Source organism: Sus scrofa, chromosome 7 (assembly GCF_000003025.6).
Source record: "Sus scrofa isolate TJ Tabasco breed Duroc chromosome 7, Sscrofa11.1, whole genome shotgun sequence".
In the NCBI taxonomy this organism is placed as follows: domain Eukaryota; kingdom Metazoa; phylum Chordata; class Mammalia; order Artiodactyla; family Suidae; genus Sus; species Sus scrofa.
This window is the reverse complement of record NC_010449.5, coordinates 101,009,993-101,129,816: the sequence shown is the minus strand read 5'-3', so window position 1 is coordinate 101,129,816 and position 119,824 is coordinate 101,009,993. Positions and strand designations below refer to the sequence as shown.

At 43.1% G+C, this 119,824-nt stretch overlaps 1 pseudogene; it reads left to right on the top strand.

The window, feature by feature from the left end:
* LOC100628164 lies at window positions 15,887-119,554 on the top strand (annotated as a pseudogene).

Below are 119,824 nucleotides of genomic sequence, written 5' to 3'. Positions count from 1 at the left end.
TTTTTTTTTGTCTTTTTGCTATTTCTTTGGGCCGCTTCTGTGGCATATGGAGGTTCCTAGGCTAGGGGTCGAATCGGAGCTGTAGCCGCCAGCCTATGCCAGAGCCACAGCAATGCAGGATCCGAGCCGCGTCTGAAACCTACATCACAGCTCACGGCAACGACGGATCATTAACCCACTGAGCAAGGGCAGGGACCAAACCCGCAACCTCATGGTTCCTAGTCGGATTCGTTAACCACTGCGCCACGATGGGAACTCCTAAATATGCTTATTATTATCACTTCATTCCATTTAGTAGTTTCTTGGGCTTCTCAAGTCTTACTTACCTTTCAATTACTCCAGTGTATCCTTTTAGTCTGCCTTTTAGTCCAAAATCTCTGGGGCTCATTTTATCCCATGGCTCCACAGCATTTTAGCTAACTACCACTCTGCTCATTCCCAGTGATCCAGGATCCTCAAATAATTTCAGATTTATGAGGATGGGTACATACAAAAGAGCAGAGAAAGACAACAATAAAGAGCATAAGACACGTAATGCAACCATAAGGATAAAGCAGTATCAGGTGGTCACCTAAACGATGCTGCCATGTCAGCAATGGTATTGATTGTTTTCAAGGGAGGCTCAGTGGAGGTAACTGAAGTCTTCAGAGCCCCTGGCCTTTCACTGCTCTCACCTCTGTTCTGAGCTGGGAGGGTCACGATAAGAGGCCACTAGGTTAGAAGGTCCCCTTATGGACCTATCATCCTTCACCTGGCTGTGTGACTGCTGCTTTCACTCAGTTCAGGAGGGGAACAATATGGGACAGGGACTCTTTCTGTTCTTCTCAAATGTGCCAGACTGATGCTTTCAGGATGTAACAAGGAATAATTATATCACAAATCAAAAGAATAAGTTGGCCATGACATTCCAGGGGAAAAAGTCAAGTTTATATAATGATGATAATGACAACAAAAATAATAATAATAATAATAACAACAACCATCTAAGTCTGGCCCTCCACTTGGTAGCATCACAGTTGAGATCCAAAGGCTCTACAAAGAGGGCACCTAGGTTCAAATCCCAGCTCCACAATTTGCTGGCTATGAGACCTTGGCCAAGTTACTAACATTTCAAGCCTCAGCCTTCTCACCTGCGAAATGGGAATAATAATGATACTATCCTCAAACACATCCTGTGACGATTACATCAAAAGCACCTGTACTAGTAAATGCCACATAGAAGGTCCACAACAGAGTATCAGTTATCATTATCAGAGCTGGACTGAAAATATTTAATATCTGAAGTGGCAAGGGCAGGGGCCAATCAGACTGGAGCCGGGCCATAAGCAACTGGTTTGATCCTAACAGGACAAAATAGCTCTCAGCCCTGATCAGCATTACTTCCACCTGCCAGGTACAAAGGTAAGCACTTGGGATGCATTATTTCATTTAATCTTCACAGCAAGTTGGCTTTATTATGTTATTTATTGAAATGCAATAGCACACTTATAAATAAGACTGTGCTGGAGTTCCTGTTGTGGCTCAGTGATTAACGAATCCGACTAGGAACCATGAGGTTGTGGGTTCGATCCCTGGCCTTGCTCAGTGGGTTAAGGATCCGGCGTTGCTGTGAGCTGTGGTGGAAGTCGCAGATGCGGCTTGGATCCCACGTTGCTGTGGCTGTGGAGTAGGCCGGAGGCTATAGCTCTGATTAGACCCCTAGCCTGGGAACCTGCATAGATTTCTGGTGCGGCCCTAGAAAAGACAACCAATCAATCAATCAATCAATCATTAAGACTGTGCTTATACAATCAAGGTTGTAGGTAAACAGACTTAACATATACCTTCCTGTTGCCCTAATGACTCTTGGTGTGTACATTTCAGATTGCTTTGGCTGGGAGTTCTTTATCTTCATTATATAGGTTCTTTCTTTTACTTATTGATTCTCTCAATAATCTTTAGAAAACAATGATAATGGTCAATGGCCTCTATTTCTTCATCCATTTAATAGGTATACATACCTCACCTCCCCTCTTACTGAGTTCCCACAGCTCTACCCTATCAACCATGGGAATACCAAAGGCTTCTCAAGCCAAGACCAACTCCCAGAAATTGACAGTATTCCTAATCCCCAGGAAGACCTTCAGATGAATCAAGGTCTCAGGTTCCCATTTGCCTTGATCTTGAGCAGACTTTAAATTCAGCCTCAAATGCTATCAGCTGAAAGCAGTTTGTCCAACACCCCTTGCAAATTTCCCTTGCACTCTTTCCTCCCCTAAGAGCTGAGCTGCATTGCCGCCTGCTAGAGTTTGATTTTCTGTCACCAACTTGATGATGTTTCCAGTGTTATTATAAATGACTGCTTATTAATTAGTATTATTAGATATGCACTGTGCAGTGCAGACAGCACCACAGAGGGACATGGCATCTCCAAGGAGAGACCCTCAGACAGAGAGAGTTGAACCTGCAGTCCAGCAAGAGGACACAGAGCCAGCAGTGAGTCAGGAAGAGCCAACAGCAACACTCCCCAAATTCTAAAAGCCAAGCACCTAACCCAGAGACCTGTTTGGCACAGGATGGAAGGAGAACACGTGAATGTGAGATTTACAGGCTCATGAGGGCATCAGCCCAAAGAGAAGCTGCGCATTCAGGCCTTGAGCGGGCTAGTTCCCGTGGAATGTTTATAACTCTAGGCGTCCCTTCCACCCCCAAGAGGCGGCAGGAAAGGCTAGCTCCCGGGAAGGCCAAAAGCCTTTAACTTCCAACTCCAGTGGTGAACTCTCTTTTTCCTGCTTATTCTACGGAAATAAAGATTCTCAGGGGGCTTGCACAGTAGAGGCCTCTCAGCCAACTCCTTGAATTCAGCGTCCACTGCCAGCTGAGAGGAGCCAGCCCTCAGGACAAGGCCGCCAACTCCAGCCTCAGGGAGATCCTGGCTCGGATGTGGCATGGCCTCCCCACGGCTGTATCCTTCTTCCCCTGGGCACCCAGGAGCAAGCAACTTGGCTAGACTGATGATGATAGAATATCTCACGAAAAAACTTTACAAAAATAAAAAAAAACTAGAAGGGAACTATTTCCTCTCACTCTGATAATTTTCAGAGCAATTCTAAAATTTCCTGCTTGGGAAGCAAATTTTTAACATGGTCCAGGTATATATGGAGCATTTAATGGGTTTGAATGTTTGAGTGGCAGGGAGTTACCTATTAATACTTGATGGCTGCTTTCAAAAAAAATTATCATTTGCTCCATTTATGATGGAAGTTCTTGTCTGTTTTAAACTTCATTCCTCCCACTAGAGAGGTAAGAGCAGACGGCTGGCACAGCCACTTTTAGATCAAGTGCTGAGAAGGGCAGGACCTACATCTCTGCCTAGAGTAATGGCAAACGGCGTGAACTCCAACTCCACACTGCACAGGCTGGAATCCAGCTCGACTGCCTACAGCTGCAGGACCTTGGGCAACTGGCTTGACCATTCTGCACCTCAGTTTCCCCTTCTACATGATGGGGATCATGATAGGACCCACTTCAGAGACTTGTTAGGATGATTAAATTGCTTAATATTTTTTAAGTGCTCAAACAGTGATGGTCACGGTGTAGTGACTAAATGTGTTAATCACATAAAAATAAAACAACTTCCCATGGGCACTACTCCCAGAAAACCTTTAATAAAAACTTCATAACAATGCCAGTGATGATATACTGGCTCTGGAATATCTCAGAATTATCGGCAGGAAAGATATTAATTGTGCTAACATTCTTGGTGACCTTGATTGTGCAGGTTCAATCAATTAGGCCCAGTTCTGGGGGCTGTTTCCCTGTGTCCCTCTCCAGACCCTCCATTCCGTGGTCTCTCCCTCTCCCTCTGCTGGACAGCTCTCATGCCATCCCTACGCCTTCACACTGGGAAGCCAGCGCAGCCTGGGTACAGGCACGAAGGGCAGCACCAGCAGCGCGATGATTTTCTGGAGTCCAGAGCGCGGCCCAGCTCTAACCCTGTCCCCAGCAATCATTCTCTCTGACCCACGCACTAGAACTATTTTTAAATGATATACTTTTGCCCAGTTGTGGAGGGAAAAAAAAGAAAGAAACACCCTCCCCAGGATTCAAGCTGAAGATGGAATGATTGCCAAGTGCTAACAGCTTTTTGAACAGGACGCAGTTAAAAATATGTCTGAAATGGTTTTAACTCAAACTCAAAAAATAGCTTAACTGACTGGGGAGCTGACAGTAGGCAATGGGGGGTGGGGAAGCAGAAGAGGAAGAGGGATTCCCTTTGGAGGGGCCCAAGGCTGGCCTTGCCACAGGGACATACTAGAGTGGCCTGGTTAATTTTCCCATATGAATAATACCTTTCCAAAACACAGACCAGATCTCCAGGGAAAGCAGTGACACCAGAAAGCTTGTTGCTGCTTCCTATGCGGAGATGTTCCTGGGTCAGACTGTGTGGCTTCTTGGACCCACACTACTCTAAATGTGACCACAGCTCTGCCAGCGTGGCCTCTGAGGGTGCGAGCAATGCAGAATCTCCCAGCAGACCTGCTGAATCAGAATCCGCACTTCAACAAGATGCCCAGGTGATTCAAACTCAAATTCAAATGTCATGGGTGCTACTTCGAACTCTTTCATGGGACCTCAACCCTAAAAAGGACTGGATTCAAAATATTTCTTCCCCATTTGTCATATGAGGAAACTGAGACACCAGGAGGGACTCATCTAAGGTCACCAGTTGAGTCAGTCTAACAGTACCATCTAGGGTCCCAGCACTTTCCCTAGGGCTTTAAGTTCCAAATTAGGCTTCACCATCAAACCCAGCCAAGGACAGCAGAGAATTTCCAATGCTTTCTTTCCAGTGGCAACACAGGACCTGGACATAGGACATAGGACAATCACCTCAAGCAACATTTCTCCAAGCAGGTTCAGTATGTCACAATACTTATCAGATACTCTGTGGAAAAACTCTGCTGTCAAATATGCTAAGCAAATTCATAATACACATTAATATATTTAAGTCCACAAAAGAAACTTGCTTAACATTGTTCAATATAGTGCTTTCCAAAGTTATTTTATTGCAAAACTTTTTTCCATACAAGTGACTTCTTACTATTAATAACATCATGTTCTGAGAAATATGTATTGGGATTTACCACCTTTTATCATTTAATCACATGCTCAACCAGTCTGCAGAAAAGCATAACGTTTTATGATGTTTCTTACAGGCAAGTGGAGGGGGAGGAATTCCCTTTAAAATATGCCCCCAACCTGTGATTGATCACTTCTTGCAGCAGGGAGCTCACTACCATACAAAGCAACTCAATTCAGCATTGGATGACTCCAATATTTAGAAACATTACTACATTACGTCAAAATCCTCCTTCTTGTAACATCTTGAGCAACAACTGCTTAAAATTTATCTTCAGCACCAGTGTGCATAGGGAATTGATCATAGGCAATTGATCTAACAGTTACCCTTCACACACAACTCTAGCAGCGATAAACCCATAAGTCTGCTGTGTCCTCTACAGAGCAGACCTTCAAATATTTCTCAGAATCATAGAATTTAAAGCTTTAAAGTATCTTAAGTATCACCTACCTCAATCTTTTTAAGAACACCGTGTCCAAAAGCAAATCAAATTACTTGCCCAAAGTCAAATAGGCAGCAAGGACTTAACCTGGGAGACTGGATTTGAATATAACAGTGTGATTATGTTCTTTTCTTGGTAGGAGAGCTTTCTTTCCTCATCAGTAGCTCCTTGGGTGCTTGAGGTTCATTTCTAACCTCCAAGGCTCATCCACATGGCCCCCTACATCCTTCCTCCTGGTACCCTTGTCATATGCCACATTGGGGGCCAGATGAGTCACAGAGCTCACCCAGCGTGGGGAGTTGTGTTCCAGCCTCTCCCCTCCTGGAGTGGCCGAGCTGGGACTGTTCTTCGCCCTACACTGCCTCCTCACCACCACTGCCATCTGCACCCTCCTTCTCAAGGATAACCATCTGCTTTCCTGATACCACTCAGCCGCCCCCAATGCTTTGCTCGGTTTCCTAACCCACTACTTGGGCCACTCTCCTAGCAACTTGTTATTTCCCTTTTTCCTCCCTTCCCATGGTCTTCATCCACTTGTTCTTCACCTCACCAGCCCACAATTTCTAGGGCTTGCATGCTTGCAATCTCCACTTTCTCTCATGCCAAGCCCATACTAACCTAGAAACTCTACTAGTGCCCATTTCTTGGGCTAAGATTTTACTGCTAGGCTATATATGTCTGCTGAATAAATAAGCGAGGTTCTTTCTCTCTGCCCTTTTTCTATGCCAACCTGGCCTTCCATATTCTTGAATACCATTGCATAAGCCCACCTGCCCCTCTTCTGCAAGTATACTCCCTTCCCACAAAGCAGTTAAGGACTAGGTATACACTAAGTGTTAGATAAATGCGGAGTGATAGAACGAGGTCACTAAGAAATATTCCTAAATGTGACTGTTGCTCCTTTACTCCTAGAAGGGGGGGTACGATCACATCTATGTAACCATACGTAGTACATACAAGTTCTCAATGATACATGAGAAATGATTGTTTTAATTGGGACACTTAGGAAGCCCATAATGATTTCCACTTGTTTAGTACCTCTTCTAGGCCAGACATTACACATATATTATCTCATTTAATACTTGGAAGAATTCTTTACGGCTGGGAAAAGAGGTTCGGGGAAGTCATTCAGATCTAGGCTAGGGCATCCTAACTTCCACACCTGTGTACTTCCCTCTTCCTCTCTGTACCCCCACAAAGTTATCCACCCAACAGGTCCAACCCCTGGTCCTTCATTTTAATAGAGATTAATTTCAGTTTCCTACTTTCTTTCTCCCCTTTCTAGTGAGCAGTTCTTCTCTTCTCTGCTTCTCCCTTTCCCTGCCTAAAACTCCTTGGGAGCCTTTCCCACCCCTCCCTTTCTTCACTCCCCAGCGGAAGTGTGCCAAATACAGGCATCAGCAAACAAAATTTTGTACCAAAGGTCACTATGAAAGCTAACCAAAGCCCTGTATGAAGGGTAACTGTGAGAAATAGATTTCAGTGATTAATGCCCCATACACATGGGAGGTTAAAATAGATTTTTGGTGATTTTTGACTATGAAAATCTCAAAATATGAAAATCTGGCATGTAACTCTGGGGACCAGGGAATCAACCTCTTCCCCCACCATATACTCTGATGCATCTTCTGCTAAACTCTGAATTTATTGGTTCAAGTCTACTCTCTACTTTGCAACCTTGGGTCATAAGCTGCCACTACCAGTGTCAAATGCTGGAAAGAAAATTAAAAGTCTAAAAAAATCAACCAAATATGTATAAATCTCCTGTGAAATATCCAAATATATCGATAGGTTTTGAATATTAACTCTCTATTTTGCTCTTCCATGTCCCATCACCTTTTCTCCAGTTTATCTTCTAACTCATGTAACAAGTATGGGTCACTTCGAAAACTGATAATCCCCATCCCCTCTTACTATTGCTACTCAGGCCTGAAGCACCTGAAGATCATGTTGCTGGGGACAGGCAAGTTCTCTACGATAGACATCTGGGAGGAAAAAGACAAGATGCAGGGTTCCCGCTGTGGCTCAGTGAGTTAGGAACCCAACATAGTGTCCATGAGGATGCAGGTTTGATCCCTGGCCTCACTCCATGGGTTAAGGATTAGGTGCTGTCGCAAGCTGTGGTGTAGGTCGAACTTCCACACGCTGCAGGTGCAGCCTTTAAAAGAGAAGAAGAAAAAAAAAAAAAACACAACACAACAAAACAAAACAAAAAAAAAAACCAAGACACTCCTTTTACCTCCTGGAACAGTCATGGAAAAATGATGGCATGCTCATGAATAAAGCTAACTTCCTTAGTCTCTTAAATCACAGTCCATCTCCCTGCATGTCAATCTCTAGTGTGAATTAACATGCAGAAAATCTCTGCTGGAAAGTGAGACATACTAGGTTTACACATACCGCTACCAAGACCTATTTGCTTTGGCTTCCAAGAGCTGACGATTCTTGCTACCTGGAAGTGGTCCCCCATCCAGGTCTCTTTTTTAAGTTATGTGCTGACTTTTTCATGTGTTGACTTTTTCCCTTTGTAAACTTGCTCTTACAAGGCCCTCCTGATCCAGATGACTTTATTAACACTCTCCCTCTCCCTCAGGAATTTTGTCCGAGAGTCTACCAAATTATTCTTGGGCATCATTTACTGATCATATCACATTCCAAGTAGAGAGAATAGAGTATTAAGCAAGACAAACAAAACTCCCATTCTCCTGTATCTTATAGTCTAGTGGGGATGAGGGACAGAAAACAATAGAGCACATAAACACATGAGATACTTTCAAAGAGTGATATCTACAATAAAGAAAACAAAATCATAGAGTTTTATAAAAGTGGCTAGAGGAAAGAAGAGTCTTTGTAGACTGGATGGTCAGGGAAGGCGTTTCTGAAAAAAAATTTTTACCTAAGCCTTGACTGATAAGAAATATTCCACCATGAACAAATATTTTTTTCAAGATGATGAGACAAATATTATTTGATAAAATTCCACCTAAAAGGTGAGTAAAAATTCAGAAATGGCGTTAAGGTGTGTCATTCTTAGAAGTCCGTCTGTAAAATGAGGTGGGAAGCATTTGCTGTAGGAAGAATATGAGAGCAAGGGAGAACTGAAACATCCAAATACTTTTCTCATCTCAGGGAACATGTAACCATTTCCCAGGAAGTTGTAATCTTCAGGTTTTTACAGCATAGTGATTAAGATAATGGACCCTGGAAATAGACTACCTGATATCAAATCTTGGCTCTGCTATTTATCAGCTGTGTGACTTTTTAGCAAATTACACAACCTCTCTGTGCTTCATTTTTCTAATTTAAAAAACAGCTATAATAATGGTACCATTAATTTATGTGAAATACTCAAAAGAAATCACAGAATATGCTGGGTTAGTATTAGCATCATGTTGCCAGGTGCATCCTTTTATGAACACTCCTGCACACACCAGCATCAGGCATTCTCTCAGAACACTCCTCAGGGCAATCAGTCCAGAGATCCCTATGCAAATTAAGAGATCCACATCCCAGTAGGAAGCTGATTCAAGCCTAAAGAGATTTTTTTTTTACAAAGTCAAAGATGGAGATTTGATTCATATAGACGTGTAGAGGCCTCTGATTCCTCTGGAATCCACTCAAGCCACACAATCCTCCTCTACTTTAACACTCACATTTGTCTTAGAGAAGTCACAAAGAGAGCCCCGGGATTCCCAGGACTTTTTCCTAGGTCTCTCCTTGGCCACCACCACTAACTGAAGTCCAGAATTATCAGTCACCAAATATCTGTACTTATGAGGGAAAGGCAGCCTTTCTGGAGTCATAGCTCATCTAATCCTCATGTGAGCTGTAAGTTTGCTGAAGGTGCACCCAGCACATTGAGCGGCATATTAAAGATGCCCCCCCCAAAAAAAACCTGTGGAACAAATGAGTTGTTGATCTTAATGTTTGTGTTTCATGTGGACAATAATATACACCCTATAATTAATATAAATATCTGCTTTTTCCCCCTCACCACTAGGAAGAAAACTAAATAAAGCATTCCAAAATAATCAGTTGGCATCATAGAGTAAGAGCAAATGTAAAAGTGGTCGATAGTTTTCAGAGTAGATATTCATTCAGCAAGCCCTCAATAGCTTGCTACTCTGGTTTTATTTCAACCCTCCTGTGGACTAATCACTATCAGAGCTGTTTGTGGACAATTTCCCCTCAAATTCCCTACAGAAGTGTATTGCTTCCAGCACCAAGGAGAGCTCCCCACAGCAGCCCTCTCAGTGGCGCAGCCTCAGTTTTCTCAGCACCACGGAGAGCTCCCCTGCTGTTGAGCAGGTGTGCGGACCTGCCATCTTTCAGAATCACTGATAACTCTATCAGGAAATGCAGACCGACGTTTCCTAGGGAAACCACCTCCACTGATACTCAAATACTGGAATAGAGCAAAAGGTGATTGAGGTAAAAAGCGCCCCAAAGTCCAAGAAATAGCCAAAGAATCTGCTATCCTGTGATATGGCTCAGAGACGGCCTGAAGACAGCTGACTAATGAGTGCAGCTACTTTGTGCCAGATCGGCATTTTTACTTCTCTTCCCCCACCCCAAAGTTAAGTGCCCAAGGTGAATTCAAAACCAGCAGTGCAAACTGTGATCAGATCAACGTGGCTGCACCATACAAAACTGATCTTATCTGAATGGTGACTTTATCCACTTTGGAGAGCAGAACTCATTACAATAATAAGGAGCGACAGAAATGGGAGGAAGAGCAATCACAGCAGAGCCAGGAAAGAATTCACTTTACTGTCATTTTGGAGGATTAATTCTAAGCTTCCCTCCTATAAACGTCATTTTTCACTTCAGCAGGAGGTCCGGGGTCTGAAATCATTCTAGCTGACTTGCAAAGTGCATCACTTTGCACCTGATTTGCAATCCATTTCTGCTTCCTCCTACCAGATACAATGATGTTTGTTTAATAGTTACCTGACCCCCTGCATGCCCCAGTGCCTCTGGTATGGGGAGGTCACACACTGGAGGCCAGATGGGAGAATACAGGTGTTCAAGAAGGTCTGAGAGTATATAGGTAAGAAAACAGGGTGTGAGCTTATTTGCACAGAAAAGTATACACACTCTCACAAAGAATAGGGCTGTATGGATGCAAAGGGAAGAGGGAAAGGAAAATGTGTTGAGGCAACTGTGTGTTTTAAATAATGTATTGCTTCTAGATCTGGTCTCCCTCTAGGTCCCTTACCCACTAGCCAGTTTAAGTGAGAGAATTATATAATTACCTGGATTATCCTAATTGGAGATACTAAGAATTTCCAGTCTCATCTCAGCAGCCCCCTAAAGGCTAGCCACACTAGATTAATTGCCTTTCCTCAGACTTGTGACATACTTTTATAATTCCATGATTTTACTCATGCTGTTCCATCCTCCTAAAAATTCCCCCTTGATTACTTTCTCCTCCATATCCCTACCCAATTAAAATCATATTCAATTTCAAGGCCCAGTCCAAAGGCCACCTCTTCCAAGACACTAACCACAACTCTACCCAATAATAATTATTCACTTCCCCTTTGTCCTCACAATGAGCTATGTTTAACTCACACTAGGGCTATTTGTTTGCATATTTCTCTTCCTGTCTAGAATGTAAACTTGAAAGCAGGAATCTTTTTAATCTTTGTATTCATGGGAGCACACTGAATTTTTTTCCTTCTCATAGATACATCATAATATGTTTTTGAGTAAATGAGTAATTAAACAAAATTTAACAATATAAAGCACAAACCAGAATATTTTCCTCAGTCACCTTTTGCCAGACATTTGCACTATAAGTAACTTGAAACTGGCCCAGTCTTTCCAGGTGCTGATTTTCTCCCACCGGCTTAGCAATTGGGGGATGGAGGAGGAAGAACTGACCTGAAGACTCTAGTGTGCCTGGCTAGAGCTGCATTTATAGTCCCCAACAATAAACAGGACAGAACCTTTGCCTTAATGTCAGAGCACACCTCAGTGACTCTTACTTGTGCCACTGGTGACATTTCTCCAACTGATGGTCAGATTCTAGACACTACTTTTGGCCCCAAGGTGCTTACTTACTATTTCCCACCCTAGCAGACCTATCTGAACTTAACTTCTAGACTTTCACGAGTTATAGTCTCTGTGATTTTACAGGTCCTAGGTTTGTCCCCCAAATCCATACTCTTTCCTAGCAGCTCTCTACTACCTCACTGAATCCCAGGTCCTGGATCCTTCAAAGTACCTCTGTGCCAAGTGTCAATGCATCAGCCCAAAGTAACTGCTTATGTGAGTGTGGATGTAAACATGACTAGACACAAGAGCACGTGTGTATAGTTGTTTGCCCTCAGCATCACTCTGTATGCCATTATACAACAGTAGGTTCATACTCTCGTTAGGAATGAGGCACACCTAAACTCCCCATGGGAAAAATGTTGATAAATTTAATGCCAGAGAAATGCTTCCACTGCCTCTCTCAGAAACTTTCTACCTAGGACTGGCTGTCAGTACCCCGGAACTTCATCTTTGACATTCAGCACTCTTAGGATTGAGTCTGGCCCATGAGGAGAGGGAGTAAAGGCTGCTAAGTCTCAGATATAGCCTACCTCATCATTGGCATCCTCTGGGAGAGGCTGGTCTGGGCTTTGTCTTCCAACTTTCCAGTTTTCCCACTCAATGTGTATCTCATCGCTGGCTTTCAAGCACCATCCCCACACCTTGATCAGTTCCTTTCAGATTTCTTGGCTAAATCTTAATGAATGGATTTTTTTTTTTTTTTGCTTTTTTTTAGGGCTGCACCTGCAGCATATGGAAGTTCCCAGGCTAGGGGTCAAACTGCCAGCCACAGCAACACTGCCAGCCACAGCAACACTGGATCCAAGGTGCGTCTGCAACCTACACCACAGCTCATGGTAATGCCAGATCCTTAACCCAGTGAGCAAGGCCAGGGATTGAACCCACATCCTCATGGATCCTAGTCGGGTTCGTTAACCACTGAGCCACAAAGGGAACTCCTTGATGGATGGATTATGACCTTCCCATCTTGCTCAGCCCACTGAAATTGTGTCCTTTGATTTTCATGTATCTGCTTCCTGAGTTTTGAGCTGTATGTGGGCTCAATCTTCTGGGTTAGTCCAAGAATATTACTTTTCCTGCACTGACAAGATGAACAATATGCAGGGCACTTGAGATGAGAAGCAAGAGGAGGGAAAAGTAACACCATGCTCTAATAGACACAACAGTCCTGCATCCTGAATGATCATTTTGTCTCACTGTAACCAATTTCTAAAAACTTAGTTGTTAATTTCAACTGCTCCCCAAGAGCTGCTATTTCTGCCAAAATCTAAGACATTAAAGAAGCAGCCAACATGTAGTGGAAGAAACATTACACTGACTTTGAACTTATCTCTACTTCTTCAAGTTCTTGAGCCTCAGTTTCCACATCTGCAACACACTTAACCCAGGACCCTGATGACTAAACCAGGGCAACATAAGTGACAGTACCTAGGACAATGCCAGTCACATGAGAGAAATAGTTTGTTCCTGAGCCCTGTAGGGCAGGCCTGGAGGATTTTATGCTTAGTGTGGACTTGTGGCAGGTGGGGGCAGCAGAGGGCTACTAGGGGAGTAGTTTAAGAAAGGGTAGGAGGCTCAGGTCTGCAGAATCCTTGGTTCTGGGAGACAAGTCCCAAGAGCAGGCATCTCAACAAGCCCTCTAACAAGGTCCACCATCAAGAAATACAGAGAGAGCAGGTAGGTACAGAGGCCCACCTGAGATAAGTGGGCTGTGAAGGTCATGAGGTCAAGATGCCAGCTGGGGAGCCTGAGGGTGCCAGACAGAGGCCAACAACATGAAGGTACAGAGATTTCCCTCCTTTAATGGTTTCCCAGAGCTACCACACCACTGAAAACAGGTTTTCCGTGACCTCGACAAAGGTAGCCCACATCAGCAAAACTACTGTATTGCAGGAAGTTTTTTTGCTTTTTTGGTTTTTACAATCTATTTTTTTAATTTTTATTTATTTAATTTCAAGCTTTATTGAAGTACAGTTGATTTATAAGGTTGTGATAATTTCTGCTGTACAACAAAGTGATTAGATTATACATATACGCACACTGGGGGAAGTTTTATGTATCTATGTAATAACTCATATCCCTAGCCAAACTATAAAGTTTTGAGTTCCTTCTGGCCTGGCAATGCCCCTGTCTTGAGGCACTTGAAGATGAAAAGCACAATCCTGAAGCTTCTCTCTCATTCTCAAGCTGCAGAAATAATTCTCAGACTATTGACAGGGGCAGGTGTCAAATGTCTACCCTCAGAAATCAAAAAGGCACCTGAAATTAACAGGACTTTCTTTGTAAGTCAAAAACTTTATACTCCAATAAAAAATTTTAAAATAAAATAAATAAATAAATAAAATAAAATAAAATAAATAATTTTAAAAAGTCATAAAGGCACCTGAAACTGTTTCATCATATGTAAAAAGAGGGGACAGGATAGGGCCTTTTTCTTCTTCTACAGTCTCTCAGAGTCAAAGCTGAAAGCCTTTCCTTCATTCATCGTGTGCTAAGTGGCAACTCCTTTTGTGTGACCCCTTTTGGCAATGATATCACTTTACAGCCAGGGAACTCAGGGTGGGCATCGGAGCGGAAGTTCAACTGTCTTCAACATTGGCTCCTGGGGTTTTGATGACATTCAGGCCCTACAGGTGTATACACTACACATGGGTCTTGTCCCACCAGATGACCCCTTGTTGCACATTAATATCACCTGAGAAGCTTTTAAAAGACCTATCTATGACTAAGTTTCCATCACTAGAAATGCTTACCAGTCTGGGGTAGGGTAGGAATAATAATCAAAATATCTAGAGGCCAGTAAGGCATGAGCCCAGCCAGTCAGATGGATGCTGGCAGGATACCATATCTCCACGTACACACTGAGTGTTAACCCTAGCCCCAGGCCTGGTCATCAGTGTTTAAAAGCATCCTAGTTGATTTAACATGCAGCCAGATGGGAGAACCATTGGGCTAGACTTTGCCTCTGAGTAAATGTCCAGTGACAAACGACTCCTCCATGAATGAGAACAGTTCACAGGCAAATTGACCCAAGACACTCTGCACTGGAAGAACAAGCAAGGAGATGAGGTTGTGATCACAGAACACACACAGAGGACCATGTGGTCTTTGCGGGCAGGGACAATGTCACCATTGTCTTTCACCCTCCGGTACCTCTCACAGTACCTAGCACGCAGCAGCAGGGTCAGTAACGTCTGACGATGAATGAATAGCACTGACCCTCCCCAGGCTTCGGTCATGAGGCTAAATGACGTACTCAACCCTGTGGAGAATGCATGACCAGACTGCCAACACTGCTCATGCACTCTGTAAAGCAGGCTTTACTTTTATTGGCTGAAGAGAAGGGGATGATGTTACTCATTTTCATGTCAAATATTTGCAGGACAACCACTCAGTAGTTTGGAAGGAAGTGGGGATTACTTGCCTTCATGCAACCACCCCACCCTGATCCCTCTCCTGGGACAAGGGAACCTCACTGCGTGGTGAGTTTGGCTGTGTCAGTCAACCCTGTGTTCCCATCTCCAGAAAGTCTTGGATGATTCAGCTAAGTTCCCTGGTCTGTCCCTGGGCCTGCTGTCCCAGCCTGAACCATACTAGCCCCTCATCCAGGCTCCTCCTGCCAAAACTCCCTCACCCCCTTTAGCTCTGACCCACTTCTGCCGACTGCACCATGATGTGAGTCTCTGGCTGAATTGGGAAAAAAAAAAAAAAAAAAAAAAAAAGACGGCCATTTGGAATCTTAATGAGACCAAGTTTATTTCATTATGTTGTCATTTCATATTTCACTGCTTTGATGGTGAAGGCACAGGAGACCCGAGAGGGCCTTTCTGCCTTTTGCACAAGAGGACATGGCTGACAGACAGGAGGAGACCACACCCCCTCCATTACCCTCTCTGCCCACACCAAGAACAAAGGCGGGGAGGACTGGTCCTTTCCTTTGAGGCCAACGACGACGAGAGTCAGAGGCAGGAGGCTGAAGGAGCACCTTTCCTTACTGAGGGGCCCTGATCAAACCGGGGCAGCAAGGGAGGAGCCTTCCTCAGTGCTGAGCTCTCCTGCACGTTCTCAAATACAAACAGAGCTGGCCTCAGGGCATCGTAGAAATTGCCATTATAAATTCAGATGGTGCACCAGGGGGTGCCTCATTTTCTATTATTGTGGTTGGTCTCGTGAGCCACTCCAGCAATAGGATCTCAAAAGTGCAAGTGCTACCCCCGGGGGCACCGTTAGAAACACATTATTTTAAAGCACTGCAATAAAGCATGAACTCAAACAACTTCATTGAAATAAAGATTAATATGGGACATGTGTTCCTCAGCCTCCTCCCACCCACATACCACACAACCCAGGCCTTTTCCCCACACAAACACCTGGTGGTCCACTCCCTGGACCACCTGCCCTGCCTGCAGTGCAGTGCAGTGCTCGATAAGGTAGCGGACCCTGAACCTGGGTGAGCTCAGAAGACAGAAACAAGGATGTAGGAAGACCAGGCAGTGCCAAACACAATGGGAAAGAGCAGAGAGACCACACTTGAGGTTCCAGGGATGCAGTGAAGGCCTGGATTGGAGCTTGAAGTCCTGGGTCTCACCCAGGTCCCGCCACTAACCAGAGGCCTTAGCCTGAGCACATCCTTTAACCTCTCAAAACCTCAATTATGTTTTCTATAACAGAAAACTGTATGTTCTTCCTTATTATTCCTGTTTCAGGGCTACAGTGGGGATGAAACAGGGTAAGGCATGTTGTATGAAATGTCATTAAAACTAGAACATACCATTCCAATGTAAGAGACATACTTCACTTATTGTGCTTGACAGATATTTCACTTTTTTTACAAATTAAAATTTTGACAACCCTGTGTCAAGCAAGTCATTGGCATCATTTTTCCAATAGCATTTGCTCTCTTTTCTGTCTCGTTTTGTGTCACATTTTGGTAATTCTCACACAGTTTCTCATTATTATTATATTTGTTATGATGATCTATGATCAGTGATCTTTGATGACACTATTGCGAAAAAAATTACAACTCGCGGAAGGCCCAGGTGATGGTTAGCATTTTTGCAATAAAGTATTTTTAATTAAGGTATGTACATTGTTTTTTTAGACATAATGCTATTTCACACTTCATAGACTACAGTACAGTGTTAAACATAGCTTTTTATATGCACGGCAAAACCGAAAAATTTGCGTAACTTGCTTTATTGTGATATTTGCTTTATTGCAGTGGTCTGGAACCTAATCCACAATAACTCCGAGATACGCCCATATGCCCCTCTGCAGGGCGTGGTCTGGGCAAAATAGCCTCAGTGCTCATTAGCCACTGAGCCGTAGGAAAGCAAGCAAGGCCCACCATCAGCAAATGTAATACCTTCTACTCAACTCAGCAGAGCTGGGGACTAGGGGGCAACCAGGGTTTGCACAGGAGCTGACCAAGGGGGACACAAGAGGCTTTTTTTCTTTTTTTTTTTTTTTTTTTTTTTTTTTTGCACAAGCTCAGGAGGAAAAAAGCAGTGCAGTAGAAGCAGACCAGTGAAAAAGAAGATAACCTTCTACTAAAAAAGTACTAAGAGAAAGAAGAGATGTGCTCTGGGAGAGAAATAGCAATCAAAATAGTCTTGTTGGCGTTCCCATTGTGGTTTAGCAGAAACAAATTTGACTAGTATCCATGAAGACACAGGTTTGATCCCTGGCCTTGTTCAGTGGGTTAAGGGTCCAGCATTGCTGTGAGCTGTGGTGGATGAGACTGCAGATGAGGCTCAGATCTGGTATTGCTGTGGCTGTGGTGTAGGCCAGTGGCTACAGCCCCAATTCACAGCCCCACTTCGACCCCTAGCCTGGGAACTTCCAGAGGTCATGTGTGTGTGGCCCTAAAGAGACGGAAAAAAACAAAAAAAAAACAACCATCTTGGTGAAAGTCATCACCTTCCCTTCCACCAGAGAGCTCTTTCCTTAGGGTCTCTAACCTCCATGGGTGGGCGGGGGGGCACAGAGACAGCCTTCCCTCTGTATACTAGATGGGGCATAGAGAGCTCATTGAATCAAGAGGGGAAAACAGGGACAGAACACCTGGCCTCTAAGCCGGCCTCCCTCCCTAAGAACCTAGGTCTTGAAGAGGAGTATTTAGAGGTAGTTCTCTTTTAAGAGAAACTATATAATCAGATGGGATTGCCTATAGTGAATTAATGGGCAGAAAATAAAATTCAAGCTGCAGGACCAGCCTTTCATCCCTCTGGATCCAAAGACCTCAGAATCCTCCCTGAAAACTTGTCCCCAGTTGTAGCTCAGCAGAACCACACAGGGATGGGTGGGAGCACCAGACAGCCCCCGGGGTAGGGGAGGAAATAACAGCGAGGGACCGGCATGGGGGTTAGGACTGAACACCCTGCACTTACTACTGCTAGTGTCATGCAAGAGGAGAAGGGACTAATTAAAAGTGGGAGACAGATGCCCCAGTGGGTTTTGCATCCCTTTCACTTTCTGTTTCTGGAAGGGAAAGAGGATTGTCATAAAAATAACTGAACTGACATCAAATATTTAAATTTCAGAAATGGAGGAAAAAAGAAAAAAAGTGAAAATGAGATTAAAATATGCTGTAAACAAGGCACAAAGCTGATCTGTGACAGGAGGGCTCCTTCCTCTCCAGCTTAGCGGGTGACACTGCCGTACCACACCAATATGCCGCACGCCAGATGTTTCCAGAAAAGACCGTGGGGTAAGAGGATATGCTTTACCTCATCTCTGAGGGCTGGTTAGCCAAGGCAGCAGGCCCAGGTCACAGAGCCTGTTTTGTGTACCAGACTGTACTTGTCACCCTAGCCCACTTCCTCTGAAATGCACATCACTTGCCATTAAGGGGACAAGACAGAAAGGGAGAGGAAGCAATGAAACTAGAGAACCAGAGTGTAGGCCAGCCACCATATATCTCTGCTCCATGGTGGCTCAGCACAAAATCGTCAGCGAGCTTGAGAAGGGGGAAGGCAAGAAATGCAATTCAGGACCATGGTTGACTAAGGAGTAACAGAGTGAGATGCACCATCCTCCCCCATTAAATAGAGGGTATTACTACCATATTACCCAGCAATCCCACTCTTGGGCATATACCTGGACAAACTTTCCTTGAAAAAGACATATGCACCCGTACGTTCATTGCAGCACTATTCACAATATCCAAGACATGGAAACAAGGTAAATGTCCATCAACAGATGAATGTATTAAAAAAGATGTGGTATATATACACAATGGAATACTACTCAGCCATAAAAAAAACAAAATAAAGTCATCTGCAGCAACATGGATAGAACTAGAGACTCTCATACTAAGTTAAGTGAGTTAGAAAGGGAAAGACAAATGCTATATGATATGACTGATATCTGGAATCTAATACACAGCACAAATGAACCTTTCCACAGAAAAGACACGCATGGACTTAGAGAAGAGATTTATGGTTGCCAAGGAGGAGGGAGTGGGATGGACTGGGAATCTGGGGTTAATAGATGCAAACTATTGAAATTGGAATGGATGAGCAATGAGATCCTGTTGTATAGCACTGGGAACTGTATCTAGTCACTTGTGATGGAGCATGATAATGTGAGAAAAAAGAATATATATATATATATATATATATATATATATAGGTGTGACTGGGTCACTTTGCTGTACAGTAGAAAACTGACAGAACACTGTAAACTGACTATAATGGAAAATATAATTTTTTTAAAAATAAAAATAGGAGTTCTCATTGTGGCACAGCAGAAATGAATCTGACTAGTAACCATGAGGTTGCAGGTTCAATTCCTGGCCAAGTGCAGTGGATAAAGGATCCAGTGTTGCCATGAACTGCAGTGTAGGACACAAATGCAGCTCAGATCCAGCATTGCTATGGCTGTGGTGTAGGCTGAGAGCTGTAGCTCCAATTAGACCCCTAGCCTGGGAACCTCCATATGCCTTGAGTGTGGCCCTAAAAAGCAAAAAAAAAAAAAAAATTTAATAAAAATAAATTTTTAAAATTTTAAAAAAGAGGGGATTGAATGAGAATTGGGGGGCACACAAATTCCTCTGGCCTGAGAGTAGGGAGATAGTAGAACAGAGTGGAGAACCTTAGAGTCATAGTGGCCTGGACAAAACAAGTTGAGGCTCAGGAATGCAGATTTGAAGAGGCATATGGGCCTCAGAGCCTGAAACCAGAGAAGATCTAGAGTTCAGGCAGATGGACCACGTTAAGATAAAATAAGCAGATGATAAGGCTGTAGAAGGCTAAGCCCAGATTTTAACACAGGTGGTCTCCCTCCACTAACAATACAAAATCATTGTTGAACACCTACTATATGCAAGGCATGGTTCTAGGTGCTGGAACTACAGTGCAACCAAGACCAAGTTCCCACCTTTTCAGGGCTTACATTTTAATGGGAGGAGACGGATAAGTAACAAATGCATATGGCTGTAAAATCCCAAGATTTAGATTTAAATCTCACCTCTCCATTGATCAATGGTATGACTTAGGGCCAATTACTAACCCTCTCTGGCCCTCAATTCATGATTATATGCAGAAATGGATTGATGTAGATATAAAATAAGAACACTTGTAAAAAGGTTTTTTATGCTATCTGCCACATAAAATGTTAGTTGAATCTGGATTCCCACCAACTATGAGCTCCATTAAGAGAAACCAAAAGAGTCTGAGAACTGGAGAACTGGTTGGAAGAGTCTACAGAATATCTGATTGCTCAGTTAGGAAAGGGCAATTTATCCTCTTGGTCTAGAAGGAGTCCAGAGTCAAGCCAGCTCCTGACTCCCATTTCCCCCAAGTTATTATCTACATCTGTTGGACACAGAATGGGGATTGGCAAGGTTTGGAACCAAGATACTAACTTCTGGTGTTAAATCACCATTCCTGGTACATGAGAGGCTGCCACTGTGTTTGCATTAATAAGCCCTATCTGGCCTGCTAGGATCTCAATAACTGTCCAGCAGGCCAGCAAGAACATCATCATCAGGAGAATAGGTCCTGGTGGTAGATGGCGATGAAAATGGTGAACTCCAAGGTCCTAATTATTGATGGATTCTGCCTTCTTTTATAATTGCCTTGAATTATTAATGCATATTTATTAACCTATTAGAAACTATTCATTATTTCCGAACAGATAAATGCTAATGTATTTAACTGCTGCTATTTTGAAAACTGTCATCTCTCTCAGCCCGTCTTTTTGATGGCCCCAAGGCAAGAGGAAACCAGACATTTACATAAAGTAGAGGAGAGGTGACCCTAGTTAACATCCATGAAGTAAAAAGCATCTTAACTCTCAGACTAACATTGAGGACCCTATAAAAGAAGACTTTCCGAAAAATGAGGATGCTATCTGGCCACCATAAGCACCAAGATTATAGGAGAAAATTCCCTGCCTTGCTTGGTTTGGAGTGGTTAGGTTTCCATAAATATAGAACCAGAAGTCTGGTGGCTAAAAGAGTGCCCCTCTCCTTCCAATCATTCCCCTTTGAAATCCATACCCTTCGCCCAATGATGCGCCTTGGCTTGACACATTTTCAGAACTCTGCTTTTGCATATAACATTAAGTCAGATTGATCCACCCAAGAAAACCAAATTTATTATTTCATAGTCACATGAGTTTGTTGGTTTTCCCAAAACATACTAGCCAGTTTGATAATGGAGATACCTGGGCTTGACTCTAAACAACATCTGGCTGTTTCCAAGAATAAAATCCATCCTCCTAAGAAAAATATTTGGACCACTGAGAATGTTCAAAGCAATGTGCCAAAGCATATTTTTAAGCAGCCTAAATGACAGTCTAAAGATTACTGCCTCAATTCCGTGAATAAACATACATATGTCAGTGTGTGTGTTTACATCCACGCGTGAAGATGCATAAACAATTACCAGGAAGATATACATTAGGTTTGACAGGGGTCTTCTCAGGGTGCTAAGATTATGGATGATTATTTTTTGTGTTTTCCTGTACTTTACAAACAATCCTTTTATTTTTGCCATGCCTGCAGCATGTGGAAGTCTGCACATGTCATCCAGAATGACAACACTGGATCCTTAACTCACTGAGCCATCAGGGAACTCCTTTTCCAAACTTTCCACATCCATCTTGTACAACTTTTGTAATCAGGGGGGAAAGGAGCAATAAATATTTCATAAATATATTTGCAATGTGCCACAGACCCTGAAGGCAACTTCAAATCAGAAGTTACAACAATGCTTGGCTCAGGAAAGCATCCATGACTTAAATGCATTGCCTTCCACGCTACAATTTTTGAAGGGCATAACCCTCATTTAGATGTACAACTTCTATTATGTCTGTTTTTTTTTAAATCACTCTCCATTAACTTAGGTCCACACTGTATAATGTCATTCCATCCGTGCCAGTGGAAACTAAGCATTAATGTAGCCCCTGCAGTACGTGCAGTCAACTAAGCCCCATGGACAGAGCCCATGACAGGCCTGCATTGTGCCAAATGTCGTTCTGCTACATAGGGTCATGGTGCAGAGCGAGGCCCCAGTGAATTTCCTTTGAAAACCCATGTACCACATTCAAGAAACCTTTCTAAAGGAGAAGAAGAAAAGGCATGACCCCATCTGAAATGTAATTTCTTGTGTTCTGTAGCACAAGATATCCAAAGGTATTGGCAAGAAGCAACAACAGTCAGAGTGGTTGTATTGACAGGGGGCTCCCAGGTGTTTCAGGTACTGTAAGCAAATGGGAAATTCTGTACTTTTTTAGGTACCAATTGGTTCCAGGTCCAAATTGCTTTATGATGTTATCGATGATTGCTGACCAACACCAAATGGGAAGGCAGAGGAAATGCACTGAGGTAGGTCCTGATTTGACTACACTGGCAAGAGAGAGGTAAACTTCTTGCAATAAAGAAATTGGAGCACTTGGCTTCCTGTGATGAGTTCTTAGAGTGTCCAGAAAATCGCACTTTCTTACAGGAACCAATATTTCCCTCTCTTGGTGCCTCACATTTACCCAATTCATTGCATCATCTCCTCCAATCTCTCTGATGTGGAATCACCAAGAATACTCAACAACAAAAACAAGTTGTAAACACTCCTGTGGAAAAAGGGAATGGAAGAAAGAAAAAGACAGTTACCTAGAGTTGCAGAATCAGGGGTATCTCTCTCCCATCTGATGTGGCCTAAAAACAGCTCAGCTGAGCTATGGAGTCAGGGGGAGTCTAGAGAAGGCAGAACAGGAATGATTGACATATCTGTCAACTTAATTATTTTTCATCTATTAAAAACTTCACAAAAGCCTGAGATTCCACAGAAAACTCTCTGGATAGAGAGGACTGACTAGGAAGAAGGGATGTGAGAACTACCTGGCCTCACCATGTCTCTTACACTTCAGCTGATAAGGTGCGTCCTCAAAGGGGATATGCAGTGTGGCCATAGGTAAACTACACCTCAGTATCTTGACTTTTTTTTTTTTTTTTTTTTTGCTTTTTAGGCCCTCACCCATGGCCTATAGAAATTCCCAGGCTAGGGGTGGAATCATAGCTACAGCTGCCAACCTATGCCACAGCCACAGCAACACCAGATCCAGGCCACATCTGTGACCTACACCACAGCTCATGGCAAACACTGGATCCTTAACCTGTTGAGTGAGGCCAGGGATCAGTCTGCATCCTCATAGATACTAATCAGGTTCATTACTGCTGAGCCATAACAGAAACTCCCAAACTGACTTAAAAAGAAAAGAAAATGAGTCACAAAGGCAGAGAGTTTAGAAATTCTCCTACAGCATTCCCCTCTCTCCCCAGGTAACTACTTCCTGGTAATGAAGAGGAAGGTACCCATTCTGGGATGCTTGGGCTTTGCATAGGTGATGTGTGTCATAGAGTAAGCTATGAGTGCTCCCTTTCCAGCTGGCCTGGGTATCAAGAAAATCTGATGGAGCCTTGAAGCCACTAAATGTCTTCTCTGGTAATAAAAGCCTTCCTACTGTGAAACAACTTTAAACTGTTCTATACCTCTCAAAAACAGACTTCTGAAAGGCACACCCGTGCATCTATAATGATGTGAGAGAGAAATACTCTCCTTGCCAAGGAGCTAATCAGTCAATCAACATCTAACCTTTTAGAAAGAATTCATCCACACTTCACTGGGTTCCCTGTCTGTCTAAAGACCAGGAAAGCATCCTGGGATATGCCTGGTAATAGTTCAGCAGATGGCAGAACTTTAAATATGGAAAACAATCAACCAACCAACCAACCAACAATTTCTGAGCATATGTTCTTCTGAGACACAGTACTAGACCCTGGAGGGGATCAAGTATAGAAGAGAATTTCTGCCTTTGGTAACTTCTGACCATAGCTGGGGAGATGACCTACTCATTAAAAACTGAATACTTCAAAAAATTTTAAGGGTTTAACAGTTTACAATCATCGCTTTGACTTAATTAATTCAACCCTTCCTATATACCTAAGGAGTTTGTGTTCATCACCCTGTATTATAATCAGGCAACATAAAACAACAGCACAAGTGTCATGACATGGAATAGGATGACTGACAAATGTGTAGTATGGGTGATACTGTATCTGGGCCTGGCATCACGGAGAAAATGAAACGTGAGACTAAAGCTTTATGAATGTAAAAGTAGAAGAAGAGAGAAATAAGAGAGTTTAGGACAAGAATTGTGGGATGAGCAAAGGTGTGACTGCATAAAGACTATCAGAGAGTCAGTGACTAAGTTCCAGGAGACCTTGCCCTGGACAGATGCAAGGTCTATGGCCATTTTAACCACATGCAATGACCCAGAGCAAATACCTGGCCAACATGGGTGGAAGAAGGACTCTAGATATGCATCCCTTGACAAAAAAATTGTCCAAACTTATCTAGAAATATGTAACAGGCCCACACAAGACAACATAGAAAAAGGATGATCAAAAAGAGCTGCAAAGGAACTATTGCATTTGGATCGGATAAGCAATGAGATCATGCTATATAGCACAGGGAACTATAGAACTATATCTAGTCACTTGTGATGGAACGTGATGGAGGATAATGTGATAAAAACTATATATAGTGACTGGGTCACTTTGCTGTATAGCAGAAAATGCAAAAAAAAAAAAAAAGAGTTGCAAAGGGATACGTGGTGTCTTAGTCAATTTGGACTGCTATAACAGAATACCACAGCCTGGGTGGCTTATACGACAAACATTCATTTCTCACAGTTCTGGAGGCTGGGAAGTCCCAGATGAAGGTGCCACCTGATTCAAGGTCCAGTGAGAGTCCCCTTCCTGGTTTGCGGATGGCTGTCTTCTCATTGTGTCCCCACATGGTTGAGAGAGAAAGCTCTAATGTCTTTTCATAAGGGCACTAATCCCATTCTCATTCCTAAGGACTCAATCCTCATGACCTAATCACCTCCCAAAGACCCCAGCTTCTATCACTATCACTCTAGGGGGTCAGGACTTCAGTGTATGAATTTGGGTGGGGGACACACACATTTAGTCCATGGAAAGTAGATATCAAGAGTGGTTGTGCCATGAGTTTTAAGAGTTGTCATGGTCCTAAGTCATCTCTACCCATCCAGAACCACTGACTAGTCTAATCATTCTTAACTATTCCTTTCTTCTTCCATCTACTTAAAAAAAAGAAATTCTAAGCTCACATGGATATTGTGTGGTTGAATTGTAATTCAGATAGTCCTCCAAAACCTCTCATGCAAAACACTGCAGTGTGAAATGATGTCATTACCAAAATCTAGAATATTCATGGGTTCCTACAATAAAGAATATATAGCCTCTTCTCTGACTCTTTTCAAACAGGTGAGTAAACCCAATTGCAGGCAAAAAAAAAGGCTTAAAATAAATTGTAATATTTGACTTTAATATATCATTTACTGAATTCAAGCTTTGTCCAAACCACATTAATGAGAATGTAAGAGCATGTCCCTGTCTGATGCTAAATTCTAAACCAGTTGCTTCAGAGCTGTGTGCTGTTTCCTTCTCCATGGTCTGACCTTAATGGCCAGACATTTATCAGTGTTCTTTCTGTAACCAAACAGCACTTACTCCATATTACATGCTGCTTCGGCTGCACCAGAGGCAGCCTGAAAATGCCTTAGCAGCAGGGCTTTTTGCATTTTCCTGGAGAAGTTAAGCCTGAAGCAGTCATCTTATCTGGATGTAACTTCCCCTCCAGATTGGGTCTTATCACCAGCTCAGTCACCCTCTTAACCTACTCCGGAGAAATGAATATTGGGGGCCAGAAAGAATGATTGAGTAGCACCTTCTAAGACTCATGCACCAGCACATCTTTATTCTGCAGTTAGATTTTCTGAGAGGTTCCAAACTGAGAGATCTCATTATGGAAACTTCAAAGAAATGAAATGAACATCATGATTCCTTAAGTAGGACAATATTCCAAAGTTCAAAGTGTTATTCCATCTGGAAGACTAGATAGGGCGTGTGTGTGTGTGTTAATAGTCTTAAAGGATTGGTCACATCGTGAAGGAGGGCCTCTACCTCTATGGTCTGTCCACAATAACATAAGCTTCTTCCTTCCAGGTGAGATGCCACTCAATGACAGGTGATGCATGCCATGTAACTCCAAGTAACTCAATTGCTCAGCCTTCTTTTCAGAAATAACTAGTGAGAATGCAGAGAGCAAAACAAACCCCACCTCCTTACGAACCAGGTGACCACCAGGTATGTTTTACATCATCTATGTGAGAATCCTATTTAGGAAAGTTTGAGATTTGCAGAAAGCAACATTGGTCTACAAGTGAAGATTGTCATCCCTAAGAAAATGGGTTCTAATGACCTATTTGGGTGGGAGGAACAGTGAGGATTAAATGCTTAATATTTATTGAGCACCTGCAATGATCTATGTCCTTTTCAGAACATAGCAGAGGAGGCATAACTTCTCTTTCAATCAGGTTAATGAGGGATTGATTTTTGAAGCTTTTTAAAAACACAAAGTATGATACCAGTGCTAAACACCAATCATATTGGGAGTGGTGCTCACCTAGTTGACTACCTAACATGGAAAAGAAAATGTAGGCAATCAATAGCAGATCTATAACTCTTTCTCAGGGTGGTATTAGAGTGCTTTCTCCCTTAGCAGTGTGTGCAAAGACTCACAGTCTCTTTGCTCAAAAGTGTTGGCAATCAGTAGAGGACCCAGTTCTTCCTGTAAGTTAATGGGTGTCCTTTACGATAAGGAGATGGGGCACGAACAAAATCTAGAAGCGATACAGAAGGCAAAAACAAGCAAAAGGCTGTCTCGGGCTTTTGCAAAATGTATGTCATGGTTTCTCAAGACAACTGAGCCACCTGGTGTTAGAAAGTTAACGCTAAATCTCCTTCCTCTCTGTGTTCTATAGAGGGCAAATAACACTTTCCCCAAATAACCTTAGGACAGTGTCAGACAACATCCTCTACAGTGAAGAGGGATTCAGCATTAAGCTTCTTTTTTTTTTTTTTTCTTTTTTCTTTTTATGGTTGCACCTGCAGCATACGGAAGTTCCTGGGGCTAGGAGTTGAATGGAGCTGCAGCTGCTGACCTATGCAACAGCCACAGCAACACGGATCTGAGCCACATCTGCTATCTACACTGCAGCTTGCAGCAATGCTGGATCCTTATCCCACTGAGCAAGGCCAAGGATCAAATCCACATCCTAATGGATACTATGTCAGGTTCTTAACCCATGGAATCACAACAGGAACTCCAGCATTAAGTTTCTTGACTCCAAATATTCCCAAGTCTGGTCTGGGAGTATTCGGAAGCATATACTGTGTTGGTCAGATTTGGACTGTGCAGACAAATTAGAATGTATTGAGCTCTGGGAGTTCCCTCCATGGCACAGCGGAAATGAATCTGACTAAGAACCATGAGGTTGTGGGTTTGATCCCTGGCCTTGCTTAGTGGGTTAAGGATCCAGCATTGCTGTGAGCTGTGGTGTAGGTTCCAGACACGGCTCGGATCTGGCATTGCTGTGGCTATGGCATAGGCCAGCAGCAGTAGCTCCGATTAGACCCCTAGCCTGGGAACCTCCAAATGCTGCAGGTATGGCCCTAAAAAGACAAAAAAAAAAAAAAAAGAATCTATTGAGCTCTGGATGGGACACACACGTCCACACTGGCAACAAAAACTAAAATATTAATAATGATCATTTATTGAGGATTCGGTATGTGCAGAGAGAGTCAGTCAGACACCTTACTTATAACATCTCATTTAATCCTCACAGCATCCCCATGGAGTAGGTATTGTTATTGCCATCATACAGATAAGAAATTGAGAGAAGTGAGTTGCCTGGCTCGTGTTAGCACTGGAATTCCAATCTCAGAGTGTCAGACTCCAAGTTCTGTACCCTTAATCATCCTACTGACTGCCTTCTAACAGTGACCATCTGCTAATACTTCAATACATGCCATGCTTAAAGATGGGCTGCTGAACTGCCTATGCCATCTCATAACATAAGCAGTTAAGGTAAGTCATTCAGCAACTCTTTAGTCTACGGAGGACTAATCCCATATACCACACCAAGAGGTTTCCTAAGTGGGAAGGAAATAAAGATCACTGCCCTCAAGGTCATCATTCTTCCAGTTGACTCAGCAGTGGATCCTGAGATAGCATTAGAATAGGTTTTCCCTGTTGGAGTGGATGGGCAAAGAAGGAAATATATCATCTAATCACTTGTGATGGAATATGGTGGAGGATAACGTGAGAAAAAGTATGTATATATATATATATAAATAACTGGGTCACTTTGCTGTGTAGCAGAAATCAACAAAAACACTGTAAATCAATCATTATAAAAATTTTTTTAAAAGAATAGGTTTTCCTATTGGAACAGTAATGCAGCAGGAGTTCAATGAAATATATAAATAAAGAGGTCCATCAGAATTCATCTAAAAGTCTGAACTATAAAATATTTTTCTAGAAATACAATCTTTTTGATTTTTAAGGAAAAAAAATGTAATTAAACCTAAGGTAACAATGTATTGCCAAATAAAAATCCTCAATAGTCAAGAAAATTTTACTCATCATTGCTTTTACTTTTTGCAAGTTAGAGCTACTACTATGCTGGGAAATAGTTTATTCTTTTAAGAAGATGTAAGAGTCTCACTGAAATCCAGCTTCTGCCTGAGTTATGAAAAATTACAAATTAATGGTCCCCCAGTAGAGTCTGTATTAATGAATATATATTTTATATTCTATCAACTCTTTTAAATAGCTCTTTTCCAAGGAATGCAAATGGTCTTAGTCCATCATTCCAGTTACTTTTATATAACAAAGTAGGCTATCCTGTGACCCATAGGTGAAGCTGCATCTCCCAAATCACACACTGAACTGAAAAATAGAATCCAAACCCTGCTCCACCCACCAAAACTTCTGGTCCAGCCATGTCTGCTCTCCACATTCTCCCTCCCACTGGGGTAAATCATGCCCTCCCTCATCCTTGACAAGCAAAGTTAAGAACTCCTCAGCCTATTGCTCATATCTTTGTGAACACATCAGTAGTTAATAATGTTATTAATAATTACACATTATAATAATGATGTCGGTATTTTTAACAATAATAAAGGTCAATCAAGGAGGAACTCTAATACCCAGAAAGGAAGAAAGCAGGGAATGAAAGAAAGATTTGTTTGTTTATTCATCTGTTTTTCGGTTTAGAAGAAACGAAGAATTAGACCATGACATGTGCCAGAACTGCAAGTTGGTCCCTCATTCTACTAATTGCTCCTTTACAAAAACCTCAATTTTATTCAGAGCTACAATAGGCTCAGCTGAAGATGTTAACCTTCCCAGATTTCTTCATAGCTAGTAGTCATGTAACCCAGTTCTGGCCAAGGAGGCATATGCAGAAGTCCATGAGGATTCTAGGGAGTTTCTCTTCTTGATAAGAGCACTTCCTCCTCTTCTTTCATCCTCCTTCTTCCTCTCTATCAGGAGCACGCTTATAATTCCTAGAGAGACAGCTACTGTCTTTCAACATGAGGATGAAAGTCACATACTACGAAAGATAAAGCAAGAAAATAGCAGGAGCTATGGTGTTCAGTGACACCCGTGACCATTTATGCTGGTTATGAACACCCTATCCCACCTGTGAACTGCTCTTGTGTCAAAAAATTCTTTTATTTAATCCAGTCTAATCCGGATTTCCATTACCCTCCATCGAAAAGATTTTTAAAGAGATGGTGCATTTTTGGGATACCCTAACAAAATGTATTTAGGGTATTTAGAGTTGAACGAACCTATAGAGATTGTCTAACTGAAACATTTTAAGCAAATGAGGAAACCAAAGAGAAGACAAGAGATGAAGTGTGCCTCAGGTCACAAGCTAGTGCTTCAGTTCTCAGTCCAGTGCTCTTTCTGTGATTCCATCTGGCCTTCTCTGAAGAGTACAAGATCAGAATGAACTAGGGAGAGAAACAGTTCTCAGATCAAAGCAATTCTGTGACAGAATAAGCTGGTCTCAGTATTTGGACAGAGATGTATTCAAAAAGCCCATTAAAATAGTTTTTGTAAAAGAAATAAGCACTTAAGAAAACAAACAAGAAAAAAGAAAGGCTCATGGGCTTCCATAATACCCAGAAGTTGGAAACAACTGTTTGTTAAATTCTTTCAGGAATCTCCCCAGAGTAAGCTAGAAATAGCAGTGCTGGTTTTTATTCTTCTTTAAAAGAAAGTGGGAAATTGCCCTCTTATTTTTGAGAAAGATGATTCAAAATGCAGTTCATTGAACAGTCTATGTAGTCTCTGGAGACAGCCTTCACTACCTCTGGACATTTACAGCATGGACTCTAGAGCCAGACTCTCCCACCTACCAGATGTACGACCTTGGGTAAGTGATATAACCTTTCTGAACTTCCATTTTCCCACCTGTAAGATGTGTATAATAATAATACTTACTAGGAAGGTTGAAATAACATTTATTGAGCTATTCCATGTAAAGTGCTTAGAAGTGTGTGTGCACATGTACACATACACACACATATATACATACATACACATGCATATAAACATATGCATGTTTTCATTACTGTCATAGCCATGATCACATGAAATAGAAGACTGGAGGGTCAAAGTAAAAAGAAACCCCAAGTGCCCAGGGATTTTTTGGCAAACTTATAACAAAAGCACCCATATGAATGACTTCCTAGTTTAAAGAACCCAATCAAATATTTGTTGAATGACTGTCATCAGTTGAAAAAAGTCCCAAAGTTTTAAAGTCCCAAATAATCTTATAAATCTCAGGAAGGATATCTAAGGGTAATGCAGAAACCAAAAATTTTAGTCAAAATTTGGAAATATGGATAGAATTCATTAAGCCATGATCTATAATTAATGAATAGCAAGAAAGTGTACTTCTAGCATATACTCCTTTCATGCCAGAAAAATATGGTGTTTAATTTCATCAATTTCAATAAAATTACATATCTTCTTTTTTACAGATGGCCAACAAGCACAAGAAAAAATGTTCAACATCACTGACTATTAGAGAAATTCAAATCAAAACTACTATGAGGTACCACCTCATACCTGTCAGAATGGCCATCACTAACAAGTCAACAAATAACAAATGCTGGAGAGGGTGTGGAGAAAAGGGAATGTTGGTGGGAATGTAAATTGGTACAACCACTACGGAAAACAATACGGAGGTACCTCAGAAAACTAAATAGAGTGGGCATATATCCAGACAAAACTTTTCTTGACAAAGACACATGCATCCATATGTTCCTTGCAGCACTATTCACAATAGCCACAACATGGAAACAACCTAAATGTTCATCGACAGACGAATGGATTAAAAAGATGTGATATATGTACACAATGGAATACTACTCAGCCATAAAAGAACAAAATAACGCCATTTGCAACAACATGGATGGAACTAGAGAATCTCATACTGAGTGAAGTAAGTCAGAAAGAGAAAGACAAATACCATATGATATCACTTATATCTGGAATCTGATATATGGCACAAATGAACCTTTCCACAGAAAAGAAACTCATGGACTTGGAGAAAAGACTCATGGTTGTCAAGGGGGAAGGGGAGGGAGTGGGATGGGCTGGGAATTTGGGGTTAATAGATGCAAACTATTGCATTTGGAGTGGATATAATGAAATCCTGCTGTATAGCACAGGGAACTGCATCCAGTCACTTGCAATGGAACATGATGGAGGATAATGCAAGAAAAAAAAAGTATATATGTGGCTGGGCCACCTTGCTGTAGAAATTGACAGAGCACTGTAAATCAACTATAATGGAAAAAACAAAAATCATAAGATTATAAAATAAAATAAAATTATACATCTTCTTTTAAAAGAGACAGAATGACTCTAAATCTGTAACAACAACCTTAGCAACCCCAGTGAGAATGCCAGGGCAAACACAGCACCTGGAGCTCAGAATACATAGTGATGGCATCTACTGATATTCTGTGGACACTTTCTACCGGCTCTGTTTACAAGGGTAATGAGAGAAGCAAACTAAGAACGAGGATCCCAAGCTCTAGATATTGCTATTGTTATGTGACCCTGGGAAGGTCACACAACATATCTGAGTTTGTTTTCTTACAAGAAAAATGAGATCTTGGATTAGACCATTACCATTTACCATTCTTTAAGTTCAACAACTCTACGAAATATTCTATAGGGACAAAACAAAAAGTTAAGGGAAATAAATTGTGACAAATGTCACAGATATCAAGTCAAGGAAAATCAATAAGAATACCTCCAAGGCTTGAAAAACTTGAATTTTCTGGCCTACTTTCAATGTACCCCATCACTATTAACCTGTCTAGTTTCTACCATGATTATCAACTTACTGTTGCAGAAGGAGTATTTTTTGCATTTAAATTATCTAAGCTATTGTAACGACCTGCTATGGGGTCAGATGGCACGACATCTACTCGCAAGAAGAGAAAAAAAGGAGTGGAGGAGTGATGATTAGAAGGACTTCCGAATGGGCAATAAAAACGTGTACAAAATTTCTATCAGAGAAATCATATTGAATGTCATATTCATTCTGGAGGCAAGGGTAGAATTTTGAGGTGAAAGTTAAGTTGCTTGCCGTAGGGGACACCTGCTGCTGTCCCAACCTTTGTTCCCATTTTGCCTTTCCTAACATCACCCTGAATGTTCCAGCCAATCAATGTGGCTGAATCTGACCCCATTCCCAGAAAGAGGAGTTGAGACAGGAATGGCCCAAGCCCCTCTGTCCTGGCCACAGTGAGGAAAACACACATGTTACAGAATGAATGTGTCCCCCCACATTCACATGTTAAAATGTAATCCCAATGTGATGGTATTTGGAGGTAGGGCCTTCGGGAGTTAATTGGCTCATGAGAATGGGGTCCTTCTTTACAGGAAGAGGCCAGAGAGCTAGCTAGCTCTTTCCACCATGTGAAGGCACAAGCTAGTAGAAAGCCCTGACCAAAACTTGATCATGCGGGTACCGGATCTCAGACCTCCAGCCCCCAGAATTCTGATAAATAAATTTCTGTGGCTTCTAAAATATCCAGTCTATGCACTTTGTATAACAACCCCAGCCGACCAAAATAGCACAGGATCAAAATCAGGCCAACCAAGGGCCAACAAGACTCAACGTTCAGTTGAAACTACCAAAGAAGCAAAGTTTCTTGTTCTCATGGATATGAATGAAGACACTGCCAGGGAGGGGTTCACAATCATCTTCAGACACAAGAGGAGAGCCTACTTGATAATCAGACCAATGTCCAGGAGTAAGAGCCAAGAAATGGGGAGAGAAGACACATTCTGGTCACTTCGCTTGAGTCCTAGTTCAACCTCTACCCAAACCATTTAGTTATAAAGTAAATAGATGTCCCCTTTCTGTTTTAGCCAATGTAGGTTGAGTTTTCCATTCTTTGCAACCAAAAGATTTCTAATTGAAGTACTTTGCTGACTGTTAGGATAGGGATATTAAGAGCCAAGTGAGGGTACATACCAGAACCAGTCGTGATACAGAAGACAAAAGTAACCAAAGCAAGTAAGTTAGGAGACAAGAACTAGCAGAGCAGCCCTCATGGAAGGGTATCTGACATCATTCCACTAGTAGTAGCTGTCTCCCATCTACATTTAAAAGATCAGGCAGACAGTACCCTACTGGTGTTATAGGAAGTCTTATGTGGGAGAAGGAAAGGCAGGAGGCTTCTGGGACTCTACATCTGACAAAACATGCAGCAACTCCACAGATAGTCACTTTGAAACTTAGTGTTGTGCTGAGAGAAAATGAAAGAAGATAAAAAGGAAGACAGGGCTTAGGAGGCAAAAATCATAAACCACTGTCCAAAAGGCCCAGAAGAGCACAGTATGACTTAAAGCAGCATTCATATCCATAGTGTCCAGCAGAATGGGGAAATGCCTCTAGGGAGCAGCAGTGCATGCAGTCAGACAAATGATTTCATGTGGATCCAAGTAACCAATTCACCTGGGGGCAGGACCCAGGCAAGGTGAGAGAAAGAGGGGAAAAGATCCCCCCTACTGGGCAGAAGTTGAGACTGGCGAGAGCTAAGCAGGAGACCCTCCTCCTTCATCTCAAGTGTGATCATGGGCTCAATTGTGTTCCCCCAAATTCATATGTTGAAGCCCTAACCCTCAATGTGACTGCATTTGGAGACAGGACTTTTAAGAAGGTCAGGTTAAATGAGGTTCTAAGGGTGGTGCCCTAATTCAATAAAACTAGCGTCCTTATGAGAAGAAGGAGAGAGAACGAGGGATGCCCACACACAAAGGAAAGACCATGAGAGGACACAGTGAGAGGGCAGTCATCTGAAAGCCAAGGAGAAACCAACCTGTTGACACCTTGATCTTGGGACTTTCAGCCTCTAGAACAGAGAGAAATAATTTCTGTTTTTAAAGCCAACCAGTCAGAGGAATTTTATTATTGCAGCATGAGTAGACTAATACAAAAGCACTAGCATAAAGTAATGTGGTCTCAGAGCTATGCTTCCTGGGTTCAAATCCTGGCTTCATACATTAATTTACCTGTTTCCATGGCTTCTTAACTATGATGCTCTACTGCCCAACAGAGAAACAGCAGTGTCTCCAATGAATGTAAATTTAGATCAAAATGACATAAACCCTATATATCACCAATGGAAAATGAAGGTGAAGAATCCTCAGCCTAAAAAGAAGGCAATCTGTCAGCGAGTTGTTCTGTTTAAAAGACAGGTAACGAGGTGGGTAGGAAGGAAACCTTGTTTAATACTGGAGAACAGTGGGTAAAAAGGTGATGTGCCCTCCAAAATCCTGGGTCACAGAATCACAGGTTATCCCACAAAGAAACAGTAGAGTTTCTATCTCTTCCAGACACTTATGCTTACAAGTAAGGAGATTGAGGCCCATAATGGCCAAGTGACTTGGAAGTTCACAGATTTAGTGGGGACCCTCGTGTAGAACTGGCCAACTGTAGCTTTAATGGATCCATTTTATTAAGTTCTCTGAAAGTCTGTATATTTTAGCAGGATAGCATGTCCCACCTCAGACATGGCTGAAGTTCAGGTTGACCAAAAGATCTCAAAGGAAGTCCCCTGGGGCTGCTTTGTGCCATTATTTTACTTCTCTTTTCAAGGACACACAGTCAAAACCACAGCCAGGTGAGGAGGAACAAATTCCTCCATAGAAATTCAGCCACTGGAAGGGATGGAGCACTGTATTCCCAGCAGTTTTTTTTTTTTTTTTCAAATAAATACTCATTTCCTTCCATATTTTGCAACAGGACCACTTAGTGACACAAATTTTTTCCCATTCCCATTCAGCTGTTTGTACTTCATTACTTTCTACAGATGCTTCCAGACTCAGATCATGCTGGCTCTTTGTCACTGATACACTCCTGCTATTGAGCCAAAGTCAGCAGGAGAAGGGGGGTGGCATTTTCCCTTGAATGGCTGAGAAACTCCCTCACCCCAACATCCAATCAGCCACCAAAGTCTGTCATTTCTTCCTTCCCAATGTCTCTCACATCTGTTTTTCCCTCTCTCCTCCCACTGTCAATACTCTGGTTCATGACTTGATTGCCACATGCCCCCCTTCTTCTTTTCTTACCTCTGGCTTCTTCCTGTTCACAGGAAGTACCACCATTGCAACAGTCTTCCTGCTGTTTTAAGCACTTCCCTGCTCAAAAATCTCTAGGGGCTCCCCAATGCCTAAGGAATAAAGTTCAACCTAAACTCATAATTAAGCCCTGTGTGCTGGTCCTAGTCGACCTTTTTAGCTAGGTCTCTCACTCTGCCCCTAAACAAGCCCTGTGCTCTAACCAACAGATTCACCTATAGTACCCCCAAAGAGAACACTGTAAATTAACTATAATGAACAAAAAAATTTTAAAGAAAGAAACTAGCCTTTCTAAATTGACATGTTAAATACTTCCTTTCATTGACAATACTAAGTGTTGGCAAGGATGTGGAGTAACTGGACTGCTCATGTGTTGCTAGTGTGAGTAAACCACTTTGGAAAACAAAACAAACAAACAAAAAAACAACAAAGAACCCCAAAGATATCATGCATCATTTCCCTCCTATTGTTGCCCTTGTAGTTCATGATTTCCTGACCGCCTTCCATCAGCCCCTATTGATTCTCTAAAAACCAACCAGCTCTCCATTCCTCCATCCTTTCCTCATTCAACAAGGAGTTACTGCGAAGCACAATGCTTCTTTCAATGCATTGGAGAAGCAACGGGTGAACAAAGTAGACACAATCATTCCTTTATGGTATTCACAGGCTAGTGAGGGAGAGAAATAAATATATAAATAATATAACTGAAGTAATAGCCACAAATATGATAAGTACCAGGAGGGGTCTTCAAAATAAAGGGAGGATAAGGCTGCCCCCTGTAGAGTAGGAGGTCAGAGAAGCCATCTCTGGAGTAGTGAAGTCAGAGCTGAGAGCTAAAGAATGAGCTGGCTTGTACCAGTTGAGTTGAGGAGTCAGGAAGGCTCCAAGGATATAAAAGGAATGGTGAAGAAAGCAAAGGTAGGTCTACTCACCTGAGAAACTAGAGTACAGAAAGACAGAGCAGCAGCCATTCTCCAAAACGAAGATGCCACACACTTGGAGTCCTCATTTACCTGTCCCTTCTGTCAGGGTAAGACTGATCCTTGTGAAAAAATGGACTGCCCGTCCATCGCAGATATGGCTGAGTCAATGGATGATACAGCCACTGAATAAAGATCTAGAGCTAATTAGCAGTGAACATGAGGACATGCCCCCTTGGCAGCCCTGCCTATTAATTCTCCCAGACCTGCTGGGAACCCAACCTGGGACATCCCCAAAGCTCTTGAGCATGTTTCCTGTGCTGTTCCAACTCTTTGTCTGTTATATATGCTTACATGTACACACACACAACTACATATACATAAAACACTCATGCACAAATGGGCATTTGTATGAGTGTAGATATAAGAAGGTAGAGGCGTGTGCGCCAGTGGGCACTATGGAATACAAGGACGCTCAAATTAGCCTCTGTTAACCACCAACCATTCTTCATTCTCTGCCTCTTAACCACAAATAATTCCTGGACTTATGGCCATCATGTCAAGTGGGACCAAATGTCATCTGAATCTGATCAACTTCTGAGACATCTCTGATTCCATGAGGAGAGCTCAGTTGGCGTGTACTTCCCCAACCTTCCCAAGATTGTGCCAGTTTTATCAGGACTCAATGCCCTCCTTCTCTATCACCACCCCAAATTCTATGCCCAGGGTCAGAAATGAAAGTTACAGGAGTCCCTTTGGATAGGTTCTTATAAGGGCTGGAGGACCCATGTCATTGTGCCTTTTGGATCCTTCTGAAGGGCTGGGAATGACAAGAGGTAGATGATGCTCAGAGTCATCAACTCTTTCATAAAACATATCTGATGGGAAGGGGTGGGAAGAGGTCTTCACCCAAAGGAATAGATTTGGGAAGCCTCTAGGCTGGGAAAGACATTGGCATCTCAAAAAGCCATGTTCTTCAAAAGCTGGCTGGACCATGAGTGAAGCTCAATGGAGATTAGGGAGGCTGGCAGGAATTAGGTAACTCAGGACAGTATTCTAAGTGTGATGGAAAGCCACTGATGGGTTTTACATCACACATGGTATCCTCTTCCACACCACTTATCCCAAACTCTGTTCTTTCCATGAGCTATATGGTGACTGCTTCTCCATTAGTGGCACTCATCTCATACTTGGTGTTCAGCATGCCAAAGTTGAATTTCCACCCCATGAACTGTGGATGGAAACCTCTTAATCTAACTCTACCATGTGATCAACTTGCCTGGCTATCTGCCATGGCTCTTCCTTTCTATCACAGTTCACCCACTGAGACTGAAGCCCAGTCTCAAAGTCTAGTGACATCTGACCACCCTTCTGTCCTATGACCATTAGTGCTAGCTATTCCCAACATCAAGAATTATCCTTGCCAGGATATTCCTGTCCCACCTCAGAAGTTCAGCCCCCTACTGTCTTGATGCTGGCCATCATCAGACATTAAGCCACATGTTCTCAAATTGATCCGTGAAAACTACGAACCATCCACATCGGAATCACCAGGCATGCATATTATATGCAGATCCCCAAGCTGGCCCCACCCTAGAACTTTTCAAGGTGGAGTCTAGACATCTGCACTTCCGACAAACATCCAAGATAATGTTTTCCAACATCAAAGTTTGAAAGCCAACCTTCTAAACCTTAGAAGCTTGTCAGTTTAAATACTGTTTGCTCCCCTCTCCCAAGCCAATCTTGGCTCACACTCTTCTTCCTGTCCAAAACTCCCAGGATACTAAGGAATCCAGACAGTATGACTCCACAATACAGCCCCAAAAAGAGTGACTTGAACATGGTTGATGCCTTATTGATATATTCCAACTCACTGTAAACAACCTCAATCTAGGCTTGTAGCCTTCCAGGGCCACTCTAAGCATGCTCGCTTCTGTGTACCATTCTATGTGGGTGAGGACCACCATTCCAGGAAGGATAGGACATAAAATCAGGCAGAAGCCTAGATTTTCATGTTAGCTACCCATCTTTTCTGCCAACACAAGCATCTCCCTGAAACTTAGCTGGTCCCTCGGTCATTAGGTCCCGCAAGCCACATCTGCCATGATCATCCATGGAACATTATGGAGAGTAGGATGCTGCTATCCTCTTCACCTAAAGCACAGTATAATTTAGAGTCATCAACACTGCTTTTATTAGGGTAAAATTAGCTTGATTTTGTCCAAATATGTTTTCATTTGGACCAGTTAAGAACAACAAGATTAGTTGCTTAATTGACTGCTATGATGAAGAGTTACCTGTAACAACATGAGAGCTGGGGGCATCTCAGTGCAGGAAAGCAGAAGGGGACATGGTGGAAGGGGTATGGATTTGGCATCAAACAAACCCAAGTTTAATGCCAACTCCCACATTTGAGTGACACTGAATAGGATTTCTGGATCTCAGCTACTTAACACCCCAGAGGCTCAGTTTCCTCATCTGTGAAGTGGAAATACAGTTCCTAGTTGGCATCATGGACCCTCCCTTCCTGATGATTCATTCAAGGCTGGGGAGAGGGAGCCAGGCCGTCTCACAGTGCTGCCTCTTCTTGCACTCGACACTTAGGAAATCAGCATCTGTTGTGGGCCCCTCCATGGTCCCTAGGTCTCCTCATCCTCAGACAGATCTGGCACGAATAATTAAACATACACCACCATGGCTAAGCACGTGATAATAAACCAGATATTCCACAGCTCAGATCTTCTGCCTGGGTCAGGACACTCATTAGCATTCAGTCATTCAAAAGTCAGAGTAACTTTATACTTTGTGCAAGAATAACTTGAAAAAAATGTTTTAACTGTGTATGGTGACAGATGTTAACCAGAATGATTGAGGTGATCATTTTGAAACAAACATTGAATCATTACATTGTACACTTGAAACTATAATGTAAATGTATAACTATATAATGTCATGTCAGTGATGCTTCAGTTTTAAAAAAATAACTTGAAACAAGAGTGACTCTGCATTTCACATAAATTCTGAGAGCAGGAAGCACCTCTGCTACATTAGTAGATGTAGGTAGAGCCTTGGCCAGAGGCATCATATCTCCATACAGCAGAAAAACACCCCTATCTCACCCTCTCTGCCCCCACCTTCCTGCTTCTCTCTTCAAAAGAAGAGACTTATCAGGCCACTGAGTATGGGAGAAGGAACTGAATATTCTTCATTCTACTCCTCCCTCCCTCACCTGCAGGGAGCCCTGACCTCTAGATAGTTTCTTCTCTACTTGTCCATGCAATAAGTTTACCAGGTTTAGCCCCAGTAACAAAAACAACAACAACAACAACAACAACAACCACAACCAATGCCTACTGAGTGCTTACCATATTCCAGGCAACAATTCAGTATTTTATAGACATTAAGCCATTTAATCCTCAAAACAATACTCTATGAGGCATTCTATTATTATTATCTCCATTTTACAGTTTGAAAAAAAAAACAACATTCAGAGAAATTAATTAACTTGTCTAAGGTCATGCAGCTACCAAATGGCAGAGTTGAGATTCAAACCCAGGCAGTCTGGTTCCAGTATCCTTGCTGGGTCCACTGTGTTATACTGCCTCTGGTTATACAGCAAGGGGGAGGTGTCAATCTGAGGGGTAACTTCAATTCTTGGGGCATGTTTTAGAGAGCCATGTTATGGCTATATGCTAAGTATGTTCTTGTATTCAACTATGACCTCCTAGAGGTTAGGTAATCCTTCTCAATAGCCCTCTGAAGCCAAGAGAGACAAAAGATGCCAGAATGTGTACCCAAAACTACCTGGAGGGAGAGCCCAGGTGCTTGCTAGATATACTCACCATCATCCCAAACCATCCATTCAACATCAGAGCCAGCAGGTATGGGAAGAATATCATGGGCAGCTATGAAAGCACATGTGGTAGTTTCCACTGTGGCTCAGTGGATTAAGAACCTGACTAGTGTCCATAAGGATGGAGGTTAGATCCCTGGCCTCACTCAGTGGGTTAAGGATCCAGCATTGCTGCAAGCTGTGTTATAGGTCACAGATGTGGCTCAGATCTGGTATTGTCATGGCTGTGTCATAGGCCTGCAGCTGTAGCTCTGATTCCACCCCTAGCCCAGAAATTTCCATGCCACCTGTGCCACCCTAAGAGAAAAAAAAAAAGCACACGTGGTATGACTTGGGAAGGAAGGAAGGAAAATTATAACAATAATAGCAAGTATTTACATACTGCCAGACATTTTCTAAGGTCTTTGTGTATTATCTCATTTAATTCATTCCACAATCCCAGAGGGAAGTGCTATTATTCAGCTTTATAAATGGGAAACTGAGAAGCTAAGTAACATGTCCAAAGTCATCCCGCTAATAATGAAGAGGCCAAGATTTGAAGTCAACCAGTCTGGCCCAAGAGCAAGCTCTTGGCTATTACACTCCACTGGAAAGGAAAAAACAAACAAACAAAAACAAATACAAAAACAAAGCAAAACAGAGAACGCGAGCAAGTGAGCTCAGGCTTTGGAGACCTGAGTTCAAATCCTGGCTCTACCACTTATCAGTAAACTAGCAGATTGTGCATAATCTCTGAGCTTCAGTTTGCTCTTGTATAGAAGAGACTGTCCCCCAGCAGGACTGTGATGAGGATGAAGTAACATACCAAGTGCCAAGCATCCAAGAACCTGGGAGGAAGTCAGCTACCCAGTTTCATCTCCCACCATCACAGTGTCCAAACTTGCGTTGGCCCTGGAGATGCAAAGCTACCTAGACAGTGTCCCCACCTTCAAGAACCTCCCTGCCTTGCAGAGTTGGGTGGAGACACAAAAACAGGATTATAACGTGAGGTGACACAGGCAGTGAGAGAGGCATGACCCTGGTGCTTTGGAGGACAGAGGCTAGAGTGATTTCTTCTGCCAGGGATGGTCTGGCCATTGGATCTGGATCTTCCTGGGTAAAATGGGAGTTTGTCAGGTAAGAAGAAAGTATGAATATTTCCATCTAACTTGAAAGCCTTTAACTTCCACCATCATCAAGGTCAGCCCCAGCATTTAGATTCTGTCTTCTCTTCTCTGTGACACTATGAGGAGGTTAAGAATATCTGTTTCACTAACTTTTCTTTGAAGGACATCACAGGCCAATAGCAAGAGAGCTGGCCCCATCCAGAGGGCTGCCTGTGGGTTGCATTTTAAATTGTTATTGTTTTCTCATAACACAACAGGGAATCCAGGGGGCTCTTTTATATTCCAAATGCCTCAAGATTATAATCCATTATAGGGGTGTACTTGTTGCTGGAACTGAGATAATGCTGGGCAAAGCTGCAGAATTAATAGCCTTGTAGCTATAAATCTATCTATTTCTTGATGAGTTTACAATGACACCTTGTAAATCCCCCCACATCTATTCATCTATACGCACACACACACACACACACACACACACACACACACACACACACACGCTGCCTAGTAGGGAAGGTAAGCCAATGAGCTGATTTTATCTGTGACAACAACATAATAATGGCAATAATGACAGAACAATTCAGTGAGTGCTTCCCGTATATGAGGCTCTGTACTAAGTGCCAAACCTGCTGATCTCACTGAGTCCTCACAGCAACCCCATGAGGCAGGTTCTATTGCCTTCATTTTCAATAAGGAGGCAGACTGAGACTTAGAGCAGCTCAAAGAAGTAAGGTTACTTGCTCAAGACACAGAGCTGGTAGCAAAGTCAGGACTCAAACCCAAAGCCATGGATAGCAAGTCCCTGCCCATACCAATAAACTGTCAAGAGGCCCATGAGACAAGACATGGGGTCCCTGCTGAGTGCTCATATCAGTCAAGAGCTGTTCTTTGCTTGGACCACAAGAACCAACGCGATCCCAAGCAAGGACTTCCAGGGAATCAGCATATGGATGCTCCAGACTTAGGGTGGTGCTCATCATGCACACTGCTGCTGGGGCTGGAAGAGCAGAAACTAGGAATTTGTAGGGTCAGTACTTCGAAAACCAAGTACCTGTTTCAGTCCCTGGTCCAGGGGTTGGGTAGCAGGTGGGACGGAGGAACAGCGTGGAGATGCTCAGCAAATGATGAATGAAGTTGCACACGAAGAAAAGAGGGAGGGAGGGTGAAAGGAGGAGACTGTCATAATTGTGAGTAGGAGGGGAAAAGGCAAATTAGAAAGTTTTCAGAAAATAGAAACTCAGGAAGCAGTTGCTAGAGCAATGCATTAAATTCTGCCCAATGGCATATTCCTCACCCAGGGGCCCTTGAGACAACCAAGCAAACACAGTACTGATTCCTACTTTATGACATCCTAAAGGAGCTAATTTAGGATACAGTCTATAGTGTCACCAAAATAAGCCTGAGCCCTTTGCACTCCAAACCTCTGACCCAAGCTTTATAACAAGATTATATGAAATTCATTCATTCACAAATATTTACACCATAGTGCCAGGCACCATGCTGGGAGCTGATGATCTAGCAATGAACAAAACAGTCCTGGGGCTTAACTCCTAGAGCAGGAGATAGACAAATAGGTAAAATATAAAATATGCTGTGTGGCCATAAGCACTATGGAAAGAAGTAAAGTACGAAAGGGGGCTTATAGGGAGTACCAGGTGGGAGATGGGAGGAGTGGGTGACTTTCAATAGAAAGTCAGAGAAGGCATCACATAAAGGTGACAATGAGACACAGAGAAGGTAAGGGAGCAATGGAGGAAGGGGTTTTCAAGCAGCAAGAACAGCAAGTGCAAAGGCCCTGAAGCATAACTTTCCTGGCATAGTGAAAGACCACGAAGGCCAGCATGTCTGGCTCCAAGTAAGCAAGGAGAAAACAGATAAGGTCAGAAAGGTCAAGGGGTGCAGAGGTCTGAGTCTTTGGAGGAAACTTTGGCTTTTATATGAGTGATATGGGGAACCACTGAAGGCTTCTGGGCAGAGGACTGCATATCTGAGTTTCTCCTGACTACAGATCTCACGAGCTTTCTATACCTTGACGGTTTTGATTTTGTCAAAGTTCATTCATCAAATATTTCTTGAGCATCTCTGGTAAATACCAGGTACTGTGTTTATCTCTGGAATGCAGCAGGACAGTCATGATGCTGGCACTGAAAGAACTCTCGGTTCTGGCTCAGGAGGACAGACTCAGCCCCCCTCCTCTATCCACGCTGGGAAGGGAACTCCTCTGTGCTTGGGGGGAGGGCAACATGTCCTCTAATCTCCCCCCTTCTCCCTCCTACCTTCCTCTCATTCACAAGCAGGCATGCCCTTCTCCCTAGAAAACTGCTAGAATTCAGCCCTAAATGCACTGGCTTGGAACTGGCATGCTGACCCAGTGCAAATGAAGTCACTGTCGCCCAGACCCCCACTGGGTGTGGCCAAATTGGCCACAAGCAAAGAAACAATAAAGAAATCTCTAACATGTGCCAAGGGAGGGATTATCATATGGGCCCTTGCCTTTTATGAAATAGGAAAAGTGGATTTTTCTAGTTGACTGCATTTGATCGTTTTTCCTCCATTTGTTTTAAAGTTGAACATCTGATCTGGCAGGGACTTCTCACATTCAGCTGAAAAAAAGATGTCTTTTGAGCTCCTCTCCCAGCCTCCCATCACGAAGCATTATTCCGCCACCACCTCTATCACATCACAGCCCTCAGCATAAATCTGTCTAGAATTCCTTCTAATTTTGTCCATGCTTATCCACCCTGGGACCTTTTCCTTCCAGGTTTCATAAAAATCTCTTTATACTCTCACCATGGTCTCACGGTATTTTCCCTCTGTTACCTCTGAATCCTTTCTAGAGCTGGCCTCTCTGCCTGCTTAGGTGACTACTGCCACTCAGAAGCCAAAAACAAGACATCCCAACAGGACCAGGAGGCGCAGAAATCTATCAAAATTCAAACCTAGCACAATTGTTGCTACTGCCTAGGAAGACTTGAAGCACAGAGGGAGTAGCGTGGAGCAGGGTGGGGTATCTCAGTTCCCAGTGTGCACAACAGTCACCTGGGATCTTGTGAACATGCAGATTCTGATTTGATAGGTCTAAGATGGGCCCAGCATTCTGCATCTCTAAGGAGCTCCCAGGTAATGCCCATGCTGCTGGGCCATGGACCACACTTTGAGTAGCAAGGACAAAGTAGAAAACCCATGGGTTAGGAAACCACGGCTCTACTACGAATTCACACATCTTGCAAGCGGGCAAGATTCATGTTTCTGGAATGTGACTTGTAGAATATAAACCCCTTATGAGGCTCCTTAGGGAAAAAAAAAATGTGGTCAAGGTCAAGGAGATTTGGGAAATTCTACATACTTTATGTGTACATACACGCCTGCTAGCAAAGGCTCTTCAAAGTCCTATTTCAAAATCATTCAATATTGTTTAACTCTGCTTTCCCCAGTGGGATATACCCTCGAGGTCAGGAGACAGTAAACCCCGGGCTGCACATATCCCGAGACACAGATCCGTCTAAGGGACAGCTTCGAGGTTTTTGAGGGTACCTATTGATAGGAGTCAGAGAATCTGTAAACTTCTAAACACTCAGCTTAAAGGTCCTCAGCACACAGAGCCTTGGATAATTTCGCCGCTTGTCTTCCAAGGGAAAAACACCCAATACCTCAGCCCTCGCACAGCTTCTACTCCTTTGCTCCCAGAATACCTCCAGAAGCACCCCAACAATTCATAGGCTGACAGCCCCACCAATACCAGCCTTCACAAAATATCTGAAGAGAATCCAGGGAGCAGTTACAAACCCAGCAACAGGAAACACTGTCTGCCTGGCATATCTATGTGCATGTGTCACAGAGACTAGACACTAGGCTGTTGGGAGTTAATCCTCTCCCTTATTTCCAACATTACTTGTAAGTTTTCAGCCGCTAAAACGCTAGCCATAGGCTGTCCTTGTGGCAATAATTCTGTTTCTCTCCAGGAAGGGACCTATTCCTTGGAACCTGCCATCACACGTAAATCTGCCTTCCTAGGTGCCTTTCCTCCTCTCATTCTTCCAAGAAAACAAAGGAGGGGCCACCAGGGTATTCTCTCCTCAGGTCCAAGATCGGAAGGCAGACCCAGCAACAGAGTCTGGTTCTAGAGTGGGACCCCATGGAGGCATATTTCCAGGAAAATTTCGGCTCCATAGAAACTTGAAAAGGTCTATTTCCCAGGAGACCTGATCCTTGCTTTGCACATAGAAGGAAATCAATAAGGTTGGCTGATAGGATTGAGGCAGCAAAACCAGAAACTCTGATGGGTCAATTTGGGGAAATCCTTTCTTTTTCAAACATCACTTCCTAATCCTAACCTTGGACGCTTCCTACACCAGCAAGGCTCAGAACAGGAACAATCTAAGTTTAGTTCTCTATTTCTCCCATACAAGTCATACTGCCCAAGGGCTTGCAGCTAGTACCGAGAACTGGCCCTCAGAGCCTCAAACGGTAAACTCTGCAGTCGCAGAGAATGGCAGAAACTCTTTGTCCCTCGTGATAAAGCAGAAACTCAAAGCAAATGTACCAGTAAAATAGACAGACTTATAACGTGCTTTATTTATACAGCCCTCTGTTCTGAAAAACACCTTGCAACTTGAAGCTATAGCATTAGCAGCCCTGAATCTCTGGGACACAAGGTGGGGATAGAGGAGAGAGAGAGAGAGAGAGAACAGTGGCCAAGACAAAATAAAATCTTTTCTTTTTTTTTCATAACTTTTTTAATGTTCAAGCACAAAATACACTAATGGAATTGATTGTCCTAGTAAAACATTCAGTCACTACCTGTAGCTCAGTGAAATTAGAAATTAATAAACGCAAGGAACTGCATAAACTATTCATTTAGTAAATGACTATCTGGCTCCACTGGGACTGGGCAGAACTAGGACAGCAGGGGGGCAGGAGGACAGGGAGTGGGAACAGATGCTGAGGCTGATGAAGCTCTCTGGGGTCATCGTCAAGGGGGAAAGTTTAGGGAACAAAAGCATGAGGCAACTTGGAGAGCTTTCAACTCCTTTCTCAACCAAGAGAATCCAAATACCTGAACCGCCTGATATGGAAGCCTGAACATGTTAGGGTATTTAACAGTGAGTTCCCTCTCATTTAATTGAGGAAACTGAGGGCAAGGAGAGCAAGGAACTTACATACAGTCACACAGACAATTAGTGACAGACTTTAGGCCCAAAAGACTATAGGATTCCCTTCTCTAGTGGAACTCTACAAAATAGTCTTATGGTCCAGCCCCTTCTTATCCAGTAACCTCCACTGGGCCCTAGGTCTAGGGGACAGGATTAGGATGGAGGGAAGGATGAAGGAGACAGGCAGGTAGCAATAAGTATAAATGATAAATTCAGTTTAATCAGCATTTTGCCCAGTGCTGCCCAGTCTTCCCATGTTCCAATTAGTTACCGGCTCACATAAACATCACAGCTACTACCAGAAGAAATGGATCCCAAGATGGAAGAGTTATTTCCCCTCAAGGCTGAGTTCTTCTTGCAGTTGTACACTGGTGAAATGAGAGAACGGAAGCCATCATTCCTGCTTATTGCAGCATCCTTGACCTCTTCTCATTTCGCCCAGCTTTCTAAAATTCAAAAGTCATTTTAATTGATTCAATCCTTACTTACATAGAATTATCTTTGGGGGAGTTCCCGTTGTGGCTCAGCAGGTTAAGAACTCAACATGGTGTCCATGAAGATGCAGGTATGATCCCTGGACTCGCTCAGTGAGTTAAGATCCGGCGCTGCCACAAACTTCAGCATAGGTCACAGATGAGACTCGAATCCAGTGTTGCTGTGGCCATGGTGTAGGCCTCAGCCGAAGCTCTGATTCAACCCCTACCCTGGAAACTTCCATATGCCACGGGTGCAGCCTTAAAAAAAAAAAAGGAATTATCTTTGGGAAGGTCAAGTCTACCAACTAGAACAAAGGCACTTGGAGGAGGGACTTGGTGACCTATTAATTATAGAATTCTCTTAGATAGCATAGTGCCAGGAGCAGTTTAGCTAAGTATACCAAGTAGAGTGGAAGGTGTCTTTTTAAACTATGCTTGAAAAACAAAGACGGCATTTTTTAAATTAATAAGTATGAATAAATTTTCAATAAAAATAACTTCATTATGGCAAAAAAACCATCATAAGTCAAAAGAGAAATAAACAGCAAATATATAAATATGTATATATTTTTACTCCTAGCATAAAGAACTTATCTTCCCAATAAAGAACTGTCACAATCTATAAGAAAAAGAGTGGGTAAGAATAAAGTCCACTGAAAAATGGAAAAGGATTATGTTTATGACTCTTAAACATATGAAAAGATGCAAAGATGGTCAATCTCCATTGTAGTAAGAGAAGTGCAAATTAAAATAGGCTATGATACCCATCAGATTGGCAAAACTCCGGCAGCTTCATTATATACGTTGTTGAGGAAGCCACAAAGAAACAGCTACTCTCTTCCTGGTAGTAGCATGAACTCATGCAACCCCAGTGGAGGACAACTGAGTAAAAATCTATCAAAATTATAAATGAATGAACCACATGGTCCTGCAATACCATTTCTGGGAACTTACTCTATAAATAGGCTGACATATGTGCAAAATGACACACGTACAAGGTGATTCACTGACACAATTCTGAGGTAATAGCAAAGATCAGAAACAATCCAAATCACCACTGGTAAAGATTGGTTAAATGAATTATGGTACCCATACCATGGAATTCTGTGAAGCCATCAAAAGAATAATGATGCTTTCTATTCACAGATATGAAAGTATCTAAGATATATCATGAGAAGAAATAAGCAGAAAATCAGTTGCTAGAGAGTAACTAATTATGAAGCAGGGTAGGGAGGTAGAGCATACAAGCTTCATTCACACTTGTTTGCCAGAGAATCTCTGGAGGTTATCTAGAAAACTAATGACAGAGGTGCCTGGAATGGGGCTGGAGTTGAAACTAGGTGGGTGCCACAATAAAAGGCAGAAGCAAGATTTTGAATCACGTGAATATATTACCTATTTTAAAATTTTTAACTCACAAAGGGTACTAAAAATATAAGATACAGATCTCACCTCAAAGAACTCGTAGGGTACCAATCAGTATTCATACATATCCACACACAACAGGATTTACTGTAGCTCTACTTAATGATGCCCTAGAAATAAGACACATTTTACTTTTTCAATTGAAGTATAGTTGATTTACAGTGTTGTGTTAATTTCTGCCATACAGCAAGAGTATTCAGTTTATACATACAAATAAATTCTTTTTTAATATTATTTTCCTTTATGGTTTACCATAGGACATTGACTATAGTTCTCTGTGCTTTAGAGTAGGATTTTGTTGATTATCCCCTTCACATATAATATCTTACATCTCCTAACCCCAACCTCTCACTCTATCCCTCCCCCAACACCCTCCTCCTTGGCAACCACAGGTGTTTTATCTACGTCTGTGGGTCTTTTTCTATTTCATAAATAGGTTCCTTTGTGTCACTTCTTAGAGTCCACATATAAGTGATATCATATGGTATTTGCCTTTTCTCCTTCTGACTTCCTTCACTCGGTATGATAATCTCTAGTTCTATCCATGTTGCTGCAAATGGCATTATTTCATTCTTTCTATGGATGAATAGTATTCCATGGTATATATGCACCACATCTTTATTCATTCATCTGTAATGAACATTTAGGTTGTTTCCATGTCTTGGCTATTGTGAATAGTGCTGCTGTGAACATAGGGGTACATATATCTTTTTGAATTATAGTTTTATCTGGATATATGACCAAGAGTAGGGTTGCTGGATCATACTGTAATCCTACTTTTAGTTTTCTGAGGAAGCTCCATACTCTTTTCCATAGTGGCTGTACTTATTTACATTCCCACCAACAGTGTAGGAGGGAAGAACCCTTGTTTTAAGCAGAAAATGAAATCGTCAGACCCAGTCGCAGGCCTCAGTGCTGCTCTATCTCCCTTTGCCTGCAGCCTCCAATGTCAGCACCTATGTATCTAATCATAGCAAGGCTACTCAGGAGCACAGGCCCAGCCCAGGCCTCCTCCAAGCTGCACTGATCTGTCCATCTTTAGAATCACAGCAAGAATGTCAACAGCCCACTGTCAACCAAGAGCCCCTACCAGCAAAGCCCCTTCTCCTGCCACCTCCCCTGCCATACATGGGTGTTTGTATCAGAGGAGAAAGGCGGGAACAGCATAGAGGGTACTGTGAGTTCCAAGAGGTTTCCTTGCCAAAACCCCTGCAAAAACAACTTGGAGACAGAATCCAGGTAAAGGGAGACAATTCTAGGAAGCACAGTAAGGGCACGGAGAGGTAAAACAGGGAAGGGAAGGATGCCAACTAAAGTTATGTCAACAAACAGGTCACCACTGTGGGGACATCTAGAGCTCAGTCCCACCCAGGGACCCTCTGAGAAACTATGTAGAATATATAGCAGGATTAATCCCCCAACAGGGGAGGAAGCTGGGATACTGATCCACCAGCTAACATTCTCATTGGTTAAAGGACACTGTAGGTATTTTGCCAGCATTTCCATCTGGCACAAGGGCCGTGTGTTTCTGAGGCCTGAGAATGCCTGTAGGCAGAGAGACACAAGAAACCAGCATGTCCAGGAACTGCATTAACGTGACTTCAGGGTGAGCCTAGGGGATTTGGCAGCAAAGCTTCAGCATCTGCTACACCACCCTATGCAAGTTCAACAGGTTTAATTTAAAGGAGAAAAGATTCAGGAAGAGAGCCAACAATATTTTCAAGTACATAACAGTCTCAGGGTTGGTGAGAGTATAAATTACTATGAATCTTTTGGAGGGTCATTTAGAAATATCTGCTTAAGTGAAAAGTCCAAAAATCCATTTGCCCACTCAAACAAAAAATTCAATCTTTCCTGATCCTTCCTTTCCTCCTTCGATAAAAATGTATGTGTACCAGGCACAAGGGGGTACAAATATTAAAATATCATGTTGTTATCCCCACTCAAGAAACCTACTGTCCACCTTCTACCACACCCAACCTCACCAAAGTTATCTATTCTATGTCCCATGTCCTTCAAGCATTGCAATTTAAAATGGCTTGGGGACCAGAAAGTAACATAAACCAAAGTCATAAAATTGAAAATGGCAGGGTCTGTGGCAACTTGAAAACACAGGCCCCTCTAAAGATCTTCAAATGTGGTTTTTAAAAATTATTTTTTAAAAAACAGTATTCATATATAAGTGGATTTCAAGACACTGGACAGCATACAACAGAAGCCGATGACATAGGCAACAAATGAGGTGAGCTCTAAGATTGCCCCAGCATATTGCCTTGAGAGAGTTTCCAAGCCATGACACAAGTGGAACCAAAAGACTCCCTGAGTTGAGGAAACAGCTGAGAGCCCTAAAGCAGCTACCATTTGAAAGTCAGATTACCACAAAGGAGAGAACCTCAGAGAGAGAGAACTCCAAAGGGTCCTGCTCAAGTATTTATGGAAGTCAGGAAACTAAGAGAGGCTGAGGAAAGAACCACCCTCTAAAAGATTACAGGAAACAGCACCCAACATCTATTCAGGGGTGGGAATAGTGCCTGTTCCCACCAGCCAGACTGGAGAAGCACTAAATTCATCCAGCATTGAAGAGAAGACACAAAAGGATCTTGCCTCAGTAACGGGAATAATTTGCTCAAGACTAATCACTGTGTAACGGATCAACTATTTTCAAATAAGTTAGCTGCATCCCAAAACAATAATCACATTAAGTATAAATGGTCTAAACATCATTTATGAAAAAATTCAGAGATTTTCAGATTGGATAAAAAAGCAAGACACAACTGTACCCTGCTATAAGAAATTCATGTTAGGGAGTTCCCTTCATAGCACAGGGGAAATGAATCCAACAAGTATCCATAAGGATGTGGGTTTGATCCCTGGCCTCACTCGGTGGGTAAGGATCCAGCCTTGCCGTGAGTTGTGGTATAGGTCACAGATATGGCTCAGATCCCGCGTTGCTATGGCTGTAGCATAGGACGGCAGCTGTACCTCTAATTCAACCCCTAGCCTGGGAACTTCCATATGCCACAGGTGTGGCTGTAAAAAGCAACAATGACAAAAAAAAAAAAAGAAAGAAAAAGAAATTCATGTTAAATATAGACACAAATAAGTTAAACATAAACAAATGGAAAATGATACACTATGTTAACACTAATAAAAAGAAAGTTTGAGGAGTTCCTGTTGTGGCACAGTGAAAATGAATCTGACTAGGATCCATGAGGATACGTGTTTAATCCCTTGCCTCACTCAATGGGTTAAGGATCTGGCGATGCCATGAGCTGTGGTGTAGGTCGTGGACATGGCTCAGATCTGGTACTGCTGTAGCTGTGATGTAGGCCAGCAGCTACAGCTCCAATTCAGCCCTTTGCCTGGGAACCTCCATATGCTGAGAGCTCGGCCCAGAAAAAAAAAAAAAAAAAAAAAGAAAAAGAAAAAAAAGTTTGAGTGGTTATAATACTACCAGACAAGGTATATTTTGGAGTAAACAATATTACCAGGAATAAAAACCATCATTTCATAATGTTAAGGAGTTACTTTTTCTTTTCTCTTTTTTTTTTTTTTTTTTTTTTTTTGTCTTTTTGCCTTTTCTAGGGCCGCTCCCACGGCACATGGAGGTTCCCAGGCTAGGGGTCAAATCGGAGCTGTAGCCAACCGCCTACGCCAGAGCCACAGCAACACGGGATCTGAGCTGTGTCTGCAATCTACACCACAGCACAGGGCAATGCAACGCCAGATCGTTAACCCACTGAGCAGGCCAGGGATCGAAACCTGCAACCTCGTGGTTCCTAGCCGGATTCGTTAACCACTGCGCCATGACAGGAACTCCAAGGAGTTAACTTTTCAAGAGTATATAGTCCTAAACATTTACACACTTAACTAAAGAGCTTTAAAATACATGAAGCAAAAACTGATAGAAAATAGACAAAAACATTTATAGTCAGAGATTTCAATAACCCCCTCTCAATAACTGATAGAATAAGTAGAGAATCAGTTGGAATATGGAATACTTGAACAATAATATCAACCAACTTACCCTAATTAACATTTTGAGAACACTCTAACCAATAGAACACTTACCAAGATAAACTGTTTTCTGTGCTATCCCTCAAAAGCAGCTCCTCAATAAATTTAAAAGGATTCAAGTCATATAAAGTATGTTTCTGTCCATATGGAATTAAATTAGACATCAGTATTAGAAAGATCTTTGGAAAATACTCAAATATTTAGAAAATAAATAATATAGGTAGCCCATGGGCAACAAAGAACTCAAAAGGCAGATTAGAAAGTATTTGGAACTGAATAAAATGTTAATATAACTTACCAAAATATGTGGAATGGCACATGGAGATTAGAAATCAATGATGTAGAAAAATTTAAAGAAACTCACAGCTGGTTCTTTGAAAAAAACATAAATTTTTATGGATAAAGTATTTCACTGACAAAATTCGTAAGTCTTAGCTAGATTGATCAGGAAAAAAAGGAAAAAGATACAAACTACCAGTATCAGGAATGAGAGACATGGTATCACTATAGATTCTACAGATTATATATTAAAATAAGTAATATTACAAATAACTTTATGCTAACAAATTCTACATCTTAGATAAAGTGGCACATTCTTTCAAGATACAAACTACTGAAACTTGCTCAAGAAGAAATAGGTGGTCTGAATAGCCCTATACGTTAAAAAAATTGAATTTGTAGTGAAAATCTTCCCACAAAGAAAACTTCAGGCCCAGATGATTTCACTGGTGAACTGGACCAAATATTTAGAAAAGAAATGTTACAATTCTATAAAAACTCTTCCAGAAAAATGAAGAGGAAGAAATATTTTCTACCCATCCCTCTTTTTTTAATAAGCCAACAATACCCAGATATGAAAATCATTATAAGAAAACTACAAACTGGCCCAGCATATGCCTCATGGCCACCACCCACGTCCATCCTCCTCAGCCCTGGTGGAATCATGCCCACAGGCTGCCCAAGCTCACAGGGATGGCAAACGGAGCAGACGATGCCTAACCTGGCCTAGAGGGCCTGAAGCCTGTGGCAGGCGAGGTGTCCCTGCTCCCCAGCTCTAGGCACACATCTGCAGATGCAGGTAAGGGACGGGAGCTTAAAAAAATAAAGAAAGAAAAGAAAACTACAAACTGATATTTTCCCATGAATCTAAGTGGGAAAATTCTAAACAAAATTTTAATAAATTGAGTCCAACAATATAATAAAAACTAATGTATCATAACCAAGTAAGATTTATCCCAGGAATGCAGGGCTGGTTTAATATTTCCCAAAAAAATCAATGAAATCATCTGGGCCTGAGTTTTCTTTATGGGAAAATTTTCACTACAAATTCAATTTTTTTTAACATATAGGGCTACTCAGATTACCTATTTCTTCTTGAGCAAGTTTTGGTAGTTTGTATCTTGAAAGAATGTTATATTAACAAACTAAAAGAAAAACTATCTGATCATCTATCATCTCAATAGACACAGAAACATTCGGTAACATCCAACATCTATTCCATTTTTTTTCATTTTTTAAAGTTTTATTGATTTAGGTTGATTTAGAAGGTTGTGATAATTTCTGCTGTATAACAAGGTGAGTCAGTTATACCTATACTGGGATGTGTATCCCTTCGCTTCCATATTCTTCTCCCACAGAGATTATCACAGAATATTGGGTGGAATTCTCTGTGCTACACAGCAAGCCCCCATTGGCCAATCATTCCATATACATCAGTATGTATATGCCAATTCTAAGCCCCAGTCCATCCCTCCTTCGTCAAAGCTTGTGAGTATTTCTATTCTGCAAATAAGTTCATTTGTATTCTCTTTTTTTTTTCATTTTTTTATTACTCAAATGAATTTATCACATCTGTAGTTGTATAATGATCATAACTATCTGATTTCACAGGATTTCCATCCCACAGACCAAGCAGATCCCCTACCCCCCAAACTGTCTCCTCCGGAGACCATAAGTTTTTCAATGTCTGTGAGTCAGCATCTGTTCTGCAAAGAAGTACCGTCTGTCCTATTTTCAGATTCCACATGTCAGTGAAAGCATTTGATGTTGGTGTCTCATTGTATGGCTGATTTCACTTAGCATGATAGTTTCTAGGCCATCCATGTTGCTAAAAATGCTGGTATTTCATTCTTTTTGATGGATGAGTAATATTCCATTGTGTACCATATCTTCTGGATCCACTCCTGTTGATGGACATTTAGGTTGTTTCCACGTCTTGGCTATTGTAAATAGTGCTGCAATGAACATTGGAGTACGTGTGTCTTTGCGAGTCGTGGTTTTCTCTGGGTAGATGGCCAGGAGTGGGATTGCTGGATCAAATGGTAGTTCTATGTAGTTTTCTGAGGAATCTCCATACTGCTTTCCACAGTGGTTGCACCAATTTACAATCCCACCAACAGTGTACTAGGGTTCCTTTTTCTCCACACCCTCTCCAGCACTTATTGTTTGTAGACTTTTGGATGATGGCCATTCTGGCTGGTGTAAGGTGGTTCTTCATCGTGGTTTTGATTTGCATTTCTCTAATAATGAGTGATGCTGAACATCTTTTCATGTGTTTCTCGGCCATCTGTATGTCTTCTTTGGAGAACTGTCTGTTTAGATCTTCTGCCCATTTTTGGATGGGGTTGTTTGTTTTTTGGTATGCAGCTCCAGAAGGTGTTTATAAATTTTGGAGATTAATCCCTTGTCAGTCGATTCACTTGCAAAGATTTTCTCCCATTCTGTGGGTTGTCTTTTTGTGTTGTTTAGGGTTTCCTTTGCTGTGCAGAAACTTTGAAGTTTGAGCAGGTCCCATTTGTTTATTTTTCTTTTTATTGTCAATACTCTGAGAGGTGGATCTGAGATGTTGCTGTCGTTTATGTTGAGAGTGTTTGGCCTATGTTCTCCTCTAGGAGTTTTATAGTGTCTAGTCTTATAGCTAGGTCTTTAATCCATTTGGAGTTTATTTTGGTGTATGGTGTTAGGGAGTGTTCTAATTTCATTCTTTTCCATGTGGCTGTCCAGTTTTCCCAGCACCACTTATTGAACAAGCTGTCTTTCTCCATTGTATAGTCTTGCTTCCTTTGTCATAGATTAGTTGGCTGTAGTGCATGGGTTTAATTCTGGGCTTTCTATCCTGTTCCACTGATCTACATGTCTGTCTTTGTGCCTGTACCATGCAGTTTTGATGACTGTAGCTTTGTAGTATAGTCTGAAGTCCAGGAGCCTGATTCCTCCAGCTCCATTTTTCTTTTTCAGGATGTCTTTGGCTATTCTGGGTCTTTTGTACTTCCAAACAAACTTTAAAATATTTTGTTCAAGTTCTGTGAAAAATGTCCTTGGTAATTTGATAGGGATTGCATTGAATCTGTAGATTGCCTTGGGTAGTATGGTCATTTTGATAATATTAACTCTTCAATCCACGAGCATGGTATATCTTTCCATCTATTTGTGTCATCTTTGATTTCTTTCATTAGTGGCTTGTAGTTTTCAGTGTACAGGTCTTTTGTTTCTTTAGGTAGGTTTACTCCTAGGTATTTTATTCTTTTGGATGCGATGGTAAATGGGATTGCTTCCCTAATTTCCTTTTCTGCTTTTTCATTGTTAGTATATAGAAACACTATCGATTTCTGTGTATTGATTTTGTATCCTGCAACTTTGCCAAATTTGTGGATGAGCTCTAACAGTTTTCTGGTAGAGTCTTTAGGATTCTCTAGGTATAGTATCACGTCATCTGCAAACAGCAATCGTTTTACTTCTTCCTTTCCAATTTGGATTCCTTTTATTTCTTTTACTTCTCTGATTGCTGTGGCTAGGACTTCCAGAACTATGTTGAAGAGTAGTGGCGAGAGCGGACATCCTTGTTTTGTTCCTGATCTCAGCAGGAATTCTTTCAGCTTTTCACCATTGAGAATGATGCTTGCTGTGTGTTTGTCGTATATGGCCTTTATCGTGTTGAGGTAGGTTCCCGTTATGCCCACTTTCTGAAGGGTTTTTATCAGAAATGGGTGTTGGATTTTGTCAAAGGCTTTTACCGCATCTATTGAGAGGATCATATGGTTTTGATTCTTCAGTTTGTTAATGTGGTGTATCACACCGATGGATTTGCGGATATTGAAGAACTCTTGCATCTCTGGGATAAATCCCACTTGATCATGATGTACAATCCTTTTAATGTAATGTTGGATGCAGTTTGCTAGTATTTTGTTGAGGATTTTTGCATCAATGTTCATCAGTTATATTGGCCTGTAGTTTTTTTTGTGGAGTCTTTGTCTGGTTTTGGTACCAGGGTGATGGTGGCCTCATAGAATGAGTTTGGGAGTATTCCTCCCTCTGCAATTTTTTGAAATAGTTTCACAAGGAGAGGTGTTAGCTCTTCTCTAAATGTTTGATAAAATTCGCCTGTGAAGCCATCTGGTCCTGGACTTTTGTTTGTTGCAAGTTTTTTAATCACAGTTTCAGTTTCAGTTCTTGTGATGGGTCCATTCATCTTTTCTATTTCATCTTGGTTTAGTCTTGGAAGATTGTACTTTTCTAAGAATTTGTCCATTTCTTCTAGGTTTTCCATTTTATTGGCATATAGTTGCATATAGTAGTCTCTTATGATCCTTTCTATTTCTTTGATGTGCATTCTTACTTCTCCTTTTTCATTTCTAATTTTATTGATTTAAGTCCTCTCTCTTTTTTGCTTGATAAATCTGGCTAGGGGTTTATCAATTTTGTTGATCTTTTCAAAGAACCAGCTTTTCATTTCATTGATCTTTTCTATGGTTTTCTTTGTTTCTATATCATTGATTTCTGCTCTGATCTTTATGATTTCTTTCCTTCTACTAACTTTAGGTCTTGTCTGTTCTTCTCTCTCAAGCTGTTTTAGATGTAACGTTAGCTTGTTTATTTGGGCTTTTTCTTGTTTCCTGAGGTGGGCTTGTATTGCTATAAACTTTCCTCTTAGAACGGCTTTTGCTGCATCCCATAGGTTTTGGAGTGTCGTATCTTCGTTGTCATTTGCTGCTAGGTATTTTTTAATTTCCTCTTTGATTTCTTCAGTGATCCATTGGTTGTTTAGTAGCATGTTGTTGAGTCTCCACGTGTTTGTGTTTTTTGCAGTTTTTTTCTTATTGTTGATTTCCAGTCGTCTAGCATTGTGGTCGAAAAGATGCTTCATATGATTTCAGTTTTCTTAAAGTTACTGAGGTTGGATTTGTAGCCCAGGATATGGTCAATCTTAGAGAATGTTCCATGTGTACTTGAGAAGAAGTGTATTCTGTTGCTTTTGGATGAAATGTCCTATAAATATCTATTAAGTCCATCTGATTTAATGCTTCATTCAGGGCCTGTGTTTCCTTATTCTGTCTGGTTGATCTGTCCATTGCTGTAAGTGGGGTGTTAAAGTCCCCCACTATGATTGTGTTATTGTCGATTTCTCCTTTTAAGGTTATTAGCAGTTGCCTTACATACTGTGGTGAACCTGTGTTGGGTGTGTACATATTTTAAATTGTTATAACATCTTCTTGAATTGATCCTTTGATCATTATGTAATGTCCTTCTTTGTCCCTGAAAATATTCTTCATTTTAAAGTCTATTTTGTCTGATATGAGTATTGCTAATGCAGCTTTCTTTTGGTCCCCGTTTGCATGAAATATTTTCTTCCATCCTCTCACTTTCAATTTGTATGTGTCCCTAGAAGTGAAGTGGGTCTCTTGAAGACAGCACATATATGGGTCTTGTTTTTGTATCCATTCAGCCAGTCTATGTCTTTCAGCCATTCACATTTAAGGTAATTATTGATATGTATGTTCTTATTGCCATTTTATTAATTACTTTGGATTGTTTTTGCTGCTCTTTTTCCTTTCCTTCTTCTCTTGTTCTTTTCTGCCTATAGAAGTTCCTTTAGTATTTGTTGTAAGGCTGGTTTAGTGTTGCTGAATTCTCTCAGCTTTTGCTTATCTGAGAAGGTTTTGATTTCTCCTTCAAATCTGAACGAGAGCTTTGCTGGGTAGAGTAATCTTGGTTGGAGGTCTTTCCCTTTCATTACGTTGAGTATATCATGCCACTCCCTTCTGGCCTGCAGAGTTTCTGTTGAAAAATCTGCAGAATAGCCTTATCGGGATTCCCTTGTATGTTATTTGTTTCTTTTCTCTAGCTGCTTTCAAGATTTTCTCTTTGTCTTTAATTTTGGTCAGTTTGATTAGTATGTGTCTCGGGGTGTTCCTCCTTGGGTTTATTTTGTATGGTACTCGTTGTGCTTCCTGGATTTGCGTGAGTGATTCCTTCCCCATGTCAGGGAAGTTTTCGGCTATTATCTCTTGGAATATTTTTTCTGTCTCCTTCTCTCTCTCTTCTCCTTCTGGTACCCCTATAATACGGATGTTGGTGCGTTTCACATTGTCCCAGAGTTCTCTGAGACTCTCTTCATTTGTTTTCAATCTTTTTTCTCTTTTCTGTTCTGCATCCGTAATTTCCACTAATCTGTCCTCCACCTCGCTTATTCGTTCTTCTGCCTCCTGTATTCTGCTGTTAGCTGCTTCTAATGAGTTTTTTGTTATTGTATTTTGCATCTCTTCTTGTTTAAGTTTTATATCTTATATCTCTTTGGTCAGTGTTTCCTGTAAGTTATCCATCTTTTCCTTCAGTTTATCTCCAATGTCTTGCATCTTCTTCAGCATCAACAGTCTAAAGTCTTTTTCCTGGAGGCTGAGAATCTCCTCATGGCTTAACTGTTTTTCTGGGGTTATTTCTTTCTCCCTCATCTGAGTTATAGTTCTCTGTCTTTTCATTTTTATAGGTTTTTGGTGTGTTGACCTTCTTACAGGTAATAGAGTTGTAGCCTCTCTTACTTCTGATGTCTGCCCCTCTGTGGCTGAAGTCAGTATGAGGGCTTGGTGTAGGCTTCCTGATGGGAGGGGCTGATGCCTGCCTCCTGGTAGAAGGAGCCGATTCTAATCCCTCTGGTGGGTGGGGCTTAGTCTCTGGGTGGGATTAGAGGCAGCTGTGTGCCTGAGGGGTCTTTAGGTAGCCTGTTTACTGAGGGGTGGGGCTGTGATTCCACCTGGGTTGCTGTTTGCCCTGGGGTGTCATAGCGGCTGGCTGACAGGTGGGGCCAGATTTTCCCAAAATGGCCACTTCCAGAGAAAGGCACTACTGCTGAATATTCCCGAGAGCTTTGCTTTCAATGTCCTTCTCTCACAACAAGCCACATTCACCCCTGTTTTCCCAGGATGTCCTCCAAGAACTGTGGTCAGGTTTGACCCAGATTCCCTTGGAGACTTTGCTTTGCCCTGAGACTCAGTGCACGTGAAAGTGTGTGTGCCTTTTAAGAATGGGGTCTCCATTTCCCCCAGTCCCATGGAGGTCCTGTGCACAAGCCCCACTGGCCTTCAATGCCAGATGCTCCAGGGCTCTTTCTCCCCGTGCCAGATCCCCACACGTGAGGGTTTGATGTGGGGCTCAGAACTCTCATCCTGTAGGTGAGTCTCTGTGAACCAGTTAGTTTTCAGTCTGTGGAGCTTCCCACCCAGGAGGTATGGGGTTGTTTATATCGCAAAATCGCCCCTACTACCTCTTGATGTGGCCTCCTCTTTTTCTTCTGGAGTAGGGTATCTTTTTTAAGGTTTCCGGTCCATTTTGGTGAAGTGTGGTCAGTCTTTAGTTGTGAATTTTGTTGTTTTTAGGAGAGAAGTTGAGCTCCAGTCCTTCTATTCCGCCATCTTAATCCCGTCACCCCTCATTTGTATTCTTTTTTAAGATTCCACATATAAGTGATATCATATGATGTTTGTCTTCCACTGTTTAACTAGTTTTGCTTAATTTCTAGGTCTATCTAAGTTGCTACAAATGGCATTATTTCATTCTTTTTATGGCTTAGTAATATTCAATTGTATATACCAACATACAATTGAAAAAGATAAAGCCCTCAGCAAATTAGGAATAGAGAGGACTCTCCTCAACCTCATAAAGGGCATCTTTTTAAAAATCCCACAAGCTTATATCACTTACTAGTAAAAGACCAAAAGCTTTCCTACAGAGATCAGGAATAAGAAAAAAATGTCCACTTTTGGTACTCTTTTCAACATTTTTTTGGAGGTCCTAGCCAGTGCAATCAGGAAAGAAAAAAAGGGGAAGGGGGTTTCTAAATTAGTAAAGAAGTAAAACAGTCTTTACACACAGACAGTGTAGTTGATGATATAGGAAATTCAATGAAACCTACAAGAACTAATAACCACAGTTACGCAATACATACATGTAAAACATACACAATAAACATACAAAAATCAATTTCATTTCTACACACTAGCAATGAACAATCCAATGTTGACTTTTAGGGGGGAAAAAAAAAAACTGTGGCCCTCCCAGATAATTTTATAAGACTTTCAAAATCCTTTAACCAGAAGAACTAAATAAACATGGAATTTCAGACCGGCCTCACAAAGGAAATGCTCTGGGGCACTTTTCCCAGCACCTTCAAATCAGATGTGCCTGGCTGGACACTGCCCGAGATGCAAGTTCTGACGCCAGCATAATCTTCCCAGATCACCAAGCTGAGTCAAGGAGCCCAGATTCCAGTCTCAGTGAAGTTCCTGGCTCACGGATAAGCGAAGTTCCTTCTTGATTCTATCTACCAAAATGATGTGACTCTGCCCTTTCTCTTCGAGTTGCACTGAAATGACCATTCAGCAGAGAGGATGCGACCCTATCACCTCCCAGAAGTCCCCCATGTTAGTCTGCCATAACAAAGTACCACAGACTGGCGGCTTAAACAACTATTTTCTCGCAGTTCTGGAAGCTAGGCAACCAAGATCAAGGTGTTAGGAGGGTTGGTTTCTTCTAGTCATTCTCCTTGAAGTGCAGGTGGCCATCTTCTCCCAGTGTCTTCTTCCAGTCTTCCCTCAGAATATGTCTGTATCCTAATAAGGACACCAGTCATGTTGGGTGGGGAGCCATCCCTATGACCTAATTGTAACTAAGTTCCCTCTCAAACAATCCTAACTTCAAAGACAGTCACGTTCTGAGGTTAAAACTTCTCATGAATTTAGGGGGGACATAGTTAAGCCCAGGATAATGCCTCCTCCTGTTTCTACCCTCTCCCATAAATGTCCAGCTGCGGAAAGATCCAGAATCCCTGCCAGTTCTTATCACCCTCACAGATCTGGTCAGAGGGAAGTAGAGTTGCTCTCACACATAATACCTTCCACTCTGTCCAAAGCCTAAAAAGCCATTTCCTCTCTCAATTCACATAGGGATTCCTAGCCCCTATTCTCAGAGGTTTCTATAAACATGGCCCCCTTGAGCGGGTTCCTGAGCCCCAAGCTGACCTTCCCTCTCCCTTTACATACCAGTTAAGCACTCCTCCCTCCCTCTCCCCTCCCCTGTTCATTTCAGGATTACCACATTCAGAGAGTCAACATGACCTATTTAGGCTCTGACCCACTTAACAAGAGAAACACCAATCACAAACATCATCCAGAAAGAAGAAAAAAAATAGATGACCACAAGTTTAACTGATTGTAAATTAAAGGCAATGATGGAGAAGCAGCCTTCACTGATTTACTTATTGCCGATGCTACTGCAAATGTCCGGAAGGTGAGCTATTAAGGAAATTTGAGCAATACCCAAGTGGCCCCCTTTGGCATCAAAGCACTCTGTCAGGTTTCCAGCCTTGTAAGCGGCTTGGAAATCAATGAAATAGGTCTGTTTAGCTTGTTTTGATTAAAGATGGGGTGAGCATCTCCAAGGGTCTGGAGGAAATTACTTCCTGCCAAGGGATGGGACAACTCATTACACAAGTGTGAAAATTAGGGAATCAGGATGGATACTGGATTGGCCTTTCCTATCTACCCCAAATGAAGAATGAGTAGGATCAGTCTAGTGGCCTTGGAAATAGGGGCTTTTGTAGTAGACATTCTAGGATAGCTGTCTGACTCACAACAGTAGTTTATTTCCGTTTCTCTGGACCATGTCCCAAGGGTAGCTGTGTCTTTGCTATGTGACTCTGAACCTCCTGTCACAGCTTATCAGTTCCAAGAAAGACACTTGATCCAAGCCTGAGTCAATCAGATTCTGCAATGCAGAAATTTGAGACTTAAGGAGCTGTGAGGCTAGAGATCTTTGCTGTCCCTCAGACTCCTGGTCCCTGCTCTTCGGAGGCCAGCTAGTCTCTTCTGCAGATTCTGACACCATCCCAATATCCTTCCCATTAATTGCCCACTTGGATTAATACATTAGCCATGGTTGGTTTCTATTAATCGCAATCAAAAGAATCACACAAATCGTAGAATTTATTTTTATTCATCTTTTAGTCCTAGTATATACAGTGGGATTTAACACACAGTAGATGTTCAATAACTTTGTTTTAAATTTATGAAAGCCCAATTTCCCCCTGCCAATCCACATGAGATAAGATTAAGAACAGTGACAAAATGTCCTGTGGTAGACAGGAAAAGATTCTTTGCTGCCAACCTCTCCTGACACAACAAATTATATAATGACTCTGATTCTGGTTTTCCATGAAAGGGGAAGACTTGCTAAAATTTTCTAGCTGAAACAATTACCTGATGCCAGATGCCCAGCAGGTCAGAGGAAGGGAGTACTGAGTCCTAATCGCAGCTGACTTGTGGGTGGAATTCCCAGTGCTTCCGAAAACAGGCTGGCAACGGACACTGCCCTATCTTGCTGGGATCTGCTTCCTCAGGTAAAACTTCATGCATGTACAGCACTACTGGGGTTCCTCACATTCATACCTTCTCTCCATGCCAGATGCCAATTTAACCATGTTTCTTTTCTACTCAGAACCAACAACAAAGCCCAAACCTTTAGCTTAGCATTCAAAAACACCCACAACCTGAACCCAATCTATTTTTTAAACTTTCATCCTTCAGCTTCCAAATTTATCTCCTGCATGAAACCTCTACTCTCACACAAGCAGCCTGCCTGCCCACCTTCACTGCTGAGCAGATGGATGCAAGCCTGGAGCTTCTAGAAGCCCTAATGCCAACATGTAGGGGAAAGAAGCCAACACCGAGAAAGCAGGGCTGAGAGATGGAGAGAAAGATTCCTGATGTCATCACTTAAGAAACAAGATCAGCCTCAGGCTACATCTACATCTGGACATTGTGGCTTGTGGCTATAACGTCTTTTTTTTGCTCGAACTTTTATTTCTTCACTAAGAGATTTCTAATACATTCCCCTACTCCCTCATGTCCCATTTTTCAGACCCTGACTCTCCTCAAAGCCCTCTACGGCACAGCCATAGTTCTCAGGTCTAATTTCCTGTAATACGGTATCCACATCGCCTGTGGGAGCCTTTCCACACAAATCCTAGTGATAGCTATTTCTTGATTCCTTCATACAGGTGAGGGAGGGACTCTTATGATCACCCATCCCTTCCCACACACCCCCCTTCCTTTCCAACTTGCCAAAGCCAACATTAGGTTCAGCAGTCAGAGCGCAGGTCAGGGCAGTCTCAGGAACCCAGGAGGGTGGAGGCTGTTCAGCTATCCCGAGCTACTGACCCAAGCTCTCCATTTAGAACCCACTCTAGCTGAACCTTGGACAGCTTCCAGCAGCCCATTCAGTCAAGTTGTCCCCCCACAGGGACCAGTCACGGGAAGAAGGTAAGAAAAGGTTTCAGAGGAGGTGGAGGAAGAGAGAAAGGAGAGGTCAAAGTCAGAGGAAGAGAAAACCACAGTCCCACCGAGGCTGAAACTCTCTGCTGATGGGAAGAGCCATGAGCTGGGACCAAAGAGGCAGACCCGGAGCACGAATTGTAGGCCACCTGGGATCCAGACCACCTGAGGACGCTCAGCACCTTCTGTTTGTGGTGCCTGTTTCTCCACTTAATCCCGAGCTGCTTCTGAGATAAATCTGCAAGAGAGCCCTTGGAGTGCCCACATTTCTGGGGTAGTAGGTGCAACTGGAAAAAGCTACCTGCTGTCGGCACACGTCTACCCCTCACTCCCTCGGCTTCCTCTCCTTCAGCAAAGCCCAGAGTCTCACTGCCCTTGGAGGTAGTGTGACTCGAAGTAGCCACTGCATAGCACTTCAGGAGCCCAAAGACGGACTCCTGGGAGGCACAGCGTTGCCCATTTTTCTCCCAGGGCTGTGTTTTCCACCATCACTGCCACTCAGAGCCCATTCAAGGACAGGACAATTTTTCCTACAGTGAGAGAATTTGTAGTGCAAACAAGGTGCCTTGGATGAGAGCCACAGGTAGCAGGCTCTGTTTCTAGGTTAGCCTGGCAAGGGTTTTTTATTTTTATTATTAAAGTACAGTTGATTTACAATGTTGTACCAATTTCTGCTATACAGAAAAGTCATTCAGTTATACATATATATACATGTTCTTTTTTAATATTATTTTTGTTTTTTGTTATAGTTGATTTACAATGTTCTGTCAATTTCTGCTATACAACAGTGACCCAGTCATACATATATATGCATTATTTTTCTTAAATCCCATCATGCTCCCACAAGTGATTGGATATAGTTTCCTGTGCTATACTGCAGAACCTCACTGCTTATCCATTTTAAATGGAATAATTTGTATCTACTAACCCCAAACATCTAGTCCATCCTACTCCCTCCCCTCTCCCCCTTGAAAACCACAAGTCTCTTCTCTAAGTCTGTGAGTCTGTTTCTCTTTTGTAGATAGGTGTGTGCCATATTTTAGATTCCACATATAAGTGATATCATACAGTATTTGTCTTTTTCTTTCTAACTTACTTCACTTAGTATAAGAATCTCTAGTTGTATCCACGTTGCTACAAATGGCATTATTTAGTTCTTTTTTTATGGCTGAACAGTAGTCTAATGTATATATGTACCACATCTTCTTAATCCATTCCTCTGTCAGTGGATATTTAGGTTGTTTCTATGTCTTGGCTCTTGTGAATTGTGCTCCAATGAACACAGAGGTGTGTGTATCTTTTTGAATTATAGTTTTGTCTGGATATATCCCCAGGAGTAGGATTGCTGGACCATATGGTAGTTCTTTTTTTAGTTCTCTGAGGAACTTCCATATTGTTTTCCATAGTGGTTGTACCAATTTACATTCCCACCAACAGTGTAGGAGGGTTCCCTTTTCTCCATACCCTCTACAGCATTTGTTATTCGTAAAATCATTAATGATGGCCATCCTGACCAGGGTGAGATGGTACCTCACTGTAGTTCTCATTTGCATTCCTCTAATAATTGGTGATGTTGAGCATCTTTTCATGTGCCTACTGGCCATCCATATATCTTTGGAGAAATGTCTATTTAGGTCTTCCGCTCATTTTTCAATTGGGAGAAGAAAGCCCTTGTCAGTTGCATTGTTTCCAACTTATTTTCTCCCATTCTGCACGCTGTCTTTTGTTTTTGTTTATGGTTTCCTTTGCTGTGGAAAAGCTGATAAGTTTGATTAGGTCCCATTTTTTTTTATTTTTGTTTTTATTTTTGACCAGTCTTTAAAGGGTGTTTCCTGAAGACCATCCCAAAGAGCTCCAGAGTTGCAGGGGGTTATGTCAGGGCCTCCACAGAGGGTAAAAAAGAGATGGAAAGTCAGAGCACATGCACCTTGTCCTACTTTGACCTCAGCAGCTCCACCAACAGCTGCCTATCTTTATTTCCAAATGTGAGGTTTGTATTTTTTGTTACTGGGTTGTTTTTGCCTTTTTTTTTTTTTTTTTTTTACCATTTTAACACTTTTACATGTATGGTTTAGTAGCATTAAGTACATTCACATTCGTGAAACCATCAGTACCTTTTATCTCCAGAACTATTTCATCTTGCAAAATTAAAACTCTGTCCCATTAAACAATAATGCCGCATTCTCTTTTCCCCTAGCAACCAAGACTTTACTTTCTGTCTCTAATAATTTGATGATTCAAGGTACCTCACATAAGTGGAATCATACAGTATTCATCTTTTTGTGACTGGCTTATTTCACTTTGCATAAAGTCTTCAAGGTTCATCCACGTTGCAGCTTGTGTCAGAATTTCCTCCCTTTTAAGAAGGAATAATATTTCATTGTTTGTATCAATCATATTGTTTCCTGCAGTAATCCGCTGATGAACACTTGGGTTACTTCTACCATTTAGCCTTGCGAAGAATGCTGCTATGAACATTGTACAATTGAACAGTGTACAAATATTAGTGCTCCTGCTTTCAATTCTTTTGGGATTATACCCAGAAGTGGGATTGCTGGATCAAATGGTACTTCTATGTTTAATTTTTCTGAGGAACTGCCAGACTGTTTTCACAGCCGCTATACCATTTTATATTCCCATCAAACAGCGTACAAGGGCTCTAATTTCTCCATATTCTCACCAACACTTGTCATTTTCTGTTGCTTTTTCTTTTCCTTTTTTTTAGGGCCTTACCTGCATCATATGGGAGTTTCCAGGCTAGGGGTCAAATAGGAGTTGCTGTTGCTGGCCATAGCCACAACCACAGCAATGCCAGATCCAAGCCACATCTGCGACCTACACCACAGCTCGTAGCAACTCCAGATCCTTAACCCACTGAGCAAGGCCAGGTATCAAACCTGCATACTCATAGATACTAGTCTGGTTCATTACTGCTGATCCAGAATGGGAACTCTCCATTGCTTTTTTTTTAATAGCAGGCACTCTAGTGAATGTGCTTTGGCGGAAAAAAAAAAAAAAAAAAAGCCACAGCTGGTAAAGTTTGGAAATGATGCCTCTAAGAACTCAAAAGACTGTTATCTTCTGGAGTCTCCTTGTGATTCTGTTCACCTTCCACCCACTCTTTGACCCCTAAGACTAAGTGAGCTCTTCTTCCCACTTCCCACCTTCCATACCTTGAGTGTAGCATGGCAGGGCCCCAGCTCCACACTAGCCAAACCTTGGATCCACCCTGCCCACCTCAAGACCTCAGCTAGCAGGCTACTTAGGGAATATGTCCTCAAGGAGCTCCATTCCAGAGAGCAGTTTCAGCTGATCCTGCAGGCTCACTGGGCTAGGAATTCACTGAGTCAGAAGGTGATAACCTGGTACAGGAGCCACTTCTCTGAAAGAAAACCTCAGACATTTAATGATACCTCCTCTTTCTGGCCAGGTAACTGCAGAGCCAGCACCAGGTCTTTTCAAGAGCCAAGGCAGCACCAGGACATGAAAAGAGCATTTGCGTCCAGAAATCTCTTATTTAAAACCAGTCCATGATGCTAACCAGCTAACCACAAGACTGTGGGACTTGTGGAAGGCTGAATATTGTTCTCCCCACTTCCCCCCAAAGAAGTCCACACCCTAATTCCCAGAATCTGTGAATGTGTTAAGTTGCATAATAAAAAGGACTTTGAGATGGGAAGGTTTTTTTGCACTCTACAGATGGGGCTGGTGTAATCACAAGATTCTTATAAGAGGCAGGCAGGAGAAGACAATGTGATGACAGAAGCAGAAATCGCTGTGGTTCAGTCACAAGCCAAAGAATATGGATGGCCTCTAGAAGGTGATAGAGGTGAGGACAAGTTCTCCCCTGTAACCTGCAGACATCCTGATTTTAACTCTGAAAGACTTATTTTGGACTTACATCCAGACCTCTAAAAAGATAAATGTGTGTTGCTTTAAGCCATGTGTGTGTTGTGGTCGTTTGTTGTAATGCCATAAGAAATGAACACAGAATCCTCATAGGTACCACCTCACACCCATCAGAATGGCCCTCATTAATAAGTCTACAAATAACAAATGCTGGAGAGGGTGTGGAGAAAAGGGTACACTTCTACGCTGTTGGTTGAAATGTAAATTGGTACAACCACTGTGGAAAGCAGTATGCAGGTTTCTCAGAAAGTGAAAAACAGAATTACTATATGTGGAGTTCCTGTCATGGCTCAGTGCTTAACAAACCCAACTAGCATTCATGAGGATGGGGTTTCAATCCCCGGCCTTAGTCAGTGGGTTAAGGACCCGGCATTGCCATGAGCTGTGATGTAGGTCACAGATGTGGCTTAGATCCCACATTGCTATGGCTGTGGCATAGGCTGGCAGCTATAGCTCTAACAAGACCCCTAGCCTGGGAACCTCCATATGCTGCAGGTGTGGCCCTAAAAAAAAAAAAATGAATTGCTATATGCTCCAGCAATCCCACTCCTGGAAATAAATCCAGACAAAACTATAATTCAAAAGGATACATGCACCCCTATGTTCATAGCAGCACTATTCACAATGCTTAGACCATGGAAACAACCTGAATGTCCATCAACAGATGAATGGATTAAGAAGATGTGGTATGTATATACAATGGAATACTACTCAGACATTAAAAAGAACAAACTAATGCCATTTGCAGAAACATGGATACAACTAGAGAGTCTCATACTGAGTGAAGTCAGAAAGAGAAAGACAAATACCATATGATATCACTTATATATGGAATCAAAAATATGGCACAAATGAACCTATCTACAAAACAGAAAGAGACTCATGGACATAAAGAACAGACTTGTGGTTGCCAAGGGTGGGGGGAGGGAATAGGATGGATTTCAAGTTTGGGGTTAACAAAAGCATTTAGAATGGATAAGCAAAGAGACCCAGAGCCTACTGTATAGCCCAGGGGACTTTAGCCAATCTTTGGGGATAGAACTTGATGGAAGATAAAAAAAAAAGGAATATTTACATATATATATATATATATATATATATATATATGTAAAAAGACTGGGTCACTTTGCTATACAGCAGAATTGTACAACATTGTAAATTAGCTATACTCTAATAAAAAAAATAAATCTAGAAAAAAAGAATTGGGGAGTTCCCATCATGGCACAGCAGAAATGAATCCAACCAGGAACCATGAGGTTGCAGGTCTGAACCCTGACCTCGCTCAATGGGTTAAGGATCTGGCATTGTCCTGAGCTGTGGTGTAGGTCACAGATGTGCTTGGATCTGGCATTGCTGTGGCTGTGGTGTAGGCTGCCGGCTATAGTTCCTATTCGACCCCCAGCACTAGCCTGGGAACTTCCATATGCCATGAGTGTGACCCTAAAAAGCAAAAAAGAAAAAGAAAAAAGAAAAAAGAACCTGCCTCTGAAAAGTGAAGAGTTTTGAACCAAATATTTTTTTAACCTGCCTAACTCTCCTAATGAAAAGAGCTACTCAAATGCTTTTTATGCGCTGGACCCTGTCCCAAGTCCTTTACACTCATTACTTCTGTAAAACATCAAAACAAGTCTGTAAGGTATTGTTGGGGAAGAAAGTTTTGCCTCTACCCTTCCTGGTTCTTCTGACTGGTCTAATAGTTAAATTGACGTTGAGACAGATTTTCAAGAGAAACCATAATCTAACTTCATAGGTATAGGGATCCACAAAAATATGAGGCCCAAATAAGAGTTAAGCAATCGAGGCTTATATGCTCTTCTGAGAAGAATAGCATAACAAGTAGGGGCCTGGGACCTCAAAGGGGAGGAAGACAATTCATGGGGAGATGGAAGAACAAACGTTTGCCTGCCAATCTGAGAAGTCTCCCTATGTAAAACAAAGTTATTTTTTGTAGGTCTCTTTCTGGTGCAGGCTCCCCATCTAAATTCTTTTAGGCAGTTAAGGGGAAGGTATAAAGTAAAACTTCCTGAGTCTTGCATTTCTTAAAAACAATCAACCTAAAATAATTCTCATGCCAGAGAGACACGTATCAGGGTGTCAAATCTTGCTCCCTTCAGTAGTAACATTCTGGTCCTCCATTACAACATGTGGGCTCTTTCCCAACATCAAATAATTCTCCGACACCGGCTGGGACTCCTACCATTCAACGCAAATCTAACAATATCAGGAGATAGCATCAGATCCCACTAGTTAAAACTGCTCCCTCCCTCCTCCAATTTCAGACACAGGTTGCAAGCCCTGTTGCCCCCTGCACTTCTGACCAACTGGCTATGGATTGGAAATTCCCATTACCTCCTCCTTCAATTTGATTAATTGTCTAGAGTGGCTCACAGAACTCAGAGAAACATTTTACTGACTAGGTTATCAGCTCATTAAGAAAGAATATAATTCAGGAAGAGTCCAATAGAAGAGATGCTCAGGACAAGGTGTGGGGAAAGGGCACAGAGCTTCCACGCCTCTCCCAGCACATCCTTCTCCCAGCACCTCCACATATCCACCAATTCAGAAGCTCTCCAAACTCCATCCTTATGGAGATTTCATGACATAGGCGTAGTTGATTAAATCATTGGCCGCTGGTGATTAGCTCAATCTCCAGCCCCTCTCTCTTCCCAGAGGTCAAGAAGTAGGATTGAAAATTCCAACCCTCCAATTACATGGCTGGGTCCCAGGCAACAGCCCCCATCCTTAGATAACCTAGGGGCATTCCCAAAGTCACCCCATTAAAGTAACAAAAGATACCTTGATAGCTCTCTCATCACACAGGAGATTCCAAGGGTTTGGAGCTCTGTGCCAGAAATGGGACACAGATTGAACATATATATTTTCGCTATAAATCACAGGTATGTAGTAATAGCATGCCCTCACAGATCAAGGAGGAAACCAAAGCCTAGAGAGGTAAAGAAACTTGCCCAGGCTGCACAATTGTAAGTAGGAGAGTCGGAACCAGCATTTGAGTCCAAACGTCTGGCTGCAGAGAGTCTGCACTCCTAACTGCCAAGCAAGGTTGATGTCGATTCCTATTAACAGATGAGGAAGTGCAAGACTCATGTCACAATGATGTGGCTCAATAGCAGCAAATTCAGGTCTTCTAAGCCAGGCTGTTCTCACTATTCATCTGATTCCCAAGTTCCCAAAGCATATTTGAACAAAAATGAGGACAGTGAGAATCTAACTGCCTTCTTTCTACTAGAATCCAATTCTCATTCAGATATCCCATCTCTGCCCTCCACTCTCTAGTCTTAAGCCCTCTGCTCTTTAAATGGAGTGAAAAAAATTAACTCCATCGATGGGTTTTCTCTGTCTCCTCCTCTCAGCCTCACCAACTCAGTCTTCAGTCTGCCACCATAAATCACTGGCAATTCAAAAACTGGTTTCTGAGAAAATGGGCCTTCGTGGCTTGATGGATGTGTAAATTTCCATCTCCTCCATACGTCTTACTTTTCAGAAGGGAAAAAAAATCTTTATTGGCGTTAGCGCATTTATGAGTTTAAATAAAAACAAATACATCTCTATTGACTGCAGTTATTATGCTCAGTTTCATGCAACGTAAGTGCTTCAAATAAAAATAGATTGGTTGGAGTGAGTATGCATCAGTTCCAATAATGATGCAGCCACTTTCTTTGGCATTTGCGTCCCGGTTAATGTCTCCCCGCCTGCAGGAGGGGAAGCGCATTGCTGCATGGAGCTTTTAGGCTCCACTTTCTGTCTAAATGCTCCAGGTAGGTGTGAATGTTTATTAGTGTCATGAAATGCATCTGGCAGGCAAAGTCTGGCCTCTGCAGAAGAGACCAAAGTGAGGATGGGCCAGATCAGGCAGAAAATGCAAATCCTACGGCATATGAACTTAACACCACCCATCAAGGGTGTATGCAGCACCTACTGCATGCCTGTCATCTGAGCAAGGGCCAACCAAGGACTGAATATTTAGAATTATTTATGTAAGCTTATCCCCCGGGTTGTACTTTATCAAGGAAAACATCATTCTATTTTGATCATCTTTGATTCTCTTAGGTCAAATGCATGGGTCTGGGCATCCGACTACCTGGATTCAAACCCCAGCTCCACCATTCAAACAGTAAGCAAATATTTATGGAGCATCAACTGTATACTAGATCTTCTTCTAGATGCTGAGGCTACAACACTGAGCAAAGTCTCTGTTCCTGTGACACTTACATTCCAGAGCAAGGGAGGTTTAACTCTGAGAAAGACACGCCTCTTGAACCTCATATTCTTCAGCAGTAAGATGGGGATAATAGCACCTACTTCGTGGGGCTGTTGTGAAATTTAAATGATAAAACTACTCTGATGTATTTAGCACAGTAAGCGCTGAATGTCAGCATTACCATTTTCAGTAAGGACACTTATATGCAGCACTTTTAAATCCCTTAGCCTCTCTTCTTTTTCTAGCCCCTAAATGCAGCCAACAGCTTGATGTGGCAGCTGATAGGCTCATACAGGTACAGCCTAACAGCTCATGTCTAAGACGTCTCATCTTCTACCCTATGGCTCTTCTGCTCATGCCAAGCCTTGGCACCCATATATATGCCACCTGGAACTACAGTGGAGTTAGCATGTAGGGGAGTTAGCATGTTGTGGGTTGAACTGCATCCCCCCATAAAAAAAGATATGTTGAAGGCTTAACCCTCTGTGATATAATAAATACACAGTATGTCCTAGTTTCCTGGCATGAGCTCCTACAACCCTTGAGATCTTCAAAATCCTCAGTGTCATTTTATATGCTTATGAGATGACTGGTGCCTGGGGGCTCCTGGATAGCCTCTGGATAGGGGCTGGTTGTCAAGGGAACCAACTGCATGATTTACCGGACTGGAAACTTCAGCCCCACCCACTCACCCCCAGACTTCCAGGGAGGGGAGAAGAGCTAAAGGTTAAGTTAATCACTAATAGCCAATGATTTAGTCAATCATGCCTAAGTAATGAGACCTCCATAAAAATCTCCAATGTCCTGGCTTCCAGATTAGGGAACTCTTGGAGGTTCCAGGAGGGTGGTGTGTTGGAGAGAGCATGGCAGCCCTGCACCTCCTTCCACCTGCTTTGCCCTGTGCATCTTTTCAAAGCATCTGGCTGTTCCTGAGTAGTATCCTTTCAGCATAAACTGGTAATCTGGTTAGTAATCCGCTTTCCTGAGTTCTGTGAGTCTTTCTAGGAAATTACTGAGCCCAAGGAGGGAGTTGTGGGAACCTCCATTTATAGCTGGCCAATCAGAAGCACAGGTGACAACCCAGATTCATGATTGGCATCTGAAGCGGGAGTAGTCTTAGGGAACTGAACTCTCATCCTGTGGGATCCAAGGCTACTTCCAGTAGACAGTATCAGCACTGAGTTACATTGTAGGGCACCAAGCTGGTGTCGCAGAATTGCTCGGTGTGAGAAAAAAACACTCACGTTTGGTGTCAGAAGTGAAGTATTGAGAGTTGAAGGAGAAACAGAATTTTCTCCTTTCACCTCAGTACCTGTAAATGTGATCTTATTTGGAAATAGGGTCTCTGTAGATGAAATCAAGTTAGGATAGAGATATACTTAATTAGAATGGTTCCTATATTCAATGACTGGTGTGAAGAATTTGGAGACACGACACAGAGAGAGGAAAGAGGGTCGTGAAATAGAAGCAGAAATTAGGATCATGCAGCTACAAACCAAGGAAAGCTAAGGATGCCTACAACCGCTAGAAGCTAGGAATCAACAAGGAAGAATGCCTCCCTAGAGCCTTCAGATGGAGCATGGCCCTTGCCAATAGACTGACTTCAGACTTCAAGCCTCAGAACTGACTGAGAATAAATTTCTGGTTTTGTGGTGATTTGTGATGGTAGCCCAAGAAAACTAATACACGTGAGGTATGAAAGTGGATGCATAGATGCTCCTTCCTTTCCCATCTGGAGAGGTGGTTCTGGGATATGTTTCATATGACCTCTCAGATGTGCCCTGGTGTCCATCACCCAGACACCTCTATTTGTGGCCAATACAGGAGTGCATCCTCGTTGGGGCTCTCCCTCCTTCCTAGTTTTACTTTTCCTGTCCCTCACTCCTGCCCCCTGAGATCACCCCACCCCCCACCCCAATTAAGGACTTCCACAAAAGCTACTTGTCTCAGGCTCTGATGTCTGGGAAACTGACATTAATGCAGCTGGTACCTGCTTGATACATAGTTGACAGTCAATAAATGTGTACTGACTGAATAAACAGATGAAGATATAAAGGAATACCCAATCCTGCCCTCAAGGAGCTTGCATTAAACTACCAAAACAAAACACATTCACAAACATAATATAAGGACATAAACTGTAGGGGCATTTGGAGGACAAAGAGGAACTTGAAATTCGCAACTGCCGGACTGAGTACACGTGGTGGGTGGAGCAGCAATTTCTAACATTTTCTATGGCTCTGCTCTCGGGCCCCTCCATGCACATATTGGTCAGGGTTCTTAATTGCAAACAACAGAATCCACTCTGATTAATTTAAGAAGAAAAGGGATTTGTTAAAGGATAGTAGAGAGCTCATTGAATTTCCAGGAAGGCCAGTCTCTGAAGAACAGTATCTAATCACATCATAAGTGTTTCTACAGGAAATAAAAAGCCAGGAGAAAAATAATAGCCACAAATCATATTCTGCTAGCTGAGCAAACCAGTCCCTGGATATAATCTGGAAAATCCAGGAAATCCACAAGGTGTCCTTGGCTTTGGGGAGATCACTCTAATCCAGAGATAGCCAAGAAGAGGGAACTGAACCGCTCAAACCTCAGCACCCTGGGCCCTGGATTAAAACTCCAGGCCCTCGGGGTAAGCTGATTGCAATCTCTTTTCTAAGGCCTTCAGATGTTACTAAAATGCCAGAAGCTTTCCCATCAGATAAGTAGTTAAACCAGGATAGCAGCCCAGGGTCCAGGTCCCTGATGCTCAAACCCTTGATGTGATTTGTGAACAAACAAGGGCAGCATCACTGAGCTTGTTAGAAATGCAGAATCTGAGGTTCCACAAGAGTGGCTGAGTCAAAATCCAAGGGTTAACAGGATCCCCACTTGATTTCTGCACAATAAAGTTTGAGATGCACCGGTCCCTTTCCTGAATTCCAGTGGTTTCCAAATCTAGCTCATCATTAGGTACTGTGTCCCCAATACCTTCAGGAATTTTTTAAAATGTAGATTCCCAGACTCCACTCCAGATGAGCTTATCGAATAGGCCTGGAGTGGGCCCAAGTCACTGTGTTATTGTTTTTAATATCCTTGGAGGATCTCAGGATCACCTAGGTTTGGAAACTGCCACCCTCCAGTATACAGCTCTTGGTCCTCAATAAGCATGCTCTCAATCAGCACTGGCAATCTCAAGAAAGCCAGGAGACCAACATTCTTGGGAATCAGCTGGCAAACACACAGGTGCCTGGTCCCGTCCCAAGATTCAGGTTTCAAAGGGTCTAGACAGAGCCATCATAAGACTGTAGGAGGCCCAAGGTACCGTTACTGTGGGGGCACCAGCCCACCTCATAAGGAACAAAGGCATTTTCCTCTGACTACAAATATCAATGATTTATAACTACACGAAAGCGAACTGACTTGTGGTTGATGAGTTGACACAATTACATTCTCTTAACATTTAATTAAACATTCATTTATTTTGATTTTGCAATTTTCTTCTTATATACTGTGGCCAGTATCTTTTCTTCCTCATAGTGCAAATGTTTCAAAAGGCCCTAGAACAGCTTATAAGCTTTTCCATCATGCCCTGTGCCTGAAGCACTGAAGGGATAAAATGACAGGGAGTCTGGGAAGGGCTCAGGACTCTGCATTTTAACGAGAACCCCAGGGTGACCCTAGAGAGGTGGCCCTCGGACCATGCCTTGACCACATTTGACTACTGGCCTTGAGAGGAATGAGGGTGACCTCTAGAGCAAGCCTGCAGTAGGACTGGCTGGCTAGACAGGAAAGCCGGCTGGGCTGTGGGAGGAGGGACCACGAGGGCTACGCTGACCATTGGGAACACCCCATGACTCCAAAGAAGCCCCTGACCAGGGCATATCCACCCAAAGATCACCTAATAAAAGAACATGGTGTGCAGGAAACACTGCAACTGCCCGTGCTATTCAGCACTGCTCTGATTCTGTCCCCAGGACCACAGCTAGGCCCCTCCACCAAGAAAAACCAGCTGAATTTGAAAGGATCAGAAGAGTATTACGAAGTGCATAAGTGGACAGTTGTAGAAAACAGGATTATTTCATTTGGAAAAGGGAAGATCAGATGACCCATGATAGTCTCCAAGCAAATTATGAATGATCATGTAGCCATAAGGCCTCCCTGCCTCAGCCTGGGCATCTGGGCTTGGCAGGCCGCCCAGCAGGGCAGGCCTGCCAGAGCCTCTTTGTAAGGTCTGAGGATCTTTCCAGGAGAGCTTACAAGCCATAGAAGCCCGAGGTCGGGAAGGAGGGATGACGCTAGGCAGGCTCTCAGACCTCACTCAGCCAGCCAGCCCTCAAGGGGCCCAGGTCTCAAGTCTGGAGGGTGGGGAGAATCCTGGAAATAAAAGTGAAAAGAGACAGCTTCAGAGAATATCTGAGATCAGAGCAGATGCAGAATAGCTTTAGGACACTACGTCCCAGCTGAGTGAGACCCTAGAAGTATATGCAAAGAAATTTCTCTGCCCTCACCTCACCAAAGCAAGCTTCAGCACAGACTTGGGAAGAGTCTTGGTGGCTCAAGAGCTTCAGAGAAAGGATGGACAGGCCTGGAGACAGATCTTGGGAAGGGTAGTGGTGTCAACTGGCAAACAGTGGGGGGACCTGACAGGCAAAAGAGCTCAAGGATTCAAGGGAACCAGAGCAACAGCTGCAGAACTCTGAGGCTGCAGATCAGCTCTGATGCGATGGTTTAAGACCCCTGCCCCCAGGCACTTCCAGATGTGTCAGGGATGAAGGTACTTTGCAGGGCTGAGGTCCCAGGTAAGCAGGTAAAGTCAAGAGGCAGGAAGGGAAATAGGTCATGGCCATCCACATGACCCGTTAGTACGCTCATACCCTTAAGGCCTGGGAAATAGGCTGCCACCGGGGTGAACAGTGCGTGGTGGTGACCAGATGGCCATCACAGGATCAAACAGGGAGCTTAAAGACACTGACCTTGATCCTTCCCTGAATGGCAGATGTCCTGAGTACCTTGAAGAGCACAGTCTCAGAGTCTACAGATGTGAACAAAACCAAGAGAGAAAGGAAGCAATCAACACTTACCCTACTGACAGCTATAGACCCGGCTGGGTGATTCATTCATCTCATCCTTCCCACACCTCCAAAGAAAGGCACTGTTATCCTCTTCCTCAGGGTGGAAACAGGCCAAGAGAGATTTCATCTCCTGCTCAAGGTCACACAGCCAGCACACATAGGAGCTTGTATTGAACCCACTTGAGTTTAACTCCAGAGCACAGGTTCTTAACCCCTGTGCTGTCTGTGCAGCTCTGGTGGCAGAACTAATGAAAGAGATGGAAGCAGTCCTGCTGTGAACACCTGGTCTCTGAGGCTATAAGGAACTGTGTCCATAAAGCCCGCATAATACACTAACGGGAGACATTCATCCTCTATGACACTGCTGAGGCTGAGTGGCACAGAGATCAGAAGATAAGCACATTCTATGATCTACTTTCTACCCACAGCCTACTGAGCTTCCAAGACTCCACTGCTTACATCCTTCTGCCAGACACTGTCTTAGGGACCCAAGAGCCCCAACATCCAATGAGCTAGTTGTGCCAGCTGCCTAGAGACAGTAACAGGCAGTGCCCTCCATACAGCCCCACTCCCCAACACACACACACGCACACACGCACGCACGCACGCACCAGACCCTCTCCCTTCCACTCTGCACCATTCTCTACCCCCATAGCACACACACTAACGGTGACCCCATGTTTGGCTTCTTCTGTCACCCTGGCTTAAGGACTGCAGGGCCCTGTAGCCATGGGAACAGATGTTCCCATCGCACATGGCTGGACTTGGATCTCAGCAGTGATGGACAAGCATCATTGACCAGGGTAGATGGGCAGCTGCAGGGAATGAGAAGGAAGCACCAGCTCCCACCCCATTTGCAGAACAGTTGCCACCTCCCTTCCAAGGCAAGAGAGGGCAAGGACACTTCAGACAGCTGTGCAAGCCCACCCCGCCCCCTCCCCGCCATTGTTCCTTGGCCGAGCACCTAGAAACACAGAGGCACAGCTGCCTGCCCAGCACCTTGCATGGCCCCATTGTTTCTCTCCCCTCCTTTCCCCCTCACCAAACATCTCTCTGTGCTTATTCTGCTGCGACGGAATGACCCGTTTATTACTGCATGGCATTACTACTGTGTGGATTTATACCTGCGGTTTAAGAAAGTCACCAAACATGCTACCAAAAGGTCATGGAGAATGACACAGTAGAATGTGTGGTGGTCATACCTGAATGAAAGGACTACCCCTGATTTTTATTTTCTTTCTTTCTCAGTATATTTTATTCTCCTTGTACTACTTATGTGCTTTTTTATTCTTTTACAGCCAACTGGCAGGTCATGGCTGTGGGCCCTCTTTGTGTGTTGAGAATGAGGTCCTTCAGGTAGGTCATTTATAATAACAAACCCCACGGGCCACTGACTACCTAGGGATTAAGGTGTCCCTGGGCTTGAAGTAAGACTTAATTAGAAAGAACCAGAAGAGAGTAACAAATAGGAGAGACTCTGAGACCCATGAAGAAAAGGTGGCTGGGGTAGGGTCAGAAATCCGTATGCGATAAACTGAACATATTTGTGTCTCTTATACGCATCTGTTCCTTTGGTTTCCTCTAAATGCCCTAAAAAAAATCTCAAATCTCTGCATTTTTTGGCTGCATTAAAAAGGACTAAGGAAGAGTTCTGCCTGCACTGAGGCCTGACCTTTAAAGAAGGAACAGCACATCCCTGGAATCATGGTTTCAGTGACCACGGGGAACCCCACCTCCCACCAGTGGAAACTCAGGGAGCCCTTGAGTCACACCATCCTTCCCTACTTGCAAGGGTCTCCTAACAATGCTGATATTTTTGCTTTTGTTTTAATAAGGATTATTAAACTAGTGTGGTTAATAAGAAACATGATTCATTTGGGTGAATACACACATACATATCAGCCCCCCAAAACACACACACATGAACTTTGTTCAACACAGCTGACTATTTTCTTCCCTCAGGAATACTCGTCGGTCACCACAAAGCAGTTTCTCTCACCGCAGCCTCCAAGAGGTACCTTCCACCTGGCTGTCTGTGAATGTCACCCCTTCGACCGCCACAGACCTGAGGTCAACAATCTACAACCTGCCACCTGGTTTTGTAAATAAAGTGTTACTGGAACACAGCTGTGACCATTCACTTATGAGTTCTCTGTGGCAGCTTTCACACTAAATAGCAGAAGCGGGTGTTTGCAACAGAGACTGTAACACCTACAAAGTCCAAAGTATTATCTGGCCTTTTACAAGTTACCCATCTTCTGCCATAGGTGAAAATATGGATGGTGCGTCCCGGAGTCATGTAATGAGCAACCCTAAGGGAGATTTAGGCAGGGGAACCCAGGATAGAAACAAGACCCCCAAACCCCTCTCAGCACATTTACAGGCCTGCTCAGCACCCTTCTCTAGGGCTACCAGAACCCAATGATCTTGGCAGAGAATGTAAAACTCAGGAGTGTGGAGTCAGGCTGACTTGGGAATCATAAAGCAAGCCTTCTGGGATTATATTTCCTCATCTGCAAAATGATATCCATAATAGAATTTCTCTAACAGGAACATCAGAGAATCAAATGAGGAATTATAAGTTACATGATTAACATGGTACCTACCCACAGAGCAAACCCTCAAAGAGTGTCAGCTCCTGGCTGCGGCAGGGGTGGTGGGATCAGGAACAGCTTTATCTTCAGCCAGCATGGCTTCACTCTAGTGAAAGCACCATCCACTTCCTACCTATTGAGACTGTGGGAATGAAACGCAAGACCCCAGAGGGATTTTGCTCAGAGCCTAGCACTGGGAACCCACAGGGAGCGTGGAAGCTGCCTTTGGCTGCTGGATACCTGCAGAAAGGTGTTCATTCTCTGGAATGATTCCAATAAGAGATCTCTCAGGAAGATCAGGTCCCCTAATTGCATATCACACTTGCATGCACACACACCTACAAAACGAGAGAGAGAGACCTAGGACATCTTTGAATTCCTTATTGTGCCTAAGAATGGAGGGGCCAGAATTATACTGGAAACACTTGCTGTTTCCTAATGTCTTAGGAATTAGGCTCTAAATTGGTTTTTAATTTTAATTAAGTGAATTTGTAGACTGTTCTGTGTGTGGGGATCCAAGCGCCCTGTCACAAATGGGCAATCACTTCATTCTACAGACTCTACTAGGGCTCTGAAGGCAGATAACCTCACCAGAGGAGAGGGGCTGTTCTAAAGAGGCAGGCAGGCAAGCAGGATGGGACAAGAAACATGGCCTCTGGCCATGTCCAGATCAGAGAAGCTCCTACATAGTCTGCCCTTCTGTGTGAGGCCTTACACAGTGAGCTGCTTTTCCACAAACCCTCCCTTTTCTTCAATGCCTCCTTAATTTGGCTCAGTTAGCTGCTAATACACTTTTAACTCCTGCTAATTTCCCTTTATAAAAAGAGGTTATTGGCCAAACAAATCTGCAGTCCCAGCTGAGGGCTGGAAAACAGAACTCTGAGACCACATTTTCTCAGGTCTGAGAAATTCTTAGTTATAAAAGTCATCATTACTTGGAGTTCCCGTCGTGGCTCAGTGGTTAGAGAATCTGACTAGGAGCCATGAGGTTGCGGGTTCGATCCCTGGCCTTGCTCAGTGGGCCGGGGATCCGGTGTTGCCATGAGCTGTGGTGTAGTTTGCAGACGCGGCTCGGATCCCGCGTTGTTGTGGCTCTGGCGTAGGCTGGCATCTGCAGCTCCGATTCGACCCCTAGCCTGGGAGCCTCTATATGCCATGGGAGTGGCCCAAGAAATGGCAGGGAGAGAAAAAAAAAAAAAAAGGAAAAAAAAAAGTCATCATTGCTTAATAATAGCTCTTGGTGGAGAAGGGGAACAAGCCACTCTGCCTAAGGTATACATATTGACGGCGAGACACGACCTGACTTCAGATACATTAAAACAGGAGTGGGGGTGGGGGTAGTTCTTAGAATAGAAGAGAAACTAAGAAAAATTACAATAGCCACAATAGTTACAATTTATTGAGCAGCTACTATATTCCAACGACTGTGCTAGGTGCTTTTCTTGGATTTTTCTCATTAAATCCCTGCTCCCTTTTAAAATAGATACCAATCTCCCATTTTACAGATAAACACTCAGAAAGCCTCAATTCCTAGAACAACAAAGAGCACCAAAGTAACCAAATCCAGAGCAGCAAAGCTCTATACATTTTTTTACCTCTCATCACTCCAAGAATTGGCTCCAGGGTTCCAACGGAGACCTCAGCCAGAAACCAAGTCCCTGAAGAGACACCAGCCTAATCCCTTCTTCCAAAAAGAAGAGGCCGCACTGCGCAGGTACAGACACTTGCTGATGCCTGTGCTGTCCCTCCCGCTAAGCACTTCAAGTCTCCCTGTTCAATAAAGCATTTAAGAAAATGCACTGGTATGATGCTATTGAAACCAGAATGGAAAGAGACTGGGAGAAGCAGGTGTCAACAAGTCACAGTATGATGGTGGGGAAGGCAGTCATAGCTCCCTCTCTTACACACGAAGATGGCAGGAGAGACACCGCCACCCCACCCTGGCAACCTCACCCCTAGAGGAGTGCCCTCCCCCTTCTCTGTAAGCTCCCTCTTGTCCCTTGCCTTCCTCTAAGGCAACCTCCCCCACAATCCTCAGGAGCTAGGGCAGGTCGAGCTGGAAATTAGCTTCAGTTGGTCTCCTTATTGCAGATATCAAGCAGGAATCTGATCAATCCAGCCACAGGCAGAGAGAGAAGTGATCGATTCCAGCCTAGCCAATATCCCCAGCTTTTTCTCTGCACAGCCCATAGACAGCATTGTAAGACCTGTGGGAGCAGGGTAAGGACAGTGCTTGAAGGAGGCTTATAGTTACCCCTAAGTAACTGACTTGTCCTGGGACTCACCGTGTCCTCTAATTGGCTGCCTCCTTTCTGGACAGCCCTAGGAAGGGAGGCATGACAAGGGGTGAGGCCATCCCACCAGCCCTGAACCCTGTTTTTGTGCATGTTGTCATCCTGATTTTCCAGATAAGGAGGAAGTCACCACCCAGGGTACACAGGAAGTGGCAGAGCTTAGACTCAAATCCAGGTCTGCCCAGCTCCTAGCTTCTTCCAGTTTAGTGTAAATATCACTCATTAAGCACTGACTTGTGCTGCTATACATGGAGCCCTGGGCAGGGAGATGCAGGAACACAGAAATGGATGGAGTATGGTACCTATCACTAAGAAACATCAATCCACTGCTCCTCTAGTTCCCATACCTGTCTGCACCATAGCAATCACTGGGAGAGAATATTTTACAATAAGGATTCTTAGCCCCCATTCCAGAAAATTCTATTTCTGAAAGTTTAGGGAGGGACTCAGGAAGTCACTACGTTTAAAGATTCCCCATGATGGATGGACTATGACAGATGAAATAGGGAGAAAATTTTACTTATGTCACTCTGAAGAGATTTTTACTTTTCAGTATTTTACAGATTAAAGAGTTATGATTTCAAGAGGGCGCAGCAGAAACGAATCCAGCTAGGAACCATGAGGTTACAGGTTCAATCCCTGGCCTCGCTCAGTGGGTTATCAATCCGGCATTGCCATAAGCTGTGGTGTAGGCTCGGATCCTGCATTGCCGTGGCTTTGACGTAGGCCAGCAGCTACTGCTCCGATTCAACCCCTAGCCTGGGAACCTCCATACGCTGTGAGTGCAGCCCTAAAAAAGAAAAAAAATTTTAAAAAGAGTTATGATTTCAGTTCCAATATAGAAAGGATCTTTTAAAAGTATCTAGTCCATATCTTTGTCTTTAGACAGTAAAGTCGTGAAGTTTTTATTTTTAGGTTTTCCTTTTATTTAAACAAAACACTAGAGAATGACTGCATGTTGTTGCTTATATAACAAATACTGGAGAGAAAATACACCAAAATTAACAGTATGGTTGTGTGAAACTAAAGAGATTACAGGTGATCTATTTTCTTTATAGTCCAAATTTTGTATAATGTGATTTTTTATTTTTTGAAAAATATTAATTGAAGACTAAAATTAAAAGTTGTCTAAATTAAAAAAAAAAAAAGACTCCCCAGGATGGAGGTGGATAAGTAAAGGGGAAACTTTTGTTTCTTATTAATACACAGAAACAAATTTAAATATTGAGATTCTATGAGTGACATTTACTTTGGGGGGAGGGGGTCAATAGTTATCAAAATTAAAAATTATTAAAATTTTTCTAATTAAGCAAAGGCATCCTCCTGGCGATTCTGAAAGTGAAGCCATGTTTGGGAATTGACATTATACAGTGCTGTCTCCAGCACTTCTTAGGAATTAATGCCTACTTTGATAAGAGACTGCAGTGGAGCAGAGAGCAATGTAGCTGACAAGTTCATTCATACTAAGATTTTAGAGGTTTAAATAAAACCTTACAGAGAAAGCACTGTTTACCACCCCCACACACACACAAAAAAATAAATTTCTAATGGTAAAATATAGGCACCAGTAGAGCTGTTTTGAGGCAGAGGAGTCTCCCAACTTCTTCAAATAGCACAGCAGCTGTATGCAAGAAAGAATCAGGGCCTAAACGAGTTCCAGGGGGCCTTGTCCAGAGCTGAGGGAGGAACCAGATGCTTCATCACTGACACAAGATGCTGTTTATGCTTCAGCTTTATCGAGTCACAGGGAGAGGAAGGCCTAGTGATTTATAGGCCAACCACCTGGTGGCAGATGGGCTGTCTGAGACTGCTGGCCGGCTCAGGGAGGCATCCACCAAAATAGCTATTCATCCTCAAATCAACCACCTAAAGCCAGGGCCCTCCACCAGGAGAAGGGCACCACACCAGGACCAGCAATGGCCCCAGGAGGTTCCCATTGGTCCATGAGATTGAGCATCCAGCCCGTATCTAACTTAGGCCGGGACCTGGAGGTTGCAAAGAAAAAGCCTATCACCCCTATTCTCAGGCCCCTGTGATCTGTCTGGGGAGAGAAGACAAACCCCATGTCAAACATGAAGACAAGATAAGGGAGAGTGACCAGCTGAGTGACTCCTAGAAACCATACCTTACCAGGGAGAATGGAATAATTTAGCAACAGATACCCTAAGTGACAGCTAATACCTATAAAGGTACCATGTGCCAGGCATTCTTCTAAGCACTTCACATGCATTAATTCATTTAATCCTCAAAGCAACCACAGGACAATGGGCAGTGAGCAAAAAAACTGAACTATAGAGATGTTAAGTAATTTGCCCAAGTCACACAGCTGGCAAGTGCTGCAGCTGAGGTTAAACCCAAGCTGTGCAACTGTAGAGCGCTGGTGTGTGGGTAAATACTTAGCAACTGGCTTTCCTGGGGATGGAGCCCTGTTATATTTGCTGTATTTGCATGGTATAAATACCCCCGCCACAGCCAATTTCAAGCTACTAATGCCATGCCCTTGAACACAGAGCGGGGAAGAGATGGGCAGTAGCATACCATCAAATGTGTGTCTACTACACAGGTACAACAGACACAGCTTCGAGAGTGTAGATGATAATCAAATGCAGTCAACGTGATGAGTTTTGAGTACTTACTACCTTCGCTTTTAAGAAATTTGTAGGTCATAGAATTTAATTTTTAATAACGACTGGATAATCAACTCACAGAATTCCTAAAATTTGGAAGTTGGCTCTCGCAAGCCAATGCACTAGCTCAATCATACCCGGATCCAACATTATACAAGACATTACAACAGAACCAAGACTGAGGAAAGCAAGAGGGCTCAATTGCTATTCCGAGGGGATTTTACATGGGAGAAGAATGAAGCAGTCACATGTGGAAGACCAGATTTAAGGTCACTTTAAAGAAACTTTTTAACATACAGAGCTGTCCAAAGATTGAACTGACTTACTGGGTAGATACTGAGTTCCTGATCACCAGAGAAATCCCAGCAAAGACTAGACAACTACTTGAAAACAGGAGAGTATAAGCTCCAGATTATTGTCAGATTAGTGTTTCACAAACTACACTCTGAAACTTAATATTGAGTCATAAAAATCAATTTTATAAGTTATAGTGTAAGCACTTTTAAATGAAATAAAATAGAAAATACAGGCATATTACAAGTAAATATTGGAGGTCCCATCATGGCTCAATGGTAACGAACATGACTACTATACATGAGGATGCAGGTCTGATCCCTGGCCTCGCTCAGTGGGTTAAGGATCCAGAGTTGCCATGAGCTGTGGTGTAGGTCTCAGACGCAGCTCACATCCTGCTTTGCTGTGGCTGTGGTGTAGGCCAGCAGCTGTAGCTCCGATTCGACCCCTAGACTGGGAACTTCCATATACCGCAGGTGCAGCCCTAAAAAGCAAAAAAATAAAAATAAAAGAGTAAATATTGCTTTGCAAAATGTTCGTTGCATTTGTTTATTTAATACAGATGTGTATATGTATGAATAATATACATGCATGCATACTGGGTCATGTAAAAACACATGTAGAATTTTTTTATTATTAGTCATGATTAAGGAAGTTTAAAAAATATTGGAATAAATGGTAAAGTCCCTCCGACCTCTGAGATTCTATGATTCCATATCTTATTAACTGTCGTTTGATAGGCAGTTCCTCTCTCCCCAAAGGGTAAAAATAGGGATGTGGACAGGTCACCATACACATCTCCAGCCCCTGGACTTATACCTGGTCCACTGAATCCTTAAAGACATGTTCAGTGAAGGGGACAGTGATGGAAATGAGCATTTAAAATGTTTTCCCATGGGAAGTTCCTATTGTGGCTCAGCAGAAAGGAATCTGACTAGCAAGTATGAGGATGCAGGTTCAATCCCTCCTGGCCTTACTCAGTGGGTTAAGGATCAGGCGTTGCCATGAGCTGTGATGTAGGCCTGCAGCTGTAGCTCTGATTTGACCCTAGCCTGGGAACCTCCTTATGCTGACTATGCGGCCCTAAAAAGACTATACATACATACATTTAAAAAAAACATTTTCCCTCCAAGAGTGGGAATTCACCCATGTGCAATTAACCCAGGAAGAAATAAACCTAAAGCAATACTCTTCTATTGCATCTTTCCGCCAGGCTGTCCCTCAGGGAGTAAAAGTCCTCTGCAGAGCCCATCCTGACCAAGGGAAGCACCACCAGAATTGATGGGTGGAGAGAGGCAGGAGAGTGGCTCACGGACGGAGATTGACAAAAGCCTTGTGCGGAACATTTGCCTCGAGTTCCTCAGAAAAGAGGAGGAAGCCTCTGTTGCAGGAAGAAGGGTAAACTTACTCCCCGCGTTGAAGAAAGAGGCTGGGAAGGTGGCCAGATGTGGGGAAGTAACAGAGAGTTGAGGGAAGGAGAAAGGAGCAGGCAAGATGAAGGCTGTCTGTTGTGTCGTCCAGAAAAACCACACAGTAACAGAAGACAACAGTGTCGAGGATTCGGGTACTTGCAACGAACTGCTTGCTTTAGACCCATTTTCCCCTCTAAATTCTAAATCCCATGAGTACTGAGACTCACTGGCTGGTCTGTCCCTGCCGCCTCCTCAGAAAGCAGTAAATATCTGCTCACTTAGCAGACGAGTTTATGAAGGTGATGTCTATTTTAACAGGGAGTCTTACTGCATACTCTAAACCAGACTGCCTCCCACTTTGAAAATCACTAACAGATCTCAGCCCCCAACAACACTGGCACTGGACAAGGACTAGAACCCATTCCTTCAACAACTATTTTGAAGACCCAACTATGCCAAGCCCAGGGCTTGATGGGGTGGCCATGGGCTTCTCCTATATTCACAAAACTGAGTCCAACAGGCCAGTCTGCCCAAATACAAAGGAGAAGGCTCAGCTCCCAACCTATTCAAAGAACTGACTGCAGAACTTTGCAGGCCAGCGGGAGTGTGTGTTCCACCTTTCCCACTCGCAGCTCTCTCAGCTGTACCTAGGAAAGTCCTGGATAAGGCAAAAAACACTGGCTCTCGGGGCTAGAGCCGAGTTGAGGATACTTTGCAGAGAAATGCTACAAGGCAGATCTAGCCGCGCCATACACACATGCCCCCTGCCCAAGGACACTCTTCCCTGGAGACCTGGGATGCACTGGTTGCAGGAGGGAGAGGAGAGCAGGCCTGCAGAGCAGACCTCCCCAACCCAGGGTTCAGGAGGCCACGTGGCTCAGTGGGAGGAAGGCAGCCTTGGAAGACCAAGCCAGTTCTCAGCTTTTGACTTTGTCCTTAGCTAACTGGGAAAGTTTCTAAACTCCCCTGAGACTCAGTTTCCTTGCCGGTAAAGCAGAGATACCATGATCTACCATCCAGAGTCATTATAAGGAGTCATGAAGATAAGTGCCAAACATATAGCACACATAACATTAGTGGCTAGTATAAATACTGAGCACTAGGCGACAAATGTGCACTTCACCCCAGCCACACCAACACTAAGGAGCCTTTCCTGGGCAAGCTGCCGGCACTCCCTCCCCTAGGCAACCAGGCGCAGTGATCGGAACCCTGCCTTCACTTCACCTTCTCTTACCTCCCTGGGCTTTTGCTTACACTCCCTCAGGGGGACCTGCCTCATGGTGCTGGGTACGTTCCCTTTCTTTCTTTCTTTCTTTTTTTTTTCTTCTTTCTTTTTAGGGCTGCACCCACAGCCTAAGGAAGTTCCCAGGCTAGGGGTCGAATTGGAGGGACATCTCTCAGCCACAGCCACAGCATCACAAGATCTGAGCAGTATCTTTGACTTATCCCACAGCTCGGCAAGGCTGGAAACCTGACCCCCTGAGAGAGGACAGGGATGGAACCCACGTATTGGATACTAGTCGAATTCACTTCTATTGTGCCACAGTGGGAACTCCCTATTTCCCCCTTCTTGCTCCCTCTCCTTTACTCGTTTTTCTGTTCAAACCTTCTCTTCTAATTTCCTGGGTAAAAGAATCTTTTTCCCTTCTTCCCCAAATACCTAAGATTGTTCCCCATCTCACTCCATGTCTCAGACTCCGGGCAAAAGTGAAACTAATTAAAAAAGGGAGAACTGTCTAGTCTCATCAGGTTTATATACTTTTCAAGTGTTCTGTCCACTTATATTAAAAACAGAAAAAACACTTATGGAGCCAAGGTTGGAGATCAACAAGAAATAGAATTAAGGAGGAAAAAAAATACTTACCCATAAACAATAAATAAACTCAGAAGAAATAGATAAGCTCAGCAAAATTGCAGAATATAAGATCAATATACAAAAATCAATTGTATATCTATATACTTGTAATGAACAATCTAAAAATGAAATTAATAAACTCTGTTCACAATAGCATCAAAAAGAATTAAATACTTAGGAATAAACTTAACAGAAGAATAAGTTTATTCTCTGAAAACTACAAAATATTATTAGAACAATTAAAGACCTAAAAAATGGAAAGCCGTCCCATGTTCATGGATCAGAAGACTTAATATTGTTAAGATGGCAGTTTACCCCACATTGATCTACCAATTCAAATACCAAAATCCATGCTGCCCTTTCTGTAGAAGTGGATGAAATGATCCTAAAATTTATATTGAGATTCATGGGATACACAATGGCCAAGATAATCTTTTTTTTTTTATCTTTTTTTTTTTTTTTTTTTGCCTTTTCCTGAGCCACTCCCGCGGCATATGGAGGTTCCCAGGCTAGGGGTCGAATCAGAGCTGCAGCCACCGGCCTACACCAGAGCCACAGTAACGGGGGATCTGAGCCGCGTCTGTGACCCACACCACAGCTCATGGCAACGCCGGATCCTTAACCCACTGAGCAAGGGCAGGAATCAAACCCTCGACCTCATGGTTCCTAGTTGGATTCGTTAACCACTGCGCCACAACAGGAACTCCAAGATAATCTTGAAAAATAAAGTTGGCAGACCTATACTTCCTAATTTCAAAAGTTACTTCAAAGCTACAGTAATCAAGACAGTGTGGCACTGGTATAAGGATAGATAGATAGATCAATGGAATAAATTAAGTGTCCCAGAATTAAATTTTTGTCTAGTATACACAGGTATGCAATTAATGTTAGCTATTTAGAGAACTCTTCCCCATTCCCTTCCTACCAATGGCCTTGGGTGTTTAGCTCCATGTGTATGATTCTTCCAATGCATTTGGCCAGGGTATTTCTTGATTGAAAATAAAACTGAAACTCCCCTGTCAATTCACAGTGATTTTTTCTTCTTATAAAAGGGAAAAGAAGAAGATAAAAAAGCACAAAAGACACTAAGGAATAGGCTTCCTGAGCCAACACTATGAGGTGCCACACTAACTTCCTTCACACGAAAGTAGTAAGGTGCAAGCCAACCCAAGGGTCTGAATCATCCAACATGGATTCTAGGACTTAGTTCAAAAAGTCTGGACCTCCTAAAACCCAGGAATACAGCCCCCAAGTTTATGCTTCTAAGTCAGTCAGGACTGCTTCAGCTGCAAGGAGTAGAAATATGACCAACAGAGGCTTAAACTATAGAGACAATTATTACTTACTAGACAAGAAGTAGAGGTAGGTGGTACCAGGGTAGGCACTCCAGCTCAGCCGCAACTTTGGGACCTGGTTCCATCAATCTTTTTCCATCCTCCTTATGTTATTTCCCCTCATAGTCACCTCATGGCCGTCATTTTCTAAGCATCATATTATCACATGGCAGTATTTAAAACACTATTTTAAAAAGAGAGCAGCAGCATATATAAATAGCTCACACAACTCGACATCAAAAAAACAATTTAAAAATGGGCAGAAGAACTAGATAGATAATTTTCCAAAGAGGAAATGCAGATGGCCAAAAGGCATATGAAAATATACTCAACATCACTAATTGTCGTGGAAATACAAATCAAAATCAAAATGAGGTATCACCTCACACTTGTCAGGATGGCTATTGTCAAAAAGAAGACAAATTGGAGTTCCCACTGTGGTGCAGTTGGTTATGAAGCTGACTGCAGTGGCTTGGGTCACTACAGAGGCATGGATTCAATCCCTGGTCCAGTGCAATGGGTTAAAGGATCCAATTGCTGTGGCTGCAGGTTAGACTCAAACCCTGGCCTGGGAGCTTCCATACGCCATGAGAGTGGCCATAAAAGTAAAAGACAAAAATAACAAATGCTGATGAAAATGTGGAGAAAAGGTAATCCTTGTACACTGTGGGAATGTAAATTGGGGCAGCCACTATGGAAAACAGCATGCAGGTTCCTCAAAAAACTAAAAGGAGAACTATCATATGACCCAGCAATTCCGCTCTTTGGTGTACATTCCAAAAAAACCAAAAATGCTAATTTGAAAAGATACATGCAGCCCAATATTAATAAAAGTATTACTTACCACTACCAAGATATGGAAGTAACCTAAGCATCCATCAGCAGATGAATGAATAAAGAAGATGTAGTACACATACACAATGGACTACTACTCAGCCATTTAAAAAAATGAAATGTGGGGGTTCCCACCATGATATAGCAGGTTAAGGATATGGCTTTGTCTCTGTGGAGGTGTGGGTTCCAATCCCTGGCCCAGGAACTTCCATGTTATATGCTATGGGTGCAGCAAAAAAAAAAAAAAAAGAAAAAAGAAAATTTGCCACTTGCAGCAACATGGACGGAGGGCATTATGCTAGGTGAAATACGTCAGACAGAGAAAGACAACTACCGTATGATATTACTTATGTGTGTAGTCTAAAAAAATACAACAAACTGGTGAATATAACAAAAAAGAAGCAAATTCAGAACAAGCCAGTGGTTACCAGTGGGGTGGGGAGGAGGGGCAGAAGAGTGGGAGGTAAAAACTATTGGATGTAGGATAGGCTTGAGGATGCACTGCGGAACATGAGGAATACAGCACAAAAACTGAAATAACTATAAATAGAAAGTTATCCTTAAAAACTGTATAAAAATGTAAACTTTTTTTGAGATTATGGAATTTTTTAAGATTTTTATTTTTTATTATAGTCAATTTATAGTGTTCAGTCAATTTCTGCTGTACAGCAAAGTGACCCAGTCATATATATATACATATATACATACACAAACATTATTTTTCTCACATTATCCTCCATCATGTTCCATCACAAGAGACCAGATATAGTTTCCTGTGCTATACAGCAATAAAAAACATTTTTAAAAGAATAGCATAAGTGGCTTTTTCCTTTTATATTTCTCTCATCAGGAAGGGAAGGAAACGTCCTTCCCAGAAGCCACCAACAGTCTTATTCTTACAGCTCACCGGCCAAAGCTTGGTCACTGTAGACAATCAAGCAGAGAAGGAGAACTGGAGTTAACCTACCCTGATCCCATCTTAAGCACCGTCCCAGATTTACTTGGCCTGTCTTGCTCAAGGAGAAGGCTCTAACCATTACTACTTTCAACGCATCTCCTGATACAACCACACCAGCTCAGCCTTCCTGAAAGTGAGGGCTGGGTTTTGATGGGGCGCCTGCCACACACCAGCAGCCCTGGCTCCCAGGTCCCTCTCTGGGGCCATGGAGACTGTGGCTCCTACCACTGTTTTGTCCTTGAGCCCTGTGTGATGATATTAAAAGTTTCTCTTACTAAGGGCCATGGCAAAAAAAGTTTGAAACCACCTATACCTCCTTCCCTTCTTCACCCAAAACTCTGAGCTGAGGAGACACGCACTGAAAAATGTCCCAGACCTCCCACGGGTAGGACACAGTGAGAAAGACCCGGAGACAGATAGCTGTGGGTCTCTTTCCACACACGTAAGCTCATGTCATGACACACTTCCTTCGCAGAGCGTTAAGTTCACTGAGAAAAATTGATCAGTTCTCTTGTTTCTTGCCTGTTGTTAAACCCTTTTGACCTGTCTCCGCAGGCAGCTGCCCCCTCCCACTTCCAGCCTCTGTGGAGAATTGTGAAGGGTACAAAGGCTAGCTGGCAGCCAAGGTCAAGCCCCACTTACAAATCACGCTCTGGCCAAGCCTGAGGCAAATTTTCACCTGGTACTCAGAGAGCCAAAGCCTTTAAATTAATCTCAAATCTGTCAGCTCCATCATGTTCCCATGGCAGTGGCTGGGGGTGGGGGCAGAGGGTCCTTGAACAGGGTTCTGATTCAGCTCACACTTGCCCTTTTTCTGCTGGGGCCCCCCAGCTCACTGCCCTTTCTCAGCCTGGTTCCCACAGGCACCCTTCCCTTCTTGACTCTTGGCATGTTCCTGCTAACTTCTTTTATCTCCTTCACTCTCTCTAGCAGTCTCCCTTCTCTGTGATTCCCAAGTGGGTGAGAGTGTGAGCTCCAGGGTCTCACGGCTGGACCAGAGTTTAAGCCCTGGGTGCACCACTTGGCTGGGTTTCCTGGGTAAGTCGCTTGACCTCCCCATGACTTGGCTTCCTCATCTCCAAATCAGGATGATAATGCCTTCCTCCCAGGGCTGCTGTGAGGATAAAAGGAAGCATTGATGGGTAACATGTTTCAAGCAGTTACAGAAGGCAGACATTGTTCTAGATTTATAGATGGCCTCAACACCCATGGTTAAAGCAACCTCTGGAATATATAGGTGCACAACTAATGCTAGTTATGGTTATGCCAGTAAAATAAGGGGCACTCCTCCCTCTTCCCCTCACCCCACAGGGAATTCATTCATTCATTTACTCAACAGTCAACTGCTGCCCTTCCACTCTTGGGCTGGCTCAGGGCTGAAGAGAGGAGGCACTGCACCAACCCAGAATTTGCAGACTGGCCAAGGCTTCTCCTTCTCTTGTTAGGCTGATCGATGACTGTTAGGGCCTAATCAGAATTAAAGTGTGTTGAGGGAACTATATCATTACTCAGCATGACAATATTTTGATAACTGCATCTCCAAACAAGAACCAGCACAAGCCACTCTCCATGGAGCTGGCAATAAATCCTGTTGGGGGCACCCCAAACCCGTGGGTGGCACAGTATTTATCCGCATTCACTACACAGAGACTCTCTCCTATATCCCAAGTAGAGAAGGAGAAATGAAACACATGGGGAGAGGTGGTCCTGGGCAAGGCAGACAGTGTTGGACTGGAAGGCCAAGGGCCTGAGAGTGGGAGCTCTTTGCCACTTGCCTGTGGTTTCATAAGGGACCCTTCAGGTCTCTGCTTGCTAATCCCTAAAATAGATAGAGCAATCCCTACCCCCTGAGAAACACTGTGAATATTAAATATTAGGTAAAGAAGGGCTATGAAATGCCCAACATGCAGTGTCTGTGGAATGAATGAGCATTATTTGTGGGGTTTTTTTTCTTTCTTTTTTGTCTTGTTACGGCTGCACCCATGGCATATGGAAGCTCCCAGGCTAGAGGCTAGGGGCCAAAGCAGAGTTGCAGCTGCCAGCCCACGCCTACACCACAGCAATGCCAGATCTGAGCAACTTATACCATAGCTTGTGGCAATGCCAGATCCTTAACCCACTGAGCGAGGGCAGGGATGGAACCTGCATCTTCATGGATACTAGTTGGGTTTGTTTCCACTGAGCCATGACGGGAACACCCTGATGTTGTTTTTTAATACATGGAAGGTGAACTGAGGACAGAGACTGCAAACCACGGCCCCATCCAGCCCGCAGCTGTGTTGGGTTTGGCCATGCTCTGTGTGGTGTGTTTTTCAAATGTGGACTTGTTGCCAGCACTTAAAACCCAGGATGTTTCACATAAAAAAATCCGGATTTCTGGCTTGTCCTAAAAATTGTAAGATCCAGCAATAATCAGCCACAGCTGAACTGCGAATGCCCTTTCAGCCAACATCAGGAAAGAGGTCCATGTACCAGAGACAGCACCCCAAACACACGGAGACCTCTCTTCAAACACACATGCACGCACATACTCACACACAGAGCCCTGTTCACTCACTCACTCACCTGAGTGACCTGGGTCCTGTGTTTGAGGCTCCTAGTCCACTGGTAGGACCTTAAGCTGTAAAGACAACTGGACCTGGATGCTAATTTCAGCCCAGCCACTTTACTCCCCATGTGACCCTGAGAATTACTTCACTACACTGAGCTTCGGTTTCCTATTCTGCTAAATAAGCATACATTTATTCAACAAACATTCCTTTCTCTTTTTTCGTATTTTTTAAGTATAGTTGATTTACAGTGTTGTGCCAATTTCCGCTATACATCATATATATACACATATATATGTATTCTTTTGCTCCTATCATCCCCCATCATGTTCTATCCCAAGAGACTGCACACAGTGCTGTATAACAGGACCTCTCTGCCCATGCATTCCAAATGTAATTGTTTGCATTTACTAACCCCAAACTCCCAGTCCAGCCCTCCCCTCCCCCCTCCCCCTTGAAAACCACAAGTCTGTGAATCTCAGCAAACATGTCTTGAACACCTACTCTAGGCCAGGCATTCAACGAACAGGATAGACAAAGCATACACACACACACACACACACACACACACACAGAGGAAGATAATTTTCTGCTTATGACCAGTGATCTGAAAGAAGTAAAAACATGGTAAGGTTCTAGAGAGGACTGGTGGGGGTTCGAATATAGGGGCCCCTTTAGCTAAGGTGGTCAGGAAAGGTCTTACCAAAGAGCTGGGGGAAATGGTACTCGAGGCCTTGGGCAGTTTGGGGGATTAAATATGAAGCACTTCACACCTGATGAGGACATGGCTAGTCAGCCTCCTCCCCATCCTCTGTGCTGGGTTTCTAGGGAGGCCTAAGAAGGAAGGAAAGAAGGAAAGAAGGAAGAGTGGGGGAGGGGCAGTTCCCAGAAGCAGGTGGGACCCAGGCCTCCCCACCCCCACCCACCAGCCCCTCTCTTTCAATGCAGGCTGCTTTCAAAGCCTCTGCAATTATCCCATCTATAAATACAGCCTGCTAGCAGAGAGGGGCAGAGACACAGGCAAGAGGGATTAACCCTTAAGCGGGCCTCCCCCAACTTGCATCCCCTGCCAGTGTTCCCCTCCCCCTCCACCCCAGAACCCCTTCCTGCCAACAGCTGAATCAATGTTGACTTGTACACAGTTGCTGCACAGCAAAAGGGAGGGAGGGATTCAGAGGGGGCCTGTGGACAACAATCTATCCCTGGTAGTATTTATTCTGCAAGCCTGCAGCACTCAGTGTCAGCTCCCAGCCCTCTGCTCCTTGCAGACACCCAGTACAGGGCCTCCCTGTAGGCCTCTTTCAAAGCCAGGTCTGTCTCCAGCCTTGCTCTCCCTGAGAAGGGGAACCATTTGCTGCAGGCCTAGGTAACTGAGTTACACTGAAGAGAAGTCTTGATTTAAATAGAAGCCATGGCTGGAGCTCCTATTTGTCCAATGGACCTACTAGATGCTCCTTCTCCCTGGCTCCCAGGTCACTGGCCTTCTTCTCTGGGTTTCCAGAACATCACAGCTTCCTCCTATCTCAGGGAATTTGTGTTCCCAGTCTCAGCAAAAGCAGCCCACTGTGTACAGGGAACACCTCCTCATCTTTCAGGTCATGAAGCCTTCCCTGGAACCCCAAACTATATCAAGGTCCTTTATGGGACCTGAGATGCCTTATAGCTACATGTCCCCTCCCCCTGCACCCTGTCCGGTGAGTTATTTGTCTGTTGATATTCACTGTTGTGCACCTACACCAAGCACATTGCCTAGAATCTTGTCAGTACTCAAATATTGGTGAATGAGTTAACAGGTGACTGAATGACTGAACGAATGCTCAGTCATGGGTTAACATCATGAAATGTGCAGAACCACCATAAAACTCCTCTAGGATGTAAGCACAGGGGTCCAGGATGGTGCCTGTCTTGTTTACCACTGTCCCCAGCACTGTGCCCAGTGTCTGGCCCATGGTACGTGCTCAGTGAACACCTGGTGATGGAGGTAAGAGAGTGAGAGCTTCTGTTACCAAGGAGTCTCTATTTAAGTGTTACCAGCCCAGTGAAGGGCTTTTCAGCAATACAGCAGCACAGTTCAAAACCTTTTTTTTTTTTACAACAAAGCTACAATAATCATAACAAAGCAAGTTGTAAAATTGGTATTTTAACTTAATTTTAACAGTTGGTAAGAAGGGAATCAAGTGATGAGTCATGATCTGCATGTGAATGTGTTTTTCCCAAGTAGTAAGTAAGCGATAGAGGAAGAGGGCTAGTGCCGGCCAGAATAGTCAAGGTATGAGTAGCCATGGGCCAGAGGTGTACTGGGCGGAGGCGGAGCTCCCTCGTTAATTTAGCCAACAAATCTTAAAAACACAAAAATACAGGGAAAGCTCCATGAGCAGTACCTGTCACAAGGGAGGGCTCAATCAGACCCGATGGCCATGCTTAGGTAGGAAGAAAGTGACAAGGACAACGTGGGCATCCTCCACGGTGGAGGAGCTAAGATCCCAGCTCTCCTGGAAATCTCATTCTAGTAGAAAGACAAGTCAATAAATTAAAGACAATTTCAGAAGAAGAGAAGCCCTATAAATAAAATGACTGCCAAGGTAGATTTTAGGCAGGGTGGTCAGGAAAGCCTCTGAGAGCAGGTGAGGAGAGAGTGGAGGCGAGAATGAGGCAGACATTGAATAACCTGGGCAGAAGGGGGTGGGGGGTGTTCCAGGACAAGGAACAAGCTAGGCTGCACATGCAAAGCACTGTCTAGTTGTAATAGCCAGAGGGATTCCAGAATCACAGAAGTCAGTACGGCTGGACCGGGAGGGAGCGTGACATAAAGACTGATCCACAACCTCTCACTCACAGTTCCTTTACAGACTGAATGTGCATGCCCCCAGCACTCCGCAGCCGGTTACCACAGTGGGGCTTCCCGTTTCCCAGGGCAGGACAAAAAGAGGAAAAGTTAGGTAAAATTACACGGCTTTCTTCAGTGCAGGGTTTATAAGAACATCGAACATGCTAGTGACTCAACATGGGGATGCAGTGTTTCCCATGCTCATTTGATAGGGAAGGAAGAGCCCCTCACAGAACTGGGCTCTGAGGAAGTCACTTCTAGAAGAGCTGCACTAGACACCAGAAGGACCCATTCCCCGGCCCTCTGGGGGTAGCTCACACTGCTTCATGGGCTACTGAACCAAATCTGATGCCCTCTGGAAGGGGTCAGACTTAGAAGGAAAGGGATAGAGGATGTCCTCAATAAATCTTGCTCCTCAGGCACAACCTGCCAGCATCCCTCTGACTCTGTATCTTTAAAGGCAGAGAACCTCTGCACTGAGAAAGAACCTCTGGTGTTCCAGACCTGGGCAAGGTAACGGCCTTGGGGCCTCAGTCCCTGCTCCCCACCTCTGCTTTGGCCCCTCCTTCCCTTGTGTACTTGCTTGGCTCCCTGGCCACTGAATTTTGCTTCCTCTTATATGTCCCACACTCACCTCTGTGGCTTTCCCAGTTTACACACTTCCTTGCTCCTGCTTCCATCAGACGTCCCTGGTAGCCACTATCCAGACCAAGCAGCCCTAACCTTGAGACACGGAATCAGCACATGTAGCTGCTCCCTGTTGGAGGCAGATGCTTGGTACTCAGACCTACCAATGGGATACCCACATCTGTTACAGAGACACCATCCAGCCTCCAGTGAGGTCCATTAGCAAAACCATGATTCCACTGCGCATAAAAATCAACAATTTCAGCTTAAATCCTAGCAAGTCTTGGTCAAGTTAGTGGCTGAACTATAAAATTCTGCTTTAGTGTCCAAGAAAACATTCACCACAACCAACAAGCATTGTACTTTAATTTTCATTTACAATCCTTTGCACTGTTAGAGTGAAATGGTAAGTTTATTTATTTACTTAGCTTTTTTTTTGGGGGGGGGCACATCCATGACATATGGAAGTTCCCAGGCTAGGGGTCAAATCACAGTTGCTATGTCAAATTGGCCTCCGCCACAGACACAACCTTGCAGGATCTAAGCCTACACCACAGCTCATGGCAATGCTGGAAACTTAACCCACTGTGTGAGGCCAGGGATCAAACCCGCATCCTCATGGATATTAGTCAAGTTCATTACCACTAACCCACCATGGGAACTCCTGAAGTGGTAAGTTTAAACAAACAAACAAACAAATCAGAGCACTTTTACTCCTGGGCAAGATGGAATAACAGGGCCTAGATTTACTCTCCCACCTTAGACAACCTGGGAAAACCAGACAAAACATAGGAACAGAAGTTTTCAGAGACTAGGTAACAGGCAACACAGGACTGTGATCACTGAGAAAAGAAAAAGCCAGATAAGCTCTTCTGTGGCACTAGCGCACTTGACTGCACAGAGGCAGTTTCTGACCACAACAAATGGAGGGGGCCCCAGACAGAGCCTGGCAGGCTGAGTTCAGGAGCCAGAAATCAAAGTTCAAGGACCCCACAGTGGCTATAATTTGTGGGGCAGAGTACCAGAGAGGAGATACTGCAGAAAGCTCTTACACCCCAAAATGCATAGCTGTGAGGAGGAACTACCTCCTCAGGGAAAGACCCCTGAGAAGGAGTAAGCAACATTATCCCCAAAGGTCCAGAAAGAGTTCACGTTCCAACCGACCAGAGTCCAAAAGGACACTTCAGGTCTCCAAGTATCAATGTCAGTTCTGACCAGTTGTCAACAGTCCTTCATGAGTTTATCCTCCTCCCTCCCCCGTGTACAGTCACCCGAGTAAATAGCCGTGGATGATCATCCTGATCCGGCCTCAATTTCTTTTGGTGATGCAGATCGAGGAGCATCCTTGTCGGCCGCCCCTAGAGATGCCATGTTCAATTATCCATCCCTCAACTCCACAGCTGAGGCCCCTCTGACTGCCCATGACCCTTCCGCCCCCTACGACAACTGTGTCCACCTGGCTTCGGAGGGGGGTGCGCCACCACCTGGGTTCTATTGCCTCAGGCTCCCTTCTTCCCCATTGTTCTTATCGAGCCCTGTTCTGAGTTGGCATCTCCTGCCACCAGCCCTTGGCCTCTAGAGGAGAGCCACCTCATTGAGGAGGGCATTCCTCCTTCCAGCAAATTCCTTACTGTTCCCATATACCCTCACAGTCTTCCAAGAACATCTTCCCTTGTGGGTTTCCTGGCTTTCATAGCATATCCACTCCACCATGCTCATTTCTCTCAACCTTTCAACCCTTCCTCCCACTGAGCACCAGGAAATCCAGGCATCTCAGTGTGTGCCAACACTTTCCCCAAGCTGCTAGGACCCATCCCAGCAGTGTACCCCCAGACAGAGGACTTGCTCCCAAATCAATAAACTCTCCCCAACCAACTCTATGTTCCACCCCAACTTGAGCAATCATCTCAAAACCCAGCCCAAGCATGCTCTGGGAAAATTCTCTCTCTTTCTTATCAGGCGCAGTTTGTCCCTGGCCAGGTGTTGTGACCGTATCCTAATTTTTGGCCTGGTAGCCGGGAGGGGAGGTGCAGCATTCTGGGGGAGCCACATACTGTCTTGCAGAGATCTTTGTGTTATCTTCAAGGAGAGGGGAGCACTAGCCCTTAACAGGGAGGAAAAGATCATTCCTGCAGGCTTAGAGGGTATGGGAGAATCTGATGAGTCAAGATTTTAAGGTCTATCAACCAGAAGTCCCCAAACCATGTGTCACAGTCCCATTCTTCCCTAACCTGGGCCCTGACCTTGGCTAGACTAGACCTAAGCACTTTCTTATGTTGAACTCACCTCTTCTTTCCTTCAACTCACCTCTTCTTTCTAATGATTAAGTCTTGAGACTCAGCTTTTGCTTCTCTCTCCTTCTACTGGTAATGAGAATTTCTTTATATGCTATAGGAAGTCCTCTGGCCTTCACACTTAGCTTTATAGTTGTGATTAATCACTCTCAAACCTTTAATATCTCCTTCCAAAGCATTATTTGTCTTAGCAACATCTACTCAATTTCACTGCCCTCATCGCACTATTTAACCCATATTTCTCAAATGCTGATATTGCACGAGCTAATCCATTCTTTTCCACTGATAGAAGCCCCAAATCACCACAAATTAAAGCTTGTACTGCCCCACCTACCGTGGGTAACGTGGTCCTCATTGCCAGCCAGGCAATAGTGATCCAGCTCCCAAGTCCCATCCTAGCATCCTTTGGTCACAGGTCAAGTTCATTATGGAGGTCTCTAGGAATCAATAACACCCATGGAGGGGAAGGGAATAAAGCATGTGACCCTCCACTGACCCTCAGGGGAGTTTTAAAGCTGAGATAACACTTAGGGGTTACCCTGAATTGGGAGGAAGGGGTCTAGAGCTTGATACACTGGCTTCCATCAGTCATTGGATATAAGCACCCACCCCCCAAAGTGGAAGTGACCTTGAGCTAAGTAGCTCTTTGTAATTAAGGCCATCCTGGGAGGGCAGACAGCTCAGGGCTCTTAGCCACAGCACTCCCAGCAGATGGGAAATCAGCCCTTCATTGCTAAGAGAAGATCTGATGGTGCATCCAGGGTCCACCACCCTCCTAAATCAATACCTGCACTAAGTCCTTGCTTCAAGCTTTGCTCTCCGGGAAACAAACAAAAAACAACAGGGACCAACTGGGATGTTTGGTTCACTCATAAAGGAGGAGAGATTCCTACAGCTCACCAAATTGTTATTTAGGAAAAGAAGGAATGCTTCTCTTTGAGAAGGGGCAGGGGGGATCTTCCTGGTCTCTGGAAATAACTAAGTGAAGCCTTAGGGATTTTCCTATTTCTTTTCCAGGAAAGTTCTTTATTTCACCCAGCCTGGATCTACTATTCAAGGAAGGCTTTCTTTTTTTTTTTTTTTTTTGTCTTTTTTTTGCTATTTCTTTGGGCCGCTCCCACGGCATATGGAGGTTCCCAGGCTAGGGGTCGAATCGGAGCTGTAGCCACCGGCCTACACCAGAGCCACAGCAACGCGGGATCTGAGCCACGTCTGCAACCTACACTACAGCTCACGGCAACGCCGGATCGTTAACCCACTGAGCAAGGGCAGGGACCGAACCCGCAACCTCATGGTTCCTAGTCGGATTCGTTAACCACTGCGCCACGACGGGAACTCCTTTTTTTTTTTTTTTTTTTAATTTTTTTTTTTTAATTTTTTTTTTTTTTTTGTCAAGGAAGGCTTTCTGAGGCCCCAAACTCTGAACATCATCAATCTCCATGAATGAAATTCTGGGCATTCAGGAGCTGAATTGCCAAGGTCTAATGGGAAGCTTTGTACTTACTATGAGAACAGCGCAAGGCTGGGCTGAGCGTTCAGGCCCTGACAGAGGTCTAGGCTTGGAAAGGAGCCACGTTCAGGAGGACAAGTTCAACCCAGCCATGCCTCATATTTCTCCTCTTTCTCCTCTTCCCTCTTTCCAGGGCACAACCCATCTTGAGGCAACACAAAAGCATGGGAGAAATTTTAGAGCTTAAAACAGCTGGTAGAAACTGGGAGAGGATTGGTTACATTGCAAGTCTAAGGTAGGCCGAGGAGGAAATCAGGCTGATGTGATATGATAAATGATCTAGGGGGCAGGAGGAGGCACGTTCTCCGGGCTGGCCTCATTTATACCATCATTCTAGCCAGAGCCCTCCTCCACCGGGTTGACTGCTGCATCAGCCCCACACAGCAACCTCAGACACAGCCTCCAGCCACCGTAGGTCAGCGTCTACGTGGGCCCAGCCTCTCCTCTCCTCCCTAGCGTGGACTCCAGTCTGCCCTCCTTCACTAAGGACATTCCCTCCTTATTAAAGAACAGAAAGTTTGGATGAGTGAGGTGTAGTATAAAAATCATTGCCATTGGCATCCGACTGACAAAGGTTCAAGCTCTGCTCTACCACTTACCACTCTTGGCTCTCAGGCAACTTCTTCTGCATGCCTTGCTTTTCTCATCTGCAAATTGTGACTACTGCTTCCTAACTTACAAGGGGGCTGCGAGGATTAAATGAAATGATATGTTTGAACCTTGGCCAAGGTGCTTAATAACACCAACTTCATGCCCCTCTCACCATTCAGCTGATTTTGATTGCCCTAAACTGTGCTAAGAGTTACTGAGATATAACACATGACATTTATCAAAGAATTTACAATCTTTAAGCTTCAGAAAGGCAGGGACCATGTCTATTTTATTCACCAATATATACCCAGATAATACGCCCAGCCTCTAGCACAATGCCCAGCACATGGAGATATTCAGAAACATTTGTAGATTGAATAATGAATGAACTGTGTAAATCTGGATCTTAATATCTCAAGACCCTAAAAGAGCATCTAAGTCCAGGGATGGCAAATCATTTTCATGTTGCCCACCCCAACTGATATGTAGTCAAGACCAACAGCACTGTATTGAGAAAGATTCTGAGGCCACAACTGTCTCAGCCGGAGAATGGTGCCATCAGTTGGCAGTATCTGCCAAAAGAATGAAAAGGGATCAAGCATCACTCGTGCCTATATTTACCCTTTTTGGTGCAAACTAACATGTCATTTTACAGAAGAGGGGATGGGAGCTCAAAGACCACACAACCAGTTAATGGCAGACTTGAACATAACCCCCAAACATTCAGCTCTGGATGTGAGCAGCAAAGGCTTGACATGGGGGATACTGGCAGCAAGTCAGGAACAAAGGGCCAGAGAGACTCCAAGCAGTCTTTCCTTCCAGCCACTGTCCCAGGATAAACATTTCTTCTCAACCCCCATTAGCAGTGGTACAAGCATAATTCAGAAGAAATGCTGATGGATAGTAGAGACTGAGAAATTTCAATTAGGCCCAGAGACCAAACTCCTCGTTAATTCCCCCTTAACTAAATCATTTCCCTTTAGGCCACTTCAGTTCTGCATCCACCTCCCCCCACTTCATTTTTGGTAACTGTCCACCCCTCCCTCTGCCCCATCCTCTCAGGTTCCTGAGTTGCAGCCCTCACTTAAGACAGATTTGTCTCATCTCTCTCAAGACTACTGCTTGAAAGAAGCAGTAAGAAGAGTAATTAGCAAATTCAGCATTCTGGTAACCCTTCTACAGGGAAGGATAATCATTTGTTAGCTTAAGTAAATCCCCACGCCTTGATTAGCTGTCTGAGTTTGAGGAAGAAATGAGAATGGGCTCACTCACTGTGCCTGGGGCTCTGCAAGAGACTTGAGAGGAAAACAAGAGTCAAAATAAATTTGTTTCACTTAAAACTGAAGACGCCTCTCAAGGAAGGGGAGCCTAATGTCCCACTCCCTAGGTGTGAGCTGTACATAGTGACTTCCTTCCAAAGAATACAGTATAAAAGGGGCAAATATAATAATAACTTTGGATTGGAGAAACCTGACAAATGCCATCTTAGCCAGGTGGCCAAGGTCAGCCTCATCACATTGGAGCCATGTGAGAAGAAGGGCACCTCACCTCTGCAGTCTTCCTTCCTGACCCCAGTCGAACCATGAGAAACGCATCAGGCAGACCCCAACTGAGGGACAGTCTACAACATGCCTGCCAGTCTACCTCAAAACGCAAGCCATCAAAAACAAGGAAAGTCTGAGAAATCATCACAGCCGAGAGGAACTTAAGTGTAACGTGATATTCTGAGCAGGATCCAGGGCAAGAAAAATAACATTAAGTAAAAACTAAGGAAATTCAAATAAAGTATGGACCTTAGCTAATGATAAGCTACCAATGTTGGTTCATCAATTGTGATAAATGGACGATAGTGAAACAAAATGTTAATACTAGGGGCAACTGGGTGAGGAGTATACAGGAATTCTCTGTATTATCTTCACAACTTTCTATACACCTAAAATTATCCTAAAAGAAAACTTTTTTTCATTACCAGCAAAGGCCTTAAGGGTCACCTCTAAAACAGCCCAGGCAGGTGGCTCTGGTAGCCCTTCTGGTAACAGGACTTGTCCACATTCTCCCTCCTTCTGAAATGACTTCTGATTGAGCAGCCAAGTGGACTCTTCTCTTCCATTCTATTTTTCTGAGTTCTGCCCTCAGAAGCCCACAGAGAAAGTCTGGAGTCTAGACTCTCTTCTCCAACACAGCCCTCAAAGGTTTCAGAGTTATGCTTTATCAAACCGAAAGAGATCTACAAACATCTTCCAGTCCAAAACCTTCATTTTTTTAAAATAAAATTTCATGGCCTCACCTGCAGCCTACAGAAGCTCCTGGGCCAAGGACTGAATCTGAGCCACAGCTGCAACCTATGCCACAGCTGCAGGAATCCTAGATCCTTTAATCCACTGTGCTGGACAGGAGATCAAACCCACACCTCTGCAGCAACCCAGGCCACTAGAGTCAGATTTTCAGCCCACTGTGCCATGGCAGGAACCCCCCAGACCTTCATTTTTGAGACAAGAAATCTCAAACTCAGGGGCAGGAAACTCAGTCACATACACACTGAAATCCGGGTTTGCTCACTCAAGTCCAAAGCCTTTTTTTAACAGCACCCTGCTCTTAAGAAGGTCAAGGAGATCCTATTGTGGCGCAGTGGGTTAAGAATCCAATTGCAGTGGCTCTAGTCACTGTGGAGATGTGGGTTTGATCCTGGGCTGCATGTGTTAAAGTCTGGTGTTGCCACAGCTTCGGCCTAGGTTGCAGCTCTGGCTCAGATTCAATCCCTCGCCTAGGAACTTCCAAACACTGAGAGTGCAGCCATTAAAAAAAATTTTTTTTTAATTTTTTTTTTAAAGAAGGTTCACATGTATCCCTGAATACACGGTCATTTCCTTCACCATCATCATAATTTGAGACATCCACATGCTACAGTACCCTCCCACGAAGACCCTCACCAGCTTTTGAATTCTTCCCCTGCCCTCTCCAGAGTCCTTTCCAGAAGGAGTCAGGGTTAGAGATGTTAAAGAAACCAATATCCCCTCTTCCTAACAGCTAACGTCCCAAATTGAATAGAATGCTCCAGCTGAGAACTAACCAATATTACAGTGCGGCAGAGAACTGCAGATAGATGAGCACACCTTCCTCAAGCAAGCTTCTGCTATACCTGGCTAACTGTCACATGGATAAAGCATGAATCTTCATGAAGCCTTTAGACAACCGAAACATCAAGTTGCCATCACTCTACAGCTCCAATTCACCTTCTTCCTATCTCTTCTAAAAAGCTTTTACACACTGGGGAGAGATAAGAGAAAGAGCCAGTGAGAACTTAGCATTCATTAAGACTATACAAGGTGCATGATATATATTACATACATGACCCATTAATTCACTCACTCAGCATTTACTGAGGCCATAAAGTGCCAGGAATTAGGGAAAGAACTGTGAATATAAAGATCACAAGATACCATCTAGGCCCGCAATGATTTCAGTCTAGAAGGAAAGACGTTCATATCAACAACAAGATGCATAAACATATGACAACGATGAAAGTATCAGATTAGGATTATTTGCCTATACATAACTATATTTTCCAAATGAGGAAGCTGAAGCTTCAAAAAGTCAAGTACCTTACCCAAAAAAATGAGTTAGCGAAGGAGGCAGAGATTTGATTCTAGGTGACATAGCTCTGAAGTCCATACTTTCCCAAACTAAGCTGTTGATAAGTGTTCTATAAAATGTGTCCCATGGTCAATTAAGCTTGAGAATATAGAGTGCCACTTCTTCCTCTTGGAAATTCAAAACGCCCATATGAATAATAAAGGCGCTAAAAAAAAATCTCGAAATAAAATTTCTGTTTAACCCATGAGTGTCCTAGATATGTGACCACAGAAGTATTTCTTCTGAACTTTTTTTTCAGAGAATATTTTATTAATATAGAAAATTAATCTTATAGGGACCATACTTTGGAAAACTCACCTCCATATCCTGCCGTCATCCCTACGGTAAACAAATGGAGCTATCATGCCCCTACAAAAAGGAAAAAGGCTTAACCTAGACTTGATAGATCAGAAATGTGCAAAGCCAAAAATAGCCCTTTGGAAAATTATAGAACCCATGGGGCTTAACAGAAGATCTTTTAGCCTAAATGACATGAAAGTAAAGATAAATATTAGGCCAAGACCTCTGTATTCATCTCCAAATTCTACCTGTTGCCCAAACAGCCTTCCACAGTTCCCTAGGTAACTCTGAGATCTTGACTTGCAGGAGGCCAGTAGAAGTATGAAGTTATGATGCCAAAGATGAGGTAATGAGAGGAGAGAGAAACCTGTAACACATGATAGGAGAGAGACGGGCAGAGGTGGAGAAAAGTAAATTCCTTGCAGAGAAGGAGAGAAATAAATGTTACCCTATAATGGCAGCTTTGGCTTCTAGGCACTGCTCCGGATTATGAAATGCTACTGATAGAGTGATACTTATTTCCTCTTTCATATCAATCCCCCTACATTAGAATTTCTTTAAAAAAAAAAAATAGCACTGTTGGCATTTGGGGCCTCCCAGTCTCGGGTGGGGAAGAGAACTGCCCTGGGCATTGTAAGATGTAGAAGAGCCTTCCTGGCCTCTACCCAGCGCCAGAACTATATGCCAGTAGCACCTTTCCCTAGTTTTAAGAACCAAAAACCTCTCTAGACACTGCCAAATGTCCCCTGGGGGGCAAAATCACCCCCAGTTTGAATCACTGCCCTAAATGTTCTCAGGTGTCCATCACCATTCCATATTGCCATAAACTCCAAATAAATGATTACCCTGCAAAACAAAGACATAACCTGTCCTGAATATCACTAACTGGGCCTCAAGCTGCTTTCCAACAGAGCCCCACTACTTACTGCCAGCTTGCGTGACTTCTATTCATTCCGGGGGCCCATCTCAAATCTCACCATCTCCTTCCATGAAGTCTTCTGCCAACCTGAGTCAGCTGTGACCTACCCCTTCCTGCTCTATTCTACCATTCATGGTATAGTATCATACAGTAGTGGCACATGATTGACTTTAATTGAAGATCTATGCGGATTTGATCTTGTACTGTCCTGAAATTCATTATGCATGGGCAAACACTGATTGAGCATGTAGGATGTGTCAGATACTGTGCTGCTGCCATTGGACATAAGGGGCATGAAGATATGATCTTCACCTTTAAAAAGAGTACAGTGTCCTAGAGAAGGCAAACTCAGGCTTATAGTCTTGCAACAGCTGCTTGCCTCATCTCCCCTGTGGGTATTCTCGAGGGTAAAGGCAAAAGTCCAATCCTTCTTTATGTGCTGAGCACAGAGTGGGTGCTCAAGAAATTGCAACGAACTTGAATCAGCAAGGAATGAGAGCTTCTATGAGAACTCATCTCCACCAAGGCAACTGTCATGCTTCTAGGACTCCACTGGGCTACTTCTTTTATGAAGTGATGGTAAAAGTAAATGGTGGTTGTCCTTATTCGGAAAAACCAAAAGCTAGCGACCCTACATAAACTACCTTGCCTTTTAAAAAAAAAAAAAAAACTTTGGATCCATGAACTCCAAACATCTGTAACCCACTGCTTGAATAGTGAAACTACAATAAAGGAAAGAGGGAAGGGGACAAGAAATATGTTTCAACAATCAGGAAGTAACGAAGACTTTGCATAAATAACTATCGACAACAAATAGGCTAGGGAATACTTGAAGATGTGAACATGTACAAAATTAGTAAATCTAAAGAGTCTGCATTACTGAGTCTTGGGGCGTGGGGTGGTAAGTGTGGAATATCCTAAGGTGCTAACACTTTTGAAAAGTAATGAAAAACAGAGGAACAGGAGTGTGGGAAGACAGGTGGGGGTTTTCATTTTCCCAAGCCAGAAAAAGCAAGAGCCCTAAATGGCCAGGGTTTAGGAAGGCTAGCGTTAGCATTTTGAAGAAACAATGGAAGAGAATTTAAACAACAAAGATGAATAGAGGTCACCTGGACCATCAGTAATAGAGACGAGCCGCAGCTACCAGTTTGCGTCAGGAGGCAGAATCCACTGGGTCAACACTCAGAAATGCTCAGTAAATACCAGCAGGAGTTGTTAGTATTATTACTGACACATTGAGTTCCCTGACCATGCAGCCTTTTTCTTTCCTCTCCTTTGACTTAAACTAGTATCAGATGTGGCATTTGCATTCAAGCCTTGAAAAGAACCAAGCTGATGGCTAGGAAAGTTTCCCAAAAATTCTGTCTTTGTCATTCACCCAAGAAAACTGAGAGTAACCAGAAATAGGGGAACACCATTTAGGGCAGCAAAGGGAGCTCAGGGCAGTGCATTTTCAAAATCCAGAGTCTATACAGTTCTAAACCCACATCAGGACACGCTCCACCCAGCCTCCCCTTCTAGCAAACTGCTGCCTACCCCACCCCATTATATATAGTTGTCTACATTTTCCTATTCACTCTTACCAACCATCAAAAACTGAGGAATCTGGGCTATATACCAGTGGAAGTCTTGCCCAGTATAGCAGGGGGCCTAGGAGCCAACATCCCTGTTCGGGAGGTGAAGTAGCAGTGATCTCTATCTGGCGGGCCAAGAAGCTGGGAAAGACAAGGGCCATCCCCACAGCTAGTGCTGGTCAACCTCAGGAAAAGGTGTTAAAGTGGAGCCGAGGAACCTCAAAGAAAAGACAGCATCTCCTCAGCCAAGTCTGAACTCTGCCAAAGAGGCCCTTGATGTAGTTACTTTCAGGTCACAGCGCTGGTCCACCCAACCCTGGGAAATCTGAGGCCTCATGGGAGAGCCCCAGTCATGAGCCTTGGAAAGACCACAGACCTCAAGGCCAGCCCAGGCCATGGGGTGGATCCAGCCCCAGAATGGAAGAGATGGGCTCCACTTATGTGTATACAGGGCCCAAGGACTTGAAAATGAAAGGAATGAGTCTGTCTTCTAAAGTCTGAGCAAAGATATGCAAATCCAGACTGGCAATATTAACATATCTATCCATGGAATGTGTCTTTTTTTTTTTTTTTTTTTTTTTTTTGCTTTTTAGGGCTGCACCTAGGGCATATGGAAGGTCCCAGGCTGGGAATCAAGTCAGAGCTGCAGCTACCAGCCTACACCACAGCCACAGAAACAGCAACTCTGGATCCAAGCTGCATCTGCAATCTACACCACAGCTCATGGCAAGGCTGGACCCTTAACCCATTGAGCAAATGAGGCCAGGGGTCAAACCCACATCATCATAGATGCTAGCTGGATTCATAACCCCCTGAGCCACAACAGGAACTGCTAAAGGAGAATTTCTTAAAGAGGCTGTTTATCAAATTATTCCAACTCCCCAATAGGTGGTAAAATCGACAAGTGGATTACCTACAGTTTTTTAAAAATGAAATAGCGTATAGCAGAAAATATAAGAATGCATCATATGTAATAATGTTAAGAATTGTTCATTGTTTTCATCAACTGTGTGTGTTCATGTATGTATGAGTACTTGTCTCAATTTAAAATGTATCTCTTGGGGTTCCCATCATGGCTCAGTGGTTAACAAATCCAACTAGGAACCATGAGGTTGAAGGTTCAATCCTTGGCCTTACTCAGTGGGTTAAGGATCTGGCTTGCCATGAGCTGTGGTGTAGGTCACAGACATGGCTCGGATCCTGCATTGCTGTGGCTCTGGCATGGGTCAGCGGCTACAACTCCGATTAGACCCCAGCCTGGGAACCTCCATATGTCACAGGTGTGGCCCCAGAAAAGACAAAATAAATAAATAAATAAAATAAAATAAAATGCATCTCTATTTTATATATATATATATATATATATATTTTTTTTTTTTTTGCTTTTTTTTTTAGGGCCACACCCGCAGCATATGGAAGTGCCCAGTCTAGGTGTCAAATCGGAGCTACAGCTGCCGGCCTATGCCACAGCCACAGTAACACCAGATCCGAGCCATGTCTGCAACCTACACCAGGCTCATGGCAACGCCAGATCCTTAACCCACTGAGCGAAGCCAGGGTTCACCCATATCCTCATGGATCCTAGTCAGGATGGTTAACCCCTGAGCCACAAAGGGAACTCCCTAAAATGTATCTCTTTAGTCACAACTTAAAATGTATCTACTGTTATTCAAAATGATAAAAACTTTTTTAGTAGACTCTAAGAAAGTTTTAGTCAATCTAATCACTCATTCATTTATTTATTTACTCAAAAATATGCATTGAGCAACTACTATGTGCCAGGCCTCCACTGGGCACTGAGAACACAAATAGTCACAACAGCACAATTCTTGTTATATATTTGACGAGGCTGTGAGATAGGTTCCATTATTATTAACATCTTGTCCAGATGAGTAACTTGCCCAATGTCACATAGCTAGTAAGTGACAGAGCTGGAATTTGAACCATGCAGTCTAGATGCAGAATCTCTGCTCTTATCCACAAAGCAATAGTACCCAAGGACTTGCCCTATTGCTCCCAACAGTATCTTTGTTGCAGCAAAGAATTGTATTAACCCGAGGCCACTACAGATTAGATCTGTGTCACTAACTCCCCTGGTCTGAACTGTCATGCTAGCTAGTCAAAAGGAGCCTTATACTTTGGCATTCTGAGAAGTCTGTCATAAGAGACAGAATGCACTGCCCAGAGTACCCATTCCCCTTGGCATTTCTTGCCACACAAATGAATGGATTGGTGTTCTCTCAGTACACATTATGTACATTCATGTTGATGAGCTTCATGGGCTGACAGAGCAGTATTTGGAGATGTAAGCCTGAGGGTCAGTCTAGGCCACAGAGATTTCAATAAGGAAATGCCCTTAAATAGCTATGTGCCTGCCCTTGGCTAAGTTACCTTTCTGTGCCTCAGTTCCTCAACTATGAAACAGGGATGATAACAACACTACCTCCTAAAACTGTTGTCAGGATTTAATGAAGCAGTAAACGGAAGGTGTTTAGCAAATGCCTAGTACATAGGAAGTACTCATTCAGTGCTTGCTAACTATTATTGTTTTACTGAGCACTTTCTAGTATCAAATTTATCAACCAATGGAAGAGATAATGTGTAAGAAGGTCATGCCTGTAGAAAGCTGGGCCGGGCTAGAGGAGTTCAGGGGAGAGGTACTTAACAGGCAGGTTTCAGAGAAAAGACATTATCTTGAGACGAGTGAGTGCTCAGGTTGAGCCAATAGGTGAAGTATGAAGGAAAAGCCATTCCATCCAGACAGAGCGAACACTTGGCAGAGACACAGAGGACCCTCATGTGCCAAGTATATACAAATAAATAAAAATATCTAAACAAAATTTTCCCCTGATGCAGGCATGCCCACGTGCAATATCATCAAAAGTCTCCAGCAACAACAGGTTTTTCCAAAGTTGTTTCAGGTGTTGAAATATATACGCAACATGCATTTTATAGATACTCACTTTAAGGCAAGTAAAATACTCAGCCCTAAAAGAAACTTAAAGGAAAAAGCACCAGTCCCTAAATATAGTAGAAACAGGAATCTCTCTCACAAGGCTGGACATGCTGGAGAGAAGTGGGCTTCCAAACCTGGGACCTTGTTAGAAATGCAGATTCTGGGCCTCACCCAGACCTACTGAATCAGAAATTCTGGAGGTGGGGCTCAGCCCTCTGGGATTGAAAACCACTGCTTTAGAGAAAATTTCCAATAAGGAAACAAAGATAAAAGTAACAACAGTTTAGGTAACAGCTCATGTGAAGAGCTCTGTTCACTGTGCCCAGAGCCAGGTACAACTTAATACAGCAGCTTAAATGCTCAGGCTCTGACAGAGCTGCAGCATAGGTTACAACCACAGCCTGGATCTGATCCCTGGCCCAGGGAACTCCATATGCCACAGGGGGGCCAAAAAAGAAAAGAAAAAGAAAAAAAAAAAACAAAACAAAAACAGCTCAGGCTCCAAAACTCATTGCCCTCGGTTTTAACCCTAGTTTTGGTCCTCGATGGCTGCTCCTTCCTTTAACCCCTGCATCCTCATCTTCAAAATAAAGAAAACAATTCCTCCCTTTTAAGACTGTTCTCAGGACTCAGTAAGATGGTCCCTACAAGGCATTGCACAGAGCAGCTCATGAAGTGAGAGCCAGGATGCCAGAAGGGAACTCAAGCAAACCCACCCCCTCCAAGAGTGAGAACATCTCTATGAACTCTGACAGCTTTGGAACAAGCAGTCTTCAAGTTGGAAGACATGCTCTTGAGGATACAAGTGGATGTGGTTTGGAGGCACGGAGAGATTGATGAGGATCAATTTCCAAATTCTCAGTTTTCCTGCTGACACCCCTAAAATCAATCTGCCTGCAGTTGGGACATCCAGCAAGTTCTCCTTCCCTTCCTTCTCTATCCTCTCTTTCACAGTAGCCTTCCTCCCACTTGCCAAAAGCAAGGCATGATGCTCACTCATCCCCAGTCTTTCTCTGATGTATCCTGGAGTGCAAATTTCCAGGACTCCAAACAGGGAAGTAAATAGAAATACTGAGGTTGTAAATGTCTCTGATGAGTGGGTAACAAATCCATTTACAAGTGAACAACTCAAATGACTGGTTATAAGTCCTTTTCCTAGTCAGGTGTTTTCCACATAATCGAAGGAGAATCTAATTGTGCTGTCAGCTGATAGATCATTAAAAATAATTTTTGATGATAGATTCCTATGTGATTTTTAATATGTGACTTGTAAGTAGTTCAAATAATTCAAATATAACAATATTCCTTACATTTCCACTTACTTATGTGAATATTTTTAGCACTTTCACCTTTTTTAAATTGAGATATAACATTACACTAGTTTCCTGCCCCGCTGCCAACAGGGCGAAGCTCCTGTCCTCTGCGCGTCAGGATGTGCCCCTCCGGGGTCCTGTGCTCCAGCTCCTTCACTGTCCTCCAGAGCACTCATGGCCAGGAGGTGACAGCGGCCAGCACTCCAGTTTCCCCTGTGGTTCTCTGAACACAGTGTTTATGCCCAGGTTGTACACATTTTGGAAGGCAGGCCCCCCCGCCCTCGGCTCCGACTGCCCCCTCTTGCTGTGGGCTGGGGGGCGTGCGGTTTGTGGTCTTTCCCCTCCGGCCTCTGGGGCAGCGAGGCCCCGCTGCACCTCCACCCACGTCAGCAGGGCCGCCCTGTCGGCCAGCACACTCCCCTGGCGGGTGTGCCAGCCCGGCCTCCCCTCATGGACTGCCCGGGAAAGGCCGTTCCCTTTGTTGTTACCGCTTCTGCTCAGACTTTGCAAAAAATATACCTATAAATATATAATTATCAATCACCCCTGTCCTTGAGAAAGTCTTAAATGAATAGAGAATTTATCCCACTGCAATATTTGATTGTACGGAGGTGCACTGTTTCATCAACAGAAGCAGCAGAAAGGCTGTGTGTAAGTTTTGGGTACTGTGTACCACCTCTGTTATTCTTCTAAAGCCAAGTATTCATGTACTTAAACCATATTCTATTTAATTGTGTCTGATTTTAAAATATGTATATATATATGAATTATATTTAAAAAAAAACATTACACTAGTTTCAGGTGTATAAGGTAACGATTGATTATTTGTACATATTGCAAAATGATGACCACAATAAATCTAGTTAGCATCTGTCAGTGCTTATGTCTTAATAAACAAAAAAATAGGCTTGCAATTGATGCCAAACTGTTTCAATCAAGCAATATTTGTCCAAAAATACATGATACGAGTTTTTAAAATCCCATCTATCTCACAGCAGATGCATCTCCAATGAATTTCACTTCTGTGTTTAATAATTCCATATCAAAATGTATAACATACTTATGCTGCTCTTCTCAGTTACACAGTATAATAATTTTAATGATAATTCAATCCAGAAGACATGTTTTAATACTTAAAGCCTTTTAGTCACATGGAGTGTTTTAAAATGCTCTTTCAATTTATAGGTATGTTTTTGTTGCAGAGAAGTATGATACAAAAATAAATTAAAAAAACTTTCAATATATAAATATATACTGAAGTATGATACAAAAATAAAAAACTTTCAATATATAAATATATATAATATAAAAATATATTACATTAGGATTAAATTCTGTGGGGAAAGTGGAATGAAAATATAAGTTCAAGGAGAAAAAGAAACAATGTAAAATTTTCTGGCTACTACAGAAAAGCTTATTTGTGTATTTTTAAACAGAAAGTAGTAGTATCAAATCATTATGGAATTAAGATTGGGAACATTAAAAAGAGCAGTGTAAAGGTTTGTTTTTTTCAATTTTTTACTATAGTTGACTTACACTATTCCATCAATTTCTGCTGTACAGCAAAGTGGCCCAGTCATACATATGTATACATTCTTTTTCTCATATTATCTTTATCATGTTCCAGCACAAGTGATTGGACAGAGTTCTCTGTGCTTATACTTATACAGCAGGGCCCCATTGTCTATCCATTCTAAATGGAAGAGTTTGCATCTATTCACTCTGAACTCCCAGTCCATCCCACTGTCAGTATTAACTATCTGCCAAAATTTACAGCCTTTGAAATTTTATATGTAAAGTTATAATGAAAAATGGCAGATACCAAGTTAAATATATGCATGGCAGTACATTGTCTCTCAAACTCTTTTCAAGGGATGTGCAAGGAAAAAAATGTGACAATGTCTGCTCTGGAAAATCTCCTCCTCGTTCTCCTCATTCTTCAATAGGTGAACATATTAAACAGAAGTGACACTCTCGGTGTTCTATTGGATGCTAAGAAGCATTCCAGGAGTTCCCGTCGTGGCGCAGTGGTTAACGAATCCGACTAGGAACCATGAGGTTGCGGGTTCGGTCCCTGCCCTTGCTCAGTGGGTTAACGATCCGGCGTTGCCGTGAGCTGTGGTGTAGGTTGCAGACGCGGCTCGGATCCCGCGTTGCTGTGGCTCTGGCGTAGGCCGGTGGCTACAGCTCCGATTCAACCCCTAGCCTGGGAACCTCCATATGCCGCGGGAGCGGCCCAAGAAATAGCAACAACAACAACAACAACAAAAGACAAAAGACAAAAAAAAAAAAAAGAAGCATTCCAGAGAAGAAAACATCACTGTCTCTCTTTTCAATGACTCACCACCGAGTGTATCCAACCATAGAAAAAAATGATGTAAAGCAATTGAGGTGCGTGGCACACACTGGTCTTGCCCGTGAGGTGCTCATACTCTCTGGTGTCCTTTGCTAAGCAAATCCAGACTGTGTTTATTTAGGACAGCAATATGAGAGGTAAATACTCATTTTTTCAGCCTCCCTTCCCATTAGGAGTGACCATTTGATGAAATTATAACTGGTGAGATTTAAGTAAAGACCTGACGGCTTCTGGGAAAGCTTTTGCTTTCCTAGTAAAACTGTACAGATGAAGCTAGCTCTGCCTGTCTTTTCGTCTTCCTAAATTGAATGCTGATGTGATGCCTGGAGCCACAACATTTATGTCAAAACTATGAGGCAAAAAGCATGAGAACAAAAGGCAGCATACTAAGAATGGCAATACGGACATATGGAAAGATCCTGGGTTCCTGATAGCATAGGTTAGCTGTGAACTAATGCCAACAAGGGCCTACCTTCAGATCTCTCCCATATTAAATACGTTTAGACATTTCAATTGCTATAAACCAGGGCTAGTTGGATGTCCCAGTCACAAGCTACTCTAAAACTCAGTGACATTAAAATAAGTCATTTTATTAAGCTCACAGATTCTGTGGGTCAGGAATCCACGACCTGGAATGGTTTATCTCTACTCCATGATGTCTAGGGCCTCCACTGAGAAGACTCAAACAGATGAGTGACTCAAACACCCAGGAACTAGAAAAACTGGACCTGGAGAATCCACTTCCAAGAAAACTTCTTCACTCACGTGTCTGGTACCCAGGCTGGAATGACCAAAGCCTGGATTCAGATGGGACAGTTGACCAAGTGCCTACACATGTGCCCTCTTCATATGGCTTAGGCTTTTCACAGCACAATCGCTGGAGACCTAGGAGACCTAGGTGGAAGGTGAATGTCTTTTTATGACGCAGCCTTGTATAGGAAACACAGTGTCATTTCTCAGTACTCAGTTGGTAGAAACAGTCATCAGATTCAAGGAGAGGAGACACAGACACAAGCTCTCAATGGGAGGCATCTCAAAGAACTTGAAACCATTTTTTTAAACCACCACAGTGGTTGAGGTTTTTTTCCATGCAACTTAAGACGTGCCTAATTGATACAAAGGATGATATATGATAACATAAAGTAGATGTGAAGCTGAACAGGACAAGTAGGCTACTGAATGCAAAGAGAAAGAGATATTGAGAGATGTCATCAAGAAAGACTTCATCATAAATAAACACTGATAAACACCAACTGAGGGCCCAGAAGTGCACAGCCCAGAATAAAATGCCAAGAGGACTGCAAAAATACTGCAAGATTCCATATCTATCCCCATGCTAGACATGAGCTCAAATCTCAATCTTCTATTGTCAACTAACATAACTTTGGAAAATCCTAGCTGAGCCTCAGCTTGTGTATCAGCAAAAAGGAAAACATACACCAGGGAGAGAATAGCGTGACAAGGACCTAGAATGGTGCATGATACTTAGTAAGTGTCCAATAAATGCTGTGCGTGTCGCCATAAAAAAAGAAGGAAAAAACAGACTTGATAAGATTTTCTGAAGTCCATGCTGATGTCCAGCCTTTTCCCTGAAAAGCCCATCCCTACAGTTGCTGCCAATTTGGAAATATCTATACCATTTTTCACAAGAGGCCATCCATTCCAATCTGAGATAAGTTTTCTAAATATTAGATCTGAATTGATTTATTTTATCCCTAAATGCATTGGGCCACAATCTTCCTGAATGGATCAAGTCAGACCTTTTATTTTTAGCAGCTGGCTCATTCAGTCCATTTCCTTACTATAAATACCTGAGTGCACTTGTTTCAAAGTAGAACTCTTTTGTCATCTGATTGTCCCAGTCTAGATTAAAGGGGGATCAAGGAGAATGAAAAATGACACAGAGGATAATAAAGAAAGAGAGACTGCATTGCTCTACTCTGCTCACCAGCTATTTTCACAGACTCTAAGATCCACAGCCTACTGGATGCAGGAGAAAGCTGAGAGGTTCTAACCCTTCTCAGCGTGTTAACTTTGAGAAGTTGGCAGCTGTTTGGGACTTGATTGAACAACCCAGACTCTTTTCTATCATTTCATCCACTGAAAGTGTCCTTTTCAGAATCCCACGTCTCAGTCTCCCTACTCATAACATGTGGACACTGACCCCACCTCCAAGGCAGTACAAGAGGGGAAGTTTCTCCCGGTCTTAAGTGAAAATAAATTATCATAATATCTCATATCCACCTCTAGGGAGTCTCCAAGAAGGGAGACAAACAACAAATACTGGTCAAACCCCTACTGAGCTCAAAGCACTAAGAGGAAATAGGCCAGAGTCAGATGAAAAAGTAGGTCTGCTGGGGAGCTGTATGGAGCACCAGTACATAAGGAAAAGTATGAAAACATCACTGGGTGCTGGTGTGTCACTGAAACCTTAAGGAGATGAAGGGAAAAAAATGCAGTGTCAAAACACTTCTCAGGAAAGTAGAATGTGTGCCATAAGAAAACTGTAAAATGATCCTAAAGATGTGATGAAGACCCACAAGGGTCATGCTTTCAATAGTGAATAATTGTCATTTTAGCATTGGCAGTATCTCAATATTCTCCCTATTGTGAGGTTTCTACCAGCAGTCCTCCTTCTCCATTTTTCTACTCACTATTCCAGTTTTCGGCTTTTCTTAAAGTTGAACAAATATTTTGATTGGACAAATATGTTGATTCAAAGGGACAGGAGATTATCACCAGTCTACTGAGATTCCCACATACCTCCATTTGGACACTTCCCCCAAGGACCCCAGAAGGTTACAAAAACCCACTTATCTGGGTTTCAAGCATCAAGGAACCACTGTGATTCTAACACCAGCCAATGGCGAGCAGTCTCTTGGCCTCTCTCAGTCAAAATGCAGATATACCTCAAATAATAGAAAAGTATCTATCAAACATTTTCAAAAATGATTCAAACATGATGACCAAATGGGCTTTATCTCAGGAATACAAGACTGGCTTAACATACAAATACCTATCAATGTAATTCATCATATTAACAAAACCAAAAGAAAAAAAAAACATATAACTATCTCAATGGATTCAGAAAGATTATTAGGAAATGGTTCATAATAAAAGCTTTCATGCTCTTGGAAGTTGAGGGAAAGTGATCCAGATATTATAGCTGCACCATTGCCTCCACAACCCCCCTCAAACACCTCCAACCCCGTCCTCCACCATCACAGAATAATACTCTGGGATCTAATAACATTCCTACTCAGTAATTGTAGGTGACTGTACCAAAATAGAGGAAGGTGGAGAAGTTATCTATGGTCTTTATGTATAAGGGTAGATGCAGAATTATAGGTCCAAGAGTAGCCATGAAGAAAATCAGACGAGAAAGTAAAGAAGCGTTCTTAGTAATGCAATTTGAGAAATTTATCTTTTAGAAGAATTTGTCATTCAAACATAGTCACTCCTCAAGATGTGGTTATGTACGAATCCAGATTGTACTTCATCTTTGAATTCCTTGGATCTCAAAAATACTTGGATTCTATCCCTCCTGGTCTATTCATGGATTCCTCACTTATTAAGAGTTATCTGTACAAAACCCTTCCAAGGGATTGTGTTCTGTCACTTTAGAAGAGCTCTTCACAGAGACTTAAAACCTCAAAATCTATGGGTCACAAAAGAATAATTACAGTGGTTGATTTTGGATTTGCCACAGCCTCTGGAATACCTATTAGAGTACACATACACGAGGTAGTAACACTCTGGTATAGATCTCCAGAAGTATTGCTGCGGTCATCTCACCACCCGGCTCCAGTTAATATCTGGAGTAGAAACACCATATCTGCAGTATTAACAACCAGGAAGCCACTGTTCCATGGAGATTCAGAAGTCGATCAACTCTTCAAAATATTCAGGGCTCTGGGAACTCCCAATAATGAAGTGTGGCTAGAAGTGGCATCTTTACAGCACTCAAGAATATATTTCCCAAGTGGCAAACAGGAGACTTAGCATCCCATGTCAAAAACTTGGTTGAAAATGGCAGAAGTTCCCGCTGTGGCTCAGCAGTAACGAACCTGACTAGTATCCCTGAGGATGCAAGTTCCATCCCTGGTCTCACTCAGAGGGTTAAGGATCTGGCATTACCACAAGCCATGGTGTAGGTTGCAGATACAGCTCAGATCCCATGTTGCTGTGGTATAGGCTGGCAGCTGTAGCTCTGATTCGACCCCTGGCCCAGAAACTTCCATAGGCAACAGGTGCAGCCCTAAAAAGGAAGGGAAGGGAAGGGAGAAAAAAGGAAGGAAGGAAGGAAGGAAGGAAGGAGGGAGGGAAGGAAGGAGGGAAGGAAGGAAGGAAGAAAATGGCTTAGGTTTACTTTCCAAAACATTAGTTTATAACCCTGCCAAACAAACTGCTGGCAAAATAACACTGAGCTGTCCATATTTTAAAGGTTTAGACAATCAGATTAAGAAGATATTGGGGAGTTCCCTGGTGGTCTAGTTAGGACACAGTGCTTTCACTGCTGTGGCCCCGGTTCAGTCCTTGGTCTGGGAACTGAGATCCTACATTAAGCTGCTGAATGGCATGGCAAAAAAAAAAAAAAAAAAAGATTTAGGATTCTAACAAAAAGTTTCCACATATTGTATCAAGAACAGACAGTTCTATTTTTGCTGTTAACTCTATTTTTATCTCATGTATTTTTCTTTTCTTTGTTGTAAAGCCTAAGCTGTACTTCATCCTCTAATTATAAGTACAACTTTAAGTGTAAAT